General features: G+C 61.3%; 9 protein-coding genes across 16 annotated transcripts; 2 read left to right on the forward strand and 7 right to left on the reverse strand.

The window, feature by feature from the left end:
- Window positions 1-1,784: 1,784 nt before the first annotated feature.
- Window positions 1,785-4,801, reverse strand: LOC126637550 (collagen alpha-1(I) chain-like). Its single transcript, XM_050310897.1, has 4 exons — window positions 4,557-4,801; window positions 3,724-4,491; window positions 2,982-3,408; window positions 1,785-2,696 (listed from the first exon to the last, which is right to left on the reverse strand). Exons 1-4 carry the CDS (start codon window positions 4,799-4,801, stop codon window positions 1,785-1,787), a joined length of 2,352 nt encoding a protein of 783 aa, XP_050166854.1.
- Window positions 4,802-12,575: 7,774 nt separating this feature from the next.
- Window positions 12,576-18,514, reverse strand: UTP14A (UTP14A small subunit processome component). 2 transcript variants are annotated; one of them, XM_050310810.1, is made up of 14 exons: window positions 18,411-18,514; window positions 18,102-18,166; window positions 17,877-17,941; window positions 17,630-17,772; window positions 17,369-17,524; window positions 16,312-16,431; window positions 16,135-16,229; window positions 15,922-16,045; window positions 15,756-15,833; window positions 14,961-15,318; window positions 14,416-14,795; window positions 13,795-13,982; window positions 13,628-13,727; window positions 12,576-13,315 (listed from the first exon to the last, which is right to left on the reverse strand). In XM_050310810.1, exons 1-14 carry the CDS (start codon window positions 18,489-18,491, stop codon window positions 13,049-13,051), a joined length of 2,220 nt encoding a protein of 739 aa, XP_050166767.1. In that variant the 5' UTR covers window positions 18,492-18,514; the 3' UTR covers window positions 12,576-13,048. The 2 variants fall into 2 exon arrangements, with proteins under 2 accessions (XP_050166767.1, XP_050166765.1); XM_050310808.1 differs by having other exon boundaries at window positions 14,949-15,318.
- A 1,869-nt stretch (window positions 18,515-20,383) lies between these two features.
- Window positions 20,384-31,682, forward strand: ZDHHC9 (zinc finger DHHC-type palmitoyltransferase 9). Its single transcript, XM_050310862.1, has 9 exons — window positions 20,384-20,673; window positions 27,460-27,620; window positions 28,174-28,332; window positions 29,086-29,223; window positions 29,368-29,416; window positions 29,667-29,769; window positions 29,909-30,012; window positions 30,129-30,294; window positions 31,050-31,682. Exons 1-9 carry the CDS (start codon window positions 20,507-20,509, stop codon window positions 31,152-31,154), a joined length of 1,152 nt encoding a protein of 383 aa, XP_050166819.1. The 5' UTR covers window positions 20,384-20,506; the 3' UTR covers window positions 31,155-31,682.
- A 1,075-nt stretch (window positions 31,683-32,757) lies between these two features.
- On the reverse strand, window positions 32,758-38,414 carry SASH3 (SAM and SH3 domain containing 3). Of its 2 annotated transcripts, none has more exons than XM_050310828.1 (8): window positions 37,717-38,414; window positions 35,381-35,476; window positions 34,990-35,139; window positions 34,771-34,924; window positions 34,550-34,698; window positions 34,228-34,434; window positions 33,821-33,971; window positions 32,758-33,716 (listed from the first exon to the last, which is right to left on the reverse strand). In XM_050310828.1, the coding sequence occupies exons 1-8, from the start codon at window positions 38,206-38,208 to the stop codon at window positions 33,532-33,534; spliced, it is 1,584 nt and encodes a 527-aa protein (XP_050166785.1). In that variant the 5' UTR covers window positions 38,209-38,414; the 3' UTR covers window positions 32,758-33,531. The 2 variants fall into 2 exon arrangements, with proteins under 2 accessions (XP_050166785.1, XP_050166784.1); XM_050310827.1 differs by having other exon boundaries at window positions 32,758-33,719.
- A 136-nt stretch (window positions 38,415-38,550) lies between these two features.
- Window positions 38,551-44,522, reverse strand: XPNPEP2 (X-prolyl aminopeptidase 2). Its single transcript, XM_050310817.1, has 21 exons — window positions 44,365-44,522; window positions 43,543-43,616; window positions 43,339-43,449; window positions 43,196-43,259; window positions 42,909-43,013; window positions 42,682-42,768; window positions 42,432-42,578; window positions 42,228-42,329; window positions 42,036-42,117; window positions 41,497-41,692; window positions 41,255-41,344; window positions 41,049-41,158; window positions 40,885-40,962; window positions 40,726-40,797; window positions 40,562-40,622; window positions 40,347-40,416; window positions 40,118-40,222; window positions 39,632-39,691; window positions 39,380-39,456; window positions 39,192-39,284; window positions 38,551-38,902 (listed from the first exon to the last, which is right to left on the reverse strand). The coding sequence occupies exons 1-21, from the start codon at window positions 44,408-44,410 to the stop codon at window positions 38,696-38,698; spliced, it is 2,037 nt and encodes a 678-aa protein (XP_050166774.1). The 5' UTR covers window positions 44,411-44,522; the 3' UTR covers window positions 38,551-38,695.
- A 7,048-nt stretch (window positions 44,523-51,570) lies between these two features.
- OCRL (OCRL inositol polyphosphate-5-phosphatase) lies at window positions 51,571-75,506 on the reverse strand. Of its 5 annotated transcripts, XR_007628339.1 has the most exons (25): window positions 75,459-75,506; window positions 75,302-75,381; window positions 74,849-74,928; window positions 73,982-74,020; window positions 73,428-73,538; window positions 73,253-73,348; window positions 72,799-72,919; window positions 72,549-72,710; window positions 72,117-72,218; window positions 71,548-71,662; window positions 69,718-69,834; window positions 69,385-69,572; window positions 67,912-68,023; window positions 66,343-66,452; window positions 65,269-65,404; window positions 64,591-64,701; window positions 64,207-64,372; window positions 63,786-64,021; window positions 60,691-60,714; window positions 58,350-58,469; window positions 58,046-58,130; window positions 57,471-57,598; window positions 56,835-56,946; window positions 56,222-56,721; window positions 51,571-52,142 (listed from the first exon to the last, which is right to left on the reverse strand). XR_007628339.1 is itself a non-coding variant. In XM_050310797.1 (24 exons), the coding sequence occupies exons 1-24, from the start codon at window positions 75,489-75,491 to the stop codon at window positions 56,597-56,599; spliced, it is 2,706 nt and encodes a 901-aa protein (XP_050166754.1). In that variant the 5' UTR covers window positions 75,492-75,506; the 3' UTR covers window positions 55,316-56,596. The 5 variants fall into 5 exon arrangements, 4 of the variants coding, with proteins under 4 accessions (XP_050166754.1, XP_050166753.1, XP_050166756.1 ...); XM_050310797.1 differs by lacking the exon at window positions 51,571-52,142 and having other exon boundaries at window positions 55,316-56,721; window positions 73,428-73,535; XM_050310796.1 differs by lacking the exon at window positions 51,571-52,142 and having other exon boundaries at window positions 55,316-56,721.
- A 353-nt stretch (window positions 75,507-75,859) lies between these two features.
- Window positions 75,860-80,166, forward strand: ERCC6L (ERCC excision repair 6 like, spindle assembly checkpoint helicase). The gene is made up of 2 exons (XM_050310786.1): window positions 75,860-75,926; window positions 76,098-80,166. Exons 1-2 carry the CDS (start codon window positions 75,883-75,885, stop codon window positions 79,894-79,896), a joined length of 3,843 nt encoding a protein of 1,280 aa, XP_050166743.1. The 5' UTR covers window positions 75,860-75,882; the 3' UTR covers window positions 79,897-80,166.
- A 2,837-nt stretch (window positions 80,167-83,003) lies between these two features.
- PIN4 (peptidylprolyl cis/trans isomerase, NIMA-interacting 4) lies at window positions 83,004-85,920 on the reverse strand. Of its 2 annotated transcripts, none has more exons than XM_050310856.1 (4): window positions 84,441-85,920; window positions 83,573-83,643; window positions 83,350-83,469; window positions 83,004-83,179 (listed from the first exon to the last, which is right to left on the reverse strand). In XM_050310856.1, exons 1-4 carry the CDS (start codon window positions 84,466-84,468, stop codon window positions 83,021-83,023), a joined length of 378 nt encoding a protein of 125 aa, XP_050166813.1. In that variant the 5' UTR covers window positions 84,469-85,920; the 3' UTR covers window positions 83,004-83,020. The 2 variants fall into 2 exon arrangements, with proteins under 2 accessions (XP_050166813.1, XP_050166811.1); XM_050310854.1 differs by lacking the exon at window positions 84,441-85,920 and adding an exon at window positions 83,831-83,901.
- Window positions 85,921-86,316: 396 nt separating this feature from the next.
- NHSL2 (NHS like 2) lies at window positions 86,317-103,019 on the reverse strand. The gene is given in 9 exon segments (XM_050310795.1): window positions 86,317-87,004; window positions 87,369-87,501; window positions 87,603-89,792; window positions 91,061-91,192; window positions 92,040-92,138; window positions 92,141-92,243; window positions 92,344-92,474; window positions 93,325-93,477; window positions 102,920-103,019. Coding segments are annotated over 9 exon segments (3,318 nt in total). The 5' UTR covers window positions 102,984-103,019; the 3' UTR covers window positions 86,317-86,691.
- Window positions 103,020-107,687: the final 4,668 nt, after the last annotated feature.

Here is a 107,687-nt window from a genome sequence, read left to right on the forward strand (position 1 = left end):
CCTTAGGGTATGGAACAGGAGAGAGGCCACCTCTGCAGCAGGAGGGATGGGGACGGGGAGGACACGGTGGCTGCCCTCCCATGGCACCGTGTGGTTCTTGTGGCCAGGGGACGCTGCGGAAGGCCGGGAGGGATGCACTTTGACCCTGGAAACACACCTGCGGGAAACACCTTTGAAACATTCATTCCCAGAGCAGCAAAGCCTTGAAGGAAGGGGGTCCTATCCCCTGGATGGCTACAAAATATAAAATGAGGTCAGCTGCTGGAAACTCAAGTGGGATTCGGTGCTCAGAGCGCAGCCGGCCACTTTGATGGGAGTGGGAGCAGCGGAATGAGGTGGGATGTGCCCTGTGGCTCTTCCCGGCGCTCAGGTGGGCCAGAAGGGAACAGTCTGCAGTGACAGGCAGGTCTCCCTTCCCTTGCCATAGTTTGTTCACTTTGGCAATTCTTCGTTGCCATTAGTAACACAGGCAAGGAACTATATTTGTTTTGATATGTGATGGCCTGGTGTCCATTGAAGGTGCAGAGGGCCGGAGTGAGTGCCAATCCCGAGAGCTGCCCAGGGCGCCTCAGCTCCAAGCACCGCTTTGGAAAACCCTCTGGAGCAAACTGCTGACAAAAAAATTAAAAATTGAAGAAAAAAATTGAATCAAAAGCCCCACGACAGCCCTCTCGCAGGACTCGCAGCGGGCACGATATTCAGCAAGGGAAAAATTTAGACTAGAAACTGAAAGAAAGAGAGCAGTTTATCTTATATTATGTTACCACACGCTCAAGGGTCAGAAACTGTAGGAGAACGGACCAGGAATGACTAGAGTGGCACAAAATCCAGTAAGGATGGGCCAGGCCATCTCTGTGGCTGTCTGGGCAGAGCAGTGCCCAGCAACAGTGGCCCAGAGCCGGGTTTGGTCCCCGCTGCCTGCACAGCAGCCCCGGCCGCTGCGGAGCTGAGCCAGGCTTTGCCTACACGCATTTGCTTAAGCTGATTTAAAGACACAGTAACACCACACGTAATTATATATCCTCAGCACGATGAATTGGAAATATAAAAGAGAAAACCCATCCTCATTTCAGAAAAAAATTAAAAGTTTGGTGCACACTGGGCAGTGCTGTGATAATCGGTCCCAGCTGCTGGACGACTGGTGTCACTAAAGCCTCACTCGCCCACAACAACCAGGCTTGTCCCCACCAAAGCCCACGAATTTTTAAGGACTGAAAAAGAGCCATTAAGGGACGACAACATTCAAAAACGTCTCTGACAAGGTGCACATCGTCCAAAATCCCACAGGCAGAGCATAGCCTCCTGAGCCCAGGAGCCAGGCTGGCATTCCAGAGCCCAGAGGTTCCAAGGGCAGCTCTGAAGGCCAAACCCCATCAGAGCCTGGGCTCTGACACTTGGAATGCGCTTCCAGACTCAGGTGACAGCGACGGAGCCATTGCTCTCGACAGGCATCACACCGCCTCCAGCCAGTGCCGGGACCAGGACCAGCTAAACCCAAGGGCTAACCAGGGTGATGGAAGTGGCACAGAGGGAAGGAAGGGAAGGAAGGGAAGGGAAAGCTGCTGCAAAAATGGCCAAAAAGATGCAGAGGAGCTGCGAAGGGCACGGGATGCACTGGCCCTGCCCTGGCACTGATCCCCAGACTCCAGGGGACGAGGGTGCTGGGGAGCAGATGCTCTGCGAGAGGAGAAACTTGCTTCGTCTCTATTTTAGCCTGGAAGACCTTTTCCCAGTGCTGCTCTGAACCGGCCTCACCCAGGCTGGGATGAGGGCACCGATGTCGCTCACCGAGGAGCCAGGACCCCTCCCGGTACCGACCACACCGCCGCGGGAGGGCTGGTTTCCTCCCCGGTGAGAGCGGCAGGAAGCGCCGCCTCCTCCGCCCGGTCCTGCCGCTGCCCGGCCATCACCGTGGGCACGGGCGGGGGGACCGGCCGCCCCCGCCGCCCCGCCCCGGCCGCGGGGGGCGTCGGCGCGGAGCGGCACCGCCCCGGCCCCGGCCCGCCCCGAGGCCGGGACCGCGGGGGTTTCGCGGCCGAGCTCCCCGCCCGCGGCACGGCACGTCCCGCTCCCGAGCCCCGCGAGGCCGCGGCACGGCCCACGGCCCCGCGGGGCGGGCACCCCCCCGCCCGGGACACGGCGTCCCCCGCGGCCGCTCCGGGGGTTTCGCCCCGCACCCCGCAGCCCTGCCCGGGGCCAGGCCCCGCGGCGCTGTCCCGCGGCGGCTCCCACAGACCCCGGCTCAACAGTTTGCCCCCGGGGCCGCTCCCCGGCGGAGCGTCCCGCAGCCCCGGCGGTCGCGGCCGGGTCCCCGCGCTGCCGCACCGGGGCAGCCCCGGACATGGAGGTGGCGGCGGCCGCGCTGCCCCCGGGGACGGCTCTTCCGCCACCGCCCGGCGCCCGCCCGGCCGGCACCCGCGGCCGGACCGGCCCCGGGCACGGTGACGGCCGGGGCGGGCTCGGGCCACGCCGCCAAACTCCGCGAGCGCCCGGCGCCGCCGTCCCGCCGCCGCCCCGGGAGCGCCGCGCTCCGCGGCCGCCCCGCCCGCCCCAGGACCCCCGCACCGCCCCGGCAGCGGCAGGTGCCGCCGGTGCCGGAGCCGGAGCCGCCGCGCCGGGCTGGGCAGCGGCACCGCCGCGCCGTCGCGGGGCGGGAGCCGGAGCCGCCGCCGCCCTTCGCTGCCCTCCGCCCGGCGCTGTCAGTGCCCACCGCCCCGCCGCGCCCCCGCCGCTGTCCCGCCGCAGGACGCTGCCGTCCCCCAACCCCGCACCAACCCCCGCGCCGCCCCGCCGCCGCCCCGGGAGTGTCCAGGACCGTTTCCATGGAGACCCCGGCCGGACGGCCAGGAAGAGGTCAGGCCGCCCGCTCCCCCGCCCCGCTTGCCCCCGCCGGCCGTGGGTGCGGGGCGGCGCGGGCCCGGGGTGCCCGGGCAGCGGGGCCGGGGTCCGGCGCGGGGCGGCGCGGGGCGGCAGGCACGCACCTGCTTCCCGAGGCGGGCGGGCGGCGGGGGCGGCGGGCCAGGGCGGGCCCCTGCCCCAGGCGGCGGGTCGGACCCCGGGCGCTGCGAGCGGCGGTTCGGCGGCGACGGCGGCGGCGGAGACACTGGCAGCGGCAGCCGGAGTGTGAGGGCGAGAGCGAGCCGCGGCCGCGCGGGCTGCCGGGAGCCGTAGTCCGTCCGCCGGGGCCGGGAGCCGCCGAGCCACCCCGCGGACTGCGGGTCCCGGCGTGCCGCGCGCCCCGGCCCGCGCGGGGGGGCCGGTCCGGAGAGGGAACGGGCGGGCGCGGGGAGGGAGCGAGGGAGGAGCGCGGGGAGGGAGGGAGGGGGCTCCGCGCCCGGCGCGGCCCCGGGAGGGGCGCGGGGGGGAGGCCGCCGCGCCCGGGGCTCGGCGCGGCACGGAGCGGAGCGGCTCGGTACAGGGGGGAACCCCACGCACACACACGCCCCGCACACACACACACACACACACACACACCCGCCCGACCCCGCGCCGGGGCACCGGCTCCCGCACCGGGGAGCGACGCTCGCTCCGCACCGGGGGAGGAGGAGGATGGAGGAGGAGGAGGAGGCGGCGGCGGGGGCGGGCGCTCGCTCCACGCCCGGGCAGCGTCGGGCGCCCGGCAGCGGGCAGAGCCGGACGGGCAGCGCGCGGCGAGCGCGGCGCACGCAGCCCCGGTGCCCGCAGTCCCGATGTCCCCAGCCCTAGAGCCCTCAGCCCCGGTACCGCCTCCCCGATGCCCTCAGCCTCGTGCCCGCCGCCCCGGTGCCCCCCGCCCGGTGCCCGCCGCCGGGCGCGGCCGCGGGGGGGGTGGGTGTCCCCGAGTCGGTGGAGCGGGCGCGGACCCGCCTGTCCAGCCCAAATGGGCGCAGGGCCCCTGCCCCGGCGACGATGCCGCTGGGTGACCTCCCGGGCCCCGTAACCCCCCTGCCCGATGCCCCGCCGGGCGCGCAGCGCTGCGGGGCGGGGGCGGCCCCGGGCGAGGGTCGAGGCACCTCCCCCACGCCATGCGGGGCACCGAGCGGTACGGCACGGCACGGTGCGGCGGCCGCAAGTTTGTCACCGGCCCCCGCCCGCGGCACCGGGGCCCGCAGGCCCGGAGGCCGCCGCACCCCCCGCAGTGCCCCGCCGGGCCCGCCCCGCACCGTCCCGCACCGCCCCGGCGCTGACAGCCTCGCCCGGCCCGGGGCCGCGCCGCCCTCGGCCCCCGCACGGGCCTCGGAGACCGGCGGCCCCGCAGCGCCCTGGCGCGGCCCCGCCGTGCGGGCACCGGCTGCCCGGCCCGGCCCTGCCCGGCCACGCCGCCCCGGGCCGTGCCGGGCCCCGCGCAGCACCGCCCCGTGCCCGCTCCTTTCCCCGGCCCCTCGCCCCGGCCCCGCCGCCTCTCCGCCCGGCCCCCGCGTACCGACAGCTGGGGGGGCCGCGGGGGTCCCCGTTCCTGCGCGACCCGGAGGGGAGAGCGGGATGCGGCCCCCCCGGCCCACGGCGCGGTGCCTGCGCGGGGACGGGCAGTACCGGCTGGTCCCGGGGCGGGGGGCGCGGGGCCGCCACCTCCTCACCCGTCCCCGTGCGGTGACACCGCGCTCCGGCGTGGAGCGGCTCCGGGGGCGGGCGAGGGCCGGGGGCTGCCCGGGGCCGGGCCCCGCAGGGCTGCGGGGTGGGCTCGGAACAGGGCGGTGCTCCGGTCACCGTGGCCCCCGATACCGCGTGGGCGCCGGGGGACCTGGTGGGTGTCACCGTCCCTTGCCCGTGGCATGCTGCTCAGACCCCCGCGGGCTCCACTGACGATCCCTGTGGCGTCCATGCTGCCCTGATGCTTGTAGGACCTGTTTGCCCCCGCGGTTTGGCCCATGAGATGGTAAAAATCTCTTTTTGGCTCAGCATCTTCCATGGCCAGGGTCTCCGAGAAGTGGGCACGGGCACCAGGGTGTGGCCACCCGCAGCTGGCACATCTGATTGGCACCCACACCCTGGTGTCACCTGCCCAGAGCGTCCTCCGCAGCCTCAACCCCAAACCTTTCCAGTGCCTAAGGAGAGGAAAAAACATCTTACACAGGGATCGAGCTACTATTTTTCTCCAGAAAGGTCGCAGCAGCCTGGGGCAGGAGGTGGCCCCTCACCCCTTGGGGGTGTGGGGGCTTGGGGAGCTGTTTAGGGCAGGGGTCTGTGAGCAGAAGGGTGCTGAGTGTGTGAGGCATGAGATCTGGGAATAGCAGGTAGCACTCTACAGGGTGACAGGGTGAAACATGGGGCTGGCACAACTGTGAGAAGGCAGAGAGCCAGGGCTATGCCGAGGAAGGCCATGAGGGAGGAAGCTCTTCCTGCAGAGGGGGGAATTACTCCACTTCTCCCCATTATATTGTACCTTCTCCTGCAGTTGGCTCCAGCCAGAGTGCAGAGGAGATGCTCCAAGAGGTATTTCAGGCTGGGTGATGGTCAGGATGTGGGGCCGGCACAGCCTGCAATGGGCACATGACCCCAGGTTCATAAGGACCTGCCTTATTTGCATCCTGGTGCAATTAAAAACAGACAGTTTGAGTAACAGCCTCATCCTGCAGCTGCCTCACCCCATCGCTGCAGGAATTGCACCCAGGGATGCACGGTGCTGGCTGGGAGAGTTCTGCATCCCACCATTGTGTCCTCTGACACACCACTGCTTCTGTCCCATTTAATTAAGACCCTTGAAATCTTCAGGATGGGATAATTTGCACCAAAAGGCTTTAAAGGGTGATGCTGAAAAATTCTATGTCTCTTTATGTTCCGGGGAAGTGGGAAAGTTTGGGGGATAAGGTGCTGCCTCCATCAGGGAGTGGAGTTAATCAGACACCAGTCACAGACTAATTGCAAGAAAGGCCAAAAGGAATGATCTGCCACAGCAAAAATATGATGAGGAACCCTCAAGGTAATTCTTCAAGGAAGTCAAGCCAGGTTATACACCATGGAGGGAGCTGGGGGCTCCTTTACCTCCTCTCCATCCTGGGGATATGTCTCACTGGACTCCCCAGCCGTGGGCAGCCCTGGCTGCTGCCTCACCTTGGCATTTCCCCTGTACCACCTTCCTGAGCAGCCACACTCCACAGGTCCAAGGGCACCCATGTGCCCTCCAAGTGTCCAGGGCAGCCCCTGACCTGTGTGTCCCCTGCCTGCTGTGGTTCCCTGGGTCACCAGGGCCTGAGCACTCAGCTCTGACCTGGCCCGCAGCCACTGTTGTTGCTGCTTTTGTCATTACTGCTCCATTTTGTGTCTCTTTTTTATTTATTTTGCCCCTTCCCTCTGGTTTTTGAGTAGGATCCACATCACTCTCCCCTCCCTGAGCCAGAAACTGGAACACGTTGGCTAACACACTCTGCTCCTGCCAGGCTGCAGTGGGGAGACCCTGTCCCTTGTGGGGACCATGTTGGTGCCATCTCCAAGCAGCTGGGCTGGCAGGCCAGGGGATGCAAAAGGGCATCTCCAGATCAGCCAGGATCACAGAGCCTTCTCCTCTGGCAGGATGGTGGCAGCTGATGGTGGCAAGGGTGGCTTGCAGCTCCTGGCACCACAAGAAGAGGGCTGTGGTCATGCCTCGTGTGCTTGCTGCAATGTCACATCCATGTCACCACCCTGGACACCTCGGCTTCCACTGGGAAGGTGGGGTCGGGGCTCAGGAGTCAGGGGAGGGGTGTCCTGTTGGAATTAACAGGGTGTCCATTGCTAGAGGTCTCTCACTGGGTTTCTTGGGACTTCTCTGAAGAAAGATCCTCTGTGCTGCTCCCTGCGAAGTGGTCAGAGCTCAGCTGGGTTTGGTTGGTGCAGTGACACTGGCGAGAGGTGTCACCTCTAACTACAGCCCTTGTCCTCACATGTTTCTTGGGCCATCCCTGCTCAGACAACGAACACTGGCAGCACAGGTGACAGTGCAGGTAGAAGGTGACACTTTGTCAGAGTGGTTGCTTTCTCCTTCCTGCTGGCACCCAGGGCCAGGGAATGGTGGGCAGGGAGGCCACGAGTTCTGGTAGGGATGTGACGGAGACAGGCTCCTGCTTACTGTCCTGCTGTGCAACCCCTCTTCTCCCTGCTCCCCAAGGGATCTGGGACTCAGGAGGGACATGGAATGGAGTCCCACCTCCTGCGTGAGAAACTGGATCTGTTACGAGCTCAGAGGTTGACATTTTGAACCCGGCCGCTGGGGACAAAACAAGGCTGCTCCTGCCTCAGGAAGGGGATTTCACAGATTGAGGTTTTAGGTGGCTTACCCTTGGACCACCCATGGATGCCCCAGGGAGCTTGGGGCTCGTCTCTTTCTCCTTGCGCACTCTGGGCCTCCGTGCTGGCCAGAGAATAGTGGAGAAATGAGGCATCACCCCTGGTGAGCAGCATGGACAGGAGTCAGCAGGCATACATTGCCTCTGCTGCCCTTCTCCTCCTCTACATCCCAGGAGAAGCCCTGGGCTGGGAGGGCACCGCTGATGGATGAGAATGTGGGATAAAGCGGGAAGGAACTGTGTTGTGCCTCCGAGCCACTGGAAGAGCTGGCAGCCAGGGCAAGGGCAAAGTGATGGAGAGAAGGAGGATGCGGTGGGTGAGCAGAGCTTAAGGTGCCAGGGGAGCCCCAAAAATCAGGCATGGAGGCCTCCAGGGCTGACAGGGGTGAGAGGGGTGCCCGCAGTGAGCCCTGGCTCCACTCCAGCCCTTTTCCGCGCAGCAGGAGGCTCCGGAGAGCAGCTGGCTGCGGGCAGAACTGGGCCTGCCCCTGCTCCCAGGCTGCCACGCCAGATTCCTGCTCCTTTAGTATCCGTCCCCCAGCCCTGAACCCCCCAGGTTCGGCCTCGTCAGCCGCCTGGGGCTCCTAATTGTAATGGCAGACAAAGAGCCGGGCTCTGACCGCAGCACTGCGTCTGGCAGCCTGTGCCTGGGGACGCTGGAAGTGCTGCCGGCAGCCCCGGCAGGGGCTGTGTGGGGGCCTGTGGCCCCCCAGGAGCTGGAGGCTGAAATGGCCAGCGATGCCCAAGCCTCAGGCATCACCCTCAGGCTCCTGGCTGCAGCCCCCCACCGCTGATCCCTGGGACTGGCTGTCATGCTCCACAGAGGGATGTGGGAGGACCTGGTTGCTGCTGCTCTGCCATCAGAGAAGCCCCCGCGGGGGCTCCATGTGGCCCTGGCTCAGGGCAGGGCATGGGCAAGTGAGGACGGTCGGGTTGGGAGGGGAGGTTGTGCAGAGGGAACGCGGAGGGAGCTGTAGGAGGGAGGGGCGTGGGGGCTGAGCCAACCCTGCGTTTCCCACAGGCACCGAATGGGCACTGGGTGTGTGTGTGTCCCAGCGTGTGTCCCAGCGGTGCTCCCGTGCTTCTCCCTCCTGTCTCTGCAGCGGGAGCTCCGGGTTTGCCAGAGATCCGCTGTGTGTGGAACGAAAGGTGCCACCTCTGCGGTAGCTGTGCTCAAACGAAGCTGCTATTGTAACACTGGCCAGGGCACACGTACACGCAGCTGCCTGCCAGGAGGACATCTGCCTCTGCTCACCCCCCGGCTTGGCCTCAATCCTGCCCATTGGGGACTGTCATGTCCCCTCTGGGAGGTTTTTGGTGCTGTAGCTCTGCTGGAGCTCGGCCAGGTGTCCCCCAGCTCCCAGATGCTGCTGGTTTGGGGACGGGGTACCTGTTCTCCCCAGGTGTAGGGGTCCAGCACGGTGTCTGCTCCCCACCTGCTGTCCCTGACATCCCATCCTGGCCCCCACGTGCCACTGGGGGAGCTGCAAGGTGACAGCTGGGACAAAGTCATCAGGGGGACACGGGGATTTACCCTCTCCTCCCCAGGCTGGGGACAGGCAGGGACCCGCCACCTCCAGGAGACCCTGAATATGACAGCACAGCCCGAGTGAGCGGGTCCCCACTCGTGAGGGGGACAAGGCTGGTGGCGGCTCCAGCTTCAGGACGTTCGGAGCCGCAGCTGCCGGTGTCCCAGCGCTGTCACCGAACCGATGTGAGGAGCAGTGGGTGACACCACAGGCACCCCGGAGCCACCGAGGGGCCCGGCCACCCGCGTTCCCGGGAATGGCCCCACTGCGGGGTGAGGGTCCCGGCTACAGCATCTCGGCGGAATCTCCGGCTCAGGTTGTGCCGTGCTGGATACGGCATCTCCATGGAAACCCCCGGCTCGGGCGGTGCGGGCTCGGGAGATGCCATCTCCACGGAAACCGCTGCGGCGCCCGGATGCGGCCGGGATGCGCCGGGCACCGGTACCGCGGAGGAGAGATGGGGTGTCGGGGAGCCCTTGGTGCGGGGCGATGGAGGCTGAGAGGCCTGGGGAGCGGGGACCACCCCGCCCCCTGCACAGGAGGGACAGGGAAGTTGGGGGGAGCACTCCTGTGCCTGAAATTCCAAGCCCAAACCTTCCTGCCCTGCCCTCTTCGTCCTACACTGTGCCAGGCTGAGCCTCCCACCTCCATTCGGCCTGGGGGGGCTCAGCCCCTCTCCCACCCCGGGGAGTGGAGCCCGTTCTGGGGAGGACTGTTTCCAACCCATGGGGGCTGAGGGTGTTCAGGGAGATGGAAATCCCCTGACCCTAGTGAGCAAAGGCACAGGGTCCCGGGGATCCTGGGGTGCTCTATGACAGCCCCAGTGCTTGCACTCACATCCCGAGCTTGGGAAGCCAGAGGGACAAGATTTCAGCTGCAGAAACAGCCCAGATGAAATATTTTACAGGTTATTTATAGCCTGCATTAAAAAAAAAATAACAAAAAAGAAACAAAAAACCCTCAATCCCAAAAAGAAACAGCGACCAAAAAGCCTTTTGTTTGTTGATTTTAAATCTGCCTTTTACTCCATCCCGCTCCCACTGGCCTCTCAGGATGGCGGGTGCAGGAGCCCGGCTGCACCGGCAGCTCCACTGCGCTGGAGCAGCCCTTGGGCTCAGGCTCCGGCTCTCCCGGTGGGTCCCTGTCCCGGGGGACCCCGCGGTGGCTGTGCCGCTGCCTCGGCACGTCCCCAGCTCCACAGCAGCCCCGCCGCCCCTGTCCTGGTGCCCAGCGCCCCGCGTGTGCCAGCCGGGCTGTGCTGCCCAGGGCCGGGATTAGCCCCCGCTCCCCGCTGGCACCGGGAGCTGCTCGGCCGCCCTCGCCGCGGCTCCCGGCTCCGTAAGCCCGGCTTTGACGTAGCCCGGAAAGTAGGCCAGTAAGAGCAACCGCAGCCGCTCGCAGCTCTCGGGGGACGCGGCGCTGGGGCGGCCGAGGGAAGGCTGCGTGTTCGCGCCGCTGCTCCGGCGCTCCCGCGGCCGAGGTGGCGGCCGGCGACAGCAGGGCTTTTTGTCCAGGTTCTCCCCGACTCGCACCTCGTCCGGCAGCCAGAGGCCGGCCCTGCTGCAGCGGGAAGGGCGAGGATTAGGCGGGGGAAGTCCCCGCAGGGAGCCGTCCCCAGCCCGCAGCCGTGCCGGGGCTCTGGGGGCTCCCCGGCTCTTTTCTGTCCCCCCTGCAAAGGGCTCTCCCAGCCAAAACTCCTCTCCTCACCTTCCCCGCCGCCTGGCATCCCCCTTTCCTGCAGCAGACCTGGAACTGGGTATTAACTAAGAAACCCCATGCTCCTGTGCCCAGCAAATCCATTTCTGCAGGGAAGTCAGAGGGACAAGCTTTGCCTTGATGTGGGAGCTCTGGATGAGCCTGTGCCAGAGTGGGGGGCCGGCCCAGCCACCTGGAGGGGCCAGAAGGTTGGCATCAGTGGCCCCCAGGCACCAGGATCCCTCCTCCAACTCATCCCAGCAGCTCATGCTGATGCTTTCCCTGTTTATTTTTGAAGCATCTCTGGATACTGAAAGCCCCAGTTCGAGCCCAGTCCAAGCCCAGTGCTGCTGTTCCTTGCAGGATGAGGCAGATCCAGCAGTCTGGCTGCAGCTGTTCCCTCCTACGCTGAGCATCACCCACACTCAGGCTGCTGGACACACCAGCTATGTGTGAAGCAGCCTTAGTACGGGGATCTGCACCTTGGCAGGTTCCCTCGCTGCTCCAGGTGATCCAGCAGCAAACCCACCTGCTTCACCAAGGCCTGAGCTGGTGTCACACCTAGTGGCCCTGGTCCTCTGCAGGATCTGCAGCCCAGGAGGGGACTGCCCTGTGCCATCATTATCCTGGCCCTGAGGGGAGCATCACATCGAAGTCAGGGAGGTCCCAGTTCATGTTGGGGCAGGGTCAGACCCCGCAGGGCTCTGCCCCCTCCTCGGGGGCTCAGGTGGCACCACACACAGCAGCAGCAGACCATCCTTTGCCATGGGGTGGGCCAAATTTGGGGATGGAAGAGGCGTCGGGGGATACCCCCTCCCTGCAGAGAGGCAAACAGCAGGACAGTGCTCTGCAGCACCTGCTGAGCCTGAACCAGCACTGCTCTGACAGGCATCAAGCCCCCCAGGACCCTTCCCAGCCCGCGTATTCTGAGCATCCCGGGGCTAGAGCTGGGGAGGTGGGCTGGGTACCGGGGCAGCCCGTAGTGCCCAGCTGAGCACTGTCCCGGGGCTGGGGAGGAGGAAGGCAGAGCTCTGGGCCAGGGCAGGCAAGGGAGGGCCCCTGCAAGAGGGACAGGGGCAGCGGTAAGGCAGGGATCTCCTTGCCTCAGTCCCCGGGGTCTGCAGGGGGCCCGGAGAGGGCTGTGGGCAGGTGGAGGGGCTGGCGGGGGGCCGTGCCTGCCCCACGTGAGCCCTGCCTCCCGCTGCTCAGGGCGTTTCACCTTTTACTAAAACAAACACGACACCCCCCCGCCCCCCCGCGACATCCCCGGGGGCGAAGGTTTCCCATGGCAGAGGGACGCCGGCTCCGAGCTGGGGAGCTGGGGCCACCGGCCCCGCGAGGGGCTCTCGGCGTCACGGCACGGAAATGCTCTCCGCTTCCTTTCCTTTTTTTTTTTTTTTTTTTTTTTTCCCAAGCGACACAACCGCGGCCCCATCGCAGGCCAGGGCTCTGACCCGCCCCGGGTGCTGCGGGGGCTGGAGACACCCGGGCCGGGTCCCCGGCAAAGCCGTGGTACAGCCAGCCCCCAGCCCCACGTCAGCCCTCACTCCCCTCCCAGCCCAGGAAGGGCCGGCATCCGGAGCCCTACGGGTTTTCGGGTGGGAATGGTGGAGTCACACGGTACCCACCGTCAGCCTGGAGGGGTGCCTGTGCCCCAGCCCCACAGGACGACCCCCACTTTCCCGCTCTGACCCGGCTGCAGGACAGAAGGGCAGCCCCGGGGCCCGGGGCGGGCTGCGGTGCCAAGGTGGGAGGAGGCGTCCCTGGCACGAGGGACACGTTTCCTGGGATCAGCAGCAGCTCCAGCTCCTGCGCTGGGGCTGGGAGTGTTTCTCCAACTGGCGTGAGCACAGCCCACGTGGGAAGTGGAGGGAGAGGCCTGGAGGGATCCCTGCGCAGTCCATCAGGCTCTGGCACATCCCTCCCCCTGTGCTGGATGCACCAAGCAAGCACTGAGCACCTCACTGCCACACTCCCAGGGGTGGCTGGGCAGGGAGCAGGGGCTCAGTGGCAGCAAGAGGCAGAGATGGGCAGCAAGAGGGCCACGGGCTGCCTGGGGGACAGCCAGCTCCCAGCACACGCAGAGTACCAGCACCACCTCACTGAGTCGTTTCCAGGTGACCGTGTTTATTAATGCTGGGCAGGTACCTCGGGGGTGCAGGTAGACCTAAGAAACCCCTCCCCCCGGGGCCAAGCTCAGCATGGCAGGGTAGGGAGAAAACCCCTTTGGCCAACATTTAAAAATATAGAGAGGTAAAAAAATAGGGATATGAAAGACAAAAGCACAGGGCAGCATGTGGGCAGCTGCTCCAGCCCTTCACCACACTCCCAGACCGGCCCTGCCACGAGCCCTTCACCAGCCTCTCACCCTCCACTTGGCCAAAGCACCTGGCCCCACATGGGCCCCCAAGGCAGCATGGAGGGCACCGGCCATCCCAGCCTTGGATGCTGCCAGGACGGCCACACAGATGCAGCCTCAGGTTTTATTGCAGGGAAAGAGGTAGGAGGAACTGGACAGAACCAGGAGCTTCTCCTGGTACCTGCGCTTGCTCCAGTCCAAGCCCCTGGGCCGCAGGCACGGAGTTACTGCGCTTTGCGGCGTGGGCGGCGCCGGGATGGTGCCCGCCCCCGGGGCTGTGCCTCTCCCTCGGGGCCGGCCCCACTGCCAGGAGCCGTGGCCGGGACATCCTCGGCCGAGATGGGCTGGATGATGTGGCCGGCGCGGGTAACGACGCGAGGGGCTGTCAGCTTCTGGAAGGCACGCTGCGTGTTCCACGTGGTGCCCACGGGCGTCCGTATGCTCTGCTCAAACTGCTGGTGCCGCTCGAAGGGGAAGGGCAGCTCGCTGACCTGCGGGGACAGCACAGGGGTAATGCACCCAGGCCACCTAGCCTGGCCCTACCACTTCATGCTGCCCCCAGTTCCCACTGGTTCCCACTTGTCCAGGACCTGCTCACACCCTGCTTCTGTCCCTGCTGCCATCAGAGCCCAGGAGGGCTGGAGCGGCCATCACCACCACCACCAACGAAGCAGCCTTGTACATCCCTTCTCCTCCATCACCCCACCGGGCTGTTTAAGCAGGAAGCAGGGACTACAGGCAGGAATGGAGGGTGTTTTGGGAAGGGGTCGCTGGAGCTCTAACGGTGACCAGGTGTGACGCACCTGATGTGCCGCCGCGTGGATGTTGCGCTTCTCGCTGATGATGACGTGGGGCTTGTGCTGGTCCTTCCGGGGAGGCCCCGGCGGTGGCTTGAGCAGGAACCTGCAGGCAAACGAGGGGTCAGGGCCAGTGCTGGGCTGGGCATGTCCCTGAGCTCTCCCCCACTCACCTCTTGACCTTCCTGGCGCTGGGCCGGAGCCCGGTGCCGCCCCACTCGCCCCAGCCCGGCAGCACCAGGTTCACCGGCTGCGGCTTTGCCGCCTCCTCAGCCTTGCGCTTCTCCCGGCAGAAGTCGGCGACCACGTCGTCCCCGGCGAAGGCCTCTGTGATCATCCCGCGCTGGTCAATGCCACCCTCCTGCAGAGGGATGAGGCAGAGCGGGTTTAGGGGTTACTGTGGGAACCGGGAGGGACTGGGAAGGGCCTGGGACAAACTGGGGGCCATGGGGAGAGACCTGGAGAGGGTTTGGGAGGTGCTGGGGGCAGTGGTAAGGGGGGAAAAGTTACTGGGCATTGCTGGGTGGGGGGTTGGGGTTACTGTAAGGGGATTTAGGAACACTGGGAGTTACTAGTTTGGGGCTTATGGTTACTGGGAGATGGTTTAAGGTTACTGGTTTGGGGTTACTGTGAGTTACTGAAAGGAGTTTTGGGGCTAGTTTAGGGTTATTGGGAGAGGGTTTGGGGTTATTGGGAGTTAGTGGTTTGGGGTCTAGTGTTACTGGTTTGGGGTTTGGCGTTACTGGTTGGTGTTTTGGGTACTGAGAAGCATGGGAGAGGCCCGTCATGCTCACCTCTTCCTCCAGGACCACAGGTAGGCTGGGGCAGTCCATCTCCTGGGGCTTCCCATCCAGCACAGCCTCCAGGCTGATCATCTTCTTCTTGTCTGTTGTTTTCTTGGCGTGTCTGTCCCCAGCCCTTCTTTCCTCCTGCTGCTGCACTTGCTTCCCTGCTCTCGGGGCCACTGGCTTCTCCTGCTCTTCCACAGGCTCCTCCTTGGCCAGACCCTCCACATCCTCCATGGTCTGCACACGGTGCAGCTGCTCTGAGAGCAGGAGCTGCTCCTGGGCCTGAGGGGGTGGCTCCAGCCCCGTGCTCACTGGCTCCTCGACACAGACCGGGGGGATGGGGGTGTCTCCCGGCCGCTCAGCACTGGTCTCTGTCTCACCAGAATCTACACATTGAGGGGGTAAATGGTCACTCTGAGCAGGGCAGGACAGTAAGGGCAGCTCTGTGAAACCAGCCAAAAACTGCCCCCAAGCCCCCTTCCTTTGCCCAGCCCTGCAGCACTCCCAGCCCACCCTGCTCAGGGTCTCGTGCTCCTCACCGTGCTCCTCACCGCGCCCCTCAGGGCTCCCTGCCCGCTCCTGCCGTGCCTGCCGCTTCTGCTCAAAGTCTTGTAGCAGAGCTTCCTCCTCTGACAGCTCCTCCTCTTCCTCCTCCTCCATCTCCTCCTTGCTCTCTGCAGCAGCAGGCACTGTGCCGTCTCTGGGACTCTCCTGTGCCTCAGGCTCTGTGGCCGGAGCACTGGGCTTGCCCAGCATCCAGGGATTAGCCGTGCTGGCCCCAGTGGGGATGGGCACGGCCACAGGGTCCTCCTCAGGCACATTGCTCGGCTCCTCCTCGGGCGGCTCCACCCGCACCTTCTGCATCAGCTCCTTGTTCCTGGCCAGCTGCTCCTGCATGGCCTTGCGGGCCTGGGAGGCACCAAAAAGCTCTATCAGAGGGCAGAGAACTCATCCCCACCTTCCCTGCCCACCTCAGCTTCTCTCACTTCCCCAGTCAGCACTGGGGACCTTGTCATGGCCTTTCAATGTATAAAGGAGCTTATAAAAGATAGAGAGCCTTTATATCACATTCTGGAGGGACAAGACAAGGGGGAATGGCTCCACATCCACAGAAGGCAGGCATAGATGGGATGCGTACAAATTCTCCCCTGTGAGGGTGGTGAGGCCCTGATACAGGGTGCCCAGAGAGACTGTGGCTGGACATTTCACCTCTGGAAGTGTTCAAGGGCAGGCTGGATAGGGCTTGGAGCAACCTGGGCTATGGAAGGTGTCCCTGCCCATGGCAGGGGGATGGAATGAGATGAGGTCCCTTCCAACCAAACCCTTCTGTGACTCCATGATCTTACCTCCAGGTCATACTTGGCCATAATGGCCCTGGATCGGGCCCACTTTCCCTTGTTCTGGTGTTTAAGGCTCATCCGCTCCTGGGGGGGAAGAGAGAGAAACATCACACAGAGCTCCCCAAGCAGCAGGGCCCTCTTGAGGGATGGGGCCGAGGTACCAAGGCAGCACCTGCATCCTGAGCTGCTCCAGCTCCTCCAGCCGTGCCAAGGCGGCCTCAGGGTCCGATTTGTGCAGCTGCTCAAACTCCTTCAGGGCCTGGCGCCTCCTGCTCTTCTTGAGCACGCGATGGTACCTGTGGCATGAGGGCGGGTGAGGGCTCAGGCTCTGGGGGCAGCTCCAGCCCTCCCCACTGCCCCCAGCCCAGCACAGGCACAGCCTCACTTCTTGCTCTTGATCCTCTTCTCTCGCCGAGCCTTGGCCTCGTAGTAGGACTGCAAAGCCCGGGCCTTCTGCAGCTCTGCCCGCCGCCGTCGGGCCTGAGGGGGAACACGGCGTGAGGGATGGGGGGCACGGGGTGAGAGACCCCAGAGCCAGGGCCTGGCAGGGGGAAGCCCTCACCTCCTCCAAGCTCATGGCCTTCAGCGAGACCATCTCCTCTGGGGTCAGCAGCGGGTCTGTGATGGGCTGCTGTGTCTTGTGGAGCAACGCAAAGATCTCCTGCTCCAGTGGAGTCCGGGCCTGTTGGAACAGAAGACACAGCAGGAGGATAAGGAGAACTGCAAGGGCCAAGGTTTCCCTGGGTGTCCCCACCCCTTTCCGCTACCAATGAGTGGGTCTGTGGGAGGGCCAAGAGAAGTGTGTCCCCTCCTCAGGGGACTGGGGGGGGTCACAGCCCCACTAATGGGTCCCACACTACAGGCCTCGGGCACCCTCCCAGCCACATCAGCAGGTGAGGGCAGGTGCAATTCCTCCCCTGCTAAGAGACATGGCCTCTCAGTCGATGGGGGGCACAGACGAGGAGCACGGAACAGGGGTTCCAGGCCACCCAATGACACATCCCTCCGAAACGGAAAAGGACCTTTGGGCAGAGGAAGGTGAGGCACAGGAATGCTGGGAGCTCAGCAGGGCCTGCCCAGGTGAGCCTGGGCATCCAACAGCTGCCAGCACAACCCCACGGGAACTCACATTCAAAACCAAACACATCTTTCTCTTGTAAGGATGTTTCCAGGCATACAGGATTTGGGAAACCAATCCCCTCTGCCCCAGCACTTTTGGCTGGGGGACACCCCCTGGTGTCTGGCCCAGCTCAGGGATGGAAACACTGCAGGGGCTGAGAGGCTACAAGAAGGACAGGGGACAGAGCAGGCTCCAAACCCTCCCCTGGCTTCTCCCAGATGAAATTTATACATCTGTTATGCGTGAGAAATGCAGACTACCCTTTTAACCTTCCCAGGCTCAGCAGGCACCTGCCCAGTGCCTCAGCCACAGGCTGGGCCTTCCTCACCTCCATCACTCCTCCCAGCACAGCCAGGAGACACCGAGCTGCCCCAGCCGAGCCTGGAGCCACCCCAGTGACACCCTCGGAGCTGCCCCAGCCAAATTCCTAGAGCTGCCCTGGCCAAACCCCTGCTGCTGCCCCCAGCACCCCCAGGGCCATGAGCCCCCCAGCGCCCACCTTCCAGGCCGATGTCACCCTCTCCAGAGGGGTCACCGTGGGGATGTCCTGCCGCAGGGGGAACACCAGCTGCTCCGCGCGCCGGTTCTGCAGGACCACCTGCTGCCACTTCCCCACATCCTTCGAGGTGGTGACGTAGGCAGCCTCCCTCACCACCTGCAGGGGGACAAGAGGGGCAGAGAAAGGCAATGCCAGCGTCAGGGAGGGGCAGGGGGCAGCGGGGTCTCAGCTCAGAGCCCCCACTCCGCTCCCTGCACTCACCCTCTTCGCCTCCTCCTTGCTCAGCGGCAGCTCCACCGCCGCCTTCCGCTTCACCCTGGCCAGCTCCTTCCTCACGCTGCCCAGGGCGGATTTGGGGTGGATGGGCTGCAGCAGCTCCGACAGAACCAGCTTCTCGCCAGCACCTGCACAGAGCTGCCAGGTGAGGGGCTGCAGCTGCCCCAGCGCTGGCCCGGGGTGGGCAGCGCAATCCCTGCCCCCCGAGCCCTGGCCAGAGCCCGGGCCTCACCTTTGCAGGTGACATTGAACTCGGACACCTGCCCGCCCGCCTCGGAGCGCTCCGCCAGCTTCCGCCTGAGAGAGAGGGACAGAAAACAACCCCAAGGGCTCTTCGTGTTGCCCCGGGTGCTCCGGGGGGTCTGCGGCCGTGCCGGCGGACAGGGCCCGAGACCCGCCCCACCTGCTCCTTTTCCCGCGCAGCCTCACGGGCAGCGGGGAGGGACCCCCGACTCACCGTTTGCGTCCGGACAGAGCGCTGATCGCCTCCAGGAGCCGCTGGTGCCGCCGCTCTCCATCCTCCTGCCACGCAGCACACGTGCTCACAGGCCCGGCCCGGCGGAGCTCGGCCGCGGGGACAGCCCCAGCGCCCGCTCCCCACAGCCCCCTGTCAACCCCCGCTGCCCCCGGCCCCGCCCGGCTCGAGGCCCGGCATCCCGGCCAGGCCACGCCACCCTCCGCTGCGCCCGCCCCGGCCGAGGGAGCGCCCGCAGAGCCGCAGGCAGCGGCTGAGGCCGCCGCGGAAGGCCGCCCCGGGCCCGCTCACCCCGTCCTCGCCCTCGCTGCCGCTCTCGGCCGCCACCGCCGCCGCCTCCGCCGCCTCCTGCGGGTCCTGCTGCTCCGCCATGGCCCCCGCACGCCGGCACTGCCGCAAAGCGCCGCCGCGCGTCGCGCCGGGCCCGCGCGCCACGCCGCAAAGCGCGCCCGCGGCACGTCACGGTTGCCATGGCAGCGGGCCCGGCGGGCGGGGCTGGGGGACCGGAGGGGACCGGGGGGGGAACCGGGAGCGGAGAGAGACCCCCGGCCCGGCCGGGACGGGACCCCTCGGGGGCTCCGGGACAGCTCTGACCTCCCCCGGGGAGCCCGCAGATCGCCGGTGCCAGCCGAGGGCTGCGGGGCTCTCCGCTCCATCCGTGACCCCCGTGGGTCCCCCCCAGCCCCAGGGATTGCGGGATTCGCTGTTTTTCCCCCGGGACGTGCCCCAGGGATTCCAGGATTCGCTATTTCCCCGGGGACGTGCCCCAGGGCCGCGGGCTCGGGGACGGGGCTCCCGCACCTGCGGCTCGTCCTGCCCGCCAGGCCCCCACTCCCAGGGGCGTTTTTGGGATTTACGGGATGTGAGGGGTCGCTGGAGCACGTGGACGGAGTTCTCCAGCACGGAGGGGTGTCCGTGTCAGTGCTCAGCCACCGCCGGGGTCACCTGCGCCCGCAGCATCCCCGCTCCTCCTCCTCCTCTTCATCCCGGCTGGGCGCGCAGGGGGGCTCAGGGCAGGGGAGAGGGATAACGAGCTGCTCCCCATCTGCTCCCGTCTCCATAGCAACGACAACAAAAAGTTCCTAATTTTTCCCCTCGGATTTGAGGCTCCGGGGCCCTGCCCCCGCCGGCGGCCCCGCACCCCACAGGGGGAGCACCGTGTGCGGGACACCGGGGTGGGACGCCGGGGTGTTCCCCGCACCGAACCCCAGAGCCCGGGAGGGAGTGCAAAGCCAGAAAACTGGTGTGCGGCCCCGAAGTGTGGGAGGGGCAGGCGGGGAACTCCCCGTGTGCTCCCAGCGGCAGAACTGGGGCTCGGCAGCCCGGTCCTCTCGGTGGCCACCCGGTGCGAGAGAACGGGAAAAGAAAACCGGGAACGGCGGAGCGGCGCCGGTCGGGCCCTGTCGGGGGTGTGGCGGGACCCGGGGCAGGCCGGTAACGCCCCGTGCCAGTCCCAGTCCCGGTCCCGATCCCTGTTCCAGTCCCTATCCCGATCCCTGTCCCGATCCCTGTCCCTGTCCCGATCCCGGTCCGGCCCCACCCGGCCCAGGCCCCGCCCCCGCCACGTGCCGGGCCGCGCCCCCGCCCCACCTCCTCTTGTCCGCACCGGGGCGGGGCCAAGGCGGCGGAGTGACAGCGCACCTGGCCAATGGGCACGCGGGAAGCTCAGAAGAGGGAGGAGTCCCTGCGGAGCGACAGCGCTGAAGGCCAATAGACAGGCGGGGAGGGAGGAGCCGCCATGGAGTGACAGCAAGCGCGGCCAATAGGCCAGCGGGGCGGGGCGCGGGGCGCGGCGGGGCCAATGGCGGCGGCGGCTGCGCCCCCTTTGGGCTGCGGGGCGTGGCGGCCCCTCCCGGCGCGGAGGGAGCGACCGGCCCGGCCCGACCGGCACCGGCACCGGCACCGGGTGAGCGGCGGCGCGGGGCCCCCGCCCCCTCCCGAGCCCTTCCCTTCCGCCCTCTCCCCTGCGCGGGGCGGGCGCTGCCCTGCCCCACTCTGCCCTGCCCGGCCGCGCCCCGTCCCCTCCCGCCGCGGGGGCCGCCCCGCCGCCCCCTCCCGCCCGGCCGAGGGTCTGCCCGCGGACCGCGCCCCTCGCCCCCTCCCCGGTGGGTTCCCGCGGCGACGCCCCTCCCGGGCGCGGGGTTTCCATGGCGACGGCCGCCGCCCCTCGGCCCGGGGCTGCCGCCGCCGCCGCCCCGGCGCTGACCGAGCGCTCTCCCGGTTCCTTCTCCCGCAGCCGCCAGCGCAGCCCCGCGGGGCCCCGATGATGCCGGGGGCGCGGGCGGCGGAGCAGCAGCAGCAGCAGCAGCAGCAGCAGCAGCAGCAGCAGCAGCAGCAGCAGCGCCCGGACGCGCGGCGGCCGCCGCCGCCCCAGTGACGGCCCCGCCATGTCGGTGATGGTGGCGAGGAAGAAGGTGGTTCGGAAATGGGAGAAGCTGCCGGGCAGGAACACCTTCTGCTGCGACGGCCGCATCATGATGGCCCGGCAGAAGGGCATCTTCTACCTGACGCTCTTCCTCATCCTCGGCACCTGCGCCCTCTTCTTCGCCTTCGAGTGAGTTCCCCCGGGGACCCCCGCGGGGCGGGGATGGGGCTGGGGGCCGGTCCGGGGGCCTTGGGAGAGGGAGGGGAGCCTGGCACGGTGCGGCTCTGCCTGCCCAGATCTGCCTCCTGGCCCTCAGCAGGCTGAGCCTGGAGGTTTTGAGGAGGATGGGCCCTACCAGATCTTGCCCCCGGCTCTGCCCATGGGGCAACACTTCCCTGTGTTCAGACCCTGCAGGGTGACGCTGGCCCTGTGTCCCCACGGGTCACCCTTTCCTCTGTCTGTGGCTTGGCAGTCCCGAGTGCTCCTGGCCCCGGGATGGCCAGGGTGCAAGGGCACTGCTGCTGCAGCCCCGGGGTCCAGCCTGTGTCCCTGCCCTTGGGGGGGACGTGCAGCCACCCCTGTCAGCCCCACCAGGGAGGTGACCCTGCTGGAGGATTAATGAGGAGTGAGGTTTATGGCTCCAGGGCTCCTGCCAGTCTGACCTGCCCCCAGTGCTGCACTACAGCAGAGCCCCCACAGCCAGAGCCCCACTCCCATATTTGGGGAGGGTCCAGCCACCCTTTAGATCAGCTCTGCAGCCAAAACCTTGGATCCTGCTGAAGGAGAGGGACCTGCCCCCTCCTTTCTGCAATCCCTGAGAGCTGGGCTGGCCTTAAAGTAATCCTACAATCAAAAAAACAAACAAAAAGGGAAAAGCTTATGTTTGCCCCAACCGATGCTGTGGGAGGGGGCAGGACACCCCTGTTGCCTAATTTGAGGATGAAATTGGATCAGCTAAACAACTGCAAAACTTCCTCAGTCTCCTTGGGCATGTTTGTGTTTCGGGGCAGGAGAAGGACTGAGACAGGATTGGGCAACACAAAAGCTTGTTAATCCAGGAAAAGTGAGCGGAAGGAGCTGCTCCCAGGCTAAACCCTGGCTGTCCCTGCAGATCCATAAAGGCCTCAGCCCAGATGCTGGCCTCCTCAACATTTTCCCCAGGCTAGGGAATTTGTCTCCACACCTCCTGGCCTGGCATGGCTCTCCCTAGTTCCCTGCCCAAATTATCCCTGGCTCAGTGTGAATTCTGAGGTACCAAGTGACATCACTCTTGGTTTGTTGTTTGGGTCTTTTTTTCCATCTGAAAAGTGGGGCTCAGCCTTCCTGCCTTGCAGGAAGAACTAATAAGTGTTGCTGCTCCAGAAATGCTTTTTGCTGCTCCAGAAACACTGATTTGAGGGATAATTGCTCTGGCTCCCTGTGGATCCTGCCCGTAGCAGGAGAGTGAACCACATCTCTGCTGTGGTTGCCTTCAGCAGCTGCACCAGGCAGAGTGAGCTAAGGCTGTGTTCCATCCCTAGGCCGTGGTTAGCCTGGAATGTGACTGGAAATTCCTTGAGAAGCCCCTTTCCATGCTCTGGGAAGCAGAGGCCTATGGAGGGGTTGCTTGCACCGAGACATCCAGACTGTGCCTAGAGCCAGAGGGTAGGCTGTGTGTGGGGAGTGCTGCTGGGAGCAGGATCACCTCTGAATTTTATAGTCAATCATCTGGGGAAAAGTTTGGGAAAACACCACGTACCCATTTGATTCAGTGCATGACACCTCAGTGTTTTCTGTTTGGTAAAGAGGGAGTTGTTTTGAACTTGTTCGGGGATTTTTGTATTTGCGAGAGGGATGATATTTTGCCTTCCCATCCGGAAAGACTCCCCAGGGTCTCTTTTGCACCGACCAACCCGACATGAGCAGCTGGGCTCCCTGCCTGCCCTGTGCACCTTCCACGCCCCTTAGGGAGCTTTGGGTGAGGGTCTCAGCCTTGAGCTTTCACCGTGCTGTGCATTTGTCTCAGCTTTTGGCAGGTTCTTTTGCGTTTGCATGGAAATTCCTGGTTTCCCCCCTTAAAGCTCGTGCTCCAGAGGAGCGATCCGGGCGTTAGGGTCTGGATTCGGAGCGTGGCAGTCGGTGGTGGGCGGAGGAGCCCTTCCCCTCCCTGCCCGCTCACTGCAGGGCTGCCCTGGTGGTGCCGTGGTGCCTTTTCCATTCAGCTGAATCACTTGCGCAGTCACACCTTGTCTGAACGCGGCTCCGTTTGTGCCTGGAGCCAGGATCTGTCTGGCTGCTCGCCCTGCGCCGGGCCGGGCTTGATCCCGGCGCTCCGCCCGTGCTGGCTCCGGTTACAGCCGGGGCTGGTGGGGACTGGCACCCACATCAGGGGAAAAACCACCTCCGTCCCTGGCTGGCAGGGTCCTCCCCAGCCCTGGAATGACAGCCGTGCTGTTTGTGCTGCTGCTTCTGGGGGTGTTTTTTTTCCTCCGAGTATCTCCGGTGCCATGCGGCTGCCCCGCGGTGTCCGCAGGCGAGCGGGCTGAGCCTCCTCCGCCCTGTGGATGGGAATTTCCGTGCTTCGATCCCCCCATCCGCAGCGCTGTGGTCTGGGATCGCCCAAGTCTCTCCATCCGGGAGCGAACAGGACCCAGGGGCGGGCAGAGCTCAGTGCTGTACCTGAGATCCGGCTCCTCCCTCCTGGATAAGGCAGAGGGACGGAGCTGTGCTGGCTCTGGCTCCCGGGAAGGGCTCTGCAGCCACCAGAGTCCTCTGCCCAAGGGCACCTCTCTCGCCACCACTTCGTCAGGGAGCAGCTCCCGCTGCTCAGGACTGGTCCCTGCAGGGCCCGAGACCTTTGTTTAACTAGGTCTGCTCTTTAACGTGTCCCATAAAATTCAGTTCCACATCCTCTGGGCGTTATTTCAGACTGGTAATGTCAGCCCTGTGTCTGGACACTTAGCTGGTAACTCTGCCTGTGGTGTTCCAGCATGAGGAGAAGCCCAGGTAAAGCGCTTGTGAAATCCCTTTGGGAACAAGGATGATGGGATGCAGCGTCCTCTCTCAGGCTGGGAGTTCCCACTGCAGTTTGCCAGCCTGTCTCATGGCCTGAAGTGAGTTCCTCACACACCTGAAGGGAATGGGATTTCTTTTGCCTCCAGCTTTTCAGCAGAGAACTTGGTATCTGTAAATGTCAGGGGCTTTTCCAGTGCTCGGGTATATTTGTCACTTTGTTTTTCCTACTTTCTTAGCTTTGTAGAGATGAAAATGTGTTTGTCTTCTGATGGGTTGAAAACACCTACGCTGCTCCTCATGTGACTTTATTTTTTAGTTTTGATTTCCAAACCCCAGAGACCCAAGACTGACGGAGGAGCCTCTGAGATGTTGTTACCTCTAGATAGATCTCTGACAAGTGTGGTCAAAACTTACACATGAGTTGATAGGTGCTTTTTAATGACTGTGATTTCTTTTGATAGAGGTGAGCTTGTTGGTGCTCAGAGTTCAGCTTGTTTCACTCCTGTTTGTATGTGCAGTGGCTGCTCCTGGGGTTTGAATTGACCCTTTTCTCATGTGTGAGTTCCTTCTCAGGAGGTGACTTCAACCCCCCTGCATGTCCTCTGTGGCACCCTCATTCCTGTGTGGACCTTGAGGTGGTCTGCCTGTGTGCAAATTTGATTTTTAGCCAGGAAAAGAGCAGTAGCATCAGTGTAACGTGTCTGTGTCCTGCCCAGCCGGGTCAGAAGCAACTCTGTGTGCTGGCAGTTGGTGTGGGTCTGTAGTGAGGGTTTCTGTATCACCGCTGGCAGATGGGGAGAGGTTCCAGGGAGAGCTCCAGCTCTGCCTGGTGCTGCTGGGAAGGGCCTGGACACAGCTTTGTGGTTGTGGCACTTAACCAGGCTTTGGAGCAGCCTCCTGCGCACTTACCACAGGCACAGCGGCTCCTGGACACCATCCCAGAGCTGGGAGGTGCAGATGGCTGAAGTGCCCTGGTGAGGGTCAGGCGTTTGGGAAAGATACAGCTCTGCTGGCACTCACAGCGTGTTTGTGCCGTAGTTTAGGAAAGTTAAACAGGTTGGTTTGCAGGTGAGATGTGAGTGACTGGTATCACGAAGCTTGTGCTGAGCCCAGCTGGGGCCTGTGCAGAAGATGCAGTGCCCCGTGGCTGTGGCTGCAGTGTCTGTCACCCGGGCACGGTGGCTTTCCCCTTCCTTCAGAGCTTTGCTCAATGTGCTGGTTACAACAGACCTTCTCAAGCGGGCACAAAATAACTGGCCAAGCCCTGCAACTAGTGGCACCTCCCAGCTGCTTCTCCCCCCACCCCCCCACTCCAATGATCTCTTTGTTGAGCCTTCCTGCCCCCAGCCCACCCCCCTCCCCCCGTGACGGTGGATTGTGATAGTGGTGTTATTGTCTGCCTGTCGGTGACAAAACGCTCCAGAGCACAGATATGGTGCTGGGAGTGGGGGAGCAGCATCCTCACAGGCCAACAGAGCATCTCTGTTGGCTCTGAGCTCTCCCAAACAAAACATCTTTAAAATGTCTGTCACTGAGCAGTGAAATCATGCTGGAGATGAGGCGTAGACTGAAGATACCCCAATGCTGGTGAGTACCTGAGTACCAAGTCAAGACCTTTTTGTGGTTGCTGTCCCTGCTGTGGACGTGTTCCCTGAATGTCACCTCCCGAAGAGTGAGGCCCCATCAGTGCAGTGGAGGACAGGAGGCACATGGGGGATCCATGCTGGGCTCCACGCTGGGCCTTGGGATGCAGTTTCTGTGTGGTGGGAGCTCCTCTGGCTCTCACACCTCTGCCCTCAGCTGTGAGGGGCCACAGAAGCCAGCCCAGTTAAGGGAAGTTAAGCTAATCCCATGTGGAAGCAGGAGGGCTGTGGCTCAGCTTTAATACAGTTCATGGATCCATATTTAAACCCACAATATGTTCACGTTGTCACTGCAGTTCCAAAAGCTGTTGTGTCAGCTGAACAAGGGTCAGGCTGTAGCCCTTTGGGGCAGACAGTGTCCAGATTTTCAAGGAATAATCACAGAATCACTGAATCATTTAGGTTTGAAGAGACCTCCACGATGGTCTAGTCCAACCTTTGACCAATCCCATCCTTGTCAGCCAGCCCAGAGCACTGAGTGCCATGTCCAGTCGTTTCTTGAACACCTCCAGGGATGGTGACTCCACCACCTTCATGGGCAGCCCCTTCCATGTTCTGACCACTTTTTCCAGGAAGAAATTCTTCCTCATGTCCAACCTGAGCCTCCCCTGGCCCAGCTTGAGGCTGTGTTCTCTCGTCCTGTCACTTGTTACCTGGGAGAAGAGGCTGACCCACACCTAAACCCATATTACATATTCCTAAACCCATATTACTACCCCAAATGGGCTCCGGGGTTTCTGTTTACTTGCTGACTGACTTGCAGCTCTCCCTGGACTTTGCCCTTGCAAAAGGAACGCGAAGTTATCTTGGGCTGCCTGAGGACGATAAGCTTGGCCCTCTGGCTCTTTGGCTGTGGGCAGGGCTCAGCACGGGAACGTTGTTTTGGGGAACTGCGGAGTGTGCAGTGCCTGAAATTAAGGATGTTGGTGTAAGGGGCAGGCCCAGTGCATCACTGTGGGTGCTTGGTGTGGCCAAGCATGCTGTAGGTCCAGCGTGCAGCCCTTCTGTCCTTGTCACACGCACTGTGTTTGGGGAAGCTGTGGTGGGAATGCTGTCCGGAATTAAGTAGTCAGTGCTGTGGAGCTGGAGGAGATGGCCTTGCTTGGGATGGCAGCCCCCCTGGGGAGCGTAACCCCTGTCCTCTCATTGCAGTAGCCTGATGCTCTCTTGGAGAGTAACTGTGGAACAGAAGGAATATGGGTTGATCCACCCCTCACCCTTAGGGTGAGGGGTGGATCAACCCATATTCCTTCTGTTCCCTGAGGGGTGGGTCTAGGAAAGCCAGGTGCCTGAAAGCCTGGGTGCTCAGCTGCATCAGGAGGCACCCAGGGAAGCAACATGTGAGAGGAGAGGCGAGACCATGGCACGAGTGGTGGGAATGGGGCGGGTTTTCCTTTAAACCGTAGGAAAGCTCCCTAGGAATTTCGCCCCAACATCAGTGGGGTTTTCTGAAGGAATTAGGGTAAAAATGTGTTTTCTTTCAGCCCAGTATGTCTCTAAACCGTGACTTCTGCCCAGGCCTGTGCTGTGGTGCTCATGGGAACGTGGATGGGAGTATGTGGGAGCAGCACAACTGTGATGAGATGAGTCCCATACTCCCTTTGCACTTCCTCCATCAGCAGGGTCAGAACCATAAACTCCTTGTCGAGTCTTGCTGCATTTATAGAGCAAACAAACCTTGTGCTGTGTTCCCTCTCAGGCTTGGGAAGTCTTGGAGCAGGAGCCTTTCTGCTTTATTTGGAGCTTTTCAGTCCCTTGCCTCAGAAAAGCCAAAGGAAGACAGACATTGCATGGGAATGTTGCACTTCCACAGGAAACCATTCCTGAGAAGCAGAGGGTGCAGTAAATTCCAGTAATTTCTGTGGTGCTGGAAGCTGCCCTTTAGGGGCCAGCCAGAGATTCCCATCATCCCCATGTGCTTCCATGCCTTCTGGCTCTCTCTGGTGGTGGGTCCTCAACCACGCCTTGGGTGCTTCTCCCAGAGGTCCAGCCCATCCCTTGGCAGCAGGGGTCTAATGGGCATGGTCCCTCCAGCTGCCTGGTCACGTTTTGCCCGAAACTGGAGCTGAAAACAGAGCAAACTCTGGGAAGTGCCTGAATCTGTGCCTGGCTGGTGGAGAACACAGCAGTGCTGTGATGGTGCCCTGGTCGCTGGAGCTGCCCCGGGAGCGTTCCCCTGTGGTGGTGGGATCAGAAGGACGTGCTGAACAGCTTCTCTGCTCTAGGTCTTACCAGTGCTCAGGAGCGCCAGGGCTTTGGTGCCGTGCCAGGTGCTCAGCCCGCTGCCGGCAGACTCCAGCCTCGCTCTGACTCATCTCCTCCCGCCCCGTGTCCGCAGGTGCCGGTACCTGGCTGTCCAGCTGTCCCCGGCCATCCCCGTGTTCGCAGCAGTTCTCTTCCTGTTTGCCATGGCCACGCTGCTGCGGACGAGCTTCAGCGACCCCGGGGTGATCCCGCGGGCCCTGCCTGATGAGGCAGCCTTCATTGAGATGGAGATTGGTGAGTGTGGGGTGGCCAACCTGGGGAGGGAGGGAAAAGCCTCTGTATTTCTGGCATATTTTTAGGCTACAGTCCCTGCAGAGCCTTTCTTCCTGGCTGGACCTCCAAAAGTGAGGAGTGCCCCGATCTGCTGGCTCACTGTGCTTGGCCAAGTCTCAAAAAGAGAGCATGATGTACCTGCGTCTCTCTGGGAACCCTTTCACCTGCTGCTTTCTCTCCTGTAGTCGTGTACATACAAACTCAGTTTGCATTTGGGAAGGGGTGCAGGAAGCTTGGTGTGATCCCCTTGATCCCTTAGGGAGAGAGGAGTTTTGATGGATGCAGGTGACAACCCCTAGCCTCCTCTCAACGTGCCCATGAAAGCTCTGGCATCCCTTTTCTTGCCTCCAAGCTGCCAGGTTGGCTCTGGCCTGCAGGAGCAGAGCTGCAGCCGCCGGCTCTGGAGCCAACGGGCTCTGGTCCCGCCGGTAGGAAAGGCGGGGAAACGAGTTGTGGTTCTGGGCCTGTCGTGTTGTAGCAGCAGGTCCGATCTGTGCCCTGCTCTCTCTGGCAGAGGCCACCAACGGGACCGTGCCGCAGGGCCAGCGCCCGCCCCCGCGCATCAAGAACTTCCAGATCAACAACCAGATCGTGAAGCTCAAGTACTGCTACACGTGTAAGATCTTCCGCCCGCCCCGCGCCTCGCACTGCAGCATCTGCGACAACTGCGTGGGTGAGTGCAGGGCTGGGCCTGCTGCGGCCCTCAGCTCCTGGGGGAACCTTGGAGAAGGAGGGAGACCTGTGCCTCGTGCTGGGCAGGTCTGGAGTGCCTGGTGTGTCCACACAGGGGCAGGCTGCCTTGTCTTACGCTGAAAGGAGCTTGATGTTTGCTCAGAACCTGGAGCCACGTGGTTACTCTTTGCCAGGACTTTGGCAGTAACTAGTCTAACCAAGTCTAACTTCTCTATGTACTTGTGCAGCCTGTTTTTCAGTTCCACTGGACTCTGGCCTTGCTAGAGGGTTCCAGTGGAGAGTTGTGTCTTGAATGACAACAACTCCTTCATCAACATGGGGATTGTGCAATCCTTTGGGGTGCCCTGGTTGTTGTCTTCCTGTGTATATAATTGGCTCATGTTCAGCATTGCTGCTCCAGGTAGAAATCCCTTTCCCCCTCTTCAGATTCCCAACCATTCTGTGTTTATGCAGTTCCGTGAAAAATCCAGCTCTCCTGATTATTCTAGTAGGTATATAGTGGGTTGGGTAACAACCTGGGGACTCCAGGCCTTCATCTAACCCATGTGCTGTGGCTGTTGTACCCCAGGGAGAGAAGACAGACCAGGGGGCAAGTTCAAACTCTCTCTTAACATGCAAAATAACTCATTATGAAACGATTTTGGACTTTCTGACCTGGCCTCCCCTCCTGGAAGGGGGCTGGCATGTGGAGTTGTGAGTTGGAGGGTGCTGATCTCTGTCTTGGCTTCCCCAGAGCGCTTCGACCATCACTGTCCCTGGGTGGGCAACTGTGTGGGGAAGAGGAACTACCGCTACTTCTACCTCTTCATCCTCTCGCTCTCCCTCCTCACCATCTACATCTTCACCTTCAACATTGTCTACGTAGCACTGAGTGAGTCTGGCCGGAGGACTGGGAAGGAGGGAGGGAGTAAGGGTACGGATAGCGGTGGGAAACCAGAGTGATGGAGTGGGAAAGGGAACTGAATTCGATGGGATGTTCCAGAGTAGAAAATATCTCTTGCTTTTTGTATTGCAGAATCTCTGAAGATTGGGTTTCTGAACACGTTGAAGGAAACCCCAGGGACATATCCTTCCATGGTGCCAAAGGCTTGGCTTCTCCAAAGCTGGGGGTTAGTGGGAGCTGCATTATGGACAAGCTGCCAGGCCTCTCTAACAACTATCTCTGACAAGATGGGGAGCAGTCTTGTGGCTTTTGGGAGGAGAGTAAAACAGAAAACCATGGTTAGGAGAGGAAGAGAAGTTGGTGTGCCTGGGGGTTGTGACAGCTGGGCTGGGCCCGCTCCCCGGCTGTTCCCAGTCCTTAACTGTTCTCACTGTACTGGAGGTGCTCATCTGTTTCTTCACGCTGTGGTCAGTGGTGGGGTTAACTGGGTTCCACACCTTCCTGGTGGCACTGAATCAGACAACCAACGAAGACGTAAGTAGACTCTTCCTCTTCCTCTGAGCCATCGCCGTTTCTCGGCATGTCACAGCTGTGCCCACTCTGCAGGCCAAGGCAGGGCTCTTCGGGGGGGGTTTCCCTAGAGCAGACCTGACCTTGTGCCTGACTGTTTCAGATTAAGGGGTCCTGGACTGGGAAGAACCGCGTGCAGAATCCCTACAGCCACGGCAACATAGTGAAGAACTGCTGTGAGGTGCTTTGCGGGCCCCTGCCTCCCAGGTAAGCTGTTGAGAGGCAGCCCTGACCTTTGCCTTCCACCAGCACTTCTCCTGCTGGGAAAAGAGATGGGATTTGGGAAGGCATGTGTCTCTGACGGCGTGGCTCTGTTCTTGCAGTGTCCTGGACAGACGGGGCATCCTGCAGCAGGAGGAGAGCACAGCTCAGGAGGGGCCGTGCCCACGGGGGCCTGGCACGCAGGAGCCCCTGGCCATGCAGGGCCCCCGCCAGGCTGAGGAGAGCAGCACGAAGCAGCAGGATGGCAGCATTCCTCTCTCCAGTGCTGTGAGTAATCCCTTAGGGAGCTGGGGGGGCTCTTGGACAATGAGGGAAGGCTGAGAGTGACGTAGAACAACAAGAGGGGGGGGCCATGCTGAGAGGCTGCCAGTGAAAAGCCCATTTGCTCTGACGCTGGAAATCAGGGTGTCTTGGTTTCCTTGGGTTTCCTCAAAGGAGATCACAGCTGGCTGTGGTTGTGGAGATCAGTCCTGCCATGAGAGCACTCAGGAGCTGTCACCCATGGAGCTCGGAGGGGCTGGGGAAGGGTGGGATGTTGCAGGCATCTTGTTCTGGTGCTGTGTGTGAGCTGGGAAGGGTCTCCCAGGGAAGGGCCCTCATGGGTGTGGGATCTCTGTCTTTGGAGGAAGCTGTTTTGGCCCCGAGCAGCCTGCTCTGTGTTTGAAATTAGCCCTGCTTTAAGGACACAGTTGGACAGGAGACCTCCAGAGTGCCCTTCCCACCTAAATTATTCCATGAACATGGTGGGAAATGGCTGGGCCTGCTCCTGCTTGGGCATGATCTACTGCTTCTCTGGTGGACACAGTCCAGACCCCTTTGGCTGGAGCAGTCCAGTGCTCCAGCTCTTCCCAAAGCTTTTGTTGTTTTTGTTGGGGGGCCCCTGGTTTCTCCTTTTCCCAAGCCCAGCCAAGACCGCTGCTGGTGGAGCAGGAGGCAGGAGCAGAGCTGTGGGGCTTGTGTGCTCAGACAGGTGCTCTGTACTGTGGTGTGTTCCTGCAGGTCACTCTGTCCTCTCTCCTCAGGTCCCTGCGCCGCCCCTGAGTGACGCCGAAATGCCGGAGGAGAAGCTGCGAACGCCTGGGGAGGTCCCGGTGCCCTCCCTGGACGCTGGGCGAGCGGAGCACTAGCGTCTGCTTGGAAGGGAGAACTTTCTTGTTTTGTCTAATCAAAGCTGGAAGTGATGGAGGAGAGGAGGAGAAGGGCTGGATGGCAGGCACCCGATTCCCCATGGCCATTTTGCTTTAGTCATTACCACGGTGTGAGCCGGCGGTGGCACGGGACAGCGAGTGTGGGTGGCACGCCCTGGTCACCACGGGGCACTGCCACTACCGAGGCAGCTCTGCCTGCGGCCAGGGCTGGGCCTCTGGCTCTGCAGACTGTCCTGGATGCTCCATCCCGGCTTGTGGCCGGGGCTGTCCCTCTGCCTGGGGGGGCAACTCGTGGTCCAGCAGTTCAGCAGTTAGGGCCGGTCTGCTCCTTCCTGCTGAGGAATCCCCATGGGAAGGGGAAATCAATCATGGCAGTAGCGTCCTCTCTCCCCTCCTCCCTCCTTCCTCTAATCCGTGACGTTGTTTTGTGGTTGGCGTGGCAAGGCTTGTCAGGAGACATTTTGGTGCCCAGAGGACCCAAACAAGCGGGAAGGAGTTCTGTTGGCAGCGGTTTTTAAGTAGCTTTCTTCCTGTGCTCCTTTTCGTGTGGTGTAGCCGGGGCAGCAGCTGTAACGGGGACCCTCCTCACCCTGCCCTGGGGCTCACAGCGACCCTGGGGGCTTGAGGGAAGGAGCGGGCAGCCCCCCCAACCCACACCAGCCACAGAGCGGTTGTGCCAGGGTGTACAGAGCTGCAGGGAAGGGTCTGCCTGTGCCACCGGCTCCCTGGCTGGTGCTGGGCCTGTGTTTGCTGCTGGGTGTCCGCACTGAGCCCTCCTCTTGCTGTGGCACGACCGCTCTGCAGAACCTCAGCCCCGATTCTGTGTTGTGTCATTGCGTTCCCGTGTCCCCCCTTTGCCTTGCTCTGCAGTCCTCAGCCACCCCAGACTGGCTGTGGGAGCTGTGCTGGCTGCCCGAGGATGGGCTGTGTGGTGTCAGTCACTCAGCAGAGTGGGGAGGAGAGGCTGAGGGGGTGGTGGGAGAGCTCCATGCCGTGGCAAGGCTCCTCCTCCCCTGCCCCACTCCCTGTCCTGCGCTGGCAGAACTCTCACGCCTGCGGGGTCCCCACAGAGGCCAGCGGTGGGGAGAGGCCATTCGGTGCCCTGGCAGCTCCCCATCCCACACCGTGAGTGCAGGGCACTCCCGTGCCTCCTGCAAGCGTGCGGTGGGTGGTGGCGGGGCGGGGTGTCCCGCCTGGCCAGTGCTGGGTGTGTCTCCGCGATGCTCCTGCCTGGCAGCGGGAAGTCGGTGTTGCTCCGCCCCTGGCCGCATGCCATCCTGCTTTCAGCAGCCGTGCGGAGCTCCCCCCGGAGCCTGGCCTGCGCCTCCCACCTCGCTCCTCCTCCCTGGCCCCTCGCAGCGTGGCCCCGGGCCGTGGCTGGCAGCGGGGAGCGGTGGTGTTGGCACGGTGTGAACGAGGCACCGGCGCTGCCCCGTCTCCTGCGGTGCCGCGGTCTCCTCTCCCGGTGAGAGGGCAGAGCTGCTGCTCTGGCTGTGGCCGTGTGTCCGCAGTGACCCCGCAGCTGCTCCCGGCCTCCCTGCCACGGCCCTGCAGCCAGCCCGGTCCCGTCTCGTCCCCCCAGGACAGGGGTCCTGCTCCTGGCCCCGAGCACCCCGCCGGCCGTGGGAGCCGCCCCAACATGCTACTGACCAAATCTCAGATTCGGTGTGGAAAAGTGTATTTTTTGGCTCTGCTGCTCCCCGTTCCATGCAGTGTGTGGGGTGCTGCCTGCCTGGACTGCCTACCAGTGGGGCCTGCCTGTGCTGGTTGGTTGGGGTCTCCAGAAGGAAGGGGGGGTCGGGTGAGGGTTCTTTTTTTTTTTTTTTTTTAATTATTATTATTTTTTAATTTTAAAACAATGAAGGAAAATTAATTGGTTTGAAAATGGCTGAGCTGTAGCCCTGTGTGTCTGTGCTGCCCCAAGCCAGCTGCCTCTTCCCCCTTCCCTGTACCTTTCCAGCCTCTCCATCTCACACTTCCAGAGTGTCTTAGCTGCATTATTTGCATCCTGCTTCCCCCCTGGCGAGTTGAGGGGGTGTCTCTGTGTGCCCATGCTGAGCAGTGACAGTGAAGGCTTTGTTTGCCTGCAGGCATGGCTTCTGTCCCCAGCTCCCTTGAGAGCAGCCCATGCCTGGAGCGCGGTGCCCTGGGGTGCCCAGAGCCCCCACGTTGGGGCAGCAGTGCCAGGCAGCACCATGCAAAATGTCCTGGGGGTACAGCACCTGCCTGTGGTGCTGGGGCCGAGCTGGGCCCTGAGGTCACACCACTGGGGCTCCCCTGTCCCCTGCCAGCAGCTGTCCCCTCCAGTCTGTCCCCGCTGCCAGGGCCAGAGTGGGAAGCAGCAGTGCCAGTGGGCTCAGGGGGACTGTGCCATGGAGAGAGCCCCCAGCTGCTCCTCAGGACCCCCCAGCTCAGCCTCCTCCCGGCTGCCATCCAGGGTTTCTGATCCCTCGAAGCAGCCTGAGTCCCGGGGAATGTCCCCTTTGGGCTCCGAGGGTGATGGCAGGGTTTCAGAGCTGTCACCGTCCTCCGGCTCACTGGCTGCTGGGAGAGGGACCGAGGCATTAGTGGTGCTGCTGGGGTGCCCAGCGAGGGGGGCTGTGGGTGGTGGGGGGGGTCTCCCACTCCCTCCCTGGGGCTCTTACTGTCGTAGTCCAGGAGGAGCTCGGCGGCCGTCAGCAGCTTGGCGCGGTGCTGGGGGTCTGTGATGTGCAGCTCATTCAGGTGGGTCTCCTTCAGCTCCTTGAAGTCCTCCAGGGTCTGGTACCCGTTCAGCAGGAGGGTGGGGATGTGTTCCTGGGTGGGGGACGGTGGGCAGGGATGAGCAGGGCTCAGGTGGCTCCCCTGGCCCCCCGTGCGGGTCCATGGTAGGCGCTTGCCCCCACATCACCCAGAAATGCCCTGTGTGTCCCCTCTGTGCCCCTGGGGTACTCAGTGGAGGGGCCCAAGGGGATGGGGGATAGTGAAGGGGAGCAGAGGGAGAGGTTCCGCTGCTGGCACCCTGCTGGCACATTCTGGGTGCCACGATTCCCCCATGGCCCCTGTCCCTCACCTGCAGGTTGATGCGCTCCAGCAGCTCATGGAGGGTCTTGGGCTTGAGGCGCTTGCTCCGGCTGGAGCCCCGGCTCCTGCGGGCAGGGACTGTCTCCTCAGGGATCACATCCACGTAGATGAACTTGAAGGAACCCACCCTGTTGTTGAGCAGTCCGGTCCAGGTGCCCACAGGTGGCTTCTCGATGATGCCGATGATGTCCCCTTTCTGGGCCAAAGGAGATGCGGTGGCAGTGGGTGCAGGCTTGGGGACAGCTGGGGGACACCTCTGCCTCAGGGGGATCCCCAGCCACCCTCCCTCCCTCCCTGGGGCTGTGGCTCACCCGCAGCTTCAGCGAGTCCTTGTCGTAGGGGCTGGGGGTGAAGTCGGTGTGGACGCGGGCCCGGCCGCAGAAGGGGCCAGTGTAGGCTGGGACACTCTCCTCCAGCCGCAGGCTGTCCCGGGGGCCACCGGGGCTGGGAATGTCGCTGCCTGCAGAGAGGAGGGGGTCAGGATGTGCTCTGCTGGGGGCTCAGACCGGTGTGCTGCTGGGGCTGGGCTCACCGCTGGACATTTGGCGGCTGAGGGGTGGGCGCCCATCCTCCTCCTCCTCCTCCAGCTCCAGGGACGACAGGGGCCCCTTGTCATGGCTCCACTCCTCCGCACTGCCGGCTGGGGACAGTGGGCACGGGGACCCCTCCTCCTCCACCTCTCCCTGCTGTGGGGACCAGGGTCAGGCTGGGGGAGAGGAAGCTGCCCATGTCCCCCATGTCCCTTGCTCACCTTCCCCTCGGCCAGCGCCTTCACGGCCATCCTGCCCATCTTGCGGTTCATGGTGCGGGAGATGACCGCCCGCCACTTCCTGCCCAGCTTCGTCCCACTGCTCCGTGGGGCATCCTCAGGGCTGGCACTGCTGGGATCATTCTCAGGGATCTGCCAGAGGGATGGACAGTGAAGGCAGAGCCCCGCGCCACAGGCAAGCCTCAGTGGGGTCACACAAGGCTGTGAAACCCCAAATCCCACCGGTGCTGGGACACGGGCTGCTCCATGGCATGTGGGCCCCTGGTAGGACCAGGAGTTTAGGGAAACCAGCCCTGAAATAGGCTGGGAAGGGGATCCCAGGGGAGCAGGGCATGTCAAGGGTACTGCTGCCCTGGGGAGGCAGGGAACTCACGTTCTCCTCCAGGTTGAACTCCTTCTCGCTCGGCACAGGGGAGCTGACCTTGGACTTGGCAAAGTCCTTGAAGCTGCTGGAGCGCTGGAGGGAAAGCTGGGGGCAGGGGGAGGGGTGTGAGGGTGGAGATGGAAAGGTGTGAGGCCTTCTCTCTGCACCCCTTGCCCCAGCTCCCTTCTCCCTTTGGGCTGCTCTGCCCATCCCAGGGCAATGCCAGTGCTGGTAGAGTTTTTGGCTGGCACAGTCTCGCCTGTCTCACCCCACTCCAGAAGCTGCCATGTGCTATGAGCCCACCAAACCAGGGATGCAGAGCCCTGATATTGCTTGTGCAGCTGCTTGGCACAGCATTCCTGGGGCAGGGATGCTCTGGTGTGGAGTCTGGCGCTGCCAAGCTGGGAGTAGCCCAGGGCTTTGCCACGCTGCTGTCCTGGCACATGAGCCAGGCGTGTCTTGGGGGAACACAGGACTCTACAGCACCCACAGGTGGGCAGGCAGCGAAGGGCTGGGAACACGAGAGCAGCCATGTCCCTGCTTCTGCCTCCATGGTCAACTCCAGGACTGAAAGTTTCCCGTGTTTTCTGACTGTGAGTGTCCCCCACAGCCCAGAGAGCACCCTCAGCTGGCTCAGTGCCATCTTCACACCAAAGCCATCGAGGCAGGTTCTGAATCTCAGTCCTGCTGCACCCCTCTGCCCCTGCTCCTTCCAAGTCTTCCCTGTGACCCCTGCCTGCCTCCATCTCCATGTCCTCTGGTGTCTGTCCCGTATGGGAAGGGTTTCTTCATGACAGGAGCGCCCTTGGTGCCAGCCAGCCAGCATCCCAGCACAGCCACACGGTCCCGGGTCTCCCTCATCCCTGGATGCCAGAACTCCGTGGGAGCTGGCTCGGGTCTCCCTCATCCCTGGATGCCAGCACTCCGTGGGAGCCGGCTCGCGGGTTTGGGCCAGGTGAGCTCGGCTCCCACTGCCGGCACGCTCAGAGCAGGCACCGCAGCGCTCGCTCTGCCGCCGCCACAAACAGCGATTTCCGTTCTCAAGCGGCTCTGCCGGCTCCGAGCTCCTTCCCAGGCCCTTCCTACCCCTGCTCAGCCTGTCCCGCCTTTATTCTCCTCCTCCTCGGCTCCACCGAGCATCTTTCAGCATTTGTTTTTGCCGTTCCTCGCAGAGGGCTGGCTCGGAATGGGACCCCTCGCGGGGCTTTACAGGGCAGGGCCAGCTCCAGGTGATCTCTGATCCCGCCCCACCACCCTGAACCCACCAGACCCAGGAGCGTTGAACCCCCCGGGGCTCTCCCTGCAGAGATAAAACAGCTCCGCAGCCAGGAAAGCCCCTGCCCCGGGGCTGGAGAAGCCCTGGAGAGCCTGGCAGTGGGATTTGAGCCGGGGAGTCGGGCTCTCCCGGAGCACTGCAGCGAGAGGGAAGTGAGAGTGGCTGTGGCTGGGCAAGGGCAGGGGATGCCCACTGGGACCTGCCGGGCTGGATGGGCCATCCCAGTGCAGCGAGGGGGACTTCACCCAGGTTTCCAGTGAGAGCTTCCCAGCACAGATGAGCTGCCACGGTGGGATGTGTGCCTGCTGTGGGCAGGGCCCTGGCACCAGGCACTGCCCTGCTTCCCATGGTGACTTGCCCTTGCTGATGCCAGCCCAGCAGGGCTTGGCAAGGGCTGAAGTGCCAGCTGGTGTGAGACCTGGTGCAGGGGGATGGTTGTGGCCCCCACTGGTGACTCCAGCCTCCAGACAGGTTGCCACGGGGTGGCACACGGCCATGCCACGCTGGGGGCTCTCAAGAGGCCGCGGTGCTGGCAGCTGGTGCTGCTGTGGCTCCCACCTCAGAGCGGTGCTGCCAGAGGAAGCGGCCGACACGTGACAGAGCTGCAGCCTCGACCGCAGCACCTTGCCGTGCTGGGAGCTGCACACTCGGCACCGCAGCCGCGTCCCCCCAGGAAATGGCAGGCGGCCGCCCACGCCGTGGGGAGCCCGTGGAGAGTGGGGGCCACAGCCTCCCCCAGGCCCCACGGGTCCCGCCCGCACCCCGGCTGGCACTCATGCTGATCCCGGGGACTGTGCATCCCAGCCACCCATCCCACCAGGATGCACGCCAGGGCGGGAGCTGGGCAATGCCAGGACTAGGCACTGGCCGAGGCCACAGTGGCTGGTGGCAGCAGGGACAGACTGATGGCAGTGCTGCTCCCACGCTGTCGCAACCCCCTGGGGCTCTGCCCCAGCTCCTGGCATCAGCCCTCCTGCTCAGCATCCCATGGCAGCCCAGGCTTGGACAACTCTGGGTGTGCAGGGACACCCGTGTGTGCTGAGGGCACCTGGATGCTGCCAGCACTCACCTTCCTGTGTCCTGGCTCCTTGTCCCCGGCGTTGGAGGGCTTGCGGCGCAGCATGGCACCGGGGCCGGAGGGCACAGCGCTCGGCAGCACCTCGGCACGTCCCGTCCCGTCCCGCGGCACCGGCACCGAGCCGGGAGCGCACAGGAAGCCGGCGGTCACATGAGAGGCGCTTGCAGCCGTGCTTGGGGCGGCTGCCGGGGCGCGGGCTGGGGCAGGAGGAAGGAAACTCTCCACGGAACTGCTGCCCTGCCCGGGGCCCCCGAGGTGGGGATGGTGCCCGCGCCCTGACAACCCCTCGGCCACCGTGCTGCCCCATCGGTGGTGCTGCCCGTGCCCTGCATCCCCTTGGCGATGCTGTTGATGGGCACAGTGTCCCCCCACCCCCTGCAAAGGGGGACAGTCCTCACCCCTCTGCCGTGCCCTCCCCTGTGCCTTCTCATCCTGCTGGCACACGATGGTCAAGCCCTCTGTGTGACACATGGTGTCTGGCATGTCCTCTGTGTCCCCTGCATCTGTAAGTCCTCCCAGCTCAGCATCACACCCGGATGGGACATGCTCTTGGTCACCCCACTGCTGGCACCTGTGGGGATGGCTCCGGTCGGGCTGGCAGCCCTGCACCCTCTCACTCCAATTCCTCCATCTTTTGCCCCAGAATTAATTACAATCTGCCCAAATCCATCTCCCTGCTGTTGGCATGGGCTTGGCTGCCCCAGGGCAGGTCAGGGCAGGGGGCACAAGCAGGGTCACAGGAGTGCGGTTGGGGGCCATGTGGGGCGGTGCCCCAGCCCCACACCTGCTGGTGAGGCACAAGCAGCACACCAGGCACAGCAGGGCAGAGCAGGACACAGCCCCTGCCCGCGTTGCTCATGTTTAATCAAAAACGAGCAAATAGAAAACAACAAAAAAAAAAAAAAAGGAAGTGAGCACAGGGGAAGAACCAGCTGCGGCAGGAGGGGGTGGGGGGACCGTGGGTGCAGGATCAGGCCTGCAGCCCGCTGAGCACCACGGAGAGCAGCGAGGTGAGGGCCAGCACGGCCGTGGTGGCAGTGGTGGTGACGGCGCTGCCCACCGGGAAGGGCTTGGTGCTCTCCTGCAGCCATTTGTACGCCTCCTCCAGCTGCTGCCGCTGCAGCTCTGGCCCCACACGCTCACGGATCCTCTTGTAGTAGGAGTTTAGGTACTGGATCTGCAGCCAGGCATGGCAGGGAACTGGAGGGGGGCTGCTCTGGATGCTGCTGCCCCTTAGCCTTTGGCCCCCCCCGTCCAGCTGCCCCACACCCCAATCACCAGCCCCACCTGCAGACCCTCTTGCCCCTCTCCATCCACGCATCCATCCTTGCTTCATCCTCATTTACCTGCTCCAACCGCATGCCACAGTCCTGGCTTCCTGTTGCATCCACTCACCAGCCCCTGTTGCTCTCCCTGCACCCCAGCCCAATGTGCTGGCCCTCACAGCCCCGAGCATGCCCCCATACCTGCTCTGGGGACATGAGGCTGAGGTCGATGAGGTTGCGGTCGTAGGGCACTAGGGACACCACCTCGAAGGTCAGGAAAGGCTCGCTCTGGTGCTGCCACAGAAACATGCTGTTGGGTGCCCCCAGCCCCGACTCGATGCAGCTCCCCATGCTGTGCCACCCCTGTCACCCCGGCCCCATCGCCCTACCTTGGTCTGCGCCTCCACCACGAGGGCGACGTCCTCAATGCGGATCCCGAACTCACCGTCCCGGTAGTATCCAGGCTCTGGGGGCCAGGAAGGCACTTGGTGAGCTCCCAGCCCCAGTGGCTCCCTCAGCCCACCCCAGCAGGGCCAAATCTGGCCCCTGAGCGTGGCTGAGAGCTGACCCTCCCTGGTCCTGGTCCTGGTCCTGGGGCTGTCCCGGCCGGCTGAGGCACCAGCCAGGTTGGTAGGACATACCGATGGAGGTGAACATGCCGGATGACAGTGGCACGTTGTTGGACTGGAAGCCCACAGGCCCTGCAGGGACATGGGGTGGGTAAGAACTCCAGGGACAGCGTGTGCTGCAGGGACACCCCTGCAAGGACCAAGATGCCACACCAGAAAGAACCACAGGGCCAACACAAGGACCGCAGGTGACCCCAGCACGGACCATGTAGCCACCAAGGCAAGGACTATGGGGCCACCACGACAAGGACCACTGGGTCATCCCTGCAAGGACCATGGGGCCACCAAGGCAAGAACTACTGGATCATCCCAGTAAGCTGGATGGGAGTCACGCTGGCAAGGATCACCGAGTCACCCTGGAAAGCACCCCCAACACGCTGCAGGTAGAGGACTCCCCAGCAAGAGGCTCCAGTGGGTGACGAGTAGCCCCCAATGAGCTCCTGTCCTCGTCCCTGTCCCCACAGCTCAGCCCACATGCCCAGTGCTGGTGCCACATACACTCGTGGACGGAGAGGAAGTTGCCGATGCCGTGGCCGGTCCCATGGCCGTAGTTGAGTCCAACATCCCAGAGTGCCCGGCGTGCAAAGGACTCCACCGTTCTCCCTGGGGAACGAAGAGGTGGGTGGGATGGAGGCCGACAAGCTGATGGGACCGCCCTGCCCTCCTGCTCCCTGTGCCAGGGTTCCTGGGCAGGGCTGGGCTGCACAGTGCCAGGTTTGGCACCCACCTGCTGTGTTGGATGGGAAGACGAGGCGGGAGAGGTCGATGTTGCCCATCAGCACACGGGTGTAGGCTTCCTGTGGGGGCATGGTGGGGTGAGCATGGTGGTGCCTGGATACCCACCCTGCCACACCCAGCCCTGGCTGGAACCGTGGTGCCAAGTGCCGCAGGGAGTCCTGGGCAGCCAAGGGAGGTGCTGGCTGACACGGGAGAGGCTGGTACCTTCTGGAGTGGGGTGGGCTGACCCCAATGCACTGTCCGAGTGATGTCTGTTGTCCCATCCCTGCAAAGCAAGGACGTGAAAGGGGGCGACACAGCCCCAGTGCTGGCTTTGGGGGCCCCGAGATGTGAGGCTGTGAGGTGGGTCTCTGTTAAAAGCTACTCACAGATACTGCCCTCCGGTGTCAAAGAGGTACATCTCGCCCGCCGACAGTGTCCGGCTGCTCCCGTTGGCGGGACTGCAAGGGAAGGGGGGTCAGAGCCCTCTCCCAGCTGCCCACTGCCCACTGCCCCCCGCCCTCTGCCCAGCGCTGCCCTGGCCATACCTGTAGTGGGCCAGCGCCGCGTTGAGCCCGCTGGCCGAGATGGACTGGAAGCTGGGCCCGTGGCTGTGCTGCTGGGCCCTGCAAGGCAGCAGGGAGGGAGGGAGGTGCTGTGGGTCCCCAGCTGCCCTTCACTGGGCAGGGGGGGCCGCGGGGACGGCACTGACCTGCGGAGGGCATCGATATGCTGAGCTCCTGAAAACTCATTCACCCCCCCCTGCGGGACCATCTTCTCCAGCCACAGCAGGTACTGGATGACGGCCACGGCGTCCCGGACCTGGGGGTGCCCCGGTGGCAGCGGGGAGAGGGCATCAGCACCCCGCAGCGTCCCCCGCATTGTGCAGGGGGCTGCGGGGGCGGGGACAGCCCTTACGTGGGCGGCTCGCAGCAGCTCCTGCTCCCGGGCGTTTTTCACAGCCTTGGCTGTCATGACAGGCGAGTAGCTCTCCTCCAGCAGCTTTTCCTGCGAGAGCAGGCAGGAGGCGGCATGGCCACCTGTCCCCTCAGGCCCCGGGGGCGGCCACAGCGCGGTGTGGCACGGGGCCGTCCCCAAGCCTGCAGGACCCCCGTGCCCCACGGCCAAGCTCCGTGCCGCGGCGTCGCTGCTGTACCCACCTGGGGGACGATGCCGTAGAGGCCGTAGGTGGTGTACTCGGTGCCCAGCCACACGGTGACGTTGCCGCGGGTGTAGTTGCGCAGGTGGTCGCTCACCTGCCCGTACTCCCGCAGCTCCACGCACAGCGGCCCCGGGCAGCCGGAGCGCAGGGACTCCCGCGCCGCCGCCGACAGCCGGGACTCCTCCACGAACAGGCTGGGGAGGGAGCGGGACGGGGCGGGCACAGACGTGGGGGGTCACCTCCTGCCTTTGGTCTCCCCCGAGCCCAGCCACGCCAGCGGAGAGGAGGGGGCTGGGGGGCTCAGAAGGGATGCTGGGCTGAGAATGGGAGGAGCCCTCCGTCAGGCTGTGCGGGAAGGGAGGGTGCGGTGCCCCAGGGTGGGCTGGGAGAGGGGGCATGGAAAGATGTGGGGCTGGGGCCTAAGGCAGCGGGGCTGAGAAGGGGGTCCCGTGAGGGCTGGCTCAGGAAGGGAAGGGTGGAAGGGGAGTGGGTGATGAGCCCCTCCGTGCCTCGTGCCCACAGGGAAATGCTGCCCACCTTATGTCAGTGTTGGTCAGGAGGGTGTAGGAGTAGAAGACGGGGTTGTAGGGGATGTCATCTCCACGGAGGTTGAAGAGCCCTGCCAGGAACGAGACCTCTGCACCTGTGACTGCCGCTACGTTCCCAGCCCCAGGGCTCGGAGCCCAGGGCACCTGCCATGGCATCCTGCACAGCACCGCGGGTACTCACAGGCTGTCTCCTCCAGCCCCGACAGCAGCACGGCCATCGGGCGTCGCACGTGCTGCTCCATCTGCTGCCGGATCCCGGCAACCTTCTCCTGCCAGCTGCTCCCTGGGAGAGGGGCAAGTGGTTGCCTCGGTGCAGGGACCACCACGGAGGGCCCTGGGCTGGGGGTGCTGCGGGTGGGCAGCCGTGGGGAGGCCGGGGTCGTACCTGTGAACGCTGCTGGGAGGCTGTAGATCTCGCTGGAGGAGGGAGGGGGTCTCTGGTCACCCCACACCTGATCCACGAGGTTGGTCTCGAGGGGGAGCAGAGTCCGGCCGGAGCCGTACAGAGCCTGGCTGTAGCTCTTCCAGGTGGCTGGGGGGAAAGAAGCAGCCCAAAGGTGGGGGAACCTGGTAAATCCACACCCCGGGGCAGCCCTCCCGTGGGCAGGGTAACCCCCAGTGCCAGCCAGCCCTACCGATGGAGAAGAGGAAGGGATCCAAGCTGATGTTCCCCCCTACAGGAACCGCCTCCAGGATCCACATCACAATGGACTCGATCCAGGCTGCAGGAGAGAGCTGGGTGGCACTGCGAGGACACACCGCGTCCCTGCCCGTGCTGAGCCCAGAGGAGGCTGTGGCAGGGGCTGGGGGGGATCGTGGGAGCGGGGGGACTCAGCAGTCCCCCATCCTGCCCCCCACTGACTCGTCCTCTGCAGCTCCCAGTTGCAGTCCAGCTCGCGCTCTGCCTGGGTCCAGTAGCGGCTGTCAGTCCACAGGGCAGCCTTGTCCTTTGTCACCACGCTGGTGCCTGGGACAGGAGCGGGGGCTCAGGGATCACCTCTCTCTCCCTCCCTGCAGCCCGCAGGGACTCCCTGGGGCCCTCAGGGAGTAGGACCATGCCCTGTCCATGGATCCCCAGGGATGAGGAATAGCAGGAAGGCAGGTACCAGCCTCCCAAGCAGGGAACCCAGGGTTGGGGGGTGCCCTCACCTGCGGAGCCGGTGAAGCCGGTGAGCCAGCCCAGCCGGGCATCCCGCTTGGAGATGTACTCGCTCTGGAGTCGGGATGGAGCTGTGAGGGGTGGCTGTGGATGCCAGCAGGGTCTCCGGGGGCGCAGGGAACTCCTGCCTTACCATGTGGGCATCCGTGGAGGGCACGATGTAGGCGTGGACGCCGTGGTCCCGCATGGTGTCCCGCAGTGCCGCCAGCCGCGCCGTCGTGTTGGTGGCCGTGGGTGGCAGGTACTGGTGGCACAGGGGGACGTGTGCTTGGACTGGGGGGGTGGACCGTACGCAGGGGGTCTCAGGAACAGGGAGGGGTGGCAAGGCGGGGCTCACCGGTGGGTCCGTGGAGCAGTCCCGGATGTCATTCCTGGTGGAAGGAGCCTGAGGCACCCGCCCTGCGGCACAGCCTGTGGGTGCGGCAACAACCGGGAGCCTCAGGCTGCAGCTGGGGTCCTGCCGGCCCCTTGCTCCAGCCCAGAACAGCACCAGGCAGCTGTGACCCTCATCCCCAGCCCCAAACGCCAGCTAGACCAGCTTTGGGGCTTTTTGCAGAAACCGGTTTTCCTGGGTTTTAGCCCCAGGAATAGGGGGTGGAAACCAGTGCTATAGCCCGGCTCAAGAGGAAGGAAATCTCCCCATGCCCATGGCACTGTGGGGTCATCATGGGAACAGCTGCCCAGGAGCAGGTGAGCTGACCCAGAGCATCCCAGCACTCGGCTGACAGTGGGGCCATGCCCAGCCAGACCTGGCCTCTCCCCAGTGCTGCTTGGCACCAGGTGTCACCACTGGCACCGTCACTCCCTGCGCTCTCCATCACCAGCTGGTTCTTAGCTCTTCACCTTGGGCCAAGGGCACCCAGCGTGGGTCCATGGGACAATGCAGGGTGGGGTCACTCTCAGCATGGGACAGGGTCTTGGGTACCTGGTCCCTGCACCCTGGGGGGCTGCTCCTTACCTGTCACCTGCCCTGAGCCCATCCCTGGGGCAGGTGGGCAGGGTGAGCCCCTCGCCACAGCCCCGTTCCTGCCCCAGGGTCAAACCCACCCCTGTTTCACCCAGAGCTGTGTCTGGGACACCCTGCATCCTCTCTGCCTGGTTCCTGGGGGTCCCAGACGTGCCACCCCACCCCAGCACCCAGCTCACCCCTGTGGCATACCGTGGAGCAGGAGTGCCCAGGCTGTGATCCAGTGCAGGGCACACATGGCTGCCCTGGCGGTGCCCAGCGGGACGGAGAGCCAAGGGACACTGTGGGTGACAGGTCCCTCCTCCTGTGTCTTTGCCCCAGGGGCAGAGGGATGGGAGGGACGAGGCCCCAGCGGATATGGGGGTTGTTGTCCTTTGCATGGAAAGCGAATCCCGCTGCTAAATTAAAGCAAACAGCAAAATCAGCACAAAGTCCAAAGATCCTGCAGGAGCAGAGGTGGGAGCATGCCAGCTCAGCCTGGCACAGCCTGGCAGCCAGGGAGAAGGCAGGGAAAGGGTTTGCTCCCTGGGGGAGCAAAGACCCCTGTTTCCTGGAGCCTTGGAGAGCTGATGTGGGGTCCCTGGGGCAAAGACCAGCCACCCCCTGAGCCAGTCAGCCCCCTGAGCCCTCCTCTCCCTGGCACGGTGCAGTCCCCATCCCAGCACCCCAAGGCTGGGGCTGACAGACACGGTGTGTGTGTGGGGAGGTGCCCCATCCCCACTGCCAACCATTAAACAGCTGCCGGGGGGGCACAGTGCCCGTCCTCCTGGTGAGCAGGGCCGGGAGCTGGCGGGACAGCCAGTGTGTCAGTGACACCCACCCCGGTCTGTGGCTCCTGCAGCCGGCTGGGTGCTGGGAACACACAGTGCTGTATCCCCTAACCGTGGCTGGGCCCCTCATTTTTTTTGGCGTGGCTGTTTTTCTGCTGCAGCTGCACTATAGGTGTAAACGATCCCACACCAGCACAAACCTCACTCCAGGGAAAAGCTGGATAACACCGACCAACACGTCAGTGCCCATCCTGCTCTCACCCCAAACTGCTGCACCCCTCTGGCAAGGCACATGCAGTGTTCTGCAGTGGGTGGGAAGGAGCCAATATCCCCAGTGGGAGCCTTGATCTCCCCGATATCCCCAGTGGGAGCCCTGAACTCCCAGGGGTTGGGACAAGAAGGGGATGGGAGAGGAACAAGAATGGCATGGCAACAATCCCCATGGGCTCCAGCTGGATGTGGTTCCCCCACCTATAGATGATTTGGAGGTGGTGGTGCAGGAAAAACCAGAGTGCTCTAGGGAGGGGACAGGTCTTGCTGGGTCTCCTTGGCCTGAGGGAGCTGTCTGGGGGTCAAACAACATCTGATATGGGCACCCATCATCTGACACGGGCACCCATGGGCTGCAGGGACAGACACGCTGCTGCTCTCCCTGCTCTGTCCATCCCTGGTCATGGAGCAGCATGGAGACCCACGGGACAAAGTCCAGAAGGAGTGCAGAGGGGTGGGCCCCCAGCACACGTGGTGCCACTTCCTATCTTATATCCTGTGCAGTGATGTAGAAAAGGGACCAGACTTGGGAGAGACAAATGTCTGAGCCCTGTTCTCTGTGGGCAGCAGGAACAGGCACGAGGCCTTGAAAGGGAGAATGGGATGATCTCAGTGCTGGTGAGAGCACATGGTCCTGCTGTTGGGGAACCAGGGGTGATAAATGCAGAGTGCTCAGTGGGTTGGGTTAGAGACACCAGCACAGGGCACATCGGCCATGTGCCAGCACAGAGCAGCCCTGCACAGGGAGAGACTCGTGTGGAGGAAGAGGAGGGTGATGGCTGAGCCATGCAGGGATTCACCAGCACCTGTCCACAGCCCAGGACCAGCAGCCACTGCTGAGGCTTCACAGGGACCTGTGCTCCATGGGAGGATCCCATTGGGATGTGCCCTTTGTCCCACCAGGCCCATCAGCTCCACACCTCTGCTCATCTGCCTTGCTAAAACCTCATTATGTTCGTCATAATGAGCCTTGACCCCGAGGCCTGTCACTTTGATTGCACAGGTGCTTCCTCCAGTGGCTTTAATGACTCTGGTTGTGGAAGAAAAATCTAGATAAGGGGCAGAGCTGCTGCCACAGGTGCTGGAGGTGTCCATCCCTGGCATGGACATGGACCTTCAGGGATGGATGCATGTTCCCACCCAGGATAGATCATAGATTCACAGACTTATTTGGGTTGGAAGGGAGATTAGAGTTCCTCTGGTTCTGACTCCCTGCCATGGGCAGGTTCACCTTCCACTAGCCCAGGTTGCTCCAAGACCCATCCAACCTGGCATGGGGCAGCCACAGCTTCTCTGGGCAACCTGTGCCAGGGTCTCACCACCCTCACAGGGAAGAATTTCATCCCTGTATCTAATCCATAACAGCCCTCTTTAATTTAAAACCACCCCGCCTTGCCCTGTCGCAATGGGCCCTGCCAAAAAGTGTCCCCAGAGACTTATGTCCCCACCCAGGCCAGGGTTCCTGGAGCACTCCCTACGGGATTGTTGCTCATCACAGCCCACGAAGATCCTTGGGATATGATCCCCACTTCCTGGGCCAGGGGTCCCTGCACCATCTCTCCCCAGCTCTCAGGGGCTCGTCCTCAAGGCCAAACACAGCCAGGTCTGTGTTGGGACCATGAACCCTCTGAGCTGCTGCCCCCTCCCAGTGGCCCCTCATGGCCCGTTGGACAGATGGGTGTTCACCATCCTACTCTTGCAGTGCCTGTCCAGCTCTTTCCCCCCCCCCCCACCTGTCCAGCGGTGTCCCCGCAGGGATTGTCCCTTTGTGTCCCCACACCGGCTGTGTCCCTGCACCGCCTGTCCCGCTGTGTCACCACACCGTCCGGCCGTGACACGGCTCCGGCCGTCCAGCTGTGGCACTGGGACCCTGCTCACCACGAGGTGGCACCAGGACTGCACCGTGGAGCCGCGCAGCCCCCTGTCCCGTGTCCCGCTGTCCTGTCCCGTCCCCTGTCCCTGCCCAACCTGCAGCTCTGGCACCAGCAAAGCCGGGTGGTCCCACAGCCATCCTGTCCTCATGCTGAGCCCTGCCACACTTATGTCACGGATGCTCTCAGGCTGCCCGTGTCTGCATTGCCCTCCAATCCCCCCTTCTCAGAGGACCCCAGGAGAGGGTGAAGGGGGGTCCCCAGCAGAGGCAGGACAGGGACAGGATGGGGAGGGGAGCCAGGGTGACCCCAAAGCTGCTGTGATTGCTAAGGCAGTTTCCCAAGGGTGTGATGCAGTGCGGTGGGGTCGGTCAGGCAGCACTTTGCTGCCATCCTGCTTGTTAGTAACTCATGTTAATGATGCTCTGTCCTCCCTGCCCGGTCCCTGCCCAGGGCTGGGGAGGGCTGCGCCCCTCACCATGTGGCTGCACCCCACTCCCACGGGGTCGTCGTGATGAGGGGTGGTCTCTGCCCTCTTATTCCCAGCATCTGAGCTCCACTTTGCGATGCCATCATCCCCGGTGCCGCCCCCAGTGTCATTCCCAGTGCCATTCTCGATGCCGTTCCCAACGCCATCATCCCCAGAGCCACACCCAGGAGATGGGGCCGCAGCTGTCCCGTCCCCGCGGGCACCGTGGCTGCACATCCCTCCTCCTCACCCAGCGCGGGGGTGGGGTGTCCCCAGCCGTCCCCGGGGACCCCGGGGTCCGCGTGCCGCCCCCAGCCAGCGTCAACAGGACGAAGCTCCTCGGCGCGTCCGGTGGGGCCCGTCCCTCCCGCGGGAGGTTTCCTCGAAGACGAGCCAGAGGAAGGCTTCGGGGGGACATCCTCCCTTTGTGGGCTATTGTTGGCCTTCCGTCACCTGCAGAGGCCGCGGGGTGACTCAGGCCGGGGTGACGCGCCCGGCAAACAGGACGCGGGGCGGGAGGGTGTGCGGGCGCAGGAATGCGGAAGCCAGCGGTGGCACCGGGATGCTGCCAGGATCCCCCAGGATTCCCTGGCAGGCACGGTCTGCCTAGCGGTGCCTGCCCGGGAGGTGGGCTGGGAGGGTCCCTGCCGCATCCCAGAGCCCAGCAGTTGGATTGCAGGGATGGGATTCCAGCTCCTGGCGCTCCCTGAGGGGACACCCCGCTTTGGGGGTGCACAGAGCTGGAGGGGAGCGGTGACCCTACACTGTGCCGGCAGCAGAGGCTGCGGGACACCCTGGCAAGGAGATTTTGGCCGGGATGCGGGGGGTGCAGCCAGTAGGGCTGGAACAAGCATATGGGATGTCCCCCTCCCGCAGTACCTACAGATGCATGCGGGGCTGTGACACGGTACCCACACACCCAGTACAGCTCCTCCTCACCCCCCACCCTGCCCCATAGCCCCTCTTACAGCCCCCCCAGCCCATCCTCACAGCCCAACACACAGTCATCATGTCCAGCTGCTTCTACAGCCCCTCCATACACCCCTCTCTGTCCCCACACCCTGCTGTCAGGGGCTGTCCTGGAGTGCAGTTGTACTTGTCACCCACCTTTTGGAGGGGTGATGTCATCCACCTTGTGAGGAACCGACCCTGTCCCCCAAAGCCTCTGCATCGCCCCCTCCTCAGCTGGGCAGGGAGGGAAAATACAGGGAAAGGGTTGAGATAAGGACCAGGTTGTCCTTATCTCTTATCTACCCCTACCACTAGGGGTACTGGCACAGGCAAAATAGACCATTTTTGGGGAAATTAATTGAATTTCTTAAAATCATGGAATCACAGAATGGTTTGGGTTGGAAGGGACCATAAAGATCATTCAGTTCCACCTCCTGCCATGGGCAGGGACACCCCATCCAACCTGGTCTTGAGCACTTTCAGTGATGGGGCAGCCACAGCTTCTCTGGGCAACCTGTGCCAGAGCCTCACCATCCTCACAGGGAAGAATTTCTCCCAAATATCTGATCTAAATCTCCCTCTTTATTTATTTATCACTAATCAAATCAGTAGCATAATGAGAAATAAAAGCAAACCTTAAACCCCTTCCCTCACCCTTCTCTTCCTCTCAGGCTCAAATTCAGTCCTGATTTCTCTTTGTCCTCCCAACCCCAAAATAGGGGCTGGGGCAGTTTGTCACATGCCAACCCCTCTGTGGGCACCACCTGGCTGGAAGGGGCAGAGGGGCAGGGGTGGAGGGGTCTGTGGGCATGGAGGAGCCAGGACAGCCCACTGACCCCTTGGGTGACATGGGAAGGGGTGGGCTGGAAGGGGGGCTTGAGCCAGGTGAGGTGGAGGGTCCCAGGGTCTGAGGGCCAGGCTGGGAGGGTGGTCCCAGGGCTGGGAAAGGAGGGGTCATCCTGGATCCAAGCTGTGCAGGGGTCCTGGGCCAAGCTGGCAGCAGTGTTGGGGTCTAGGGGACAGGCTGGAGGGGATGTCCCAGATCCAGCCTGGATGGGGTATTCTGGGCCATTCTGGGTGTGGGGGTCTCAAAGTCAGTCTGGGTGGGGTGACTCGGGCTGTTCTGGGTGCAGAGGTCCAGATTCAACCTGGGTGGGGGTCCTGGCCCATTCTGGGTTTGGGGGTCACAGAGCCCACCTGGACGGGGGGTCCTGGGCCAGGCTGGGTGCAGATCCCAGATCTGGACTGGGTGAGGGGTCCCCGGACAAGCTGGGGGGTTCTCAGAGCACTCAGATCCCCGAGAGGGTGTGCCGAGGGGGGAATCAGGCCAGGGGAACCCCGGGGGTTGTCCCGGCGGCGGGGCAGGGGCAGGGCGGGGGCGGACACCCCGGGGGCCAGGGCCAGATGACGGGCGGCGGCGGGGCCGGGCCGGGCTCTCACCGCCTACAAATGCGGCTCCCCGGCGGCCGCCCCGTCGCCCCCCGCCGCCCCCGCCATGGCCGCGCCGCGCCAGCTCCTGGCCCTGCTCCTGCTCCTGCTGCTCGTGCTGGGGCTCGTCCTGGCCGCCCCCGGTGAGAGCGGGACTCCCGCCGGGACCCCCGGGCAGGCAGCGGGGGATGGAGGGAGGGATGGAGGAGGGAGGAGACCGCGGGGACCGCGGCGGGGTAGCCGCGGGCTGCGGGGTGCGGGGGGGACGCGGAGGGACCGGCGGGCCCGTGCCGTCGGGATCCGCTGCCGCCGGGCTGGGGAGGACAAAGCGCTTTTCATGGCAGCCGAAAACTCCTCGGTCCCCCGTGCAGAGCGGGACCGGGAGCGTCCGGAGCCGCGGTGACAGCCCCGGGCATCCCCGGGTCCCGCGGAGGGACCCACGCGGGCACCCGGCCCCAACCCCGGCCGCCACCCGGCCCCGCGGGGGCGTCTGGCTGGAGATGCTGGAACTGGAGCTGGGACCGGAGTTGGGACCGGAGTTGGGACCGGAGCATCCCGGCCAGGCGCCTCAGCGGAGCGGGACCGGTGCTGGACCGGTAGTGGGACCAGAGCATCCTGGTCAGGCACTCCCGGGCCCCGGGGGAGCGAGACCAGTGCTGAGACCGGAGTTGGGACCAGAGCATCACCACCAGGCACCCCGGGGATGCGGGGGAGTGACTCAGGACGAGGGGCCGAGAGTCTCGGTGGCCCCGGCAGAGAGGGGAGCACGGAGTGTGGCCGTGGGGAGGGCTAGGGCTGAAAGCAGAGACTGGGCAGCCCCAGTCCCCACGCTGAGGCAGGTGGCCATGGCCACACGAGGTGGCCATGCTGGGCTCAGGTGGCCGGGCCACCACGCCACAGGAAGCACTCGGCGGCGATGGCTCCTGTTGGGGACAATCCAGGAAACCGGCCGGCCCGGGTCCAGGCAGCCCCGTGGCACTGTTGTCGCTGTCCCGAGTGGGGGGACACCCAGCTAACGCTGGGTTCCTGCCGTCCCCAGGGCAGCTGTGTGAGGCGCCGGACGGGAAGGATGCGAAGAAGGGCCTCGTCCGAAGAGTGGTGCGGCCGCGGGGCGCACGGCGAGGGGCCGGGCAGCGCCCGGCGGGCTGGCGGAGGTACCGGCGGCCCCGGCCCCGGCTCTCCCACAAGGGCCCCATGCCCTTCTGAGCCAGGTGAGATGCAGGGGGGCATGGGGACACGGGGACACGTGTGACGGTGCCGGGAGGGAACTCACATATACCTGGTTTTGCTCTCGTTGCAGGGCTGCCACCAGCCTTCCATGGACACGGCTCCCATCGCCTGCGCTGTGTCCTCGCCCACTCCACTTATCCTCCGGCCCCGAGCGTGGGGTCCCGCCTGTGAGCCCTCGGCTGGCATCACCTCCTCCCTGCGGTTGTCCTCGGTGGCCTCGGCGCCGTGTCTGGCACCGTGGGTGCCTCCTGTCCCCCACTGCCTCCTCCCGGCGCCGGCTGGGAGCGGGGCTGCCTGCAGGAGTGCCGGGGCTGCCTGTCCCGGTGGCCACAGGGCTGCCCTGGGCAAGGGCTCGCCGGGACCACGGGCTTTGCGCAAAGCACTTTGTCAGGCGGAGCAGCTTCTCCGCAGGGGTCTGCGAGCTCCCTCGGGGCCCTGCCCCAGCCCTGCCCCTCACCCCCCTGCCAGGGGGAGCACACAGCTTGCCCCGGGTCTATTTATTCCCATGGTGAGCTCACCTTGGGTGAGCTGCCCTCCCCGGTGAGCATGGGGTCCTTTTCCCGCTGGCAGACCCACCTACTGGGGACCCCCGAGGTGTGGGGCTCTGGGCCCCTGTCCCTGCTCCACACTGTGGGACAGCAGGAGCAGGGGGGCACTGGGGTATCTGCCAAGCACTGCCATGCACCAAAGGAGGGGCTCTGGCTCTGAGCTGGGCCCTGTTGATTGTCTCCCATGTCTGTAAAGATTTATTCCGTGTAAATACATCTTTATAATAAAGAGTTATGGTGACAGTAAATGCTGATTTCTGGAGGGGTAGTCAGAGGTCACTTGCCTGCTGCTGGGCGTGGATCCCAGGACCCTCTGCTCCCTTCTGGAGCTGCCTGTAGGTGCTGGGGTCATGGCTGGGCCCACGGCAGCCCCTTTCACAGCCCAGTGCTGGCAGAGAAGGTGCTCAACAAGGAGAGAAACCAGCTGCTGAGCCTGTGGGAGTGGGGAGGAGGGTGTGAAAACACAGGTCAGAGGGCCTGGGAGATGGAGGAGGGGATGCTGGAAGGGCACAGGGCTGCTGGTCCCAGCTGGACTGTCAGGGTAGAAGGACTAGGGTACCCTCGGGCTGTAAAGCAAAGACCCTGGCTGCAAGTGCTGCCCTGAGCCTTTAGCCCATTCTGGGGTTTATTTTTAGGAGGAGGGTTTGGGCCTGGCCTGTCCCTGGTGGGAGAAGGAAGAGGCCAGTGAGAGGAGGCTGCTGAAGCTGTCTCTGCCACTGCTCAGCACCTTGCTGGGGTTGGAGAACCAGTGTAGGGCAGACAGCCATCCCAATGCCAGGGATAGGTGGCACAGTCCTGGACATGGCTCTCCCTGCTTCCATCTGACTCTGCTGCCGTCAGTGGAGCAGCCCCAGTGGCTGCTGGGTCCTCCCTTTGCCCCAGCCTGACCTCACTGGCCCTGGGCAGCTGTTCCACAGCCCCGCACACAGGGGCAGCTGTGGGTGCTGGGTACCTGGCATCCCTGTCTCTGCTGTGCCTCTCCCTGGTACCCCTGTCATCCCTCTCCTCCATGTCCCCATTCTAGCATCCTTGTCACTGGTATCCCCCTCCAGACATCCCTCTCCGTGGTGCTCCCACCCCGTGGGGCTGTGTGCAAGCAGGACCCATGTGGGAGGGGCAGTGGGTCAAGGCTCAGGGGACTGAGGGTCCTTGTAGGACCCTGCAGGCAGGGAGGAGGGGCTGGGCTCTGCAAGGGGATTGGATCCATCGGGACAGGACTTCCCCAGCCCCAGCCGGGACCCTCCAAGTGAGGCTCACGCAGGGGTTCCAAACCCCACGCTGTTTGCAAGGGTCTGCCCACGAGGGACGTCCCAGGCGTGGGGCAGTGGGCAGGGGCGTGTGGCCACCGTGGTGGGAAGAGGGGGCACGGGCAGGGGTCGGCAGTGCCGGCGGGGAGGGGGTTAAGGGGCTGTGGAGGAGCGGAAGGGCTGCAGCTGCAGGCTGGGAGCGGGGCCTGGGGAAGCGTCCGGGCCCAGCTGGCCTCCATTAGCTCATCCGCTGGGACCGGGAGGGATGTGCTGCCCGGCCACACGCCAGCACGCTCCCGCCACGCCGCCACCCACGCCCGCCCGAGAGCCACCGACACCCCGAGAGCCACCCCCACCCTGCTTCGTGGCCACTCTGCCGGCCACCGCCACCCCCACAGCCTCTGCCACCCCGTGAGCCACTGCCACCCCGTGAGCCACCACTGCCACCCCACTTCATCGCTGCTGGCCACCCCATGAGCCACCACCACTCCACTTTGCCACCACCAGCTGCCCCACGAGCCCCCAGGAGCCACTGCTGGTGCCCCTGTGGTGGTCTGGGTGGGTGGGCAAGGGTTGCCCCCTCACTGCCCAGCCCAATCTAGACCCTCAAGCCTGGTTTTCCAGCCCCAGCAGCCTCCTGGTGGTGGCATTGGCACTGGAGCTGAGGTGGGGAAAGATGTGGTACACTAGCCACAGCCCCCAGCTCCAGCTCTGGGGTGCTGGGGGTATCATTCCTCCACTGCCAGCCTATGGTGCTGCTGCTACTGGTTTGAACCGGGAGGGCTCTTCTCCTTCACCTCAAACCACCCTCAGCACCTACAGTTTGCCCCTGCAGATGGCACCTTGCCCAAGAGCTCCTGCTGGGTCCCTGCCTGGGCAGCAGGGTGGCCCAGCAGACCCCCTGAGCAAGTGTTGTGGCTGTGTCAGGCAAAGCAGCGATGCCTCACATCTCCCAGGCATCACCCAGCCCTGAGTGCTTGGGCTGCAGCCAGGGGCTGCACAGCTGAGCCCTGACCCCAGCCCTCCTGCACCAGCCTGGAAGGAGGAGGCCAGGGAGGACTCCCCCCGGTTGGGCTGTGGCCAGCCTGGAAGGAGGAAAAGGCTTCTGGGCCGGGAGACCTAAGGAATCTCTGGCTCTTCCTGGCCTGGCCTGCTGCCCGCAGGCAGGTGGGATCTGCTGGGCTTGGCCATGCTCCCTGTGCCCCTTGTGACACAGCGGTGCTGGAGCCCCCATTCCACAGCAGGGAGCCAGGGAAAAGCAGGCAGTGGGCACAGGGGCACTGCTGGGGCACAGGGCAGTCTTTGCCCCTGGGTGTGCGAGCAGGACTCTATCCTGGCCTGGCAGGGATGGAGTCTGCCAGGTCCTGGCCCACTGAGCAGGGAATAAGGATACTGGTTATACTGGGAGAGGGGCTGGGAATGGGTTGAGCAGTCACAGGAGCCCTGCGATCCTTTGGGACCTTTAGCTGCCCCTGGCGGGGACAGGAGGGGCTCAATGCCAGTGAGGGATGTCTAGTGTGGCCGTGGGACACTGGCTGTGCCACACCACAAACTGAGCCCTACTGCTGGGACACCACCAGCTTCCCCAGCCCCACCACCGGGGCACCACCAGTGCCCCTCAGGCACGGTGTTCATGGTGGGCTGAGGCACGTGTGAGACCCCAGAGCTGCACCCCAACAGCCTCCAATGTCCTCCCCATGGATGGGGGGGAGGATGGGCAGGCCCAGGCTTCGTTCCATCCCTGGGGAGCAGCATCAGGCCTTTACTCTCGCTCCGGCATTTCCGCCGGCAGTGGCAGGAATGCGGTGGCTGCGGGAACAATGCCGGCACCTTGCGCCGGTCCCCTCCGTGACAGCACAGGAGCAGCTGCCTGGGCACAGCCCTGCTCCCAAGGAGCCGGCAGGAAGCAGATGGAGATGACACCAGCCATCGTTTCCTGCGGCAGGACACGCGGGCTTTCTCCACCACTGCTCCCTTGTCGGGCCAGCGGAGCCTTGGGGACCACAGGCACTGCTGCTCAGGGCTGCCAAAGCCACGTGCCAAACGTGGGCACCAGCACCCTGCTGCGTCCACTGCCCAGTTACCCCGTGCCAACTCCATCCCTGTGGCACATGCCAGGCCCCTGCTGGTCGGGGCACTGGCACTGGGCTGCATGTTGTCCACGCATCGGGGCCCGCTCCCAGGAGCTCAGTCAGCAGCAACTGCGGGCATGGAACCCTCTGCCGCTGTCCCCAGCTCTTCCCAGCACGATGCTGGGATGGCAGGGGCAGAGCCCAGCCCTCAGCTGCCCCCAGAGCGAGCCTGGAGCCCCAGGCAGGGCTCTGTGCCACCCCAGCGGTGCAGAGCTGCGTGAGGGAGGGCAGGTGCGCCCGGCGCAGCCCCCGGGCCTTGCACAACGGAGGTTTATTTGGAACGAACGGTTTTCCAATAAATTATGTAATTTAAAAATTTTGAGGAAAAGAAAAAAAAAATAGGCAGAAGGGAGGGGAGCCTGTGGCAGCTCAGCCAGTGCACAGGGACCACGGGGACACGTGACACCCTAGGCTGGGCCCAGGCACCGGCAGGGGCTCTGCAACAACATCCCACTCCCCTCGTGCCTCTGGCCTCCCTCAGCCAAGGCCACGTGGCCCCACAGGCTTCTTAGTGTTTGAGTAGGACAGGCCACCCTCTTGTACCCTCAGTCACCAGTCCCAGGGGTGTCCCCTCCCCAGCTGCGTGTGACCCTGGCACTGCAGCCCCCCAGACAGCCCCACAGCTGCTCCTCTGGCTCCTGAGGTGCATTTCTGGCTCCTTTCACCCCCCCAAAGCCTGCACCTCCTGCGGAGGAGGGGATGGGGCCCATCCAATGGCACCTGGTCACCCAACATGTCCTGTGAGCCAGGATGGAGGGACAGAAGCCACCTCCTGCTCTGTGCTAGGCACAGGACAGCCTGGGAGGAGCAGAGGGCAGCTCATGGCCCTGCCTGACCCCGGCCACCCCAAGCCACCTGCCCTTCCGTGCCCCCAGGGGAAGCTGAGTGCAGGGGAAGGAAGAGTGAGGGCACAATGTGAGGTGCAGGGACAGACCCGTGTGCCGGGGCCCTGGGAGGGAGGGGAGAGGGGAAGGCCCTGCCAAAGCGGGGAGGCCGAACATCCAAACAACCTTCCTGGGACAGCATGATCCATAGCACAGTGACGGCATCAGGGCTGGCTGGGCCAGCTGTGTGGCAGAGGGTGGCACATGTCCCACACCAGTCTGGTGGGCTGTACACACCAGCAGGCATACCTGGCACGGGAGGGACGCAGCGTGCCACGGCCTCTGGGAGCACCAGCCGTCCCCGCCCTTCTCCACAGCGGCTCCGGGGAGATGGGGGTGACACAGAGAAGCGTGACTCGGGTGACACAGCCACAGGACGACAGGTGCTGGCACAGTGCTCGGGTATCAACAGATCCACCCGGCTCCCGCAGAGAAGCCGGAGGCTCCAGTGGTGGATGGCAGTGCAATGAGCGTGCAGGTCCTCAGGGGCACGGCGTGGGAAGGAGGGGGAACGCATCCCTTCCGACTGTAAACACGGCACTTGGAGAGCTTTGAGCCTTTACCCCTCGGAGCTGTGAGAGGCCCGGCTGCAGCGCGGGCCCCAGCTTTGGCACACGGCAGGAGTCACTCCTCGTCCCCGGCGAGCAGGAAGCTGTAGAGGAAGTTGATGGCACGCTGGCGGTCCTGCTGGGTCTGCTTGGCCATCAGGTTGGGCGGAGGGCGCAGGAGGAGGCTGGAGAACAGGGCAGCTGTGGAGGCAGGCAAAATCAGCCACTGGTGAGGAACGGAGACCTTGGAAGGTGCAGAAAAGGGCTGGGATGGAGCAAGGGCGGCAGAAGTGGAGCAGAGCAACACCACTCACCGATCATGGCGGCACTGACGTTGTTGTCCTCCGAGTACCTGAGCAGCTCCCGGAGGAAGGACATTAGGTACCGAAACACGTTGCGGTGGCAGCTTGGAAGCTGAAGGATCACCTGCAAGGAAATGGTGTCAGGAAGCTCTCTCAGCTTCTATCACTATAGCCTGGGCATATGGGGCACTGTGGACTCCAGAGCAATGACCCCCAGCTGCAGCCCAGTGCTGATGGCACTCGTGGGCTTTTTCCTGGTGAAATAGTTTTTTTAGAAGCAGTGTCACCAGGAGCCACAGCCCATGAGTGCTCCAAACAAGTTCTCACTGCCCCAAAACTTCCGCCTCTGCCCAAGGATTCACTTGACCTGGCTTGCTGACCCACCAGCTGTAAAGAGCCACTCACAGTCCTCCAGGGAAGGACAGGAATAGTAGCTCTGTGCAGGTGCTCAAGCCCTTAGGACTAGAGGTGGCTAGTCCCCTCCCTCAGGCTGCTATTCCCCACGTGCTCAGGGTGACACAAGGCTTGCCTGGGGTCTCTTGAGAAGCTGCCTGCTTCCAGAGCCACTTGCCAGCACCCTGGGAAGGGAGCAGGACCCAGGAAGGCACAGGGCCACGGCAGAGCCCCTGGCCAGCAGCAGCCCCTCACCTGTCGGCACAGCCGGCTGCTGTGTGACCAGTCCAGGCACCGCTGGTACAGCTCGTAGCAGATCACAGGCTCCGGCAGAGCCTCCAGGAAGATGAGGAGAGCTTCAGCCACGGAGTGATTACTGCCCGCTGGACCCGAGGGAATCAAGGGTTGTGCTGAGCAGAGAGATCCCCTCCCTCCCCAGGTGCTCACCTCTGCTTCCTCCTTGGAGGTCGTGCAAGCTACTTGCCTGCCTAACTGCTCCTCCTCCTCCTCCTCTGCTGTCCCCCATCCATAGGAAATGCTGCCCCACCCACCCTACACTGGGTTTCCCCACCCTCTGGACACAGACACCCTCTGCTCCATCATCCCCTTCTCCAGACCATGCTCCCCGGTATCCCTGCACTTGGCACAGCCACGAGGAAGCTTCCAGAGCCCCCTGGCTGCTTGGGTCAGCACACACAGCTTCCAGAGAGGTTGTGGGGAGACTGAGGGGAGCCCACACCCACCAGGGACCCTGCCAGGTAAAGGTGACAGAGAAGCTCTCCTGAGAGCAAGCTCTCCCAGCAGAACTGAGATCCATCAGGCAAGGATACGGATTGTCTCAGGAATGCTGGTGTCCAGGCAGTCAATGATTTGCTCCAACTCTTCTTGCATGCCTGGAGTCTGGAACAGGTCCTCCTGCCAAAATCAACACAGGGATGGACTAAGTCACCTTCCCCATAAAGGCTGAGGCACATGGTGACTGTGGGGTGAACCCTGGGACCCCCAACCAGTGCCTCACGCACACAGAAAAATCCTGCCCTGTAAACACTAAATTCGACCTGATCTTCAAGTGCTTGTGAGGAACCAGGTCACCAGGAAAGCTGGCATGGCAGAGGCCCTCTCCCCCCCTCTCACCTGGTGGCAGGCGTTCTTGAACAGGTGGTCCACCAAGAGCCAGATCTCCTTTGGCACCTGTAGTGGCACCTCACCTGCCTCCTCACTGTCCAGGGAGCCCATCTGCAGGACAGATTTCTCCTGGGAACAAAGAGCACATGAGGGTTCAGGGAAACCTCAGTCCATTCCCTACTCCCTTGTAGGGAAAGGTGGGAGAGGGGAGGCAGCAGGACCCCGCACTGCTCTGGCCCTGACTTGCTTTCACAGCACCAGCCCTTGCTCTGTAGGTCCTGGCTCTGTCCCTTCCTACTCTCCCCAGGAACAACCTGCCTGGTCCCCCTGGCAGCCCCAGCCCTCCCAGGGTGGCCCATCCCCATCCCAGCTCCCACCTTGCAGCTGACAGAGGCTGGGACCCAGCAAGTCCTTGCGCTGTGTGAGCTCCCACCCTGGGTTAGATCCAACCCCGGGCCCACTGATCCCACTGATCCCATGTCTGCCCCAGCTCCAGTGTGCTCCAGCCACGGTTGCCCTCGGGCTCTGAAGCAGTCCTGATTTCTGGAGCTTCTTCCCTGATTTTCCCAAGGAGAGTCTCACTGAGCACACAGCACCACTGCCACAGTTCCCGCTTACTCGTGCGGAGCAGCCGACGAGCGCCACGGCTCAGACACCTCCATCACATCGAGCTTTAACAGGATCAATATTCTTGGCTCGATTTTACTTTTGCTTCACGATCATTCACATTCCTTCCAAGCAGGAAGCCATGCCCAGCACTCCCAAAGCACCCAGAGACCGGCACAAGCAAGAACACAACCCTGGCCACCAGCAGAGGAGCCCACAAGCCACACACAAAGTGCCTCACTCCAGCTGGCAGCTGAGGTGACAACTGCCATGGCTGTCCCTGTAGCACACCCTGACAGCAGCCAGGGCCAGGATCAGCTTCCCCACTGCACCCATTCACCCTGGGTTGCCACGAGCCTGGTGGCACAGGCAGTAGCCCCAGCTGCCAGATGGCACAGCACAGCTCTGCCCTGCACACCGCCAGCTCCGACCCAGCCAGCAGACGTGTGGTCGTGGCTGCACGGCTGCCTCGCTCAGCCATGTGCACTAGGAAGGCTGGGAAGCAGCGTGTCAGGCGAAAGCATCACAGAATTCCCCTAAAAGGAAAAAAAGGGAGAGCTGCAGACCCTCTCCCAGGGCTGTGGACCCTTTCTAGGGCTGAGGGCTCTTCTGTAGAAACTCCCTGTGCCAGCTCCAGTGCAGGGCTGGAGCTGAGAGGAGCTGGAGCAGCCCTTGGCATGGCTGGGAGAGCTGCGGAGACCCCCAACCGCGGGATCCCAGCAGCTCACGGAAGAGGAGAAGGAGGAGAAGGCCCGGGGCGCCCCAGGGCGGGGAGAAGGAAGAGGAGGAGGAGACAGAGGAGGAGGAGGTGTCGTGCGAGTTGGCCGGGCCCTGAGCGCCCTCTCCTGCCTCGTGTCAGGAAAGGACGCACGGCTGTGTCCTTCCCACGGGAAGATGCTCCCACGGAAGGATGTTCCCAGAAGGCAGGCACAAATTCCTCCCTTCTCCTCTGCCAGGAGGGAGTCTGGGAGCTTCATCTGGTTTAACACCCGAGTTCAATCCCCTCTTAGAGAGGGGACATCCCCTCCCTCTCAAGTTTTACCCTGTCACTGCACTGACAGCCCAGAGAGGAACAGCTCACCCAGCCTGGGAAGGCGGTGCAGAGCCAGCTCAAACAAGTTACAAATGTCAGAGCCAGCGCAGGGAGGGTGGGAACACCCCCAGCATCTCCCACTTGCTCTCCCAAGGACATGTTTTCCTTGCCTGGCTCCAGCACAGAGCACGGGTGCCAAGGGAAGCAGTGATCTTGTTTGGGCATCAGGGCCATTGGAGTGGGCAGCCCCAGCAACTCTGCTGGAGGAGGTGCAGCAACATCCACCTCCTGCAAAGGTCCTTCCTCAGCCTCCACAGCGATGGAAGGAGCAAAAGGCCTCAGTTTCCTGCTCCAGCCTTCTCCCCACAGGTTCTGAGAAGGTGCTGTGGTGAGCCCCTCCTTACGAGCATGGTGTGCCAAAGGCTGCCAATCTTTTCTGGGAATATCCAGCACTGCTGCCAGGATCAGAAGAGTAATTTTTTCCCCCCCAAATCAAATTTGGTGAGCTTTAACATCTCAGTTGGGCTCGGATCTGTGTGCTCCTCCGTGTTCTCATCCAGCCCACATCTGTGTTAAGAGGCTTTGCTGACAGCCGTGTCCCCTCTGTGCCCCCTCCCCTTCCCTCTGCCACAGAAAACAAGGGAAAATCTCTCATTCTTTACAAACACACCACTGAGAATCAGACTGCCACACTGCAATTGCTTGTGTTACCTTTTCTAAGAAGCTGTCTTCTCCCTGAGAGCAGAGGGAAAGAGAGAAGAGGAAAAAAGTGTGGTTAAGAGGGAGAAAGTACTCTTGGATTAACTCTTCTGATTAAGTAGAAGCTTAATTTGCATTACAAGAACCCACTGAACACCGGGTCCTTCACACATTTTGCTGACAAGGCCAAAGTTAAACCTGTGGTGAGAGATTTGCCTGCCAATTAGCAACAATCCTGCTCACATGATGCACAACCTCGTCAGGATTTCAGGAAAACCCTCCAAGGGGCTTGGCCGGTGCTGTGCACTGTCCAACAGCTGGGCCATGGGCAGGTGAGATGTGAGTGTCAGGAAGAAGTTCCCCTGGTCAGAATCACCTTCCCTGTGTTATTTCAGCCATCTTCCCTTGTGACCAGGCCGGAGATAAAATATTCCTGGGGCTAAATCTGTGTTTCTGAGCGTGTGGCAGCTGTGGAGCTTGCAGGGCCCCTAAGCAGCTTTGGGTACTGTCAGGGAAATGAGGGTTTGTGCTCAAACCCCGGCTGCTGCAGCCTAAGAGCATTAGCACAGTGTGGGGAGGAGCGTGCCAAGCGCTCAGCATCCCGAAACAGCCAACCCTGTACCAGCCAGGGCAGCCTGGACACTGCTCACGGAGCCTGCAGGAGGGAACAGAAGCAGGTTGTCCAAGCTGAGTCTTGGCAGATCAACCTTTCGGGGTGGGAACAGCCTCAACACATTCCCAGGCCAAGCTGGGAGCAACTGCAGCTTCCACGGCACAGGGCATACCAGGAGGGAGTAGCACCTCAGGGTCCTCTGTGGCCTCTGCAGTGCCTGCTTCCCTTGGAGGCTCCCCGAGTTCTAACACAGCAACAACAGACTGGCCTCTTCCTGGGAACAGCTTGCTCCAAACAGGAGCTGGCACAGGTTCCTCCTCTGAGGCACAGGGGGAGGGACACAGTGACAGGTTTGGGAGGGCACACAGCCACCTGCACAGGCTCATTTTGTAACGGGTGAGTCATCTCCAGCCTCACCACCCCCGACCTGCCTGTGCCTGGCTGCTCACCTCTTCATAGAGTCATGGAATGGTTTGGGTCGGGAGGGACCTTAAAGCTCACACTGTTCCCCTGCCATGGCAGGGACACCTTCTGCTAGCCCAGGTTGCTCCAAGCCCCATCCAACCTGGCCTTGGAGCAACTTCCAGGGGTGGGGCAGCCACAGCTACTCTGGGCAACCTGTGCCAGGGCCTGCCCACCCTCACATGGAAGAATTTCTCCATAATGTTGAGCCTTCAGCACTGAATGCTCTGTTCTGTGAGACTCACCTGTTCCTGACAGAGGTTCTTCAAGAGGCTTTTAAAGCCCACAGTAGGATCCCAAGAAAAACACAGGATGAGACACTAATACTGAAATCCCAAAGGAGAGGTGCTCAAGTGTCAGCAGCAGTATCAGTGTCTCCCTCCTGGGAGAACCAGGAGAACCATTTCCAGACAAACTCCCATCCAGGCTGTGCTACCCAACACCCACCTGCCTCAGCCCCTTACTGACCTGCATCTCCAGACCTCCCTCTGACGAAAAACACAGATACAGTCCAGCCAGGCTGAGGAAAACGCTGGATGCAGTGAAGGACAAGCCCTAACACCACATAAGTGCAGGAGGGAAAGTGGTTCTTAAGGCACAGAAACTGCCAGCTAACACAGCCTGAGCAGTACCTAAACACAGGGAACTGCACCCAAACACTCAGGGCTGCAGCACCTGCACCACTGCCCCGGGGCAGGAAGTGCTCAGCTTGGCCTGTCTCCAAGGATTTCTCAGCTCACAGGTAAGATCAGAACCAAAACACCTAAAGCAGCTCTCCCCTTGGACACGAGGGATGTGTCCATGCTGCAGACACTGGGGCAGGTGCTCTTTGCTGATTGTTTTGATTCCTGTATTTCTAGATGTTTTAGTGAGTGACAGGAGAAGGAAATCTATAGGTAAAGGAAGGAGAAGAAGCCTTGTGAGAAAAGCAGAGACCTACAACAAAAGGTGGGAACTGGAAGAGGCAACAAGAAGCATGGGGCAACTGCTGAAGGGAAAATGTGGAAGCAATGGGAGTGGAAGCTGGTAAATTTACCGAGGTGGAAAAGCAGCATCTTACTGGACAAGAAAACCCTCATGTAAGGGTGAGACTGTGAGAAATGAGATGGAGAAAGAAGGTATCCCATGGCACAGAGCCTCAAACAGGGCTGAGCTTTCAGGTGAACAGAAAGAAATGGCTTTCCTGGCTGAACAAGAATGGGGACATGGACTGGAACTCAGGAGCTGATGCACCTCACTGGAACGTGGCCAGGTAAGGCCATCAGGAGAGACGAATGAAACCAGCCTGGAAATCAGAATTACATCCCCAAAATGGGGCTTAATCCCAGAAATGGCCATTAGAGATACCCAAAGGACAAAAGGTGACTAGGGCAGAACTGCACCCCCTCACATGCATACAACAGGCTTCGGGAGGAGGAATATTGATGCTGGGGGCTGGTGAATGCTGGGGAGAGGAACAGTTCTCTGCACCACAGAGATATCTCTCAGTGATAAGTTATCTCTCACTGAGGCCTTATCTCTCACTGTGGTTGGTGTGGGAGAAACTGGCCAGAGCTGTGCCCATCAGCACACCACACCCAACACCAGTTCTTCCTTCAGTCCTCCTGCTTCTGCTTGCCCCTTTGCCCTGAGCAGTGGGAATGTATCCAGAAGGAAAAAGCTCCCGGAGCCCCTGGCACAGCAGAAGAAGCTCTGGCACCTGGAAGGACAGGATCTCAATCTCATCTCTTATGACACACAGTGCCACCCAGCTGAGCCTGCCAGCACCACTAACACCAACATGAGGTGCTGGGATCACTTTTTTATCCCATCAAACAATGTTTAGAGTCTTCTCAGACAAAAGGGATAAAGTACAGGCTGTCCAAAGCCGTTGGTTGTGGTGGAGGGGAAGAATAAAAGCACCACAAGCTCTGTGAGAAGTCACTCAGCTCAGGGCCAGCACAGCCAATCTGAGCTGCAGGCACTCCTGCTTTTGGGAGTAATCAGAAAGGAGCTCCTGTTAAAGGAGATCCTCCAGAACACCGCTACTCACCAGGTCTATGAGTTTGGTGACTGGAACCTCTCGGATTGGTCGCTTCATTCGGCACAAGGCCTCGAGGGAGGTGCCAAAGCAGCTGGGCAGGTAGGTCCCACTGATGGTCAGGAAATAGTCCTTCCCTCGGTCCAAGTGCAGGACAAGAATATCCTCAATTTTATCCTCGCCGGAGTTCAGGAGGGTGACCGAGTCCTTGCTGACGTACACGTCCAGGGAGATTTCTGTGCTCTCATCTGCAACACACAGGAGCTCTGAAGAACACGTGGACAATCTCCAAAAGGGATGACAAGGACAAACACACAGCAGCAGGGACAAAGGCCAAAACATACAAGGCTGATGGCAAGAAATATGGGACACAGGGAAGACAGGAGGGACTGAACAGAGATGAGATGGGAGCCTACACCAGTACACAACTCACCTGGCTCCAGGTAACCTTCACAGGGCTCGGCCCGAAGCCATGGCTTGCAGTAGTGGATGTCATTGAGCTTTGGGATGAAGGAGAAGTGACAGGGGACCTGCCCATTATTGGTGATCTTGAACTTTTGCTTCTGCAGCTGACGGAATTTCACGTTCTCAAACTCAAACTGCAAAGAGAAAACAAAAGTGACGTTAGAGGCCACAATGGGGCACACATCCAGACCTCCCCAGACTATGCAGTGGCCCCCCATGGCTGAGAGGAGCCCACCCAAAGAGTTCAATTTCCTATAATTGAGTTTATTGAGCCACAGTCTTTAAAAGTAGTTCTGGCACTTTTAAGGCTGCTGTGCTTGGGAAGTGACAGCGATTCTGGTCTCATCCTCACCTCTCTCCTGCTCAGCTCCAGTGAAGGAAGAAAGTCATTCTCCATCCTGTCCATTATACGAACAATGTCTTCAAACAGCTTCCTGTACTTCTGCTCATCCACAACCTTCACCTGTGGGAGACAAGGAAACACTCAGCAAAGCTTCTGATCGGCTTCACAGGAACTCTCCTGGTCATGAGCAAACTGCAGAAGTGAACTATTTCTCTGAGGACTTGCCTGTGCAGCTGAAAGGCTGAGAGGGTTCACGTGCCTGGGTGCACTCCCAAGCTGCATCTGCAACCTTATACTTATTTCACCCCTACAGATGTTACCAGGGTCTGTCTGGCCACTGGTCACACTACTGGGAGATCACTGCAGCAAAAATGGGCATGGACTGTCCCCATTCACTAAGCCAGGAAGCCCAAATCTTCTGCCAGCCACTCACCACCAAAGACATTCAGGTGTGAACCAGTGAATGTTTGTTGACACGTCTGGGGCAGCACAGGTACAACCAGGCACAGGCTACTGCTGTGTCTCCACGGGAGAGAACACAGTACTGCCAGAGGCAGCACCCCCACAGCAGCCACACCTCAGTTGGGTTCAGCTGTCCTCTTGCAACAGCCTTAGTAGAGGTGTCCTGACTCCTGAAGGAATGCCCGGCATTGTTGGGAGCCTGCCCCAGCACATGGATAAACCTACCCCAATGCGGAAAAGTGCACTGACAGGCTTGTGGTCACTGGTCTTCAGGTCCATGTGACTGCAGTACCGGAGCTGATTGATGTTCCCTCCTCTCCAAAGTATCCGATCACACCATGCTGGCACACGACACTTCCCACTACAAAGAAAAACAGGTTACCAGGGAAATCCAACAATCCTAACAAACCAACCAAGCTGATCCTTTTCCTAGCCAGCCAGCTCCCTCCACCCCCATCATCACAGCAGTGATGGGATGAACCCTATCACTTCTCCCAGCTTGAGTTCTATGTTATTTCTTCTGCTCTCTACCCCTTTTCTGATACAGCAGCTAAAATTCCTGTCCCTTCCAGCATCAGGAAAACAAAACAACTCAGTCAAGCCCATTTCCACAGCCTGAAGCCATGTGTGCTGTGACCCAAGCTGCACGACTTTCTTTTGCTGCCAGATCTTTCTGCCCACAATTGGATCCATCACTTATTGTTTCCACTACGGAAAGTCTACTCAGCAATTACTATTATGTTATGAAGCCTGAATCCTGGGTTATCCTTCTTCAGATTAACTACTGTGCTGATTCATAATCACAGGCAGAGTCAAATCCAATCACTACATGGTCTGAAACTCCTTCTTGGGAGTTTCTCCCTTTGGAGCAGCCCCTGCAGCAGATGCAGCCGTGTCTGTGGGAGGCACCAAGCAGGAACCACGGCTGCTATCACAGCACAGCCACCCCGTGGGTGTGCAAGTCAGGGGACAGGGTGACTCAGAGAGCCTGTTTCCTTATCTCTGCAATTCCTTTTTATGCTGTTTGCCTGTCCTTGGTAAAAGAGAAAGTCCTCAGTGCAGGGCCATCTGAGCTCAAGCTTCACCTGCCTTCATCCAGTGGGATCGGCAGCAACTGAGGTTCAAGGGATTTGCCTGGTCAGCGTACACAGGGGCTGCTTATTGCAGAAAATAGGGGAAAGAAAGGAGGGCAAAAACAACACTGACAGGTACTCCCAGCTCTAGGAAACAGGAAATCAGGTTTTGGGAGAAAATGCTTTTTATGTCATAGGTAAACAAGCCCAGTGGCAGCCAATGTACCTGGAGTCCCAGCGATCTGTTTTAGAGTCATATTTATATGTGGGGATGAATTTAATCTCTCCCTCCATGAAATCTGCAAATGCTTTCTTCTGAGTGCGCTGAATATTCAGCTAAAGCAAAAAAGAAAGCTTTAAAAACACAAACGAAATCAAAGAAACCCTCCCCCACACAGCAGTGTCAGAGAGCAGATCCACAGGCAGAGCAACCACAACCTGTGGCCATGGAATTCACAGACATCCCCAAACTGCCTCTCAGACCTCATAGCTTTAACAGAGGTAAAAGTTCAACTCATCAGTGGAATGTTTTCCAAACAGACCGAGTAAAAATGGGCACCAAGCCATGCAGGCAGCATCAAATAAGAGTTAAGGGAAATACTAACTGCTCTGCTTGTGCTGAATGCCTTCATTAGTTTTCAGGCTTAAGGTCACCATCATTAAACTTTCCCTGACAATCATTTTAGCAAGAGCCTCTAGGACTGCACTCAGTTGACAACCTGACACCACCCTCCTCTGCTCGTTTCCTCTTCTGAAAAATCTCCTGGTTGTTTTCCTCACTGAAACCTAAGCCACAGCTGTTTCCTGCTTGAAGCTCTGCAGCACAACAGAAACAAGCTACAGAGCAGAATCAGATCCACTGTTCAACTGTGTCAGAGGTGATATTGCACAACTGCAGTTGGTGTTTCACAGGTGGAATCCTTCACCTGAAAGGCACCTGCCTCGGGTTTCAGGATGCTGCAGGGAAGTGCTGAGTGGGGAAGGTGACAGCACAAAATTCAGGTCAAACCACCTGGGCAGATTTGGGCTCCAAATCAATACCTCTTCCACAACAGTGATCACTGCAGCCTTTGTTGCTGTTACAAATTCCTGTGTTCAGCTTGTAGCTTGTATATAAGAGAGAACTCCTGCACTGAGACACAGACACACCTCCATGGTAACTGCCTGAGTCACCCAGTTAACCCAGTATGGACAATCTGGTTTTGTTCAGGGGGTTGTTGCCACCAGCGCACCCAGAGCTCCATCAGGGTCCAGTGTCTATGTCTACAGACCCTTCCTACAGAGTGTCATGGAATTGCTTAGATTGGAAAAGCCCTCCAATACAACTGAGTCCAACTGTTCCCACAGCCTTGCCAAGCCACCACTACCCATGTCCCAAGTGCCACATCTACACGTCTTTTAAATCCCCTCAGAAATGAGGACTCCACTACTGCCCTGCACAGTCTGTGCCAGGGCTGGACAGCCCCTTCCAGAAAGAGATTTCCCCTACTATCCAACCTAAATCTCCCCTGGTGCAACTTGAGGCCATTTCCTCCTGTCCCTCATTCCCTGGGAGCAGAGCCTGATCCCCATCTGGTTCCACCCTCCTGTCAAGGAGCTGCAGAGAGTGGGAAGGTCCCTCCTGAGCCTCCTTTTCTCCAGGCTGAGCTCTCCCAGCTCCTTCAGATGCTCCTCATCAAACCTGTGCTCCAACCCCTTCTCCAGCTCCATGTTTGCAAGCTCCTTCCAAGCACAGACACATCCTAAACCAAGACAACCCCTCAAGGATGGGGCAAATGTGAGCAAGTTCACTGACCTGGTCATATGTGAGCAGCTTCTGAAGCTCGTTCTTGCTGATGAGATTCTTCACTTCACTGGCATCCAGCAGACACAGCCTGTAGTTTAGGTCTCCCAGCCAGATGACAACACTGGAACAAAGACACACATAGAATCATGGAATGGTTTGGGTTAGAAGGGACCTTAAAGCTCATCTTGTTCCACCCCCCTGCCATGGGCAGGGACACCTTCCACTATCCCAGGTTGCTCCAAGCCCTGCCTAATCTGGCCTTGGACACTTCCAGGCATCCAGGGGCAGCCACAGCTCCTCTGGGCAACTTCTGCCAGGGCCTCATCACCCTCAAAGGAAGAATTTCAGAGCAGATCAGCAATTAACATCTCCCTTTTTCCAAATCATATTAAAGTTGAGATATGTGGAAGACAAAAAAGAAGACATGAAACATCAATTCCAAAAGCAGAAATTTCTAGTGGCAGCAGATCCTAGAGGACTAAGTCCATCTCCTTTGGAATCCTCCAAGGATTGAAGACTTAGTTTAGTGGGAGATAATGAGTTTGCCTCAGCCCCAAAAAAGCTAGAGAACAGCACTGACTCTCTAATGAAGTGAAACCAGCGTATCCCACCAAGCTTCAGACAAAACCTAGCTAGTATTCAGGCTCTTCACATGTTCAGAAGAGGACAGTGGTGGTGCTTGTTAAGCAGAGCCTGCCTGTCAGCCACCTGGGCAGGAGAGGCACCTGTATCTGCAGGGTCACACCTCGTGTGACACCCTGGTTTCACCTGTTGGTTTTTCACTGCCTTTCATTCAACCAGAGTAGGTTACTGCTGCACCATCTGCCCAACAAAGACCAACTGATGCAGAATTGGCAGGAGCAGAGTTAGATTCCTGTGGAGTTTACAACCTTCTTGATGTTGTTTCCCATCTCAACCATCAGCCACACCTCACCAGCACCCACTCCCACTCTGCTCCTTTCCAGGCTTCCAAACAGACCCACAACCTTCTCATTATCAGCAGCTAAAGAAACACTCTTGGGACCCACTCTTTACTCCATAAGGGGTTCATTTAAAGATTAAAATTTAGCTCCCCCTCTAGTACCAGAGCTCTTCCTGTTTACAGTCAAACCTCAACATATCCACTAGTGGATTATCAAGGATAATCTAATAGTTGAAGTATTTTCTGCACTAATCCACTCTACATTTTACTTTTGTTTTTTAAATGGTTTAAATATTAACTACAGAGTTACCAGTCATTTGTATTCTGTTCAGGCCTGCTGAAGAGTTACACACAAATGCCAGGAGAGGGACGCTGGGGACAGTGCAGCGAGGAGGTGACCACAGTTTGTCTGCAGGAGCTGCAGAACAGCACAGCCCTTGGCACTCCCAGTTATTTCATCAAGCCAGAAAACTTATCTGCATGAAACCTCCTGTTGCTGCAACTCTGGCTCAATTTGTAATCAACACCGCTTCAAAAGGGAAAACATCACCACAGCTCACTCGTGTTTCATGATGTTGATCTGGGGCAGGCTGTCATTGGGGGTCTCAAAGCTCATCCGGGCACAGATGTCCTTATAATCCTGGTTCCGGCGCTCAAAATCCTCCACGTGGGCAGCCAGGTGGGAGTTGACGACGCAGAAGGTGGTGTTGTGGAACACAAACCTCACGGCCACACCGCCCTTGTTGCCCTGGGGACAGCAGGTACCAGTGGGGTGAGAGCAGGAGTCGGGTGAGGCACGGGGAGGGGACAGGGATGGCACAGGTAAACAAAACCAGGCTGTGCCGCTTCTTGCACGGATACAGGGAAGCAACAAGCTGGCCTTGGTGACTCACCATCTTTCCCATGACTCCTGTGCCCACAGACTCCGTCACGACCTCTCTGATATTGCTCAGATGATCCTTCTTAGCAAACACGAGCAACATCATCCCAACCAGGCGGACCATTTGCACCTGCAAAGACAAATGGGATCCTGAGTTCCCAGAGAGGCAGTGGGAGGGCAGTTCTGATCTGCCTGCTCTGCCTGATGCTCTGCTGCTCTGGCTTTCCCCGTTCCTCATCATGTTCTGTACTCAATCCCTAAATTTAATAACACTACTGAAAGGGCCTCCCGTCCCACAGGAAGGTTCTGGGGGTCAATCTGTCACTCCCCAGAGTCGTCAGCTGTGCTGAGCTCACTGCATTCCCCATGCTGTTGCTTCTCTACAACAGGATGAGGTAAGAGAAACTGAATAAATATGCAGCAGGTCTTTTGGTGAGGCCTCAGCCTTTGCCAGCACAACCAGAGAAGATTCCAAGTTCTGGTGTAAAGCTGTGGCTGTGCTGAGGCTGCAGGTGCAGCTGGGAGCTGGGGCTCACCTTGGCTTACTCCTAACTCCAGCAGAGCCAATGGCACGTGCAGAGGGGGATGGACAAAGATGTTCTTATTTCCCTGAGGCAGACATGCATGGGGTATCAAAAGGCATCTCTGAGCTGTACAGGTCGATTGCTTTTCAGGAAACACTCGTTCCCTAAAGCAAAGGGCCTCTCTCTGGAGCTGAGTTCTCTGCTGCAGAACTCAGCCCCCAGGGGTTAACACCGTGCTCACGTGCTCTGTCCCAGCAGGGATCTTGGGTTTGCTGCTGATCTTTTACATGTGCTAAGCCAATGCCTGCCCAGTCTGTGATCTTCCTGAATCTCTAAAACAGTGGAGTCACCACTCTGAAACAGTGACAAGGCCTCACCTTCTTGAGCACAGCCTGCACCCTCACAGAAACATTCAGATGTGTTGGGATTAAGTCTAGGGAGTGAGGGAAGAAGCAGAGAGCTGGAAGAGCCCAGCACCCAGTCTGCTCTGCAGAAGTGGAATTCACAAGCGACCACAAGTCTTATCTACAGCTTCAGCCACTTCCCCCTCCTGCAGCCATATCCTGTGCTCTCTCTTTCACCAGGGTGGGAAAAATTCACCCAAAACTCAAGTAAAGCAAAGGGCCTCTCTGCGCTTCAGGCCTTGACTCCTGACTCCCCTCGATGCGTCTCAGCTCAGCAAGGTGCTCTGTTCCCTGCTTCACTCCCTGTAACACCTGCCCCTGAGCTCAGCTCAGAGCAAGAAGAACAGGGTGTGACGTTGAACACGTGGGCTAAGGAGGATAGGGAAACCCATTCATACATTTAGGACTGGTCCCTGCAGCAGAAAGGTTTGTTAACAGCAGAGATAAAACCAATGGCTTGCTCTTACCCAGTCAGAAAAAAGTCCTGCTCCCACAGCTGAAGCAATTCTGTCCCAAAGCAAAAGCCTCTGGAAGATTTTTGTTTCATAAATCATCCCATTCTTTCAGGAAAAAGCTATTAATTTGATTTACCAGCTCAGGATACACCTGGCTTCTATACTACAGGGTGAGAGGATAACACAGGTAGAGGATTTGAACCTGCTGCTTCCCTGGCACCAACCTCCTATTTGATAAAGGTGTTGTGATCCCCACCTTTATAAATTTCTGCTTTGAAGAACAATATTCCCCTGCAGCTGTGAGGCAGAAATACATACTCCAGATTTAACTTGGAACACACTTGACACATGCCCAGTACCACCCTGGTACTGCTCCTTGGGCAGGTGAGGAAAGGGGAAGCCTCTTTTCCTTCCCATCATGCCAGCTCCATGACAAGACACGCCACTGAGCAGAACTCACTTTCTTGTACTTGGCCTGAGGATGCAGGGCCCTCTCCACAGCAGCCAGCCACTCCTGCTCCTTTGTAGAATCAAAGTAGAAGAAAGCCTCTGTGCTGAGGTCCAGCTCCTGGAACCTGGAAACCCAAGAGCTTAGCACCTTCAGCCCTCATGCACATCCCCCTCTTCCTACAGGAATGTGAAACCTCCAGCAACAGCCCTTGGAGGAGCAGCTCCTTATGGCAACTTGCTAAATAAAGCAGCACAATTTCCCCACAGTGCCTCTGAGACCCTACCCATGACCCCCTAGCAACCCTCTCCCCTGGGAAGCATCACTTTAGGCAGAGGACAAACAGTGAGATCTGTAGATACTTCCAGGAAAATCAGTTATGTCACGCCAGCCTTGTTTAACCCAATCCTCTGCCTCATCTGATGGCTCTCTACCCTCAGACAGCTCCTGTGCAACACAACTCAGCTCTGTGCAGCCTCTGGGAGCACGACAAGAACCTAAACCAAACACAGCCCCCCAGGATCCCAGCAAGAGCAACAAGGAAACAGCCCTGTTAGTAAATCCCAGTTGCTGCCACTCACCCAACGCAGTAGAAGTCTGGAGGCTCTGTGTCACACACCAGCCACGGCTCCAAGAAGCTGTCAGGAGACTGCCCGTTTACATTCCACGTTCCCACAAAAAACCTACAACATGAAAGCAGCCAAACTGTCAGAAAACACATCTGAAAACTGCAGCAGCACAGCAGTGTTCTGGCTGGGAGCAGCACTGCGAGCACACACTGACACACTGTGAGCTGCCCCTGCGTGGGGCTGTGCCAGCCAGGGGAGAACTGGAATTCACAGGATCCCAGAATCACCGAAGTTGGAAAACACTGCCAAGATCATCAAGTCCAGCCTGTGACCGATCCCCACAGTGAGATGCCACCCGTCAGCAGCTGCCAGGCTATAAAACTGGGCGAGATCTGAGCTCACAGCAGAGACCCCACAGCTCTGCCCCTTCTTTCCCACTCTCACCTGAAGTTGTGCCAGTTGATGTAGGCCTTTTCCCTCTTGGCCAGCACGTGTTTGATGAGCCCCTCTCTCTGCCCAGACTGCGTGGTGGGCAAGAACATCTTGCGCATCGTGTTGGTCACTTTGGGCTGGTCTCTGGATGTAGCTTCTCTCTCTCGGGGAAATCTAGGAAGGAGGCAAAACCAGCACTAGAACTGGTTCTGCTGTCTAGGAAGAGAAGTAAAAAAGGGAACAGATCCCCTGTGCTGCTTACTGTCTGTTCTGAGAAACGGGAGGAGGTGGGGGCTCCCGCCGAGATCCCGCCTGGTGGTTTTGCATGTTCCTTTTCTCTTCTAGGCTGAGGGTGTTGAAGTCATCCTCAAACCCCAGAGCTCCTGTAATGAAAAATCCAAGCACAGTGCCGTGAGAAACAATATGAAACAGCTCTGATCGAGATGGAAAAAATGCAACCCCACAGAAAGCAAAAAAAAAACAAATGACAACAGGAATATATCAACTGTGTGACTCAGGGAATGGGAGAAAGCGGCACTAATCACAAGTCAAGGCAGCAGGGAGCTTACTACACACAAACCAAGGCAGAAAAGAGCACTCAGGAAGGAATGAACAGACCAGGGAGCAGGGGCCAGGCTGCCAAGGGCAGGGTCAGACCCAGGTCCCACCCCAAGCACCCCAGCACTGCACATGCCCCTGAGCAAAGCCAACTGTACCTGGAGGAGAGGCCTGCAACAGACCTGGGAGGCTCTCCTCCACCTGGTGCCAGATGGCTGCATCCTTGGGTTCAGGAGGAGAAGCTTTCAGGTGGGCTGGAATAAACCCCCCCCCCGTCAGAAACTGCTGACAAGTCAGAGGATTTCACACACACAGAGGTGCAGCTCTGCTCACCCTCCTGGATGCTCTGCACTTCGGACAGAAACCCCAAGCAACGCTCCTCGTCGGGGATCTCAAAGAGCCGCTCCGGTGTCTCGTCGCCCTGTATCCGGACCTTGCAGCCTGCTTCAAACACACTCCCACAGTCAGCCCAGCCCGGCTCACAGACAGTCACCAGGCTTTACACACAACTTCCAGATGTTGTTTCTGATGGAAGCCTGCGCCCCAGTTACTCTCCCTGTGCTTCTGAAATCCCCCCACCCTGCTTGGGGTATCCTCAGCATGTTCTCCTGGCTTTAGGAATCCCTCTCCCTACTGCAATCTATCAGAGAAGAACTCTAAAAGCAGTAAGAAAAATTGCAAATGTTTCAATCATTGGCATTTCAGGCCTTGTCTGTCGCAATAACCAACTGCTTATTGGCAGAGCCAGATAACAACATCAGAGGGAAAACAATCCCTGCTTGAGCAGAGGACAAACAGAGCCTGGGGGGAAGACTGGGAAGGTGAAACAAGCACCAGGTAGCTGTTCCCTGACAGGTCAGCCACACCACTGCCCTTATAAAACTTACTGTTTGCAGCTATATCAATCAGCAGAGTTTCTTCTGCCTCTGGAAAAGAGAAAAACAGGATCAGGACAGCTCATGCTGGATGCTGCAGTAATTGAGGACCCAAATAATCACACTGCTTGCTACAAACCACAAAAGAGTCCTGAAAGAGGAACAAACAAGCTATAATTTACATATGTACACTCCTAACGGGCTGTGGCACAGAGAACCTGGACAGTCACCTCCTACCAAGTGTCCCAGGGAGATTCCCAACACAGAGAGTTCTCACACACCTGGATGGTTTTTCCCCATCAGTGCAGCTACTTTGGGAAAGACCAACCTGACAAGGAACTTCAGAGCTTCTCTACAAAGCAAGAACAGAGGTAGAACTCTCACTGAGCTGTACAGAAGAGAATGAGCCAACCTGGGTAAAGTTGCTTTTATTCCTGACAAGGATTTGCCCCATGGACACTTGCTGCTATTTAAGTCCTTCCAAGTCAAGGCCTAAAGCCCTTCCCTATCCAACTGTTGGGAGCTGAAAGCTTGCCAGACCTTATGGAAATTTAGATCTGAACATGCAGGAATCAGGCAAAAGATCCCTACGCTTGACACAGCGGAGAAGCCAGAGAGACAGACACCACTAGACACTAAATTCCAGCCCCTGAAAGCCCAACACGCACTGAAGCCAGCCAAGTTCCTCACAACTGCATGCTGACATGGAATGACAAACCACTTGGGTGAGGAACAAGGGGTTCCATAAACCGTGAGTTGCAGTCTCACGGAGAAGGATTCAACCCACACCTGCTCAGGAGGCAGGTCAGGAAACACCACTACATTTGGGTTTCTGGACCAACAGCAGTGGATTCCCACCCTCCCCCCAGCAGTCAGTACCTTGCACACACTTAAAGCGGCTGTTGATGGGAATATAATCCGGATCGGAGTTTTCTTTCTCCTGCGAGTGGATAACGATCCTGTGGACAGAAAAAGAAAGCCTTGTAAAAACCCAGCAGCAACGCCCTGCTCACACACACACACACACAGAGCCAGCCGCGGGAGCCGTATGTACACAGTCACGGTGTTTGATTTCTATCGCGGCACCGACGGGGAAGGAACAAGGAAAGGAAACACAGGAGGGACCGCGCAGGACGCGGGTGCCCGTGGGGAGAAGCAAAGAGCTGCTTAACTCTGCCCGGCACGGGACAGATCCAGCACCACACGGACAACAACGCCGCGGCTCCGGAGGAGGCCCGGGAAGGCACGGCCAGAGGGTGAGCGGAGCCCGCCGGAGGCACCGGCCAGGCCGAACCCCCGCACCCCATCCCCGCCCGGCCCGCACTCACTCACCCGTAGCGGCCGCCCCGCCGCGCCAGACCGAGCACACACGGCTCCCTTCGCCCGGCCCGCACCTCCGCGCCGACAACGCTCTGCGCCGCAGTCAGGAGACCTCCGCCCGGCGCCCCGGCCCGCCCGCCCGCCCGGCCCCGCCGCTCCCGGTGGATACGAGCAGGCCGCGGCCCCCGGCCCGCGCCTCCATGGCGGCGCTCGGTCTCCCGGCGACTCCGCGCCGGGCACGGGCGCGGGGCAGAGCGCCGCCCGCCGCCCCCCGCAGCGCCCGCTGCCGGCGGGCGGACCCCACCGCCCGTTGAGCGAGGCGGAGGGCCCCGGGGCTGCACCCGCGGGGAGCGCACGGAGGACGAGGGCAGCGGGGATCGCACGGAGGACGAGGGCAGCGGGGAGCCCGCCGGGTGCCCCACGCCTCGCCTCGGTCCCACGCGCGGGGACGGGCCCGGCACCCGCTGTACCCCGACTCCTGGGGCAGCGCGCGGCCACGCCCCCTCGGTCCCGCCCCGGCGCTGATTGGCTGCGGGCCGCAGTGATTTGCATGCGGCGCGGTGCAGGACGGGAAGAGCCGGGTTTGAAGCGCCATGGCGGCCCCGGAGGCGGCGGACGAGGAGCGGCGGTACCGGGGGTGAGCGGGGCCGGGCCGGCCGGCCGGGCGCTGTGCGGGGACTGAGCGGCGGGGACGAGGGGGCGGGCGGGCGGGCGGAGCCGACCCCGGAGCAGGGGTGGCGGTGGTGGGCCAACCTCCCCCGGGTGCGGGCCAGGCCCGGGCCCGCGGTGCTCACGGTGACTCCCGCAGGTTCGTGGCCAGCGCGAAGGCGGCGGCGGGCGATGGGGACCTGGAAGAGGCGCTCCGGCTGTTCCGGCTGGCGGCCGCCATCCGCCCCAGCGAGAAGCTGCGGGGCCGCATGCAGCGGGTGGAGGAGGCGTTGGCGGCGGCGGCAGAGCAGGAGGAGGAGGAGGAGAACGAAGGCTTCGTGGACGTGTGCGGCAGCGGCCTGCTGATCTACGGGGAGATGCACAAGAAGCTGTTCCAGCACCAGCGGGAAGGCGTTGCGTTCCTGTACCGCCTGCACCGGGAGGGCAGGCCCGGCGGCATCCTGGCGGATGACATGGGCCTGGGCAAGACCATCCAGGTCATTGCCTTCCTCTCGGGTATGTTCGACGCCGAGCTCATCCAGCACGTCCTGCTTATCATGCCCACCACCCTGGTCAGCAGCTGGCTGGCTGAGTTCGCTCGCTGGACCCCCGGCCTGCGCGTCAAGGAGTTCCACGGCACCAGCAAGGCGGAGCGCACCAGGAACCTGGAAAGGATCCAGAGGAGGAATGGCATCGTCATCACAAGCTACAATATGCTCATTAACAACTGGAAGCAGCTGTCCAGCTGCCACGAGGAGGAGTTTGTCTGGGACTATATCATTCTTGACGAAGCACATAAGATCAAGTGCTCATCAAACAAGACGACCAAGTGCGCGTACGCGATCCCGGCCCAGCACCGTGTCCTGCTCACGGGCACCCCTGTGCAGAACAACCTGCGGGAAATGTGGTCCTTGTTTGACTTTGCCTGCCAAGGCTCCCTCCTGGGAACAGCCAAAACTTTTAAAATGGAATACGAGAATCCCATTACCAGGGGGAGGGAGAAGGATGCAACTCCAGGTGAGAAAGCGCTGGGGCTAAAGATATCAGAGAATCTCATGGCCATTATAAAGCCCTATTTCCTCAGAAGAACTAAGGAAGACATCAAAAACTATTCTGCTGATAAAGCAGATGCTCCTCTTCCTGAGGATCCAAGTGAGAACAGGGCTCCTGTCATGCCGTCTCTCACTCGGAAAAATGACTTTGTTGTGTGGGTGTATCTGGCACCGGTACAGGAAGAAATATACAGGAACTTTCTCTGCCTGGATCACGTGAAAGAAGTGCTGATGACAGCCCGATCACCTTTGGCTGAGCTGACAGTCCTGAAGAAGCTGTGTGACCACCCCAGGCTTCTGTCTGAAAGAGCCTGTATCCAGCTGGGCTTGGAAGAGCAGGAGAACTTCGTGCAGGATCCCAGGAGCGAAGCAGATATGCTTTCAGGCGCGAATAAAATTGATCATCTCTCCGACGAGACCATGATCCAGGAGTCTGGGAAGATGCAGTTCCTCGTTGGACTGCTCGAACGACTGCGAGAAGAGGGACACCGAACCCTGGTGTTCTCGCAGTCGAGGAAGATGCTGGATATCATAGAGCTCGTCCTGTCTCGCCGACAGTTCCGGATCCTGCGCATTGATGGCACGGTGACCCACCTGACGGAGCGGGAGAAGCGCATCAATGCCTTCCAGAGCAACACGAACTACTCGGTCTTCCTGCTCACCACGCAGGTCGGGGGCGTCGGCATAACCTTGACAGCAGCCAGCCGGGTGGTGATCTTTGATCCCAGCTGGAATCCGGCAACTGACGCTCAGGCTGTGGACAGAGCTTACAGGATTGGGCAAAAAGAGAACGTAGTGATTTACAGGCTGATCACCTGTGGCACCGTGGAAGAGAAGATATACAGGCGGCAGGTGTTTAAGGACTCGTTAATCAGGCAGACCACTGGTGACAAAAAGAACCCGTTCCGCTATTTTACCAAACAGGAACTGAGGGAGCTCTTCACGCTGGAAGATACTCGGACATCTGTAACTCAGGTCCAGCTGCAATCCCTGCATGCCACGCAGAGGAAGTCCGACACACAGCTGGATGAGCACATCGCTTACCTGCACTCGCTGGCAATGTTTGGCATTTCTGACCACGACCTGATATACACGAAGGACATTGCTCACGAGGAGCAAGTGGAGAGCGAGGAAGCCCATGAGTACATCCAACGGAGGGTACAGAAAGCCCACGAGCTGGTCCAGCTGGAGTCCCAGCTCAGAGACCAGAGGATGGAGGGGATCAGGAGCACTTGTGAAGAGAATTGGCAAAGACCACCGGGATCGGTTTCTGGACCCAAGAAGTTGTCTCCGGGGTTAAATGACAAAAATCACTTTATTTCACCACCAGTAGCTGATACACGTGAAAAAGACAAATGTATTGACCTTACAGAGGATGAGGAGGCCCAGGTACTTCATGTCAGCTCCAAAATAACAACTCTAACTATTGATGACTTGAGTGAACAGAAACTGCCACAAGATGTGTCCAGTATGGAGACAGAGCTGCTTAATACCAGCAAGGCAGCAGAACAAGGTGATATACAAGAATCTGAGCCAAATCCTGAATTCAGCATTATATCACCATCCCCTGCACTTGAGAAAGAGAGTCGGAGCCTCCAAGAGAAACAGCATTCCCATGTACATTCAGACAGCTTGCCTGAGGCAGGGAATCATCTGTCTGGGCATCATCAGCATTCCTCCAACGAGTCTGGCACAGCTGACAATCCTGAAAGGGATGCAGAAATGTCAGTTCAGATACTTGACCCACACACTGCCCCTGGGACAGAGCAGAACGACGTTCCTGAGGCAGCTTCCACTTCTGCAGTGCTGAGCCTATCAAACGACCAACCAGAAATCCATGGTGGGCTCCGCAAGTCTCATGTGTTGGAAGACAACTTGGAGGATACATCTGTGCTTTCTCTCCACGATCAAGCTGACTTCAATCTGGTCTTGGAAGAGTCTGAAGAGGGATGGCAGGATGCCTCAAATGGGGAAGAGTCAGTGGAACACCCCAAGGAGAGCTTCCAACTCCAGGCAGAAAGTTTGTGTCCATCTCCAACCAAAGGATCTCCAAACAAAAGTCGGCTGAGTGAGACCAGTAACCGTGGCAAACCCTGTCCCGCAGATGAGGAAGAGCCAAATGCCTCCTTGCAAGGGAGTGAAGCATTGGAGGAAAGCAGTGATCCCTTTACTTTTAGTAGGAGGAAACGCCTAAACAGGATTGCTTCAGACAGTGAGAGTGAAGAAGAGCCTGAACAAATCCCCTCCTCTCCCTTGGACAGCCTTGGCCACCAACTTCTGGAAGGAATTAGCGCATCCACCCCTAAATGTGACAGAAGCAGAGCTAAAGCCATCTTTTCACCTCAACTAAGTAACAGTGGTAGCAGGTCTAATGCTTCCAGGCGCTCATTCATCAACAGAGTAGTAGATGAGGTGGAGGATATTGGGGAAATCATGGGAACCACTGGTGAAGGTGATGATGACACTGATGAGGAGCAAGACAAGCTTGTGGAAGAAGAAGCTGAGGAGTGCACTGGGGAATCTGCTGAGACTGAAGAAGAACCTAGTGGAGAAACACTTGATACAGGTGAAGAGTCCTCCCATGTAGATAGTGAGGAATCTGAGCAGTCCGAGCTGGAAGAGACGGAGTCGTCTCAGGAGGAATCCACTGGTGATCCTGAGCTCCAGTCGGGTGAGCGGATCGACTACTTCACCCAGGAAAGCAGCTCTGAAAAGGGGGTTGGTCAGAATTCCTCTCCTGCAGTGGAAGATTATGACACCTTGGTACACAGTGGGAAGAAACTTCAGGATGATGGGAAACTCCAGGAGGCATTGGACTGCTTCCTGCAAGCTCTTGACATAAAAAGTGGAGATCCTGAAGTTATGCTTCTTACTCTAAACTTGTACAGACAGCTGTCACAGAAGTGAAGGGTGTGGCTCTGTGAGCACAGCCTGGCTGTTCCTCGCTAACACATGTCTGCACCACGGCACCAGGATCCCTGAGCCAGCTCCGGGCTGGTGCCTGCCATACACCCGTGTGACTGAGCAAATTCAGCATCTCCTGTGTGAGGAAACAGTCCAAAAATCTAGGTGTTGGTTGCTGGGGAGGGAACTTCACTGTGAAGTCAGCTCACAAAGGTGAAAATAGCTCAAGTTCCTGTCTGATTATTTAATAAAAAGATGTTACTGATGTCTAAATTTCTCTCTAAGCTGGTAGCTCTGTCTTCACCCTTTGCTCCTCCAGTTTCTGTTGCTCCTCTCCCCTGAGAGGATGGGGACAGTGTGGTCCCATGGCCACTGCACAGCCCAGCCTCGGGCTGCTGTGATTACTCCCTCCTCCGTGGCTTGAAATAAGCCAGCCTGGGAACCTGAAGGTCACCCACTATCTGGGTGAGCTGGATGCTGGTACAAAGGAGAGAACAGCTCTTGCAGCCTGGTTGTAAGGTGGTCTGAGAATGGATTGGCTGTGGAGGAGTTAAAAAGATTTAAAAGCTGTTTTCTGCTCTAATTTCTCCAAACAGTGGAGGAAGTGGAGCAGAGCACAGCATCTGCTTGGTACCAGGTGTAACACCCAGTGTGGTAGTGCAGGAGCCCTTCTGAACCCCCTGACAGGTGTGTATGTGTGGGTGGGGGGCTGTGGGGCTAGAACCCTAAAGGCAGCAGGAGGGGATACTGGATTTAACTGCTTTTTTTGGTAAAAAATCCTCTTGCAGCATGCAGCTGAACTTAGATTAAGTATCTCTCAGGCCCTGTAGGCATGATGAAGCTATGAAGAGAGTTTCTAGTTCACAGAATCATGGAATGGTTGGGGTTAGGAAGAACCTTAAAGACCTTCCAGTTCCAGTGCCCTGCCATGGGCAGGGACACTTCCCACTATCCCAGGATGCTCCAAGCCCCATCCAACCTGGCCTTGAACCCTCCCAGGGATGGGGCAGCCACAGCTTCTCTGGGCAACCTGTGCCAGGGCCTCCCCACCCTCACAGGGAAGAATTTATCCATAATATCCTATCTAACCTTACCCTCTGTCAGTCTGAGCACATTTCTGCTCCAGTTCCTGAGGAAGATTCCCTCTCCAGCTTCTCTGTAGGCCCCTTCACAGACTGGAAGGTGCTGTGAGGTCTCCACACAACCCTCTCTTCTCCAGGCTGAACAGTCCCAGCTCTCTCAGCCTGCCTCCATAGGGCAGGTGCTCCAGTCCTCTTATCCACTTTGTGGCCTCCTCTGCACTTGCTCTGACAGTTCCACATCCTTCTCATGTTGGGGGCACCAGAACTGGACACAGTATCCCAGGTGGGGATCAGGAGGGCAGAGTAGAGAGGGAGAATCCTCTGCTTCACCAGCTGCTCACTCTCCTCTGGATGCAGCCCTGGGACATGGGGAGTTTCTGGGCTGCGAGCACTCACTGCTGGCTCAGGGTGACTTTTTCATCAAACATCGCCCCCACGACCTCCTCTCAGGGCTACTCTCAACCCCTTCTCTGCCCAGCCTGCAGCTGTGACTGGGATTGCACTGACCTGGGTGCAGGACTGTACTTTGTTGAACCTCATGAGGTTTGCACAGTCCCACTTCTCCAGCCTGTCCAGGTCCCTCTGGATCCATCCCTCCCATCCAGCACATGACTGCACCACAGAGCTCGGTGTTGAACTGCCTGAGGGTAACCCTGATCCCATGAACCAGCAGCTCAGAACCCCCTGGTTCTGACTTTCAGCAATGCTCTGCCCCTCTGTCCCTAACTGACAGAACCTTGATCTGGTGAGCACATCACGGGGACTGACTCCTGCCAGTCTCACCTGGTGACAACACAGCAGTGGATTTGGATGTTTCCTTGTGCCATGTGCATGTTTGATGGCTGGCACGTCTGCCTGCCACGATACCCCTGTGATAGCACAGGACACTTCACACCTGGCTGAGCTGTGCAGTTTTGGGAGAGGAATCCTTTGAACCAGAAGCCAAAACAAACACAAAACTAATCCTGCTGGTGCAGAAGCTGCGCCAGTGTGCTTTTGCTGATAGAGAGAACAAAGCTTTGGTAGCCTGGAAACAACTGGTTTATTAATGGAGCACCATTAAATGGGGCCATTTCTGCTCTGGGCAGCATTCATACCAAAATATTAATGAAGTGCAGCTTTGTAGTCATTCGCTGGCCTCTGAGCAAAACCAACACCCTGAAAGGGGAGAAGGACCTGCCAGGGTTTCACCTCACCTCTTCCTTTTGTGGGATCTTGGGAAGGGCCTTTTGTTCTCTTTGATGTTTCCTCCTCATCTCCAAGCTCTGTGCACAGTGCTCACCTGTGAACAAAGCCAGTGCCGGTTGCTGGAGCTGTGGCTCTGTGGGCAGGAAGGGGATCATGACACTGGGATATATCCCTGACAGGGCAGGAACCTGCGGGGCTACCCCACCTGCACCCCATGCCCAATGCAGGAGTGCAGGAAGCGGGACACAAGCGCTGAGTGGCTTTTTTCTTATTCAAACCTGAGTTATTCAAACCCCTAGCTTTGAGCGGGCAAGGTGTAGCTTTAGGTACAGGTCAGTCTGTGCTCAGGAGGGCTCCTCCTTTCCTCCTTCCCCCAGCTCTCTTCCCTGCTGCTGCCTGGCCTGACCCACTGCCCGGGGCCACCTCTGGTGTCACCCACCCTCTGCCAGAGGGATTGTCCCCCAGCCCTGGAGCGCAAGCTGTACCATGGGAGCTGTCTGCACCCTCTGGGAAGGATAGGGATGGAGACCGGCCCTGGGGACCCCTCTGTTCCTTTCTGCATCATTTCTGTTGGCAGATAAAAGCCTGAGTTTTTCTGCTGACAGACCACTGTTTCCACAGTGGGAGAAGTGTGAGGCCAGCCTGCCAGGCAACACAGATTTCAGCAACTGCAAAAGGCTCTTGTTTCACCCTTTCCAGGGACACTTTACCTCTCCAGGCAGGGCCCTGCTCTGCCAGCACGGTGGCAGGGACAGTCTCCAGGCATGCTGCTGGTAGTGCCTGACTCGCTCCAAGGCCAAGGCGTCTGGGAAGCTCTCGGGATTCAAGCAGTCAACAAAGTCATGGTCATTCACATTTTATTTCCTGCCTTCCACCATGATAATGTGGTACCCGAACTTGGTCTTGACGGGAGGGTCCGTGTACACGGGCTTGTCCATGCTGCTCACAGGCAGGGCAAACGCTGCCTCCTGGAATGGTCCCACCATGGAGCCTCTGCTCATCCAGCCCAGGTCCCCCTGCAGGAAGGAACCATCGGGGTTAATCTTTGAAACTCTCAGTGCAGGCAGGGTGGGCGACGTGGCCGTGGGACAGGACAGCTGTCCGTGCCGGCAGCGGTGGCGAGCAGGGCCCGGGCTCCCGCAGGCGCTGCCCGGCCACACCGCCCTGCCCCGGGTGCGGCACCCACCCCTTGCCGGGCCTTGTCCTCGCTGTACTGCGCCGCCACCTCGCTGAAGCGCTGCCCGGACTTCAGCTTCTCCATGGCCTCCATGGCCCGGCCGTGCTTCTCGCACAGGATGTGTCGGACCTGGGAGGGGGAGTGGAGCGGGGCTGTGGCGAGCGGGACGAGCGCCCGGCTGCTGGGGAGGAGCGGGGACCCCCCCGCCTCACCGCCCGGACCCCGCGCTCACCTTCACGGCGCTGCCGCCTCCCTTCGGGCCCTGCGCTTTGCCCTCGCTGCTGCCGCCGCTGCTGTCGCCGCCTGTAAACGGAGCGCACTGAGACCGGCGCGGCCCCGGTCCCCCCACACGACCCGACCCGTCCCGTCCCGGTGCCGCCCCGGCTCCCGCCGGCCCCGGTCCCCCACCCGTCCCGTCCGGGGCCCGCCCGCGGCCCGGTCCGGCCCAGTCCAGACCAGTCCCGTCGCGGTGCCGCCCCAGCCCCCTCACCCTTGCCGGCTTTTCCGCCTCCTTTGCCACCCCCTTTCGCTTTAGGCGCCATCTTGCCGCCGTCAGGCCCCGCCCCTCCGGCCACGCCCCGTCCCGCCCCTCAGGCCCCGCTCTGCCCGTTCTGGCCGCGGCCGCGCCCACCGTGGGGTGTCCCTGGGGTGCGTTCCAGACTGTCCCCAGCGCCCAGGGTTCGTCCCAGCGCCCATCCCAGCTGCCCCCAGAACCCCACGTCCACCGCCACCATCCCGCCGTTCCCAGCACCCACCCTGGCATGTCCCCAGTCCCCCAGTGCCGCGGCTGTCCCTGGCGCCCTGAGCTGTGCTCTCACCCATCCCACCTGCCCCCAGGAAAAAAAAAAGTCCATCCCCAGTCCCTACCGTGGCCTGTCCCCGACACCCCACAGTGTCCCTGCGCCGCCCCACAAAGCCACTGGGGACACAAGTGCTCTGCAGACACCGCGAGAGGCGCCCTGCGGGTGGGGCCGGTGTCCCCTCGGGCCACTCCAGGGGTGTTCAGGGGGTTGCCCCCGCTCTCCCCACCCCGCGCCCACCCCTGTCCCTCGGCAGCCCCAGGAAGCACAGGCACACGCAGGCAGCAGGGAGCACTTTACCAAGCTGGCGAGATAAAAAGTACAACATTCCATAGTTGGCACCTTGGCGGCCCCCGTCCCGGGGCAGGGCTGTCCCACCGGCCGGGCTCTTCCCGGGACCCCACTGCCTTCCCAGTGGGACAGTCGCAGCCAGAGGGAGCAGGGAGTGAGTGGCCAGGGACGAGCACTCAGCCAGGAAGAGCCCATTCCTCTGGCCACGAAAATGAGGATCCTACGGCCGATCTCCATCCAACAGCCAATATCCATTCCATGGCCAATCTGTTGTCCCACAGTCGACCCCTGGCCCAGCAGCCAAGATTCACTCTGGCCTATCCAAACATCAACCACTCCGGCTGCCAGCAGTGCTGGGGGTACTGCAGGGGGGTCCCTGACCCGTGCTGGCCCCCAGCCCCCTTTGCCGGCTCCATCCCTGGTTTCCTGAGCAGTCATGTGCAAAATGTACCCGTCCCCAGACCTTCCCAATCCCTGCTCCGGCCCCATCCCGTGCCAGAACTCTGCCTCCGGGGGGGGGGCCATGGGATGAGGGCAAAGCGTGGACATTCATTAGAGCTTTTTTTGTGGGCTTTTTCTTTTTTTTTTTTCCTGAGTTTCTCAGCCTGGATCTTAATTACAGGCTTAAATCTGCAGCCATGGGAGAGGGAAGGGAGCAATGGGCAAGTACTGGGAGGGAGGGGAGGAGAACCAACTGGAGCCCCTGTGTGGTCAGATCCAGGGTGGAGGGGAGGACAGGGAGGTGTTTGCCCAGGCTGTGCTCCCCAGGGATGCAGAGTCTGACCCCTCAGAGCAGCAGCTGAAGGGCTGCCATGGTGCCCCACTGCCATCCGGACTTACCACACCGCTCCCCTTGGCACAGAAGGGCTGGAGCGTGCAGAAATAAAGCGGAAATTTCCCTAAACACCCCGTTTCCTTGTCAGCCACAGCCTGGCCCTTCCTGTTGCTCCAGGCGCGTGGCTGTGCTCATGCTTGGAGCTGGCTTTTCCTCCCCGCCCTCCCCTGGTCCCAGGGGCTGTCCCTGCCCTGGTGCCCCCCTCACCACGGCCTCTGTCGCTGTCAGCTGGGCCTCCCATGCTGGAGCCAGGCCAGGAAGAAGCAGCTGGGGATGAATGGGACAAATCCCACCCAGAGACGTGCAAACCCTCCTGTGCACGTGCCCTGGTGGCGTGTGCTCTGCTTGGCCTTGCTTAGGTCCCCAGCAGCTGGCGGGCAAGGGTGAGCGGTGGGCAACCCTGGGGGAACCTGAGGGATCACCGGGGAGGTGGTGAGCAGTGGGCAACCCCAAGGGAACTCCAGGAGTCACTGGGGAGGTGGCTCAGGTGACAACCGCCTGGATTCAAGCCACCACCTCAGTGGCATCCCAGGAACTCCAGTGGCTGGGGCAGCAGGAGAAGCTGTTGCAGGGTCCACTAGGTTTAGGGTTAGGGAGATGTAGGAGGCAGAGCTAGGGATGAACTTCCTTCCCACTTCCTTCCTGTGGTGCAGGACCCCTGCTGCAGGGAGCTGGAGGGGAGTGGGGCAACTGCCGGAACCTCTGTGTGGTGCAGCCGGTGGGGCTGGCGGCGGAGGTGACCCTGGGGGTTTGCTTTTGGACTGAGAGCTGAGGAGCTCCAAAATGCAGCATTTTGGGGGCTTTCGAGGGGTGGGGTTTTGGCTTGAGGTGGTGGCGCTGGCTGCAGACGCCGGGTGCCAGTTCCCCGTGTGGCGGGGAGATGAGGGGGAACCTCCTGTGACTCTTCAAACGCAACCGCAGATCCAGCTGAACCCCTGGCGTCTTCCCAAAGTGCATCTGTGTGTCCAGCCGAACTCAACCAGCGGATCTCTGCATGGGAAACTCAAGGTACAATGTCAAAGGGAAGAGAATCAAACATCATCACCACTGTGCATTAGAAAAGCTGTTTAAAGTACCACATGCCGAAGGGTCCAGAGAGTCTCAAGCTGCTTTGCTGCAGGCACGGGGTGACACCAGGGGCTGTGGTCCCACTCTGCTTCCTGGGTGGGCATCTTCGATCCCAGGAGCTGGCTCAACCAGGGCCAGTCCCAGGCACCACGATGCCTCTTCCCTCCTGGGAAGGGCCCACAGACATGGGGACTTGGGCTCCAGCTGCTGCCTCTCTGCCAGCAGCTCTCCAAGCAAGAAACAGAAGCAGAACCCCCTGGCAGGACACAGGGGCCCCTGGCAGCCAGAACAGCCCCTGGCAGCAGCGCTCCCTCCGCAGCCATCGCCACCCCTCCGGCTGGAGGGGCCCCTGCGTGGTCAGGGCTGGCTCCTGGGGCTGTTTGCATTGTCCAGCTCAGGGGCAAACTCTGTGATGACCCTCCGGGCCAGTGGGTTTGTGGTCTTGAGCAGTTCAGCGGCAGATGGCCGGGTACCGGGGCTAGTTTTGCTGCTCTTCTTCTGAAGCAGGGCTTTAAAATCCTCGTTCCTGCTGGAAGACTTCCCGCTGCTGCCCGCTGCTGCCGGGGACTCACTGGTTGGGGAGCCTGAAGTCTTTACAGGTGAGTGGGAGGTGGGTCGGCTGCTGAAGGTATCACCAGGTTCTTTCCTGCCCAAGACCTTCCTCTTTGACCTAGGCACCAAAGGGACATGGGTAGGAGCAGCCCTGGGCTGGAGTGAGGTCCCACAGGAAGGGGCATGGCAGTGCCCAGAGCTGGCTGTGCCTGCTCTGCTGGGGCAAGGTGACAACGCAAGCATGGCAGGTCATGCTCATGGCAGGACCAACCTGGACCCATCCCTGCAAGCTGGTCACCCAGCCTGGCTGTGCTCTGGAGCACTCAAGGCAGCACCAGCTGGGCTGCCCCAAGTGTAAGCATCAGCCCCATCATGGAAAATTGAGGTGTTGTGGTGGGGGAACACTGCACCGGGTGCTGTGACTGTGGCAGGATGCAGTGGGTACCAGGGGCTGTGCCCCCAGTGCCATACACCAGCCTTACCTGTGGATCACTGTGAAGAGATCCTCCGTGGTGCGGGATGTCGTGAACACCTCATCATCCTCCTCCACAATGGACTCAGCTGTCTTGTCACTGGCAAAGCTCTTCTCCTCTGTGCTGGCCTCTGCCGAGCTGCCTGTAGGCAGGGAGGAGAAGATGGCAAAGAGCCCCTTTGCGGCATGGGGGGACACCCCTGTCCTCGAGGTGATCCCACCATGGGGGTTGGGAGACCCTCACCTTGCTCCGAGGCAGGGTCACTGGCTTGCACAGTGTCCACAGCCTTGGGGGATGGCAGATCCTCAGCGTCGGGGTCACAGCAGGTGGGCTCAGCGTCCAGTGTGATGATGGGGCTGGGGGTGGGTGGCATGTCCCCCATGCTGGCTCCCATCTGTGCCGGGGCTGGCATGAGTGGCAGGTAGAGCACGCTGGGCTTTTTGGGCACCGGTGGTGGCACCTTGGCCTTCCTCCGCTCCCTGTCGGTGGCACCGCTCCGCTCCGGCTGCAGCTCCTCCAGGCTGCCCTGCGAGAGCCGCCGGGGCCCTGCTGGGGTCAGGGAGAAGGAGGGCTCCCCCAGACCCCTCCTCAGCTCCCCTCTCCGCAGCACCACAAAGCCGTCCTGGGGCAGCCCCTTCTCCTTGGCAGCGGTGCCTGGTGGGGACATGGAGGACAGGGGACCCTCCTCCCGCAGAGCTGGGGGTTTGGGCAGGATGCATGGAGGGCGCTTGGCCAGAGGCGGCTTCTCTGCCACAGGTGGCTTCACCTTCCTCTCTGGCCCTGGGCAAGGGCCACGCGCTGGCTCCTCAACATGCTCCGGGCCGTCAGCATTGTCCTCTGGCTCCGAGCGGCTGACAGAGCGGAGGCGGACAGACTGGAGGTCAGACTGTGTCACTACTGGCATGATGGGTATGATGGGACTGGTCTTCTGGGCCAGCTTGGTGCCAAAGGTGGAGTCGGAGTGGTGCCGGCTGACCTTCGTCTTCCCCTTCAGGGAGATCTTCAGCCCCGAGAGGTCAAGGTGGGCAGGTGGAGTCATGGGGAGGTCAAAGGACAGCCTGCCCTTGGGGCTCCTCTCCATGGGGGATATAGGGGGCAGTGAGGACTTCCTTTCAGGGACCAGCGGCCTCACCCGCACCTGGTGTGGGGAGTGCCCGAGGATGGCAGAGGTGGGAACGGTGGGGGTCGGGGTCTCTGACTGACTGGAGTACCCACTGGATGGGGACATCAGTCCTGTGGGCCTGCCTGGAGAGGAGGTCTTGAGGTCTGCCTCGGCAGAGAGCTGGGAGGGTGTTGTGGCCCTGGAGACAGAAGGGGACACAAGGGACTCGGAGCTGCCCCGTGTCTTGGCACACTCGATGGCCGTGGTCCCCGTGGTTGTGCTCGAGCTGGAGAGGGATCGGTAGGGATCACTGCTGCCCTTCCAGTTTGCGAGATGCCACTGATGGGGGGCAGGTGTGCCGTCGGGCTCCCTCCCCGCACTCCCCTGAGGGTCAGCATGCACCAACCGGTGGCCCTGGAGCTCCGGTGGGATGCACAGGCTCTTGGGCCGATGGTCCTTGGGCAGCGCTGCACTGAGCCCCGCGTCATCGTCCTGCCCCTCTTTGATCAGGGAGACACTGCGGGTGGGCGGCGAGGGCTTCTTCTTGGCCTTCTTCAGGGAGATGCTCTTGGAGCGCCGCCGCCGCTGCCCCTCGGGCTCCAGCCCCAGTGAGATGTTGTCAGTGCTGGTGCTGCCCTCGGAGCTGGCGCTGGGGTAGCCCAGGGCATAGTTGGCGCTGCCTCGCCGGGTCTCAGCATACGCGATGTCCATGGAGCAGAGGGACCCTGAGTCCGTGGGCACCGACAGTGACCGCTCGCGGAACCGGCACCCTGCCCGCTCCACCTCCAGCCGCGCCGGCCCTGCCGCCGGCTCCGGCTCCTCTCGGCTTCCCGGCGAGAAGTTCCCCTTGGCTTCTTGGATGCAGGTGAGGGGGGATGCAGGCACTGGGCCGGAGAAGAAGCTGGGCCCATTGTTGCCCATGCGCTCTTCCGTGGCGATGAAGAAGGAGGGGGTGGCAGTGGCGGGTGAGCCTGGGCTGGGTGATGGGATGGAGCCACCTGGTGATGTGCAGGTGGGCCCCTTTCCCAGGCCGGCGGTGGGGCTGGGGGGGCTCCCGTAGCCCAGGGTGCTCCAGGGTGGGGAGAAAGGGGTGCCCTGCATCCCGTTGCAGGTGCTGGCACAAGGGGTTGCCGCCCCGTCCATGGCAGCAGGTGGCTGGCAGCAGCGGGCACCAAGGTCACTGAAGGTCTTCCTCAGTGGGGCCGAGAGGGGCTGGCGGGAGCTGATCTCCTGGGGTGCCGTCCCCCCGCTTGTGGCTTCAGACACAAAGCTGCAAGAGAGGGACTCAGCGATGGGCGTGTGTGTGCTGGATGTGGGGCCGTTGGCACTGCCTGTGAGGAGAGACACAGTCTGGTGAGCATCATCCTGCCTCACTCTCAGCGTCATGGTCCTGCCCTGCCTGCCAGGGGCCAGGACTGGTCCTGTGGCCAGTCTCGGGGCTGCGTCTCTGCCCAGGCATGAAACGTGTTTGGGTGGGTGGGGAGGAGGGGTTGTCACCCCTTTAACAGGTGCTCTCCTCCCATCTGTATCAGCATGGCCATAACACAGCAGGGCCAGCCCTCGAATCTGGGATCTGTTATCTTGAATGTGCCATGGACAACTCAGCAGCCATGGCAGGAGGATCTATCCATGGGATCATCAGCCCAACAGCAACCAAAGTGCTGCCGTGGTGCTGCTCGATGGTGGGGACACAGATGGGGACCAAGAGGAGCCGGGCCAGGCATTGCCAGCTGAGATGGGGAGGGACATGGTGGCTCACAGTGCCACAACATCATAGCACACCTGGGATGGGGAAGGACCTGGGAACCCTGGGGTGGCTCTCAATTCCACCTCAGCACAGCTGGGATGGGGAAGGAGATGGGAGACCCCACTCCAAGCACCCCCAGCAGACAGGGATGCTCAAGGCTGTGGTGGGCTGAGGTCTAACTAACTCCAAGGGAGGAGCCGTTGATGGTCTGACTGCTGTCATGGGGAGAAACCTTCCTCCTACTCGGTGACAACTGCCTTGGAGCACCCAGTGCCATGGTCCCCCCTTTCCCTAGTTGTCTCCAAGGAGAGGTTGGCTCTGATTTCTCTACACCTTCCATAGGGGACAGCAGGACAGAGTCCCCGAGCCATGGTGGCTGCTATCCTCACAGGTCCAACGCCAGCCCAGGAGCACTGCAGGCACCGTCAGCCACACACACCCTCAGCACTGGTGTGGCCAACTCGCCAGCCCCAGCAAAGACCTGGGCAGGGGTGTGCCCCACAGCCCTGGCACCCTGTGCACAGGGTCTGCCCACACTGGGGAAGGTGGATGCAGAGACAGAGCTGCTGGAGCCAAGGCTGGGTGACTCCTGTCTCAGGATCCTGACTTGGGGTGAAGGGGCTGTCCCCAGTGCCATGCCAGCTCCAAGCCAGCCCTGTGTCACCAGCGTGCTCAGCACCTCAGTGCCCCAGGAGGGCACAGAGTCAGCGTGGTGCCTGCACCTCCCCATGGCTGGGGCACCTGTGCCTGGGCAGGCTGCCAGCCCCTGGGGTGGCTCTGCCGCCCGGTCAGGGCAGCTCTGGTGGGGTGCCAGCCCTGCCTGTGTGCTGCCTGCATGGTTCTTGCCGTCACCTTGGTCTCGCAGGGACAGGTTAGGGAATCCAATAATGGTCCGTCTACGCCGCAGGGTGGACTTTGGGTTCATCGCGGTCTCTGTGTTAAACAGGGAGTGACGAGCACTCGCGAGCCTAGCAAAGTGCTGCCCTGTAGCCAAAACAAACAGCGGTACACCACGCTGCTGGGAGCCGCTGCCTCCATTCCCCCTGTCCCCTGTGTGTCCCTAGCCTGGGATGGTGACACAGGGTGGAGCGTGGGATGGCAGGAGGATGGTGTGAGCCATGTGGGGTGAGTGCAGGGGAGAGGGAGGCACGGCAGGAGATGCTGCGGATGGAGGTGGGACGGATGGAGAGCTGCTGAGACTGGACTCTTGCTGCATGACAGGCACTGGTGAGGCTGGACCCTGCACCACAGAGCTGAGACACACTGGGCATGTGGACATGAAGCACGAAGAGGAAAGGGACCAGTGCGGCCAGGCACAGGTCTTCCTGACGGAGGGAAAGGGTGGACAGACACCTCTGCCCTTCAGAAGGGGTACCTCACCCAGCCACCACCCCAGACTCTGACCTGGGGCAGAGCATGGCAGCTGTGTCTGCAAGGACCAGGCAGGACCACACTGCTGGGAGCTGCAGCCCCAAGAGGACAAACAGACTGACAGACAGGTGACAAAGGTGAGACAGGCTGAGTGCATGGCGTGTGACAAGAGCCCAGGTGACAACGGACCTGGCTGGCTGGGCAGCACAGCAGGATGTGAGACCTGCCAGAAGCATGGCCGGTGGTCCAAAGCTGTGGATGGCATGGGAGGTGGCTGGGAATGATGGGTGCCAGTGTGGTCCTGCTGTCCCCTCTCTGCCCTGGTGCCCACCTGACCCACACAGACACAGCTCATAATCCCAGCCCCCTCCCACCACCCCATGCCCCACCCCAGCAGGTGCTGGGGCACATCTCTGCCCTCACCCTGTCCCCCCTGCCACGCCACGGGGTGCTGCCCTACCCGAGACATTAATGGGGACGATGTTGGTCTGGACGGTGCCGGGCTGGTGCCACTGCTTCTCCTCCACGGGGGGCAGGGGAAAGGCCCTGGGCCAGGGGGCTGCTTGTCCGGGCTGGTGGGGAGGCTCAGGGAGGCGTCAGGGGGACGAGCGCTGAGGGGGGTGCTACTGGTGCTCTCCTCTTCAGCAGCTCGCCGGCCCGGGGGCTGCAGGGGGAAAGGGAGGGAAAAGCACATCAGCCACACAAGGGACAAGGGTGGGACACAAATAGGGGCTTGCCACCTACCCCCATACTCCAGCACTCACCATAAGCACGAACTCAAGACGCTTGGCAGGTGGGGGTCGGGGTGACGGTTCAGGGGGGGTGTCGGGGTGACCAGCAGTGCGGAAGGTCTGCCCAGTGACCCTGCTCTCGGTGTACTGCTCCTCATACTCCTCTGCAAGAAAAACGACACCTGGGACCCTGCTCCAGCTGTTGGCTGCCGTGGCAGGGGGCACGCAAAGAGAGGGGTGACTGTCCCCTCTGGCTGTGCCCAGCCTGGCTGGCCACCCCTGCTCAGGACAGGCAGCTCAGAAGTTGGGGAAGGGAGATCCCAAGGAGGGTCTGGGGGGGTTGGTGAAGCAGCAAAAAGACTCCAGCAGCTGGCCCCACTCCTCCCAGGGGCCTGCCAGGGGATGTGGTGGGTCCTGCTGGGAAGCAAAGCCCCACTGGGGACAGCCAGGAACTCAGTGTGTCCTCATCCTGTAATTGTTGAGCTAATTAATGCTAGTGGCTGTGGACTGGTGGAAAGCAGGGCTGCTCAGGCTGACTTAATGAGATTACAAGCTGGGGGATGGCTGGGCTGCTGATCTCATCGATGCCTGCGGAGCATCCGAGGCAGGGCCGCGTGACGGCCCAGGCCAGAGATTGGAAGAAAACAAAACCACTGGCCACGTTGATCCAGTTAGGCAGATTGGTGGCAGGTCCCTGAGGCCCTCGTGAGCAGAACTGCGCTGTCGTGGGGCTTGTGGGTGACCTGGTGGCTCCAGTGGCCTCAGAAGCCCCAGTGGGCGGTCCTGGCCCCAGTCGCTTTGGCACTTGCAGTAGTGATTTGGGAGCAGAGAACAGTGAGGAGCTACTGAAGGCTGGGACCTCTCGGGACCCAACTTCTGCAGCCTGGTGAGGTCCAAGGAGCAGCTTGGACATGTGCATGGGAGATAAGCTCACTGTTTCATGGCGATCATGTAGCCAGGGCAGCACCCATGTACCACCCTCACCCAGCCCACCCTAGCCCCTCTCCCTGTTACCTTGCAGTAAGCTCTGGAGGTTGAGCTGGGCCTCCTGGTGCAGCTGCTCCATGCCCGGTGGGCGCCCGGCTGCCAGGAAGACGTTCACAGGCTGCTGCCATGGCAGCTTGGCAGGGGCAGCTTTCTTGCTCTCAAGGTCCAGGTTAGAAGTGGCTGCAGGTGGGAGAGAGCAGGGTCAGAGGCAGGCAGGTGGGCAGCTTCTCTGCAGGTGCTGCCACTGGACAACACCGCAGCGGCACAGCGCTCATCCCACCCCACCTCTCCAGGAACATAGAGCCTGGGATGTGGCTGTGTCCCACCCTGGCAGGCTGCTGCCCACTGGGACCAGCCCCCATCACTGCCACCGCTTTGGGGGCTGCGCACTGCCCCTCTGGGCTGCCAAGAAGGGAGCCGGGTGAAATTGGGGAAGGAAGCCAGCCGTGCCACTTGTGCCCAGCCGCACCCGGGCACAGGAAACGCTGCACACCCCAGTGGAGCAACATCCCAACTGCAGAGGAGCAGAAGTTGCAACTGAAAGGCGGGAGCCAGGGGACCTATCACTTCCATTGCCCTGGATTCAGGGAGCTGGGGGCTCACACACCCTGTCCCCGTGTGGACCTCTCCAGAGAAGGGAAGCTCTGTGGGACTGCCCAGACCCTCTGAAACACCCTTATGGGTGAAAAAGTTCCTGGGAGAAGGATCTGGGCTTGCTGGTGAGCTGGCCCAGTGGGGAGCTGAGCGTTGCTCTGGCAAACAGGCTTTGCCATGGGAACGCTGCAGCCCCAGCACTGCCACTCTGAGCGGATGTGGGTTTGCTACCCAGCACGGAGCTGAGGGAGTGCCACCGCTGGCACGCTGCCTCTGAGGACATCCACGCCCCAGCGGGGCACAGAGCAGGTCTCTGTGTACAGGGATATGGATGGCCAGAGTCTCATCCCTGGGGATTTAGGGCTCATCCTGCAGCTGCCTGGTCCCTGTCCCCATCCCCATCAAGTTGAGGTTCTTCAATTACCAGCATATGACAAACAGTCCCCCTCTGCTACCCACAGCGTGATGCCGTGGAGTGCCCGTCCCCAGGAACATGCTACTGCCCTGCTGCCAAACCCTGCTCTGTGCCAGACCCCAGCCAAGGCAGTACCAGCGATCCCACTCACCTGGGAAGGGGACCAGCCCCAAAACAGGGCTGGGACCCCGAGGACAAACCACGTTCCCCTCTGCCTGTGGTGGTCGGGCTGCCATGCCCCAGCTCACCTGCACTGCGTCACAAGCATCCCCCTTGCTGTCCCTGGATGCCCTCCTGCGCACAGTGCCCTCCTACCCCCAAATGCCCTTCTGCCTACTGGACCCTCCTAGCCATGATGCCATCCTACCCCTGGATGCCCTCCTGTCTACAGTACCCTCCTGCCCCTGGGTGCCCTCTTGCCCACCCTTCCCCCAGCTGATGGAACCCGCACAATGCACAGCACCCCAAAGCAAGGTGCCACGTCCCCAGCCTAGTTACTTTTATAATTTGTGTTTCCATAACGACGGGCCTTAACACCAGGTTTTTTTCCTTTTTTTTTTTTTTTTTCTTCTTTCTTCTTTCTCCTCTAAATAATTTGACTTGTTTCCATATCAACCAAGAGGTGTTGGGGCGCATGTGTGCATGTGTGCGGTGGGCACAAGGCAAGGTTGGGCATCTCCCCAAAAACCTGACCCACACAGCTGGGGGCAGGGACCGCACCTTCACCTCTGAATAACCCAGCCCCCCAACCTGCTGTCTTTGGCAACGTGGGGGATCCACTGCTGGCCCCCCATTTCTGAGCGCATCCTGAGGGTGCACCCCACATGCTGGCTTGCTGCACCCCTCTGCCCAGGTCTCACAACCCCAGCCTTCGGCCTTGGCACAGCTGATGCTCCTCACCTTCTGCCCACACCCCCACAGCCACCTCCACTACCCCTGCCAACCCCAAAGCAGCTACACGGTGTCCCACCAGAACTTGGGGACACACAAAGCGCAGTCCCCCCGCTGCCCCCTCCACCTGCCCGAGCTCCCGCTGCCCTCCCCAGAGCACAGAAGCTCACCTCTGCACCTCGGCCCTGCTGCTGGGGCAGCCCCGGCACCCACCCCCGGGCGCCGACCACGTGGGCAAACCGCAGTGCCGAAACTGGGGGCCGCCCTGGGCGTGGAGGAAGTGTGGCAGCACCCAGAGAAGGGCCCAGCACCCTGCCCTGCAGCGAGGGCAGCCTCGGCCGGGCAAAGGGGAACGGGCAGCAATAGGGTGTCCTGTCCCACAGAGCTTCCCCCTCTTTGCTGACACGCACTCATTTGGGCCCGTGAGTGAGGCAGCGCAGCCCTGAGCTGGCACAGCCAGCGGTGCAGGCATTGCTGAGGTGCTGGCATTGCTGAGGCGCTGGCATTGCTGAGGCCTGGGCATCATGGGGTCCATCTCCCCAGCTGGGGAGGAGAAGAGGTGGGGGCAAAGATGGTTGAGCCAAGCATTCTCCTGGCACCCAGGTGCCCAAAACCTGCACCGCAAAGGCAGCTCCATGCCAGAGTGAGTAGCACTCCCAGGCTTTGGCTTTGGCTCCCTGGGAGCAGCCGCTCTGAGGGAGTTTTGGGAGCAGCACTCAGAGCCCAGCACCACGTAGCAGCTTGGCAGTGGGGAGCAGGACCCAGCAGCCCTGATCCAGCAGCGCTGTCACCAGCGCTCCCAAGGGATGGGCAGTGTTTGAGAGCAGCCTGGTGCGGGATCAGTAGGAGGGCAGGTTTGGAGAGTGTCCGTGGAAGCCCGGCTGCCACCCCCATCCACAGACATGGGACGCCTCAGCGAAGCAGGAGTGCCCAGTGGTAGGACACGGCAGCTGGTGGGAATGCCCTGCCACACTTATCAGTGACAGGCTCAGAACAGAAAATGCCTCTGAGGGGCCCCAACCCCGTGGCAAATGCCTGCGGGAGGTGAATGGCATCTCAGCAGAGCAGAGCCAGAGAGACAGCTCCAACTCACCACCCCAGCAGTCTCGACCTGAGTCTGCCCAGTCTCAGCACTGAGGGAAACTGAGGCACAGCTGGTGGGGAGGTTCACCTTGCTCCCTGATGGCACCAGGTCCCCCTCCTGACCCCAGGGCTTGCAGAGAGGAGCAGGTAGCATCCCCTGCTCTGCCTGCAGATGAACATGGTCACGGAGAGCATCCAGCTGGGATGTTCCCACAGAGCCAGCACTATCAGCTGCAACAGATGCTGCAGCCTTAGTCCTGCTCAGCACGACCCAGTGTCCCAGCTAGGGGTGTCGTGGCCATGGCAGGTACACAAGGATCAGGGTTGAATTCCAGGGAAGTTTGCTTTAAGGGGAGCTGAACTCCACTCTCTCCTGCAGGAAAAGTGTCCCTGCAGGACTCCCAGCCCCTCAGCACTTCCCGCGTCACCGCCGCTCCACACCAGCGTCCCTACTCACCCACAGCCCAGGCATCCCGAATCCACAGGGAGATATTTGACAGTGCCATCGGAGCTGTTTCAATCCAGGCTGAAGCTCCCGTGAGACGGCGCCTCTCGCTCAAATCCACCGCCAAACTTTTACCTCTCAGGCTCGCTCCCCACGCACGGGAGATGCCGGGGACGCGGCTGGAGCTGCTCGGACCCTCTCCGCCAGCGCGGAGCTATGGCAGGAATGATGTAATGGCAGCAGCGGGCGATGCGCCATCAGCAGAGCAGCCATGGCAACGGATACGGGCACAGCGGCAACTGCCGCCGGTCCGGAGCACCGAGCAGGCCAGAGGGCGAGGGTGGTGAACTTGGAGGCTGAGACTGATCCTGACAGCTCCTCAACCCGCCCTCCGGAGCCGCTGCGCCTCAGTGCTGGTACATTATACCGCTGGCTACAAGCAAGCGCCGCGACCCGCCGCCGGCACCAGACTGCTCACTGCCAACGCGTGCGGCTTGGTGACATTCCCGTGGTATGCAGCCAAACTCATGCTGCTCCACGGCGAGCGGAGAGGAAGGGAAAAGAGCAAACAGCGGGAGCTGGCAGCGGACGCAGAAATGCCTCCTGTCCTAAGCTCACCCCCCACTGAACCGGACCCGCCGGGCCAGCTCCCTGCGGGATGTGGAGCGGCATCCGTGTGCACGGTAGCTCCAGGGCCGGATGCCCACCCAGGTCTGAAAGATTTCCCGAAGCGACATCCCACTGACAGCCCCAGGCCTGGTGCCGCAGGGCAGGGGTGCTCACCAGGCAAGCAAGCGCTCACACACACAGTGCCCAGGATGAGCCCTTGCTGGGACAGCCAACAGACTGCGCCCTGTCCAAATCCGACCCTCCCAGGACACCGTCCCTCCATCGCATCTCTGGTGGCACAGCTCCAAGCCCCTGGCGAGGCAGAGCCACCTGCACAGGTGTCTGACCTGCTGGTATTTGAGCCCAGAAGGGCTGGAAGCCTTTCCGGGGTGCCCATGCCCAGCCTCCCAGTGTGGCCACCCTGCACAGTACATCCATGTGCTCCCACACAGGTGCCCAGCTGGACCTCAGGCACTGAGGAATGACACTGTCTTGACACACCAGATCTGCTGGAGGCTTTTGGTTCTTCCGCTCTCCCTGTTTTACATGAAATCAGCTGATTTTTGTACTGATGGGAGATAAGGATGCTGGAAAAGTTGCTGGGGGCAGAGGGGTGGGTTTGGCAGTTGTGGGGTGAAGGCTGGATTATGTGAGAGGTTTCTATGAAAACCAATAGCAGCAAAACAGTCAATAATAACATCACTGTCCATCAGTAGGGCTCAGAGTTAACAGTGTGCTAGGACACTCTGCCCTGGGTACATTTGGTCCCGGCAGTGCAAGATGGGCCCTGGTCAGGGAGTTTTGGCAGGACGGGAGGTGCATGCGCTGCAGGAAGATTTGGCTGATGAGGTTTGCCCAGGAGGAGCCTGGCATGCCATCTGCCTGTGCCGTGGGGATGGGAGCTGCCTGCAGCCGTGCTGGCAGCAGGGCTTGGCCTGGGACTGCGACCAGCCAAGGTGGACTCAGGCTGCTCCCTGCCAAGGGGCCAAGATCCACTGCTCCCAAGGATGGAGCAGCAGCACTGGGGTGGGGGCTGGAGCTCCAGAGCCTGGCTGGACCCAGATCCCTGCACCAAGCCCTTCACCATAGGCAGCAGGACCAGCCCCCAGATGGTCACTTCCAGTCCCGCCACACCTCCCCGACAGCCTGGCATCCTCCTCATACTGCGACCCTCACTCTCCCATGCTTCCCAGCAAAAATCCAGGCACAAACCTTTCCTGAGAGCCTCAGGAAACCTGGCAAGGCAACCTGTCATCCCTAGCCAGTCCTGGGACCCCGGCATCACAGCATCATAGCACAGGGTGGCTATGGGCAGCTACCCGCCAGCCTTCCTGCAGTGATGTCTCCAGCCTAGCTGGGACTCTTTGGTGGCACATGGAGGCCCAGGTAGTCCTCACCACTCTGCCTGGAGTGCAGGCTGCCTGTGCCAGAGAGGCTGCTTCCAGAGGGGTGCTTCCAGGAAAGCGCCGTTTCCCCTGTGCCTGGCTGGTTTTACACTCCGCGGGACCGGGACAATGCGAGGAAGTCGCCTGAGAGGGGAATGTGGCCAGAGGCCCCGGGACAAAGGGGACGGAGACCTGAAATCAGTCACAGCAGGAGAGATAGCAGTAACAGCAGTGAGGGTCCTGGGTGGCTGTGATGTTTGTACTGACCCACAGTCCTCACTCCTGCTGCCACCAGCATGTGGGAGCTCCCAGGAGGGCACAGTGCCACGGAGACAGGCAGGATCTGTCCCCGCAGGACTGAGGAGTGGTCAGTGGGACACGCAGGCTGGGAGTCTCCATCTTTCTCTTGCTTTGTCAGAGCAAAGACACCCCACCAGGCTGGGGAATGGCAGAATGATTTAAAAGGGACAGGGACATACCCCAGGTCAGGCTGGGGAAGGTGGGACAAGACTGATACTGCTGGGCAGCGCTGACCTTGGGACTATTGCATGGCCTCCACAGGATCTGTGCCCAACAGTTGCCCTCAGCCCCCAGAGCGAGCAGTGCCTGCCGACCCCACCGCCCCAGTGCCCACCCCAGCCCTGCCCTGCTGCCCGCCTTACCTGCCCGGTGCCAGGGTGCCAGGAGCCACTCCACCTTGGCCATGGCTGTGGGCACCAGGGGAGGCTGCTCCCTCCGGCCGCCCGGGAGCTCCTGCCTCAAAACCAGTCCGAGAGCACTGAGCTTCCCCTGCGTCCCCGCCGCCCCAGCTCCAGCGGGGAAAGGAAGCGACCAGGAACTGGTTGTTTGAGTCAGCGCCACAACCCATTGTCCCAGCCCTGGCCCCGGCCCCTCTTCCTTCCCCGGGGAGGGATGGCAGAGGGACCGTGGCTCTGCACAGCCCATCCCCGTCACAGAGACCAAACATCTCCCGCCGTGGCCGCAGCAGCAACCAGCACCATCCGAAAGGGGTGGTGGGTCACTGGGGGGACACAGTGCACAGGGGCTTGTCCTCCTGGCAGAGCACAGTCATTCCTACATGGAGCAGCTGCAAGCATCTTCACCTGGAAACCAGCACCTGGAGCCTGATGCTGCCCACCGGCCTGGCCAAGCCACTGCTCCCCAGCCTCCCAATTCCTAGCAGCTAACGAAAAGAGGGGCCCTTCTGAATCCACCTGGCTTTGCCCTGGGAGCTGCCAGAGATTCCAGAGCTTCCTCTCACTTTGGCGCCTTCCAAAGCCTGGAGTAAAGGTTCCTTGGGGACCACTTTCCCAGTGCCCCAGGGCTTTGTAAAGCTGAGCTGGCTTCTCCCAGAGGATGGAGGCCCCTGGGAACCAGGGCTGTGGCAGACCCAGGAATGCAGCCCCAAGCCCTGGCTTCCTGCAGGAAGAGGCTTTGGAGCCATAGGAGCAGCATGTGGAGCATGTGCCTCACCAGGGGCTGCTGCCACCCATCCTGTGCCAGGCACTCAGTGATGCTGCAGACTGAAACATCAGGATGGGTGATGGATGGCAGATACCAGCAGAGCTCATTTTCCGCTGGCAAACCAGGCACATGGCTCTGACGGATGGGGGAACAAGGAGACCTGTCCCCATAGCCATTGCTCCTCTGGGACCCCATCCCACAGATATAGTGCCAGTGAAGACAGATGCAGTAACTGGAGAGCTGCCTCCCAGCCCACCAGTCCACAAGGCAGAGACCAAAAACTTATCACAGTAGTGTCAGCAGCCCACGAGCATATTGCCTGTTCCAAGAGGCCCCTCCAAACACTACCATGCACACAAGCCAGTGGCTGTGGCTCAGCACACTTGGTTCCTCTGGGACATGAGGAAAGGGTGAAGGTGGCTGTGCATCCCCACCAGTGCCGCAGGAGCTACTGAGTACTAAGCAAAAGGGTAGACTGAGGGGTCACTTGCCCCAGACTGATCCAGCCATTCCCAGACTCACAGGCCATGAGGAAGGCTGGATTCTGGATCCCCAAGGCAGAGTAAGACCCCTCTGTGCACTGTTCTGTGCATGGGGCAGAAGGATGACCCTGCCTGAGGTTAGACAGGGTGCCTCCCAGTATGGCAGGCCCAGGCTCTGCTCTCCCGCCAGTGCATCCCACCCCACCAGAGACCCAGACAGGGCTGCTCCTTATGGAGCCTCAGTTCCCTCCCCTTGGCAGATAAGCTCCAGCCTGGACCCACCACTGCCTCTCTGCGAAGAAGCCTGCATGCAGCTGCTCAGGAATGCCCCAGCCACTGACGTCCCAGGAGCCCCGGGAGTGCCCAAGTATTCGCCTCAGCTTTACACCCAAGACAAGTTTCAAGCTATCCAGTGTCAAATCCCATTCCTCTCTGCTTTCAGTATCCAGGAGCAGGTCTCCCCAGAGAGGCCAGGCACCGGAGGGAGATCTGTCAGAGACCTCCAGGGTGACTTGTGCCTGAGGACAGAGATGAACCAGCTCAGGTGCAGGGGCTGGCCCCACAGCCCCCCTTGGGCCCTTCCCACAACTCCAAGAATTCCTTTGATGATAACGGAGTGGGATTAGCTCCTGTCCCCTTCAGAGCAGCAGCGGCACCACGTGGGAGGGACAGGCAGGGAGCAGGCCAGCATCCTGTGGTCTGGGCACTGCTCACCTTCCATGCCCGCGAGATGGGGAGTCAAGGGCGATGTGCTGGGTACTGAGCGGCACAGCCTCCCTCATCCCTCAGGACCTGCAGGCCAGCATCCCTTGGCCTAAGCACTGCCTGCCTCCCAGTAGGGAACAGGCCAGATCCCATGTCCATGAGGCCATGTACCTCTGAGGCCAATTAGTCCAAGCACTGCCCACTTCCCATGCCTGCCCCAAGATGAGAGCCAAGGGTGATGTGCTGGTTACTGACCAGACCTGCATCCCTCATTCCTCACAGCTCAGCATCCCTCACCCCTCCAACCCACAGCTCAGCATCCCTCCTGATCCTCTCCTGAGCAACCTGCAGCTCTTGTGCCCCGTTTCAGAGCTTCGCACCCACCGCTATAACAGCGGTTGCAAAATTAGACAGCGTCAGGCTGTGCTGCCACCCCCTCTGCCCGCTGATTATTAAGCTGTGACAGTCACTTGCGCTGTGACAACCAGTCCCCATTTTCCTGCAGTTTCTAAGCAATCTTCCTGAGGTCTCTCCCAGGGCTGGCAGCTCCCTGCCGCTGCCCACTCCAGTGTGTCCTGCTCCCAAGCCAGCAGGCAGGAAAGGGCAGCAGGAACTGAGGCCAGCAGGGCCAGGCACGCTGCACTCCAGGGCTCCAGGACTCTGATGGGCCTGGCACCAGGAGCCGTGGCAGATCCCAGCTCCCAGCTCTTCTGGCATTCCCAGGAGCTGGGCTGGGAGGACAGCTGGAGAGTGTCTGGGAAGGGTTGTTGAACTGCCTGGGCCAGCTAGGTGGGGACAAAGGAGTGACCGGACAGGTCCTGCTTGTCTGACCCAGCTTCCTCAGAGGGCACCTGCAGGGTGACTGCTCCCAGCTCCGAGCAAACCCTGTGCTCCCTCTGCTCCCCCCACAACATACTCCCTGTGGAGCTGAAAGGCTGTCCGCCTCCCCAAGATCGTTTGTGGTATGAGAGCCCCCAGACACCCACTATCTCTGCGATGCGTGGGAGAAGGGAGCTGGGGTGCGGGGGCTACACAGGCACCAGGCTCGCTGCCTGGGGGGGCCCAGCTCCGGGCACAGCAAGTGCAGGAGCTCCCCGTTGCCAGGGCTGGCACCTCACTGCCTGGGGCTGGATGCCCATGCCCAGGGCTGGCTCCTCACTGCCTGGGGCTGGTTCTCCACACCTTGGGGCTGGCTCCCCACTGCCTAGGCATGGCTCCCTGTCCTTATAGCTGGTTCCCCACTGCTTGGGTCTGGCTCCCCGCAACACGCGGGGAGCACCTGTCCCACACGCCGGGGGTCCGCGGTGCCCCACCGCCAGCCCCCATCCCACGCCGTTCCCGCCGGGAGGCCAAGCCTCGGCCGGGGTGACCTCTGCCCGTGTCCTCCAAGCGACCCACCGGGGAGCGCGGGAGCGCGGGGTGCCGAGCCCCAGCCCGAGCCAAGCCTGAGCCGCCCCCTCCCCGCCGCCGCAGTGCGAGGGTCGCGGTGTTCGTGGAGGTGGGGGGTTGGCGGGGGCGCGGGTCCGGTCCCGCCCGCCCGCGCCGGTACCTGTTGCCGAGCGCATCCTGCCCCGCCGCTGGCTGCGCGGCCCCTTCCGCTGCGCGTTGCCCATCCTCCGCCGCCGCCCGGCCCGGGCTCCGAGCGCCGCCGCCCCCGGGCCGCCCCCCGGCCGCCCCCCGCCGGGCCCGCCGCGCCGCGCGGGGAGGAGCCGCGGGGCCGGGCCGGGCCGGGCCGCATCGCTCCGCTCCGCGCCGCTCCGAGCCGAGCTGAGCAGAGCAGAGCCGAGCCGAGCCGAGCCGGGCGGCACCGGCACCGGCCCCCGCCTCGCCGCCCCCTCGGAGCCGAACGGGCGCCCAATGGCGGCGGCTGCGGGAGCCGGGAGTGAGCGGCGCGGGGATGGGGAGTACCAGGGTGATGGGGATGGGGTGGGGGGTAGCGGGGCTGGGAGCCCCCGGAGTGATGTGGATGGGGGGGCTTTTGGGGCTGCGGAGGACCAGGGTGATGGGGATGGGAGGTACCAGCGCTGGGCACCCCCGGGGCAGTGGGGATGGGGGTGACACTGGGGCTGGGCAACCCCGGGGAGATGGGGATGTGGGGTACCAGGGTGATGGTGGGAAGGTACCGTGGCTGGGCACCCTTGGAGCAATAGTATAGGGATATCAGGGCTGGACAGCCCCCAGGGTGATTGCATTGGGCTGGGAGTCCTAGGGCTGGGCAGCCCCCGGGGTGGTGGGGATGGGGGGTACCAGGGCTGGGCACCCCTGATGGGGCTGTGTGGGAGGTGCTGGGGCTGGGCATCCCAGGGTGTTGGGGCTGGGGCTGGGCCTGGGTGGGGGTCCCAGTGCTGGCCCCGTGGGGTGTGTGGCTGAGCAGGGCATGGATGGAGGCAAAGGGTCAGGGACCTCTGCCAGGAGGCAGAGGCCATCTCCAAGAGCAGCTGGAGCTGTGCACAGGGGGAGACAGGAGGTGTGGGGAGAGCTTTGGGGCTGGGTCCCATCAGGAACCCTATGTGAGAGCCACAGGACACTGCAAGAGTCAGACATGGGGCTGATGAGGTATCAGGTAGGAAAAGCAGGGGGGTCCCTTGTCTGCCAGCACCTCTAAGGTCCCCATTCCTGGCACTGAGTGTCCTGGGCACTGCCATGACTGCAGTAGGCTGAACTGCATGCAGGGACCCCCACCAGGAGAGGGCTGGACACTGGAATCAGCTACTGCCCTTGGGCTCCTTCCCCTGGCCCAAGCCTCACCATATCCCTCTGATGGAGAAAACAGCCCTTCCCAGGGTGGGGAAACCTGCCCAGCATACCCAGGCCTCCTGCACACAGCCCTTCACCCCTGGGAGCCAAGAGGGATCAGGATGGCTCATCTCAGCCACTGTGTCCTGGGACAGAGCATCCCTGACACATCGGATCTTGGCATCTGTGTAGCAACAGAAAGGACCAGAAAGTGCTGGGAGGTTGTTATGGAAACAGCCACAAATTGGATCAGTACTTGGCGCAAGGAGCGGTTTGTGTGACTGATGTGGGAGCAGGTGGGTGTGACAGCCGCAGCAGTGCGGGGGGCCCCGTGGTGGCACCTCAGTGCCCGTGCCGTGCCCCTGTGCCAGGAGTGAGCTGTGCAACTCGGGGGGACCCGGGTGGTCGTGGGGCTGTGGGCAGTGCAGGCTGGCTCCCACCCACCTCACCCAGCCTCCGCACTCCCTGGGAAGGCGAAGGACTGGGGTGAGCCGGGGGTGGTTTGCAGAAATTCCATAAAGAAAATACTTTCTGCCACTCCCCCAAGCCCCAGCTGAGCCCAGACACACGGCACTCATGCAGCAGCCCCTCTGCAAACAGCCCCTCTTGTGGGTCGTGGGGTCAAGATTCAACAGTGGGACCTTTGTTCTGCACCCTACCCTGGGGAGCCGGGCAAGTCCTCATCACCCCGAGACACTTGTCACCTGATGGGGGGCAGCCCCAGACCCCAGGTCCTCCTTGAGCCCTGTGGGCACATGCAGCCACCTGCACTGACCTGGCCATGCAGTTCCTGGGAGCCCAAACAGCTCCAGGTGGCCCATCCAGGTCTCCGGGCTCACCGTGCCGGGGCTGAAGGGCAGTAGGGGATGAGTGGCCGAGCGCACCCCGCATGCCCGGCCCCACTGTGGGCACTGAGCGGGGAAATGCCGGCCCTGTGGCACTGTCTGGCCCCAGCACAGGAGTGGCTTCACTGCCTGTTCCCAGAGCAGCCCCTCTCCTGGCAGAGAACCCAGCTATGAAGAAGCCATAAACACTCGCTAAGTGGCCGAGCTGGTTATTTTCTGTCCAAGAGACCATGTTAAAGCTCACAACCAGTGAGACAGATGAGCTCATTGGAGAAGAATGGCTCAGGGCTGGCCAGGCCAGGGCCAGGGAGCAGGGCCAGGGCTCTCAGCCCCGCACCGGCACCATGGCGAGTCACTCTCAGGGCTGTGCTGGACCCCGAGGGGTCTGACACCCCAGCAGAATGAGTACAGCCCCCGGCAGGGTCCCAGCTGAGCTGTGGGGCAGTGCTGGGACACAGAGCCCTGCAACCCCTTGGCTTGCCCCGCTGAAGGTGACCCCCAAGCTGCCCCTCAAGACCTGGTGCTGTCAGGGGATCTGCATGCAGGGCTGGAAAACTGGGCTGGAGCTGCCGTGACACCTTCGTGCCACCTCGAGTCCCCTCCAGGCTCTGCATTCCTGGGATTCCTTCAGTGCACCAACATATTTCCTTGCTCTGTGTCCCAGGAGCTGCACTGGGACCTGACTGTCCTGCCCATGCCCGGGACGGGCACTGCCAGTGGTGCCCTCCGTGCTCCCGGTGTGCCCAGGGCTGGAGAACGTGGTCGCCTGGCTCTGCTATGTCCCAGGCAGTGTGAGAGCTTGGCATGAAGCCACTTGTGGGGCCAAGCCCAGGGGACACAGGGACCTCGCAGCCCTGATCACTCCACAACCTGCCCCCACACCCCCAGCCATGCAGAGCTTCCTCTGAACGCCCCCCAAAACAGCTGTGCCAGAGAACAGCACGGAGCCAGGCTGCCACCCCCTGCCGTGGTGCCATCGCTAGTTCCTGTCATTTATGAGCCACTCATGGGAGACGTGCAATGCGAGGGGTGGCACTGGCATCTCCCCACAAGACCACTGGATCCCTCAGCCCCTCTGCCCTCAGCAGTGCAGGGACAGACCGGGCACCTTCCTCCTGGTGGGGTCCCTGGGGATATTCTCTGGGGGTGATTCCTGCCCCAGCCCAAGTGGGTTGGGGGAAGAGGAGGGACACATCCAGTCCTTGGGCTAGGCACGGGCACTGCCAGAGGGTGGAGGGCACTGCACCTCTGCCCCTGTCCCCTGCTCTGGGGCTCTGCCTGCTGCCACCATCGGTGTGTGACACCTGTAAGCCCATGAGGGGTGATGGGCACCCAGCTGGCCCCATCCCACCATCCCCACTGCATGCAGGCAGGAGCCAGGAGCTGAGCAGGCAGCTCTGCCAGCCCTGGGGCTGCCTGCTGCTTGCACCCACCTCCAGTGGGTGCCCGTCGTATGTCATGCACCCACCACTCCCTGCCAGGCCCTCCCGGAGCACGGCAATGAGTCCCACAGGCGGGAGAGGAAAAAAACTTCTACTTACCCAACTCTGCCTCCTCCTCTTCTTCTCCCCACACGGTCCGAGGCTACGGGGGAGGACAGCTGCCCTGCACCTCACCCGCTGCTCTGAGCCCCCATGGCTGCCCACGGGGCGGACTGGCGTCTGCCCCGGCCGGGAGTGGGAACGGCCACAGCGCCAACTCCGGCAATCGCTCGCTTGCGCTAACTCGATCCAGGTTTCTGGAGAAAGGCTGGATGGAAACGCTTCTCCCACCCCAGCCCAGGCCCTTCTTAAAGATATAGCTACACGTCCCTGCTGCGGGTGCCGGAGCCATGGAGATGGAGCGGCGACGGAGCATCCTGCCAGCTGGCGTCCTTCCAGCGGGCCGGGGAGCCGCGCAAGGGATGCGATTGGTGGGACCCCTGGGGAGGAGATGGCACCGCCACCTGTGCTGTGGGCTGTGCCGGCCCATGTGGCTGCTGTGGGCAGTGTGAACTGCCCGTCCTGTAGGGATCAGGCAGCCAGATGAAGGGCTCCCGAGGCTGGCAGCACCCCATGGACGCCAGGGAGGAGGCTGTCCATCCCCCCATGCCCTTGGCCGGGGTCCCAGCGCGGCAGGAAGGGAGCTGGTCCCACACAGGCAGCCCCTTGCAGGTGGCCTCGACAGCCCACACGCTGCCTGACAGCCGGGACCACCCGGGAGGCTGCCGGCTGCAGCTGCGGGGAGGAGAACACCCGGGGGCCAGCCAGAACCTCGTCGTGATCTGGACAAGGGTGCACCCCCACGCCGGGTCTGCAAAGGGGGACCTGCTCCCCCTGCTTGCAGGATGCAGCCACGTGAAAGCCACCCAGATGGCAACGGTGGGATGGTGACAGACAAGCCCTGTCCAGAGGAGAGGTGCTGGCATCAGGCAGCCATGGCCGCAGCAGCCAGCTGAGAGGGGTGGGAAAGCACCAGAGAAGAATCCTGCCACAGGGGCAAGTGGGTCTCAGGGCTGACCCCATAGCAGCAGAGACCCTCTGGTTCCCTGGAACATGGAGCAAGCACAAGACAACCCAGGAGCATCCCTCTGGGAGCTCTGACAGCGCAGACCCTGGCACCTTCATCATGCCCAGGAGTCCCCACCTCTGCAACAGGCACATGTGTGTACACTCAGACACATAGGGATACAAAAGCACATGTGTGAGTGGGGTTTGCCCTGCACTGGGGATATGGTGTGCCCTGCTGTTCCCACCC

The sequence above is a fragment of the Myiozetetes cayanensis genome, unplaced genomic scaffold (genome assembly GCF_022539395.1).
Source record: "Myiozetetes cayanensis isolate MyiCay16 unplaced genomic scaffold, myiCay2020 scf15, whole genome shotgun sequence".
Taxonomy (NCBI): Eukaryota; Metazoa; Chordata; class Aves; order Passeriformes; family Tyrannidae; genus Myiozetetes; species Myiozetetes cayanensis.

What these genes read in the sequence shown, in the direction of transcription:
- LOC126637550 (XM_050310897.1), bottom strand. Translation starts at nt 4,801, where the DNA reads ATGGACGCCACAGGGATCGTCAGTGGAGCCCGCGGGGGTCTGAGCAGC. An exon ending in GTGTCACCGCACGGGGACGG is followed by an intron (nt 4,492 to 4,556) that starts GTGAGGAGGTGG and finishes GTCCCCGCGCAG; the next exon opens with GCACCGCGCCGTGGGCCGGG. An exon ending in CTGAGGGCATCGGGGAGGCG is followed by an intron (nt 3,409 to 3,723) that starts GTACCGGGGCTG and finishes CCCTGTACCGAG; the next exon opens with CCGCTCCGCTCCGTGCCGCG.
- UTP14A (XM_050310808.1), bottom strand. Translation starts at nt 18,491, where the DNA reads ATGGCGGAGCAGCAGGACCCGCAGGAGGCGGCGGAGGCGGCGGCGGTG. An exon ending in TGGAGCAGCTCAGGATGCAG is followed by an intron (nt 15,834 to 15,921) that starts GTGCTGCCTTGG and finishes CTTCCCCCCCAG; the next exon opens with GAGCGGATGAGCCTTAAACA. An exon ending in CTGTGGTCCTGGAGGAAGAG is followed by an intron (nt 13,983 to 14,415) that starts GTGAGCATGACG and finishes ATCCCTCTGCAG; the next exon opens with GAGGGTGGCATTGACCAGCG.
- ZDHHC9 (XM_050310862.1), top strand. Translation starts at nt 20,507, where the DNA reads ATGTCGGTGATGGTGGCGAGGAAGAAGGTGGTTCGGAAATGGGAGAAG. An exon ending in TTGAAGGAAACCCCAGGGAC is followed by an intron (nt 29,417 to 29,666) that starts ATATCCTTCCAT and finishes AACTGTTCTCAC; the next exon opens with TGTACTGGAGGTGCTCATCT. An exon ending in TGCGGGCCCCTGCCTCCCAG is followed by an intron (nt 30,013 to 30,128) that starts GTAAGCTGTTGA and finishes CTGTTCTTGCAG; the next exon opens with TGTCCTGGACAGACGGGGCA.
- SASH3 (XM_050310827.1), bottom strand. Translation starts at nt 38,208, where the DNA reads ATGCCAGACACCATGTGTCACACAGAGGGCTTGACCATCGTGTGCCAG. An exon ending in AGGACTCGCTGAAGCTGCGG is followed by an intron (nt 34,435 to 34,549) that starts GTGAGCCACAGC and finishes CCTTTGGCCCAG; the next exon opens with AAAGGGGACATCATCGGCAT. An exon ending in TGGAGCGCATCAACCTGCAG is followed by an intron (nt 33,972 to 34,227) that starts GTGAGGGACAGG and finishes TCCCCCACCCAG; the next exon opens with GAACACATCCCCACCCTCCT.
- XPNPEP2 (XM_050310817.1), bottom strand. Translation starts at nt 44,410, where the DNA reads ATGTGTGCCCTGCACTGGATCACAGCCTGGGCACTCCTGCTCCACG. An exon ending in GACACCGGAGGGCAGTATCT is followed by an intron (nt 40,623 to 40,725) that starts GTGAGTAGCTTT and finishes CTTGCTTTGCAG; the next exon opens with GGATGGGACAACAGACATCA. An exon ending in CTTCCCATCCAACACAGCAG is followed by an intron (nt 40,223 to 40,346) that starts GTGGGTGCCAAA and finishes TTCGTTCCCCAG; the next exon opens with GGAGAACGGTGGAGTCCTTT.
- OCRL (XM_050310796.1), bottom strand. Translation starts at nt 75,491, where the DNA reads ATGGAGGCGCGGGCCGGGGGCCGCGGCCTGCTC. An exon ending in GATTGATATAGCTGCAAACA is followed by an intron (nt 73,539 to 73,981) that starts GTAAGTTTTATA and finishes GTGTGTTTGAAG; the next exon opens with CAGGCTGCAAGGTCCGGATA. An exon ending in TGAAGGTTACCTGGAGCCAG is followed by an intron (nt 64,022 to 64,206) that starts GTGAGTTGTGTA and finishes TGTGTGTTGCAG; the next exon opens with ATGAGAGCACAGAAATCTCC.
- ERCC6L (XM_050310786.1), top strand. Translation starts at nt 75,883, where the DNA reads ATGGCGGCCCCGGAGGCGGCGGACGAGGAGCGGCGGTACCGGGG. An exon ending in GAGGAGCGGCGGTACCGGGG is followed by an intron (nt 75,927 to 76,097) that starts GTGAGCGGGGCC and finishes TGACTCCCGCAG; the next exon opens with GTTCGTGGCCAGCGCGAAGG.
- PIN4 (XM_050310854.1), bottom strand. Translation starts at nt 83,882, where the DNA reads ATGGCGCCTAAAGCGAAAGGGGGTGGCAAAGGAGGCGGAAAAGCCGGC. An exon ending in GAGGCGGCAGCGCCGTGAAG is followed by an intron (nt 83,470 to 83,572) that starts GTGAGCGCGGGG and finishes TCCCCCTCCCAG; the next exon opens with GTCCGACACATCCTGTGCGA. An exon ending in AGGACAAGGCCCGGCAAGGG is followed by an intron (nt 83,180 to 83,349) that starts GTGGGTGCCGCA and finishes TCCTTCCTGCAG; the next exon opens with GGGGACCTGGGCTGGATGAG.